The sequence below is a fragment of the Acinonyx jubatus genome, chromosome A2 (assembly GCF_027475565.1).
Source record: "Acinonyx jubatus isolate Ajub_Pintada_27869175 chromosome A2, VMU_Ajub_asm_v1.0, whole genome shotgun sequence".
NCBI lineage: Eukaryota > Metazoa > Chordata > Mammalia > Carnivora > Felidae > Acinonyx > Acinonyx jubatus.
Genome location: NC_069383.1, coordinates 116347126 through 116458731, shown reverse-complemented (window position 1 = coordinate 116458731; position 111606 = coordinate 116347126). Strand labels below are relative to the sequence as shown.

General features: G+C 46.6%; 2 protein-coding genes across 3 annotated transcripts; one reads left to right on the top strand and one right to left on the bottom strand.

Annotated features, from left to right (window-relative positions):
• Positions 1-29010: 29010 nt before the first annotated feature.
• On the top strand, positions 29011-41804 carry CAV3 (caveolin 3). The gene is made up of 2 exons (XM_015069302.3): positions 29011-29256; positions 41027-41804. Exons 1-2 carry the CDS (start codon positions 29143-29145, stop codon positions 41366-41368), a joined length of 456 nt encoding a protein of 151 aa, XP_014924788.1. The 5' UTR covers positions 29011-29142; the 3' UTR covers positions 41369-41804.
• Positions 41805-44212: 2408 nt separating this feature from the next.
• OXTR (oxytocin receptor) lies at positions 44213-68178 on the bottom strand. Of its 2 annotated transcripts, XR_003415053.2 has the most exons (4): positions 67784-68178; positions 65884-66950; positions 49167-49503; positions 44213-44885 (listed from the first exon to the last, which is right to left on the bottom strand). XR_003415053.2 is itself a non-coding variant. In XM_027042533.2 (2 exons), the coding sequence occupies exons 1-2, from the start codon at positions 66803-66805 to the stop codon at positions 49256-49258; spliced, it is 1170 nt and encodes a 389-aa protein (XP_026898334.1). In that variant the 5' UTR covers positions 66806-67290; the 3' UTR covers positions 44215-49255. The 2 variants fall into 2 exon arrangements, 1 of the variants encoding a protein (XP_026898334.1); XM_027042533.2 differs by lacking the exon at positions 67784-68178 and having other exon boundaries at positions 44215-49503; positions 65884-67290.
• Positions 68179-111606: the final 43428 nt, after the last annotated feature.

Here is a 111606-nt window from a genome sequence, read left to right as displayed (position 1 = left end):
TGGGCTTGAAACCAAAGTTTAATGGAACTTCCACAGCATCCCCTAATTGGGGGGAAGGGCATTCTGACTCAGAGACAAATCTTAGCTAAGAAAAAAGAGGATCTTATTATCAAAGGATGTCAGAGCAGGGCAAGACTGGAGAGATGCCCACAGGAGTTCTTTCTTACAATCTTCAATGCTTCTCTCCTTGCCATTAAGCCAAAAAACAAACAAAAAACACCGGTTTCCTTTAATGTCATCTGGAAGGTATAAACAGATCAAATATCATCACTAAAAACAAAGCAAGACTATGGCAATTGTAGATGAAAATAATTTGGTTTTCTCTGCAAGGGAAACTAAATCTTTATTTATTCACATGGTATCAATCTACTTGCCTACCAGCTTTTCTCTCTTTAGTCAAGAATGGAAGCTAAAATAAACCCAAGATCATTTTCAACATCAAGGCTGTTGCATACCTTTTTTTTTTTGCATACTTGATGAAAATGGAAAATAATTTACAACCAATGCTTACTTTTTTTTAGGAAATGAGAGAAATAATTTACTCCTGCAAGTGTTTAAAGTCAATATGATGTAAGGTGTCTTGGCCACTAAATCAAGTTTGACTTCCAATAACACCTGTAAGAGATCTGGCAAAGACAGCACTTATGAGAAAGGGGTTCCTTACAAAGTTATAAATGTGCTTTTCAGCCACAATATCAGGGTGAAAAAAGCGTATATCCTGAATTCACCCAGGCACATTAGATGAAATATTTTTTTTTCCTTGAAGGCAAGAATATCACCGAATCCAAACACTCAAAAGAAAATTTAACACCAATATAATGTATCTATAAACTTTGGCTATAATTTCTTGACATATAAAATACTGACAAATGAGGTGGATGCTTATCTCTTAAAGTTGCATGATTACTGTATTCAAAGCTTCAAATGTATCTGTTAAGTATGCCAAGTATCTTAAGTCAGGCTCCCAAGAAGTAGACCCTAGGTGAGGATGCATGTTCAAGGTATTTATTAAGAAGAAACGTGTAATGGAGTGAGGATAGGCAATGAGGCCTTTCAAGGTCCCAACTACGGCCTGGTCCCTTGGGGAACTCTGGAGGATGAGTTACACCCCAAATTTGCCCCCACCCCAACACAAGGGAGAAAGACTTTCATACCCAGCCCTACAGTCACTGTCTACAAACTCCCAGGGGCTACAAGCTCCCAGAGGCACTCAGGCTCCTTGCACCTGCCCAAGGGTGGCCCTGGAAGAAAATAGCAGGTACAAGTCATGGAAGCAAAGCACAAAGAAACTGTGACATGAGTGCTCAAACCCAGAAAAGAGACCCAAGGGCTCCAGGTGAAGCACTGAGAATGTTTGCTGTACCAAGGTATGTGGAGAGTTAACACGTTTGAAAGTTTGAAAAAGTCTTTCACCAGGTATCCCCAAAGTAGAATGACAGATCCCAGCCAGGTTAACTTCCCTACAAACCTCAGGATTCTGGGATCAGTTCCCAAATCTTCACACAAAAAAGGGAAATGACCTGATGTTTTAACATGCTATTTTCCATGCACTGGCTATCTTGGTAGCTAGATGGAGCTGCCCTCACAGAACTGTTCAATCCAATGCTTGGCAGTGATAAGGCATCCTCAAAATGTTAATCTTCTCTTGGAGTTTTGTCCCAAATGCTGATCTTGAACCAGGCATTGCTGAAATAGCATCATTGGACACCCACTTTTTTTTCCTCTCTTTATTTAAGCTCATTACCCTCAAAGAATTTTGACCAGTGCTTCAAAGACATCGTCAGCCTCAGGGCTCATCTCCCAGGCTCTCCAATGCAGCATGCATAAACAAGCAGTGAGCACAGCTTTCCTTTACTAGTAATGAATTAACCTTGAAATTTGATTTTCTCATCTTCCCTGCCTTTCACTGTCAAATCAGACAAAACAATACTCTGGAATTGATTTGTAATTTTCTCTCCATGTGAAGTTTTGGCAACACTCAGAGTTCATGGTTTTCATGAGTCTCTTCAACATGAAGTGCTTGTCATTCTTTGTGATTAAAAAAAAAAAAACAATGAATTCGGATGTTCATAACCTAGAGAGAGTCCTGATTTTCAATTCAAGTACAATCCAGCCTCAAATGCCAAAGAGAATTGCACCTTGTGATACAAAAGAAAGAAAAAAAAAATCCACCATCTGTTAAAGGTTTGTCTGTGTAACTCAAGTAAAGGCAAGGCTGCCTCACGGCTATCTCAGCATCCTCTCCCATTCAAATAAACAGCAGCGGAAGACAATAAAAAGCAGTGAACAGCAATTTTAATTATTTGTACTTAATTGTACTGTTTAAATGATAAAAGCCATACATCATGTCAAAAGGACACAAGAACTGACCTGAAAGAGCTCCCATTAGCCAAAGCTGGAACAATGTGAGCAATAAAATAAGTAGCTATGATATTTTATTAGGACCCCCAAATAAATTAAATTAATTAAAAATTAGTTAAAGAAATATCCATGAGCCCAATATTTTTAAATGATTAAATAAGTAAATAAATAGGGGAGGGCAGCTCTTCCTGCCTGTCCCGTTCCAGTGTTTTAATAAAAACACCTACAAACAGGGGTGCCTGGGTGGCTCAGTCAGTTGAGTGTCCGACTTCAGCTCAGGTCATGATCTCATGGTTTGTGGGTTCGAGCCCTGCATCAGGCTCTGTGCTGACAGCTCGGAGCCTGAAGCCTGCTTCATATTCTGTGTCTCCTTCTCTCTCTGCCCCTCCCCTGCTAGCGCTCTGCCTCTCTCTCTCCAAAATAAATAAACACTGAAAGAAAAATTTAAAAACAAACACCTACAAACAAGCAAACAAGGGAGAAGTGGTAACTCTTCCTGACAGGAGGATTCCTAACAAATAGAAAGGGAAGGGAAAAATAGAAAACCACCATCTGAGCAGTATAATGATAACTGATGCCAGATCCACCAGTGAATACTAACATTCGTGGGGAATAGTTCAAGGAGAAACAAGGTATTTGATAACCTCAAAGAATCCTCCCTCCAAGTATTTCCTTATTAGGAAAGGGGAAATGGCAACTTGCTGGTGCAAAATCTGTCAGACACCACATGATGGTAAACACTGGCAGTTACAGACATACCCATGTCATGTAACTAATGCTACACACTGAGAAGGGCACCTCAGCTGCCGGCATTCTTCCCCCAAATCCACAACCTCAGTCTATCTAACCATAAGAAAATATCCTATGACTCAAATTGAGTGGCACTCTACAAAATACCTGGCCAGTACTCTTGAAAACTGTCAAGGTCATAAAAGACAAGACTGAGAAACTATCCCACATTGGACAAGACCAAGGAGACATGATGGTTGAATAACGCAGGACCCTGGATGGGATCCTAGAACAGACTAAGGACATTATGGGGAAATCCGAATAAAGTCCAAGTCTGTAATCTACTTCATTGTCTTGTGCCAGTGTTGATTCTTAGTGTTGGACAAATGTACCATGGCATCATTATGGAAAGCTGAATGAAGGCAATCTCAGAATTCTCTTTGCAACTCTCCTGTAAGTCTACAATTATTATTTTTTTAAACTGTTCTTAAGTAGTACATGATTATTATAAGAAGTCAAACTGAATAGGAGATACAGAGAAAAAATTTAGCCTTCACTCCGCAAACATCCCACCCCTTGAACTGACCAGTTCAGTGTTAATTTTATGGGTTCTTTTTGCTCATTATATATATATATATATATATATATATATATATATATATACACACATACATGTGTATATATATATACATATACATATATATATATATACACACATTTATTGAGGTTTTCCCTTTGTTTTTTGACTGTTTTTAAAAAAACAGGTTATTGTAGGGATGAAGGTAAATATTTACTGATTTAACCTTTATAGAAATCTCTTTAAAAGGCTCCAAAGAGGGGCACCTGGGTGGCTCAGTTGGTTAAGCGGCCGACTTCAGCTCAGGTCATGATTTCACGGTCCGTGAGTTCGAGCCCCGTGTCAGGCTCTGTGCTGACAGCTCAGAGCCTGGAGCCTATTTCAGATTCTGTGTCTCCCTCTCTCTGACCCTCCCCCATTCATGCCCTGTCTCTCTCTGTCTCAAAAATAAATAAACGTTAAAAAAAAATTTTTTTTAAAAAGGCTCCAAAGAGACATTCTGTTGTAGGATGTCCAACAAAACATATGGATCCTGATTTATTTCCAGGTCTCTCCCTGCTCAAAAACCTTTCCTCTGTCTCTCCACTATATTCCAGCCCTCTAAATCTACTAAGTTTATTCCATTCCCTGTGGCTCCTTCCCTTCCTTTCCAGTGGAAACCAATTCAACCTTGCTGGCTCCTGCAAATGTTCCTACCCACTTGGTAGCATGAGCTCCATCACCAGAGTCTAAAGCAAGTAACAAGGGACACTTCAAGATAGCAGGGAAGCTGCAAATATGTCAGTATCTTCATTACTGCCACACTATATTTGACGCAAAGGTCAAGTCAAGAGGGCTATATGGTTGCATTGTTAGTATTTTTACACATAACCCATCTCAAAGAAATTATATCTAATTCTTTGCAATCAACGTGCATCCATACTTGATACAAGCCATATAAATTTAGAGAAAAGGAGGATTTTCTGCCATAGTCAGCAAGCAGCACCCCAAGAAAAGAGGGGAGGAACACAACAATGAGGAGAGGGACTGGTTGCACTTCCAGGGTGACAAATAGCGTTAGTGATGACCTGTGGGGGGCAGAGCAGTCCCAGGAATCCAGCAATCTTTGAGATCAATTCTTGTTTGTCTTGCTATACACAGACAGTGCCAGCCTGTGATTCCATCTCACTGCTTAATGGAGCATAAAGGCAGATTTGTATAAAGAACTTATTAAATTCAACACCCAAAAAACAAATAATCCAGTGAAGAAATGGGCAGAAGACATGAATAGGCATTTTCCCAAAGAAGACATCCCGATGGCCAACAGACCCATGAAAAGATGCTCAACATCACTCATCATCAGGGAAATACAAATCAAAACCACATACTGCTTCACACATATCAGAATGGCTAAAATTAATAACATAGAAAACAACAGATGTTGGTGAGGATGTGGAGAAAGGGAAACACCGTTGCACTGCTGGTGGGAATGCAAACTGGTGCAGCCACTGCGGAAAACAGCATGGAAGGTCCTCAAAAAGTTAAAAATAGAACTAGCAATTGCACTACTAGGTATTTACTCAAAGGATACAAAAATACAGAATCAAAGGGGTATATGCACCCCAATGTTTATAGCAGAACTATCAACAATAGCCAAACTGTGGAAAGAGCCCGAGTGTCCATCGACAGATGAATGGATAAAGAAGATGTGGTATATGTAGTGAAATATTACTCAGCCATCACAAATAATGAAACCTTGCCATTTGCAAGGATGTGGATGGAACTAGAGTGTATTATGTTAAGTGAAATAAGTCAGAGAAAGACAAATACCATATGATTTCATTCATATGTGGAATTTAGGAAACAAAACAGAGGAACATATGGGAAGGGGAAAAAAAGAGAAAGAGGGAAGCAAACCAGAAGAGACTCTTAACGATAGAGAACTGAGGGTTGATGAAGGGAGGTGGGCAGGGGTGATGGGCATTAAGGAAGTCACTTGTTGGGATGAGCACTGGGTGTTACATGTAAGTGATGAATCACTAAATTCTACTCCTGAAACCAATATTACACTATATGTTAACTCTTCAAATAAGCTTTAAATTTATAAATAATAAATATATAATAAAATAAATAAAAATAAATAATTTATTAAACAAAATTTATTTTAAATTTAAATAAAAATTTGGAAGAAAAAAAAGGCAGATTTGTGGGCCCTTATGCCGATTTCTTTTGGGCAAAGGTAGAGCATATTCTGACTTACAGGACGATGTCACCAAAATAATTGTTTCTGATATTTTATTGTGGCAACCACAGAAAATCTACATTTATTTGGCACCAGTCAGTCCTGGCACTGGATCTCAGTCTTCCCATTTAGTCACTGTGTGATGTGGGAAAAATTAGTTCCCCTCTCTGAGCCTATTTTCCTCATACGTAAAAAGGTAATATTATCCACCTTTCACGGTTGCCATGAGAGTTACAGAGCTAATGTGTGTCAAGTGCCTACACCAGAACTTGGCTTTTAAAAATCTCCATCTTAGGGGCGCCTGGGTGGCTCAGTCAGTTGAGCGCCCGACTTCAGCTCAGGTCATGATCTCACGGTTCATAGGCTCAAGCCCTGCGTCAGGCTCCGTGCTGACAGCTCAGAGCCTGGAGCCTGCTTCGGATTCTGTGTCTTCCTCTCTCTGCCCCTCCCCTGCTCATAGTCTGTCAATCTCTCTCAAAAAATAAATAAACGTTAAAAAAAATTTTTTAAGAAAAACAAGTAGAAGCCACATGCATAAAAAAGCCTCAGGTGCCACACAGCGGCCACAGAACAGTGGGTGGGGCTCGATTGTTCTCAGGGTGTACCTGGAGCAAAGCAGGACAGTGGGCTGGAGTTTACTTCCCATTCCTAAACCATCTCAGGGAATAGAATGAGCGTCCTCCTTTTAACACACCAAGAAAGGAAAAATTACATATTTTGAGTAAGCATTAGAAAGGAGGAAACGAGATATTTTGAATAGGTAATCTATTCTATTCATTCTCACCATCCATTCAGTCTCCTTGAATTCATGGGAACAGGTGAAATTTAATAGCTTCTACCAATGCTGAAACCCAGCCCAGAACTACAAAGGGCACTGCTGTTTATTGGGTTCTGTTCTACACGTTCCTTAGATTTTCTGAAATCCTCACAAGGACGTTTCGAGATAAAGAATATAATTCTCCCTTTTTTTCAAATGAGGAATTAGGCTCAGAAAGGTACAATGCATACAAAGCGCTTAACAGAGCATTAGCACATAGCAATTGTGCAGCATTTCATAGTTACAGATAAGATTATGGCTATTTATCAAAGTGTCACATAAATACCATGATTTCCAGCTTGCCTTTAAAAATTTAAAGAGCCAGCAATACATGGCAACAGTTGGCCCAAAGCCCCTTTTATCTCCAATTTGCCTCAGTACTCACCACTCCCTACTGTTTACACCTGCTCTGAGCCACCCATTTCTATCAAGCATGGGTTCCTGCAGTCATCAAACTTATAATCACTCAGTATAGCTTTCCTGTCCTTTGTGCAAATAATTTTTTCTCGATGGTGTTCAAGATCATCTTATATTAACAATTTCCTCACTTGTGTTTTTCAGTTGGCTTTGTGTAATTAGCAGTTTCCCACATTATCAGAAATTCTTTACATATTATCACTGTTCTACAGCATTCCATTGTAAATATATGTGTACCTTAATTTATTTCTTTTTGTCATTATAAATAATTGTGATGATCTTTTAAAAAATGTTTAAATTTGGATTTTTTTTTAATGTGCATGTGAACACTGGATAATTGGAATACTCCCTTTTAAACTCTCTAGTTCTGGGATTAATACTGTTGGTCCCCTTTCAGTGGCATCCATGACCTATGATCTTGGCTACAATAGCTACTGCTTCTTAATAGCCCACCACCAAGAGTCAGGACCTGAAGTCATTGTCCATAGAGTGAAGGTATTTACTTGTTTGTATATATGAAAGGATATAGAAAAAAGCCAAAAGGGCCTGGGCATAGTCAAAGTTATTGTAATCACCAAGTTCATGCACCAAAGCCCACATCCATAGCTAGGACTTATATTAGAGACTCAATTTTAAGCAGGTTAGTTATCTAATATTCCAGATCACAAAGAATGAGAAATAATGAATTAAGAGGGGGGAAGAAATTGGAAAAGTAGCTCATAGTAACAAGAAGTGGCAGCTGACAATGAGGAAAGAAAGGGAACAGCTATTAAAAGCAAAAGAGTCATAAACCAAGGCAATCTGGGGGCCAAGAATGATCCAAAGCACAAGTTCATTTAGCACAAGATTGAGCCAGATGTTGACTGCCCAAGGTGCCTAGGGGTGAAATGACCTGCCTGAGGACACACAGCAGGCAGCATGGAGACAGGGCTAAGGGCAGATCCCTAAGTCGCCAACCACTGGTTGCAGCACTCTGATCCTCCTCTAATACTCAAGGTCATATTTAGAGGTATAAATGGGCTGGGGCATCCCCAAAGAGAGGAGCACATAGGAGCAGGAGCTGATCTTCCAACCAGACAGCCCTGTGGCCTGGAGGTTTGGGAACTTCAGCAAAGGCTGAACTTGCCCCAGTCAATGGTGAGCCAGCCATGACCCCTTGCTACTCACCCAGTCCTGGGCTCCACTCATAGCCTGAGACTCAGGGAAATTTCTTAGCCCTCTAAACCCCCCACTCACATATCAAGTGAAGATTTTAGTCCCTGTCCTACCTGCCTCATAGGCAATCTCAATGATTAAATTTGTTAGCATGTGAGAGAGCTTTAGAAATGTATGCTGTGTGGGGAGACAGCATAAGAGTAGGGACAGATCTGGGCCTGCCAGCTCACAGAAGCAAGATAATGCTCCACATTGCACTTAATCATCTAGCCGGCCTGTAGGATTGTTTGGAGAGTTTGCTCAGTGATCAATGCAAGTTAGAGAAGCTTTGTTCTAAAACAGAAAAAGGAAAACCACAAAACAGACACTACCTGGTCACGCTATCAAATAGGAAACCTGGAATTATAATTTGGGAGCAAGGGTTTAGACTTCCCTAGGGTTGGTGGAGACAGGTTCCAAGTTAATATCATCTCCATGACAAGGGACAAGATTTGAGCACAAGAGACTCTGCAAAAGATGTGATCACCACCCTTTGCATGATTTCAACCTGGAGTGAGTGGAAGAATCAAACATGTCAACTACTGAATCAGACGGCCTAAGTAAGCATCCCTAACCCACACCAGCCTCCCCAGTCAACATGACTCCTCTCCAGCTGTGCGCACATTGTCCACCGGAGGAGTCCCCCACCCTCGATTTCACCACGGCGCTTGGGATGGATAGCTATGAATGTAAGAAACCCATTTTAGGGCTAGTTCTACATGAACATTACATCTGTGGGAGAAATGGGAATTTAAGAGTGGTAGCTCTGAAAATCAAGGCTTATTGGCTGGGTGCTTTGGTGAGTGATGAGATGGTGTCTTTGAGGAAGTAACATAGCAGCAGGAGAGTGAGAGTGATTTAGATCAATCAGCATGCACCCTGGAAGGTCTTGGGCCAAGCATCAGCAGCCTGGGCTCTTGCCCCAACTCTGCCTCCCTCTTGCTGGATGACCCTGGGAAAGTCGCTTTGGGCCTCAGTTTCCTCTTCTGTAAAACAGGTACAGTGACATGCGATCCCCTTATTTCAAAGTAAATTCAAAAGTGGAGCCATGGTGTAGAATGGGGGTACTTTCAGTAGTAGCAAGCAGGCAGGCTTGAAAAGTGTGTCCACCCTACTCTAACTCGGCAGTTAGAATGGAGGAAAGAGTTGGGGAAAGCTCTGGCTTTTGTTGTAAGTGCCCCCCACCATGTGCCAAGGACAGATATAAAGCATGATGTGGAACAGCCACGCTCCAGGCTAAGGGTGGAAGTTTTAAAGACTGATGAGGTGGTGGGGGGTACCAGTGAGAACACCAAGAGATTGCACACACACACCACTCCCTGTTAAAGCCTGTCACACGTATTGTCTCATTTAAGCCTCCTGGTGATCCTAAGAGGTTGGTACTATGATTATTATTCCCATTTTTCAGATGAGGAAACTGAGGAACATGCTCAAAATGATGCAGCTAGTGTCAAAGTCAAGATCTGAGTCGAGAAGTTTGCCTCCAGAATCCACGCTCTTAGCCATGATGCTATAATAATTACTAGAATAAGTGATAATATTGCTATCACAGTTATGAATACAATCATACTATCATAATAAAACAATGATAATTATTATGATCATCCATTGCATTTGGTTTCTCTCAGCCCAATGAGGAAGGCATTTCATTTCCCTTTTATCAGTGAGGAAACTGAGGCTCAGAGAATTACTCAGAGTCCAAGGGGCAAAGCCAAGGTGTGACCTGAACAGACACACTTTAGGAGGTATGGTCAGGAGACAAAGCTCACAGAAGATTTTTAAATAATAATGAAAATGACCAACTTTGAGATAACCACTCCGCTCAGGGTGACCCACCCTCAGTTTGGATGTGTCTTACGGACTTGAAATCTGAATGTAGGAAGGCAGGTTAATTCTAGTTTTCCTGGTATATTTCTCAGTGACAGGAAGCACAAAATAGGATTCTCTGACCCTCTGAATCCTGATGGAGATGAAAGGGGAGAGATCAAATTTATAAAACACAAGTGACAGGTGAGAATCAAAGGCTTTAGTCCAATAAAGAAAACTTAGTATGATCTGAATGGTAAGAAGAAAAGAATAAGTTAAAATATTCTGTCCTAAACACCATTTTAGTTATTTGGGGTTTGGTTTTGTGTGTGTGTGTTTTTTAATAGAAAAGATGCTGGCCAATTACTTTCAGTACCCAGAAAAGTGAACAAATGGAAAAGATTTCAGCTGGAAAAGAGGAAACGTGTCTTCCACGGGAGCTGACTGAAGACAAGGAAGGCACCAAACTAACAGATTTTAGCAGAGAACGGGTATGTTAACGTGCTATTTGGTGGCTCACAGAATATCCAGGCGTGTCAGAAAGCTAGGTTTGCCCACCCAGGATCAGTGTTTGAAATCATGTCACAAACCCGGGCCATGAAGTTGCTACTGCGGCTGCCACCAGGCACAGAAACCCCAAATCTCCAACACACGGTGGCGGGTCACTGTCAGGAGAATCAGTGCCTCTGAAAAATGGATGTGGCCGGGTCCACTGCTGCCCACTCCACTCCTCCAATTGCAGCCTCCATATCAAACATATGGCTGCATCTGATTGGATGATTCCAGGTCATGTGCCCACCCCTTAGCAGCAAAGGAAGCTGGGAAGTGAGCGGCAGACATGTTTAGCGCAGGGTGAGCAACTCGTCCTGATATGCCTGAGACATTCCAGTTTTTAAACTGCAGTCTCATGTTCTGAGACTCCCTTAGTTCCAGGTTAACCAGGACAACTTATCGCCGTCTCAGGGGGATGGTGGATGGAGTGTGGCCCATGAGGGAGGGAGGGTACGACACTCCAAAATGCATTCTCCAACAAAGGCCAGAAAGATTCCAGTCCTGATGGACTTCGGGAAGAAAAGAGATCTGTCTGAAGGCAGGAAACTAGGCTGGGTGAACTCTTGTGTTTTCTCTCAGCTACAGAGTTCTGGAATTCTGGAGCGCCAGGATTCTGCACTGCTGGAAGGCCGTGATCTTTTCCCACGATCTATCAGTTTTTGCAAGCGCTCAAAGCATTACACAGAACTAGTACACATGAGCTCCACCGCTGCTATGGGTGAACCAAAATGAATTTAAATAAGAACCCAAAACTCAACACTGTTTTTCATTCCACTGGGTTAAGCAGCTGATTGAGATTCAGGATAAAAACCACTTCCCGAAAGTAAGCTTTATTCTGCAAGTCTTCCTAGAATCCAGTTTCCACTTGGAGAGGACAGGGCACCGGCACAAGGGGCTGGATTGTGGATATATTGATTGCTAGTCTCCCTAGCAAGGGTTCCTAGCCCTCCTCCCCTCCTGAGGGAGTAATGGAGTCCCACTCCATGCTTGTCCCCGCAGCCAGGAATAAGCACCAATCTGGCCAACCTCAGAACCCCACTGCCCGTGCCCAGCTAGGTGACACAAGCCAATCAGTCCCTCTGCTGGGGTTTCCCAGTTTGGAGCTGGGACAGAAGGAGCCCTGCCTCTGGGCTACTGGTGCCAGAAGAACCTGAAACTAAGGCCCAGCAGCCGTCTTCCCTGTTCTGCAGAGAAAGCCTGTTAGCAGCAGGAAAATATGGAGCCCTTTGGAGACTGGCAGAGACCTGAGAAAAATGGGGAGTGAGACAAAGAAAATGTCCTTGTGGCATCAAAACCCGGCTCTGGTCCCTGAGGCCCTGGTTCCTACAAGCCACCCTGTGTCCATTCCCAACATGTGAGCCCACAAAGTCCCCTTGCTTCTAATAAAGTCCTTGACTAACATGCAAACTTAAAGACGTGGGAGTTATCAAGCTGCCCATAATCAATGATTAGAATGGTTGTGCTCAGGGCGCTTGGGTGGCTCAGTCGGTTAAGCGATGGACTTTGGCTCAGGTCATGATCTCACAGTTCGTGGGTTTGAGCCCCGCGTTGGGCTCTGTGCTGACAGCTCAGAGCCTGGACCCTGCTTCAGATTCTGTGTCTCCCTCTCTCTCTGCCCCTCCCCTGCTTGGGTTCTATCTCTGTCTCTCAAAAATAAACATAAAAAAAGAAGAAGAATGGTTGTGTTCTGGGAATATTGGTGTAAAAGCCGTCACGTGAAATGTAAGGTGGAGCTGACGTTCAGCCATTTGTACTAATGCCACTGTTCAGATTGCTTTTTTTTTAAGTTTATTTATTTATTTATTTATTTATTTATTTATTTATTTTTGGTGTGTGTGGGAGAGAGAGCAAGGGAGGGGCATAGAGTGAAGGGGAGAGAGAGGATCCCAAGCTGGCTCCGCACTGTCAACACAGAGCCCAACAGAGGACTTGATCTCACAAACTGTGAGATCAAGACCTGAGCCAAAATCAAGAGTTGGACGCTTAACCAACTGAGCCACCCTGGCACCCCCAGATTACTTCTTTTAACTTCCCTTAAACTGAGTCATCTCCACTAAAAAATGAGAAAATAAAACCAGCTTCATTGGGTTGTTGTGTGACTTCAGTGAAATCACAGAAAATCCTTCAGTCTGAAGATTTGACGACTTTGGGTCATAACCCAAACTTGTGAGATGAGATGCTAAGGTCTTGAGAAGTCATCAGTGACCCTCTCAGTTTACACAGCTAATAAGGACAGGTAGGTCTCAAGACCAGACTCCAAGTCCAGTGCCCCTTCTACTCCAGCAGACCCTCAAAGAAGGAAAGAGGTGCCCAGGTGACAGGCACTGGTGGAAGAGGAAATCAACAAACTGCTGAGAGGCATAAATCAAAGACTGATTATTTTGAGAACCACCGACTATGGGTTGTTTTTTGCCTGACTCATCAGGTGCCTAGGCCAAACTGGCAACCAAGTAGTCAGAGGCAGCCTTACCTGGAGCCCAGGGAGCCCGGAAGGATACCTTGGTGAGTGGTGAGAATGTCTCAGTAGGTCGTGAAGGGAATCAGATCCCAGGGTCATTTCTTTTTTCAGTGATTGATGGTGGCAACAAAGCTCAGTATATACTTGAGGGATGCTTCTTTGGGTTCCTCTTCAGCTGAAGAATTAGAAGAACTGACAGGAAAAGGGAAAAACAGGGTAAGACAGGGAGAATGCCAAACTGTGCAGTCAGCACCGGACTTGAGACTTCAGGCACTCAGAAACTCATTCCTGCCTAGACTGCAGGTGGAATCTTAAGCCAGCTCTCAAGCCAGTACATTCTTTAATGTTTATTTACTTTTGAGAGAGAGAGAGAGAGAGAGAGAAGGGGAGGGACAGAGAGAGAGGGAGACACAGAATCTGAAGCAGGCTCCAGGCTCCGAGCTGTCAGCACAGAGCCTGACATAGGGCTCGAACTCACAAACTGGGAGATCATGACCTGAGCCAAAGTTGGATGGTTAACCAACTGAGCCACCCAGGCGCCCCTCAAGCCAGTTCATTTTACTGCAAATTCAACTTCCAGTATTCCAAGTGCTCAGCCTCTGGAAAGACCCTGAATTTGTCAAACATTGCAAATTAGGGGTACATAGAGATACAGGATTATGGGTTGAGCTGGGGAAAAGAGATTAACCACCAATAAGCAAACAAACACATCAGAGAGTTCATATCTCTATAAAGAGCTGTTACAAATCACGACAATGTGAAGGATAAACATGAAAAAGACGTGAGGAGGAAAGATCCCCACAAGGGAACAGAAATAGTAACACAGAAGGAAAAAAAAAAGTTTGGCATCACCAATTACCAAAGAAATGTCAGTAGGAACCATGATGTGCCACATCTCTCTCACATTAGCAAAAATAATAAATAACAATAATGCCCAACGATGGCAAATTTGCAGAAAACTGGTAGGTTCAAATGATACTACTGGCGGAGTGTTTTGGAAAGTGACTTGGAAATGTTTCTTGAGCCACAAAATTATTGATGCCCTCTGACCCAATGATCACACTCCATGTAAATTTTCTAAAAGAATCCAAAACCCAGTGTCCACAGATGTCAGCACTGCCACGTAATTTAATGGCACACCGCCAAAAACAGTTTAAAAACAATCCAAAGGTCCACAGTATGGAATTAGTTCAACAAATTATAATATGTCCACCTAATGGACTGTTTTGGAGCCACTTAAGATGACAATGGCAAGGACTAAGTAAACAATTTAGAAAATGTTTTTAATATGCTTAGTGCCAAAAGAAAAATGTATAGAGTTATATTTGTGGGAAATTTATATTTTCAGGGGTACAAGAATTTTAAAAGTTCAGAATAATGAAAAAAAGTAGGGGAGTGGAGAATGGATGATGTTCAGCCTCAACTTCCTCAGTGAGGACTTTGGGGAATGTTTTCTCTTTCTCTCTCCCTCTTTCTCTCTCTCCCCCTCCCTCTCTGCAAAATTGAGGGGTATGAATCAGATCATACAAGGAAAGATGTGTGCTTGGTGTAGGCTCTTCTCCCTGCAGCTCAGGGATCTAGGACGGTTTGATGTGCAGGGGTGGGGAGCTGCCTAAGGAGCCAGAGGTGAGAGCAGAAAATGCCTTATCAGAAGTCAAATACAGAGGGTGACATCTGGCCAGCTCTTCTTAGCCTCCACGTGCTTCTGTCTCCAACCCAGTTTCCCAATAGGCCCTGCATACCTCTCCCCATATTGTTCTGGTCAAAAGGAAAGCCAGTCTTTCAGCATGCAGAGATTTGGGGCTGAGGTAAGAAGAAAGACCACTGGAGCCCCCACCAGGACGGAAGCCTGAAAGTCATGAAGTAATCCCACACTTCCCCAAGGTTTACAGTAGATAAAGGACCTCTGCATCTTGGACTCCTCTGAGACTCACAAGAGTCCTAGGAGGAGGTAGAATGGGGAATATCGCTAAGGAAGTAACTGAGGCTTAGAGAGGTGAACCATCCTCCCCAGGGCTGCACAACCTGTAAGTGGCAGAAATGGCAGAATGCAGGCCTGATGAGTCCAAAGACCACATTCTGTTGGCAAACTGGGAGGCAGAAGCCAAGCTGCCTTCCCCAAAGGCCCAAATCCCCTTGAAACCTTTATAACAAAGAGGTGAAATTCCCTCCCAAGGGAAAGAACACTAGTTGTCTTGACCAGAGGTTCCCAAACTTGATTATGCGTCAGAATCACGGGCAGAGGTGGGGAGGGAGAGGGGGTGGCACCTGGGTGACTCAGTCAGTTAAGCGTCCGACTCTTGGTTTCAGCTCAGGTCATGATCTTGCAGTGCTCCAGTTGGAGCCCCATGTCAGGCTCTACACTGCACGAAGCCTGCTTTGGATTCTCAGTCTCCTCCGTGCTCTGTCCCTCCCCTGCTCATGCCCTCTCTCTCAAAATAAATAAATCAACTTTAAAAAGCAAAAAAAAAAAAAAAGAACCACTGGGGTGGAGGGAGCATTAAAATATGGATTGCTGGACCCCACCCCAGAGTTTTCAAGTTAGTAAGTCTGGGTGGGGCCCAAGAACTTGCCCGTGATGCCGGTCTATGGAGCACACTTTGAGAACCACTAGTCTGGAAGGCTTGGTAAGTGCTTGACCTTAAAGATGTACGTGGGGCAGAAGGGGAGAAATAGTCTGCATGAAAACCAAGGGGGAAAAGGCATCCCTTTGCTTCCAGTAGGGAAGTGAAATGAGCAAAGGAAGAAGCAGATGGGAGGAAGGCGTTGGCCCTCCGCTAGCGACTTCATTGCAGCTATTGGAATTATGAGTGTTCAGTGTTGGTGGCTTGGAAGGTGTGGACACTGAGGGGGTGAGTGATGGAATGCCATGTGGGAACAAGAGTGGGACATGTAGCCAACAACAGCCAGACAGACAGGCTAGCGATCTGGATTCCAGCCACCTGGAAATTAGTGGGCAGAGCTTTGGATGTCCAAGGCTGTGGTATCGGGAGACTGAGGATATGTCGCAAAGCTCCTGTGGGCAGAGCCAGCTGACATGTAAATCAGATGGACTAATGATGAGGGCAGCCTTTTGTGGCTCCATCATGCACTGGCATGATATTATTGCCATGCATTTCTGAATATGGTGTGAATAAAATGCTCTCACTCAATGGTGGCACCATCCTCTGAGGTGGGCAAGGTGCCGGGCTAGCACCCTCAACTCCAAGAGCTGGCATGATGCCTGAATTCCACTATGGGAAATGAATTCCTTGAAGGAAGCTTTTAGCATCTTCCAGAATCCTCTGTTACATTTTCCTTGGATAGTTGAGTTGCCCATTAGGTCAGCAAATAGTTATACAGCATCTACCAGGTGTGGAAGATATAAAGACTTCAGACAATCACGGGCTAATGCTTTAGTGGGTTTTAATTGTCAACCAGCCTGTCTCGTAATTTAAAGTGGTCAACAGGGTGAACTGGGATTTTAATTCTAGTTGTTAGAGGACTGATAGTGTTCTTATGAATGGGGGCACTTGTCAGAGAGGGCAACATGGCCCAGAGTGTCCGTGGGCTCTGCGACTCTGGAGAGCCAGAGTCCTCATGACAAGTGCCAGGGCCTAAGGATGAGGGAATGTGAGTATGGGGTTGTGAGTTTGGCGTGCAGGTAGCAGGGGGCACAGGAAATATGGCAACCCTCGGGTGGCCTGGGGGGCTCCAGGCTCCTGAAAATGATCATTCTGATAGGAGCTCTGGAGAAGGACTTGTAGGACAAACCCCGGGCCATCTTCGTGCTAGGACTCCAAGAGGGTGGTGGAGAAGTGGGGTTAGTTCTTGGGGAAACCCACCCAAGACACCCAAAAAAGCCTCCGTTGTCAAGGACAGTATGTTTGGGGCCAGTCTGTGTGCAGTTCTGTCCTGTCGGTCTCACTGTGCCTGAAAGGTTTTGAAAATTCAAATGGCCAGGGGAAGAGCACTAGGCTTGGGAATCATCAGCCCCAGGTTAGAATCTGGGTTGCACAAACTCACCAAAGTCATTTCTTCTCTTGACCCTCGTTTCTTCACTAGTGAGAGAGATGCCAACCCCTACCTCCCAGCCACTGAGAGGCAGTAGGAGCAGTGGTTTAGAGGCTCTGACTCTGGAGCCAACTGCTGGGATTCAACTATTACTTCTGCCATGTACAAGCTGTGTGACTTTTGGCAGGTTAATTGACCTCTCTGTGCCTTGATTTTCTCATCTGAAAAATAAAGCTAATAATCATTTCTGTGTCAGTATTCTTATAAAAATTCAATATGGTAGTATGAGGAAAGTCCGCAGAACAACTTCTGGCGTTAGCAGGTACTATATAAGTGTTTGTTTAAAAGGTGGCCAAACAGGATATTTTTCAAACCCGCCACCCACCACCACCTAAGGGAAGGGTAACAATTTGGGGAGGAGGTTTGCTGCAGTAGCAGGTACCAAGGCCTTTCCCCACGGGCAAGGAAAGAGGGATTCTTCCTGTGCCTCCCAATCTAAGTGTGGGGGAGCCCAGGAGAACCTTTTGGGTGGACTGGGGAAACCTTTCCAGGAGAAGTCATAGGCATTCCTCCTTGGCTGGACCCCTGCTGAACTGCAGAATCTCAAAGGCCACTCTAAGCATTAATGCAGTTCCTCGAAACACCAGACAAGAGTCCCAAGAGTTCCCCCAAACTTTGGGGGCATGCAAAACATAAGCCCTGGGTTAGCCCCTCAGAGAAGCCTAAGGTGGGCGGCTACCAGGAGCAGCCTGCACGAATGGGGGGCCTAGTACTTTCGACTAAGGTTCCTGCCCACCCCCCAAGCCCATTAATAGGTTGAAGCCTTCACCCCCAAAGTGACTACTTGGAGTAAGGAAGTAATAAAGGCTAAATGAGGTCATAAGAATGAGACCCTGATCTAATAGGATTGGAGTTCTTATAACTCCATGGCACGAAGGCATCCCTTTGCAAGCCAGGAAGAAAGCCCTCACCTGAAACCATATCAGCCTGCACCTTGATCTTGGACTTCCAGCTTCCAAAAATGTAAGAAAGAAATCTCTGTTGTTTAAGCACGCAGTGTATGGCATTTTGTTACAGCCCCCAGCATTAAGACACCCAGAATGACTGCACATCCCCAGGCACCAAGGGGTGTGCGCCAGGGACAGGACCCCAAATCAGGCAGAGAGTAGAGCTGGGGAGGCCACGGCACAGGTCCCTACAAAGCATCCTCCAGAGAGAGAATGGGGTGGGGTGTCTGCCATTTGTCAGCTCAGAAGGGACAGCTATAGATAGCGCTCACTTTGTAAAAAGGCCTTTGGAGTTTTGCCCCCACAGCCCATCATCACCCCCCAGGGTGTTGGTCATGGGGTGCAAGGGGAGCCGGGCACTGAAAAGCCAGACCACATCCCCTTCCCCGCTCTGGTTCCCAGCCAGGGTCAGCCTCAACCGGGTAGGGGAGAGAAGTGTCACGTTAGAAATAAAATTGAAATTGCATTCACACTGGCCTTTCTTTGTTTTTTGTTGTTGTTTTGTTTTGCTTTGCGTTTTGTTTTAATTGAGGTGTGATGCTTTGCTACCCACAGTGTGATCCCCAGATGGGACATGAGCATCACCTGGAAGCCTGTCAGAAATACAGTCTCAGCTCCCACCCTAGACCTGCTGGGTCAGAGTCTGCATTTCTTTTATAAGTTTATTTATTTATTTTTAGTGGGGAGAGGAGCAGAGAGAGAGGGAGAGAGAATTCTAAGCAGGGATTGAGAGCTGTCAGTGCAGAGCCCATCGTGGGGCTGGATCTCACGAATGGCAAGATCATGACCCGAGCCGAAACCAAGAGTCCTCACTTAACTGACTGAGCCACCCAGGTGCCCCCAGAATCTGCATTTCAGCAAGAGCCCCGGTTGATGTGTGCCCACAAAAGTTTAAGAATACTGGTATAACATACATCTCTGTGAGAAATGTTTACAAATAGACATGCCCAAGGAACAACCACCCCAACACCTCTCCTCCCAGCTGCAGCCCCAAAAGGGATTGACTCACTAAGGTGAAAGTCCAGACAGTGCTCACACAATAAGACCCAGGATCTCTTACCTCTCACTCCAAACGAGGACTTTCCAACCTCCTTGCAAAAATAGAAGCCAGGATCCCTATGTAGCATCTCTGCACAGGCTGGTCCCCACTCCCCACCAAAAGGCCACCTTTGGTTGCAAACCACAGGTCTTCTCCTTCTCTTTCAGAATCACCCCATGGCCCGAGGGAAACCTTTGGCGTCACTGAGTTCCAGTCTTAGCACCACCGCATAGCAGCTGTGTTACCTTGGGCATGTTACTGCACCTCTCTGAACCTTAGTAGCTCCCACTGTTTTCTGACAGTTATGGCAGAGATCCAGAGAGCCGACATGATGTGACTAGCACAGTGCCTGGCATGTAACTTCACCATCCACTCGTTTAACACAAATAACTAACAAATCATACCCCTCCCTCCATTTGAATAAACATTACTACCTTTGATTAGCAACTAAAATATCAAGCTCTAACCATGTGCTGAGCACTGTTGTACCTTCCTTGCATTAATTCCTGTGTTTACTCACTTAATCTCAGGAGTTAGGAAACATAATTACCCCCATTTTACAGAGGAGGAAACTGAGACCTGGTGAGATTAATTAACTCGCTGGACGTCACACTGGGTATGTAGCAGAGCCAGAATGAATCTAATTTTATACAGTCCAATACATATCTCATCTTTCAAAAACACACATCTCAAGATTTTCTGTGTTAAACAGAAATATAATGGCCTTGAATGTCAATTCAGAAGTACAGTAGTTGTCCCTTTTCCAAAGTGGATACGTTCCAAGATGCCCAGGGGATGCCTGAAATCTCAGGTGGTACTGTGCCCTACCTACACTGTTTTTTTCCCCAAATACATACACCTGTGAGAAAGTTTAATTTATAAATTAGGCAGAGTGAGGGATTAACAATAATAAAATAGAGCAATTACAACAATATAAAAAAATTATAATAAAAGTTATGTGATTGTGATTGTGATTGTGATCTCTCTCTCTCAAAATATCTTTTTTTTTTAAGTTTATTTCTTTATTTTGAGACAGAGAGAATGAGGTATGGGCAAAGAGGGGGGAGAGAGAGAATCCTAAGCAGGCTCGACACAGTCAGTGCAAAGCCTGATGCGTGGATCAAACTCACAAACTGTGAGATCATGACCTGAGCCAAAACTAGGAGTTGAAGTTGAACACTTAACCGACTGAGCCCCGCAGGCGCCAACCCCCGCCCTTTTTTTTTTAAGTTTATTTATTTATGAGAGAGAGAGAGTCTCTCGAAATATCTTGCTGTACTGTATTCACCCTTCTGGTGGAAAATGTGAGATGGTAAGATGCCTACATGGGGAGGTGAAGTGAGGCAAAAGTCGCAGGCATTGTGACATAACATCAAACACTCCTGATCTGACCGTACCTCAGAAGGAGGGTCCTCTGCTCCCAGGCCCCACTGACCACGGGTAACTCCAACTGCAGAAGGCAGACCTGTGGATCAGGGGTGAGGGGGGACAGGTGTACTCAGAATCCAGCTGAAAGCCATGAGAGTTTCTTGACTCCCCTCTGACGAGTTATTTCACGGGCAGAGCAATAATCAATCACCCCTGACAGCTTCCAAACAGCCAAAAGCAAGCAAAGCCTTGATTGTCTGTCAGCTGCTTCTCTCCTGCTAGAGCAGACATTCAACTTGATTGGAATTGGACCCATGTTCACAATTGTCGCCTTGTCTCCGTGGGAAGCAAGCCCATGGGTGCCAGGTCCTAAACCTGTAGAGCTCACATGAGCGTGAAAAAGCACGAGATTCTTTCCTTCATCCTCTGTTCATAAATTTTCTGGCTTAGCATTTCTGCTCTTATGTTCTTTCCAGACACGAATCCGTCTGGAGTTACCTCCATTTATTCACTCAATAAATACCTATAGAGCCCCTACTGGGTGCCAGGCACTATTCTCCAAAAAGCTGAAGTCGGTGAACAACTTCCCAGTTCTGATTCTCATGAATCAGTTTCACCTACAAGTCCCCTTTGGTCTCTGAAGGGGCCGTTACAGTTAATTCCTCAGAACATATGCTCAGAAACCTTGGCCATCCTGTAGGCTCAACAACCCCCCAGATGACCTGAGTTTCCGGATTAAAGGAAAAGACTGTCCTATTCCAACCCCTGAGATGAATCAGCATCTGAGACTCTGGCCTTTCCCTCTGCGTCCTCCCCTTTTCTGGCTCCCTCCTCCTCTCTCAGTTTGAAAGCTTTCTTCCCCCAATCTCCTCTGGCCCCCTTGCCCCCACTCCAAAGCCACTTTCTCCTCCGCACCTCTCCGGGGCAAGACGCCCAGTCCGTGCCTCTGGTGTGTGTTTTGTTCCAGACCACCAAGCAATTCTCCTACGCCAGCCGGGGTCCTACAATTCAGCCCAACTCTGACACTCTCTGCCTGGAGTCCCACAAGCACTGCCCCCTACACACACTTCAGATGCCAAACTGAAGTCCAGGTTTTCACCTGTGCCTCTGACCACCCTGGGATGAGAGGTTCCCAGGACCCCCTTCTTGGGTTGGATTAATTTGCTAGAGCAGTTCACAGCACTCAGAGGAACACGACTAGACGACCGGTGTATTATAAACGGATATAACTTAGGAGCAGTCAGGTGGAAGACGTCTGTGGTGTGTGGGTGTGGGGGAAGGGTGTGGAGCTTCCGAGCCCCCTCCCAGCGCCCCCGTGTGTTCACCAGCCCAGAGGCTCTCCAAGTCCCAGCCTCTGGGGTTTTATGGAGGCTTCCTTATGGTGGTCATTTGTTGCAGAGGCAAAAGGGAACAAATTTGGGGAGAAGCTTGGGCCCTTCTACCATGTGTCAGTTTCCTGGGCCTCTGTAACGAAGTACACAAATGGAATGGCCGAAACAGACATTTGTTGCCTGCCAGTCCTGGAGGCTACAAGTCCCAGGTCAAGATGCCAGCAGAGCCACACTCCCTCTGAAGGCTGTAGGGAAGGATGGATTCCAGGCGTCTCTCCTCATGGCTGGTAGTTCCTTGGCTTGTGGCAACCTGCCTGCAACCTTCACATCGCGTTCCCCCTGTGTGTGTGTCTGTCTCTGGGGCCAAATTTCCCCTTTTTATAAAGACACAGCCATACGGGATGAACACCTACCCTAATGAGCTCAACAAACTGGATCACCCCGCAAAGACCATATTTCATTTTTTTTAATGTTTATTTTGAGAGAAAGAGACAGCATGCAAGCAGGGGAGGGGCAGAGAAAGAGAGAGAGAGAGAGAGAGAGAGAGAGAGAGAGAGAATCTCAGGCAGGCTCTGCACTGTCTGTCCACAGCCCCATATGGGGCTTGAACCCATGAAACCATGAGATCACAACCTGAGCCAAAACCGAGAGTCAGATGCTTAACCGACTGAGCCACCCAGGTGCCCCACAAAGACTGTATTTCTAAATACAGGCCACATTCACAGGTGCTGGGGGGTCAGTACTTAAACGTTGTCCCTAAAAGCTGCCCTTCTTTACAAAGCCCGGGGAAGAGGGTAATAATTCCTTCCCTGCAAAAAGAAGCAATCTCTGCTGCTGTCCCCTAGTTCGCTGCCACCGGCCTGAGAAGCAAGTGCTGGATACCCAGTATCCACCTATAACTCATCCTACTCTGTGGGGCCTGTAGGTGCTGGGGTGCCTCTCCTGGCTACGAAGTCCTCCCAGGCAGCAGCCGCCTCAGTCCCTTCTGCCGTAGCTCTTGCAATGTTCGCCTCCCATCCTCAGCACCTGCCACACGCCACACATCCAGTAAGTGTCTGTTGCAGGAACACACTCTTCATCTTTGTTTCCCATCCGCTGAGCTCAGCAAAAAACACCAGCACTAAGTCGATGTGTGTTGAATTAAAAAATGACCCCAGGAAACTTTCCGTGGACACAGAAGAGCTGACCTCAACCTGTTGTCAAACGCGGCATTGTTTATGAAGTGGTGACATTCTCTGAATCACCGAGACTCTGCAGGCAGCTCACATCTGCGGCTCAGGCAGAATTAAATTGGAGCCAATCCTTTTTGAAGCAGAGATTGAGGTCCTATGGGATACTAAGGAGACAGGGAGCAACAGACTTCTCTCTCTCATCCCGGCCCGGCAGAGCTCAGCACGGTGTTTCAGACAGACACATGGCCTTCAGGGCCTAGAACATCAATGGGGTTTTGGGTCAGCTCAAAGAGATGCGGAGACCCAGCCTGCAGAACATGTCCAGACATCAGGAGTCTATGCATTAACGAAGCCATGCCAAACACAGAGGCTCCTACTGTTCTCAGAGACCAAGGCCTGCTCCGGGGCTGAAAGGAAACAGTAAACAGTGCTCTCCTCCAAGGGCACACACAGCCCCTCCCCTGGAGCCCACTCCAGTGTGGTTTCCTAAGGGTGTTGCTGTTGGCCCTTGAGGCTGGCAAACCTTCCACCTCTCTTCTCTCACCAGCAGGGCAAAGTGGACTCCACCTATGCAAGGGCAGGGCTCCTAGTCTCCCCTGTTTTGGTAAGGACTCTGGCAGGGAATATGGTGACTTGGGTTCATTTGCTCACTCTCATTCCTTGATGGAAAGGGAGATGAGGATTCCAGGAATCGCAAGGAGGTGTGGGACTCGAGGCAGAGACAGTCTTCCGTTGGGTGGGAGAATGAGGCCACGAGAGCACATCTCCGCTGTGGTGTCATCCCGTGGTGTCTCCAGTGAGCCTCTCAGCACCCTAGAGCAGAGTTAGCAAACTACATACAGCCTGTGGGCCAAAATCTGGTCGCCACTTATTTTTATAAATAAAGTTTTACCAAAACGCAATCATGCCCCTTGATTTACATACTGTCTCTGGCTGCTGTTGTGCTATGCCCGCAGAGCTGAATCATTGTGACAGAGACTATATGGCCTGCAGAGCCTGAAACCAGGGGCAACTTCATGGCCATGCAACCCCCAGGGCCCTGGGCTTAGAAGACACCTTAGTTTACTGTTCTGCTGCCACTGTCTTGAAATTCCTAATTATTTTTAGCAAAGGGCCCCGCATTTTTGTTTTTCACTGGATCCTGCAAATTATGTAGCTGGTCTGGCCTAGAACATTTACTTGCTGGTCCCAAGTTTGCCTACTTTTGCCTGTACTTTTCCAACCCTCCCTTTCATTCCTCAACAATTCCAGCCTTGGGAAACTCACTCCTTTCTGAAGCAGCCTATTAGACTTCTGGACAACTGAGAATGAGTGCTTCCCGGTACCCTCAACAGTAATCCCATCAGTTGTCATTATCAAGAAGCCCACAGTGAGCCAGGAACTGGTTTGAATGAAGCCAAAGTCTTCCACTTACTCACCAGTCCTTGGGACCATTCAGAATAAATCTCATCCCTTAAACGTTCATGGATTTGAGTAAGGTTCTTCTGTTCTTCCCCTAAGTCTTCTCTCCTCCAAATTGACATGGCTTTGTTTCTCATTAAGACATGCTTCTAGTTCTTGTACCATCTTACCTACCCTATCTAGATAGGATCTAGCTTCCCCAAAACCCTCTTAGAGAATGGAGACTGAGTGTACAAGGCTCCAAGTGTAGACTGACCAGTGCAGAGTTGAGTAGGTAAGTCACCTCCATCATTCTGGGTATATATCTTTATTAATGCATCCTGACATCACATTGCCCTCTTTGGAAAGCATTCCAAGAATCTCCAAAATCTCTGGTAGGAATCAGTTACCAAAATCTGGTAAGAGGCGATGGTGTCATTATCCTCATTATATAGATGAGTACACTGAAGCTTGGAGGGGGTGGCCTGCTGACTGGCAGATGACCAATTACTTCCAGTTCTGTTTCCAAATGCTTACTTCTCCCCTCCACCAACCAACACTCTTTAGAGGGCCCACAGTTTCTTCATCTGTAGAGTGCACAAACTGGGTCTCTTCCAGCTCAGGAATGCTGTGATGTGTCTGCTAAACGCAGACTCCAAAAGCCAAATAGTAAACAGAAAATAGATGCCCTCTGCCTAGATCTAAAACTCCTATGAAAAACTAAAAGGTTTCCTACTCTACTCATTCTAGCCTTATCTCTCTTGGAGACATCTGCAGACATGATCAATCTTGCTGGTTAATGTAGCCTTAAATCTAATAGTTATTTGAGTCTTCAGATTGTAGTGCTATGACTCTCCCGGTGCATCTGTCTATATCATCTTTCCCATTACTTCCCCTTTTCTTATTCCACAGATTTATGAGTTCCTGCACATCCCATTTGCAAAGATTTTTTTTTCCCTCTCTCCCTTAGCAAGCCAAACAACAACCCTTTAAAATAAGAACGCGGCGTCCTCCATAAAACCCCGGACACCAAATGGGCTTCAGAAAATCACTCTCTCTGCTTTACTGGGCTCTCATGTCAGGAGCATCGCCCCAGGGTTGACTTGAAAGCTTCATCTTTCAGTCTGTTCTCTGTAACATCTTCTCTGTGGGTACAAGGGCCCACTGGTGCCCTGTGAGGTTTGTCCCTGTGTGTGAGGTACAGAGTCTCGGCGTGAGGAACGCGGCCAGCTTCACCATCCAAATTGGACAGGTGAGGACACTAGGCACAGAGAAGGTAAAAAGCCCACCCGAGGTCACAAAAGTGGCAAGTGATGGGGCAAAAAAAGACCTCACGACGGACAGTTTCCTGAGTTAAACGCTCTTTCGTTGCCACGACATTGCCTTTGGAAACAGGATCCTCATAAATGAAAAGAGAGACAGCTCTCTTTCTGCCTCTGGCTTCTAGCTCTCCCCACCCTGCTTCTCGAAATCCAATCATCCTTCTGGTCCCGCTGAAGTGCCACCGCCTTCAAAAAGTGCACCCTGGTCACCTCAGGCCACAGCATTTCCTTCCTTGGACATCCAAAATGGGCATTAGTTGCCCCACATCCTTGGTTCCTCAGCATCGATTGCCATCTCCAGGCAGCAACCCTTCCAACGTGACAAACAGGACAACTCTGTTACACCCCCGGTGAGGGGCAGCACACAGCGAGCCTCAACAAACAGCAGCTGCTGTTACTACCAGTGTCACTCTTTGTTCCAGTTCCCATGACTGTGAAACCAGCTACCCTCAAATTGAGTTCGTGGACTCTGTGGCTTCGGTATTGGGACAGGACACAGAACAGCTTGTCTGTTGCACGACATCTGGGCTTCAACCGGAAGGCACAGAGGTTCAGGGCTGACGTGAAGCCCGGGGCCTGGAGTCATCCAAAGCCTCAGGCACTCTCCCCTCTGACAGGCCGATGCTGGCTGACAGCAGGGGGGCCCTGGACCCTTCGCATGTGGTCTCTCCCCTTGGGCGAGTCAGGGCTTCCTGAAAGCGAGCAGCTGAGTTTCAAGGGCGGGAATCCTGAGAGGAGAGAGCCAGGAAGCTGTCTCCGTCCTATGGCCTGGCCCAAAAGCCACATAACATCAGTTCTGCTGTGCTCTGGGAGTCGCAATCATCTAACCCCCTGCCAGGATTAAACAGGAAGAACACAGACCACTGTGGTGGAAGGAGAGTGTCCTACCGGAAGAGCAGAGATGTGGCCATCTCTGAAAAATGCAAACGTCCATGATCTGTTACCACTGCTTCTACTTTAGGATGAGCCTCTTCCTGATGGCTCCGTCCCTTGTGAAATGCCATTGCCTCAGTTGCCCTAGCTTTTCACCGGGCATCTGGCCCCGCAGTGGACAAAACTCAAACTCAGGCTGAGCTCCCTGGCATATGGCAACACTTTCTTTGTCCCAACTCTTTACAGGAGAAGGTACATACTCCCACGAGCTGGGGGCCCAGGCAGGGGGATGAAGGAGAAAACAAACAGGTAATTCCTAAAAGAGTTAGTAATAGACTTTTCTAGTTGCCTGCCATTTACCCCTAGTGACCACTGTGGAGGCTACCAATGTGCTCTGCCCACAAATCTGCATTTCCCAGCCTCGTCTGCTGAGAGGGATGGCCGGTGAGAAATAAACAAAAGCTGTCAAGAGGGACTTCCGGGAAAGCTTTCGAATGGAGCCGACTCAGCTGGCCGATGCCTTTTCCTGGCGCACCTCCCCACATTTTCTTCTTCCATATGCTAGCTGGAAAAGCGACAGCCACCTTGTGCCCAGGAGGTGGCTGTAAGAATAGCAGGACAGAAAGAGGGAGGTCTGGGAGCCTGATGCCACAGGGGAGCTACCACAGTAGTTCTGTACTATGTGACAGGGGGAGAAAAGCCCCCACCTGGCACCAGCCACTAATATCTCGCATTTTATCAGCGATAGCCGAGCACAGTTACTTGCAGAGCCCGGCTTTTACGCCGTGGTCACCTTGACTGTCTTCCTGCCTCAGACTCACTCAGCTCTGATCACCGGTGATCTTCCTCGCACATCATTCCGAAAAAGACCGCCTGCTGTGCCAAGGTCTTCAATGGCTTCGCTTTTTATTGTTTATTTATTTATTTTGAGAGAGAAAGAGAGTGCCTACGCCTACGAACAGGGGTGGGGTGGGGAGGCAGAGAGAGAGAGAGTCCCAAGCAGGCTCCATGCTATCAGCAAGAGCCTGATGAGGGCTTCCATCCCACAAACCATGAGATCATGACCTGAGCTGAAATCAGGAGTCAGACACTTAACCGACTGAGCCACCCAGGGGCCCCAAATCCATACTCTTTAGTATGACATTTGAGTCCTTCCCACATAGGCCTGAGCTGAGCCCCATCACCTGCCCTGCCCCTGCCAGACAACCCAGGCCCCAGCCACTGCACACGGCTCAGCATCCTAGTTCACACTGGCCCTCTGAAACTTATGGTCTTTCCACCCAAGAGGTTCTAGGTAGTGAACTCCTGCTTACCCTTTAACAAACCCCAAAGGCACCTCCTTTAGGAAGCCTTCCCTGATTCCCTCAAAGTAAGCTATTGTCTCCTGTGGACCTCAAAGGCAAGTCCTTTGTAAAATATCTCTGATCCGTAGCACTTGCCACACCCTATTATAATTACTTATTTTTGAATCATACTGTCCTCCTAGACTGTGAGCTCCTCAAGGCAGGAACAGAGCCTGATTGCTCTGTTTATCCCCAGCTGTTGGCAAATCCTGAATGAATGAGTGGGCAGATGGATGAACGGATGCACAGCCCCTGGAAGCTGGGGACTCCGACTCTTCACCCCTCAGGCTGTAGAGGCCTTGAGTGACGGCCGAGTTGGAGGAGGACCCAGGAAAAGTGAGCAGGCACCTAAGACAGGTGCATCCCGCTGACACCCATGCAAAGTCTGGGGCCTGTGGACACCCTGGAAGCCGTCACCGGGGGGGGCAGGACAAAGGGCGGCATGAATGTGGACCTCCTATCCCCTCCATGTGGTACCAAGAGGGCATGGGAGTGTGCGCTGCCCCATCAACGGTCTGCTTCCCTGGAAAACTCCAGAAGTGGGAAAAAGTTAGCCCTGCTCCAGGCCACCAAACAGCAAGGCCAGGTACTAACTACCCCAATGAGAATCCCTACTGGACAGTAATTCCGTTCCCGAAGCCCTTTCCTGCACAGGAGCTCATCTCCTCTGCTCCAAGAGGGTAGGCAGAAGGTTCTCGCCACGGCCCCATTCCACGGGTGGGAACTTGGTGGACCAGAGAAGAGAGGCGTGCCCAAGCTCACAGTCAGCAAGAGGTGGAGCTGAGGACCAACCCCACCCCCCTCCCAGAGAAGCCCAAATGCTGATGGCAGCCGTGCGAATTCCAGGACCCACTCCAACCGCCGAGCTGCCCAATGGCCCACAGATGCCAGAGCCTCTGCTCTCTCGGGTGAGGCCCTGCGCCCTCGGCAGTCCCTGTAGGGAGTGCTGGGCCTTCCAGCAGAGCTCCAGTCTTAATTTTAGCTTGGAGGCCTGCCACGGAGGCTTTAGCGAGAGGCAGGCTGAAGTTATGTGGGACAGCTGTCAGCTGGCATGCTGGGTGGGGCCTGTTGAGCCGGCAGGGGCACAAGTCTGGGGACACCAAACCGTGTCCCTGCCCCAAGTCTTTTCAGCCCCGCTGGCCACACGGCTCAGACCTCCTCCTGCGGTCCCCCAGCTCCGCGATGATGGCCGAAGAGCACACAGACCTGGAGGCCCAGATTGTCAAGGACATCCACTGCAAGGAGATCGACCTGGTGAACCGAGACCCCAAGAACATTAACGAGGACATAGTGAAGGTAGGATCGGCGGGCCTGCCTGGGTGCCACCGCCAGGAGGGTGTCGGGTCTGCAGAATGTTTGGACGGGGGACGGGGGATGGGGGAGGGCTCTGTTCCACACACAGCCGGCTTCCCCGACAAGAGGCCCTGTTCCTCTGTCTTCTCCAAATCCTCCCTCAAAAGCCAGCATATACACCCCCCAAGGAACATTTAGCATAAACAAGAGCAGGACCTCAGCCGCAAAAACGTGACGCAGGTGTTGCCCACGGCGGGGAGACAAGTCACAGACCAGAGTGCCTCCCTACTCCTCTGAGCTTCTTCCCATTAGCGCCTGGCCCTTGTCCCAGGATGGAGACCAGCGGGTGGCCGACTTGGGCTCTTTCTCACGCCAGGGGTCATGTCTGCGGTCTCCATGGTGGGCGTGGGGTTAATTCCCAAAAGGTGGCTTCCAGCAGGGCTGGCAGCCACTCGTGGGGGCACTCATCTCCCCAGAGTACTACCCCATGTCCACAGCCCATGGTGTGGGGCTGTGCCCAGTGCTCATGCCAGGTCCTGCGGCCAGGCCAGGGCAGAGGCCTCTCAGACGCACCCAGGCCCCTGGAAGGGACCACTCGGAGGGTGGTTACCGGGCCTTTGGGGAGTCTCCCCAACAGCCACTGCCTGAGTCAGCCCCTTTCCTCATCTGCATGCCCCCAGCAGCCTGACTGCCTCCGGGCCCACACCCTCCCTCTAACCTCCAGTCGGTAGCCACGGGGATATTCCTACAGCAGAATTCCTGGAAGCAGGGTGGCCAACCACTGGCATCAGAGTCACTGGAAGGGCTTTTAAAAGGGCAGGTGCCTGGGGCCTCCAGAGTCCAACTAAATGCATCAGAATCACAGATCAGCCCTGTCCAATAGAAATGTAATGCAACCCATCATACAATCACCAGATGTCATTTTACATTTACATTTTACATTTTTCTAGTAGCCGTGATTTTTATTTTTTCAAAAAATAATTTTTAACATTTATTTATTTTGAGAGAGAGAAACAGACAGAGCACAAGCAGGGGAGGGGCAGAAAGAGAGAGAAACACAGAATCCAAAGCAGACCTCAGGCTCCGAGCTGTCAGCACAGAGCCAGACAGGGCTCGAACCCACAAACTTGTGAGATTGTGACCTGAGCCGAAGTCAGATGCTTAAATGACTGAGCCACCCCGGCGCCATGATTTTATTTAAAAAAAATTTTTTTTTTAATGTTTATTTATTTTTGAGACAGAGAGAGACAGAGCATGAATGGGGGAGGGTCAGAGAGAGGGAGACACAGAATCTGAAACGGGCTCCAGGCTCTGAGCTGTCAGCACAGAGCCCGACGCGGGGCTCGAACTCACGGACCACGAGATCATGACCTGAGCCGAAGTCGGTCGCTTAACCGACTGAGCCACCCAGGCGCCCCTTAAAGGAGAAAAAACAAGCAGATGAAATTAATTTTCATGATATTTTTCTATTTAACCTAATATTTCCAAAATAGTATCATTTCAACATGTAATTGATATAAAAAACAATTATCAACGTACTATTGTACAGTCTTTGTTCATCTTTGAAGTCTACCATGTATCCTTCCCTTACACTGCATATCAGTTCAGATTCCAAATTTATCAGAAATCCTTGTTCTGTATTTAGATCTCATAAACTGCGCGGCTGAAATCAATTCAACACACCCAAATTGTTCCAAAGATTTTAAAAAGTTTTCCAATCTCAGAATTAAGTATCACTTCTCACGTTTGAACTAAAATGAAACAAGATTTAGAATTCTTCTGTTGCCCTGGTCACAGGTCAAGTGCTCAAAACTAGTGACCGCTGCATTAGACAGCGTGGCTCTGGGCTTGCTCTGAAACACAGCCCCTGCGTTATCTTCTTCTGGAGGAATACCTCCCATGCTGGATAAAGTCTAACTTCTCGGCCATGGCTTTCAAGCCCCAACTCAATCCGGCCGCAACCTTCTTCCACCTTCCAGCCCTCAAGCCAGGAGCTGGCCATACCAACCAGAACATACTCCTGTGTCTGTACCAGGAGCAACCCCCACCCCCTTCTTCCCTGGGGTGAATGCCCTGCTCAGCTTTGAAGACTCAGCTCAAAGGTCACCTCCTCCAGGAAGACTGCCTCAGCTCCCCCAGGCAGTCAGTAACTCCCTCCTCCATGCCCCCGCTTCCCTCGGGGCACTTCTCCATAATAGCTCATGTTATGCTGTGACTGTCTTTATCTGTATCATTAGTGGCAGAAATAGGGTAATTATGGCACAGTGAGAAGAGCTACAAGGGGGAAATTACTATACGCATGTAAAACAGTATTCATCATGGTTTGTGCAGTGCAGTCTGGAGGACATAGTCCCGAACTCGGCTTTAACACACCTGCTTTCAAATTTACTCTCTTCTACCTCAAAGCAGTGACCCTGGGCAAGTCACCTAGGTTTTCAGAACCTGAGTTTTCCTCTGTAAAATGAGCATAATATCATTTACTCCACCGGGTAAAGGACTCTCAGAGCAGCCCTGTGCAATAAAAGTATAATGAAAATAAAGGATTTGAAAGTGCCTAACACAGTAACTGGCGTGCAGCAAGGGTGTGACAAGTGTGAGCGGAGTTGGAGCCTGGAAGAGCTTGCAGGACAGGACAGCGAAGCCATGGGCCAGCTTTTACAACCAGGTTCCCCCCTGGCGGTCCCTAGGTGGCTGCTGGGGTGGAGAAGAGAACCCCAAGGGAGAACGTGGCTTCTGAAAGAGACCCACAACAGGTGACAAGTGTAGAGAGGCTCTCAGGCCCTACTGAGCCTGGAGTGAACGGGCTCCAGGCTCCAGGCCCAGGTTCTAATCTCAGTGAGGGATGGGGGCAGCCATACAGACACGGCTGTTTACACAACCCTCCCCTGGGGCTGAGACCTGTCTCTCCTGAACCCCAGAAAACAGCCCTCAAAGGCTAAGCTTTTAAAAGGCCCTGCAAATAATCTTGTCGAGAGGAGATTATTATTTGGTATATTTATTGGACGCTCCCTGGCTTGGGGAGTTATTCTGTTTTTAATAACTGAGAAATGAAAAAGTTTTGAAATTCAGGATGAGGATCATAAAATGGAGTTGGATAAATAGCACAAACAGGTTGAAGTAGACTTCAGGTTTGTGTATGGTCTGTGAAAAAAGAAAGAAAAGGAAGAAGGGAGACAGGAGAGCTGGCCAGGAATTGGCGGGGGGTGGGGGGGTGAGGGGGTGGCGGGGGATGGCCTGGCCAGTCTGTCTGAACAGGAGCCTGGGGCATCTCAGCTTCTTTGATCAACTGGGGAAAAAGACAAGAAGGAGGGAGGAGGAAGGAAAAGGAAGTGAGGAGGTAAGAGAGACGGAGAGAAAGAGAAACAAGGCAGAGGCTGAGATGAAGGCTCAGGAGGGGCCTGTCAGGGTGGTCATGAGGACTAATAGGCTCCTCATGGCCTAGGATGGGAGACACAGTAAGACCCTAGAATAAGACTAAGCTACAGAGACCCAAGTTCTAGTCCCAGGCCTGACACTAGCTCACTGTGTGACTCCAGGGAAATCCCTTTCCCTCTCTGGCCTGAATCTTGGTGTAGACACACGCTGGGTGGAGAAGAGGAAGACCTGTCCCCTCTGCAAACAGCTGCTGAGGTTTCATACAGGATGCATGGAGCAGGAGATAGACCCATGGTGATGTGGATTGGACCCCCAGCAGATGGGAGGCGCTCTGTTTGACTTTATCCAGAGTCAAAACTTCCCCAAACTTCTCCAAGTAAGGCCTGGTACTGCCCTTGAACCTGGGCTGGAAAATGAGTGCCAGATGCAGAGGGAGAGCCTTATCCAGCCTAACAGACTTGAACTGTGGTCCCCAAGGTTCAAGGCTAGGTCTTGGGCAAAGGCTCATGGGGATTAGAGTTAAGGACCTGGGATGAGCACACGCAGTTCCCTCCGCCCCGCCCTCCACGTCACCGCCACTCACAGAGTAGCGCTTCCACGAATCTTTACTGAGCGCCTGCTATGCACCAGGTCCTGTGCTCAGAGGAGTTGGGGATGAGCCAGACAGACCCACAGCACATAAACCCCCCATGCCAGGCTGAGGGGGGTGTTAATGTACAGCAACAGTCCCCAGGGTTCTCCACTGTTCCCTTTAGACCCATGTTGTAAACCTCCAGCCCTCTTTCCATGCATTCCCGCAGGACCTCAGTCCCAGCACAAAGGCCTCTGAGTTATTTCTGAGAGGGCTCAGGGCTATCTCCCTAACCCGCACTGAGGCACTCACACCCTTAGGCAAGAAGGAATGCTTGAGCCCAAAGCATCACACAGCCTCTTCAGCCTCAGTCTTCAACTGCTGTCCCCTCGGCCACTCAAGGTCAAACAGGGGGACAGACCTGACCCCAGCCCATCCTACTTGTTCCCACTCCACCTGCAACCAACATCTGCCGCTAAACACCCTTCTCCCTTGGAAAAACACACAAACCACACCCTGTGCCTATCAGCTCAGGCTAACAAACAACCAGAAGACCCAGTAGCCACCAGCTCTGTGAACCCTGCTCCCATTAGGGGCCCATCTGGACATTCTGCTGCAGAAAGATGAAACTGACCTGGTACTTTCTCTGGAGAAGACTCCAACCCAACAGAGAGGATGAGACTAAAATCATGAGAATATCTGGGAGAAGGTGCTAAACGCCATAAATAAGTGCCCGATGAAGTGTCACGGGGTTTAGGGAGGAAGATTTTACTCTCATCTGGGAAAATCAGGAGCCACCTTCATGGGGAGGTGGTAGCCCAGGTGCATGTACAAATGGGAAAAAAATTAAAATGTGCAAAGGGAAAATAAGGCTTTTGAAGAAAAGGGAACAAAATAAGCAAAAGCCACAACATCAACAAGGATGTGGGTGGACAAGGATGTTGGGTGTGAAAGAAGAAAGAAAAGGAAGAAGGGAGACAGGAGAGCTGGCCAGTCATTCCTTATTGGTCTTACCCTCTGTCAAGTACCTCTAGAAAGGGCTACATTGCATGAACTCACAATGAAGTATTTACAATTTAGTGTTATGGGGACTCCTAGGTATTAACTGATCTAGTTTTTCAAAATGGCATCTTCTTTCTTGGGGACCTGGTTAAAATGCACATTTCTGGGCTCTGCCATCAGAAATTTTTATTCAGCATGGCTGGTGAATGTTTTGCACTTTCAAGTACAAACAGGTCTCTCTTGTCCCGTAGAAAATAAACCTGGAATCCAGCTTTCCTTAGAAACACACTGTATAAGTTATCTATCGCCGTGTAACAAATCATCCCAAAACTCAGTGGTGTAAAGCCACAACCAAGTGATGGTCTCCCACAGTTCTGTGTGTTGACTAGACTCAGCTGGGCAGTTCCACTGCTCTCACTGGTGGCCTCTCAGGCAGCGGCAGCCACCGAGGACCTCGGCTGAGCTGGAACACCCAAGACGGCTCACTCCTATGCTTGGTACCTTGGTGGGGATGGATGGAAGGCAGGGCTAAGCTGGGATGCTGGGCTGGCCAGGTCTCTCCCTCATGTGGCATCTCCCCCAGATTCTAGAGCGAGGTAAAGTAATGGACTTCTAACTCCACCAGTCTCTACATCAGGGCATAAAAGTAGACTTTTAATTTGGCGGCTCGAGGCTCCCCAAGGAAGAGACTTCCAGGCCTTTGTAAGGCTTAGTTCCAGACCTGGCACATCGACCCTTCTACTGTATTCTGGTGATTAAAGCAAGTCACGGGGCAAGCCCACATTCAGTGTGGGATGAGAAGAGGCAAGGGCACAAACCCTCAGGGCCATGACTAACTGGGGGTCATCTTTGGAGACTGGTTAACCACCCACCAAAGGTGGACAGAACACTAAATATAGATACATGGCCAGAAACCAACACCTACAAGGGCCAAATTGGGAGCAGTGCACTGGTTATCCCAGACTGTACCCAATTCTATTGTTATTACCACTTACAACCCGAGAAGCAAAACTTTGCCATTTTTCAGCTGTTTTACAGCTAACACTTCCTTTTAGCTTCCTACTGTATACGCCAATGCTTCTCAAATTATCCAGCTGAAGGGCCAGTTTTTATCATTATAATCTCAATCTGTGGTACACCAATACTTTTGTAAAATTCAACAAAATGTATGACCAGGGAGGTGAAATGAAAAACGGGCATCTCCAGTGTAAGCCCCAATTTTTATTATCTTTAGACTTAACAGACCTAAAATTACTGGCTCAAATTTCTGTGACTGTTTTTAAATGCTTACTCTCAACTTCTATACATACCTTGTTGAGAAGAGGGTCACTGGCCATGGACCGCCCTTTAGGCAGCAAGGCAATGGGCAGGAAAAGGAAGACCCAGCAAAACTAAGCCTCCCCCTTGGGTGTTCGGACTCCAAATCTAACTCTGAGTCACTAGGAATCTTGGCCCAATCCTCCTGGTGTAGAGTTAAACAAAAACAAAAACAAAAACAAAAACCGGAGGCCCAGAGAGGGAAAGTACCATGCCCAAAGCCATACAGTAACTCTGTGGTCAAGTGGAGACTGGAACCAGATGTCTATCCCCCTGCCTAGAGCGATTTTCCCGCCCACAGATACTCTATCTGAATTGTCCAGGGCCAGGGCACCTGGGTAGCTCAGTTGGTTGAGCGTCCGACTTTGGCTCAGGTCATGATCTTGGGGTCGGTGAGTTCCAGCCCCGTGTCGGGCTCTGTGCTGACAGCTCAGAGCCTGGAGCCTGTTTCAGATTCTGTGTCTCCCTCTTTCTCTCTCCTCCCCCACTCTGTCTCTCTCTTCTCAAAAATAAATAAACGTTGCATTGTCCAGGGCCCCGGATGCCCAAGGACTGAGTCATACAGGAATCTGGGGAGGTATTTTTGACAGGGGGTGGCTGCTGGCCTTCCCCGAATCCTCCGGCAATGCCTGGACCTGCTGTCTTGCACCTTCCCCGCCCTCTTGGGAGACAGCGGGGGCCACGTTGGCTGGTTCCGATTAATCAACTGGCCCTCTTGCTGTTCCAAAAATAAATACGCCAGAGAAGGGGACACCAACTGAACGAGCAGCTACATTCACCCTTCCCACCCTTTGCCCTTCCCTCCAGCTGCACACCAAGCCCTGAGGCTCTTTTGATGGATCCAGCCCACACCCAACCACCTTCCCAGAAAAAGCCATCTCCTCTCCGCTTTACAAAGGAATTGAGAAATGAAGTCACTGTGTGCTTCTGATACACTGGCATGACTGCCTAGCCCTGCCTGAGCTGGGTCTTATAAATACCTCCCCAAAGTAGGCGCTGTGGACAAAGCTGGCCCAGTGCTCAAACAGCTGGGCGTGACAGCACAGCCCATCCCTCTGAGAACACATTTTCTGATTCCCAGAAAACGGAGCAGTCGCCCCATGCTCAGTGCCCGAAGGCGTCATGGGCAATAATTCAAATGTCAGCATCAATGTCTTCTGCAAAGTAATAATAATTAAACAACGCAACAGAGAGGTCCCTGGGAGTAAGATTACTACCGTAAACAGCAAATGAGGGAAAAGAGGCAGAAGTATGTGTGCACACGCGCGCGCGCGCGCGTGCACACACACACACACACACACACACACACACATTTATGACTAGGTAGGCTGGAGAGTTACTGTACTTAGGATCTGGGGTGTCAACAGGTTTTCTGAGATATATTTGCATAGGTACTTCAGAACAATTGAACAAATAATTACCTTCACTGAGCACCTACCATGTGTTAGGGATTGGGCTGAGCGTTGCCCAAGAGGTGGTATGCCTAGCACAAAGTGGGTGCTGAATAAGTATGTGTTGGGATGGGGGACAGGCATGGGTGTCTGTGAATGGATGGGGAGATCCATGGATCAATGGATGGATGGATGGATGGATGGGAGATAGGTAGGTGACTAGATGGTAGGGAACAAATGGATGGATAGGTGATAAATTATTTCTATTCCTCATAACAAGATTGTAAGACATAGCAAATGCATTTTTGCAGTTGAGGGAGTGAAGCTCAAAGAGGTAAGTCATCTACCAAAGTCACTCATCAGAGTGGCACCTGCCCTGGGGTGCAAAGCCACCTTCGGGGCTCGAACATCCTCCCGAAGCGAGCACTCCGTAACAACCAACATGAGCTAACAGTTATGAACCAGGTATTCTGTGCCAGGAAGTTTTCTGAGTATTTAGATGTCTTATTTAATCCTCCAACAAACTTTATGAGATGAATCCAGGAAACTGAGGCACAGAAAAGCTCAGACACTTGCTGAAGGTGACAGAGCCAGTTAGTAGCAGACCTAGACTCCAGCCTCAGCAGCGTGACTTCAGACAGGGTTCTTTTCCACTCTTCAGCCTCTTAGAGGCCAGACACAAATACTCAAAGGTGTTGAAAGGCGGAAAACGCTAGACTAGACCAACAAGACAGGCTGGGCTACAGAGGAGCAGGGTGGGTAGCTGGCTTTAAATAAGGGGCTGGGAGCTCTGCCATGGGGCAGGTCTCTCTGGTCGACAAGGACCAGACCTCAGATGCTCCACAGTGAGAATCCACCTTGGGGTCTGGCCCCAGCTGGGGCAGCATGCAGAGCTTAGATTAGAATCAGGACACCTGATTCAGTCTGGGCCCTGCTCCCTCCCACCTCTGGGCTGTGTGGCTTCCCGTGAGGTGAGGAGGCAGGCCTGGGAAATCCGTGAGTCAGGGGTACACCATCCTATGGAACAGCCACAAGAAGGGCAGGGGAGGCCACAGGCACTGAGTGGGAAAGGGAAGGAAGGAGGAAGTGCCTGCTGGGACAAGGCAGGGAGGCACGTCTCCGCCCTAATGTCTCCTTCTGCTGGCAAAGGTCCTGGGGCTGCACTGTGCTCCAGAAGCCAGCCGGGGTGCTAAGAGGCATCAGGCTGAGGCACGGCCATGATGGAGGAGGGGTAGGCTGCAGAGGTCAGAACTCCTCAATCCAAGATCCAGGCCCCAGGGATCTAACTGCACCTCAGTAATCATTATGGGCGTCCCCAGGTCAGGGCTGGAATGGTTCTCCCAGACCTATCCTCCCCATCTTCTCAGATTTGAAAGCTCTCTGGGGTGCCTGGGTGGCTCAGTCAGTTGAGCGTCTGACTTTGGCTCAGGTCATGATCTCATGGGTTGTGGGTTCAGGCCCCACATCGGACTCTGTGTTGACAGCTCAGAGCCTGGAGCCTACTTTGGATTCTGTGTCTCCGCTTCTCTCTGCCCTTCCCCTGCTTATGCTCTGTTTCTGTCTCTCAAAAAAAAAAAAAAAAAAAAAAAAAAGAATAAAAAAAAATTTTTGTTAAAAGATTTGAAAGCTCTCCCAAGAAACAGCAACTCTGAATCTTTGCCCCCATATAAGCCAGATGTAGAAGATGTCAGCCCTTTCCATCCACTGTCTAAAGCCATAAGATATTTCCCAACCAACTTGGGCCTTCTTTTCCACATATCCAGCACACCACTTTTCCATTTCTGCCTCCAAATCCCACAGTCCACCAAAGTCCCAGATAGCCACCACCTCCTGGGAGCCCTCCAGGAATAAGTGTGATCTTTCGGAGAAGATGAGGACCATATTTGTATTCTTCCCTCCAGCCCTGCCCTTTCACCCAGGGGGCCATAAATGACCTCTGCTGAAACCCCAGAAGAGAAAGCTGGAGGCTGAGATTTAGGGAGGTGGGGGTGGGGGTGTCCTGGAAGGCCCTACTGACTCCCTGAGTCAGCTTTCCGCATCACCTGTAGCCTGAAATATCAGCACATCCACTCTGTTCTCCGTAAACATACCATCCCCTGGGTGGGGCCTCATCCTCCGATGTCTCCAGGGGGATCCGGGGATCTGAGGCATGGCACAGGAACTCAGAATCTAGTCACGTGAGAAAAACAGGACCCACCATTGTACGTGCAACATGGGTATGTCCAACCCCTCCCCCAAAAAGTTACCCTGGAAAGGAAAGTACTAAAGCAATGACATCGTTAGTACTAGGGAAATACAAATTGGAGGTGCTTTTGTTTCTTTCTGCTGTTGCCTGAATTGTCTGCAATGTGGCTATGTAATTTTATAATGAAAAGTACTTTGAACCTCATGCCTAGATGAGAGGACCCCCTTCCTCCAGCAAAAGTGGGGAAAGGGTTGACCCTGGAAGACTGATGTTGGAGCTCTGCCCCCACCAGCCCCCACACGTGTCCCCTCCACCATTAGTCTGATTAGTTTGAGCATTCATTCAACCAACTTTTATTAAAGTAGCCCAGGAACATGGAAGATGGCCCATTTTACAGACACGACAGCTAAGGCTTAGTGACGCTAAAGGACATCACATGCGAGAAAGAAGCTATGATGGTCTTCAATGCATAGCAGGGACTCAAGAAAGGTTAGTTAAATGACTTGGCTGAAAGTACAATGTTTTTTCCCCCAGGTTTACTGATTATTTTTTCCCACTTCCCAAATGGGGCCTCAGTCACCATTTCAGTGGAATGTGTGAACCAGATTCTCTGAGCGCCCATGCTCCTCCCAGCTGCCAGACTTAGGAAAGTCTGAGGTTGCCACAGGACTAGAGTGAGGGAAGCACCTGTCTGCTGCACAAGGTGCTTCAGGCCTGCTCGACCACACTCAGTTGCAGACACCTTTGCTAGGCAGGACGACACGGCCCTCACTTTGCCACATGCCACATCCTAAAATAGCTCTCAGACCCGTTTGCCTCTCTCTGACCCCCCACCATCACCCCAAAACAGCCTGTCGTCAGGTCTTACCTGGAATATTGCAACAGTTCCCTGCTAGACCCCACCTACATCCTCTCTCCCAACCACCACTGGCCCAACAAGCTGCTCAAAATTCAGATCAGAGAACAGAGAACAGACTGATGGTTGCCAGAGGCAGGGGTAGGTGGCGAGTGAAGGGGGTCCAGAAGAACAAACCTCCACTTATAAAATAAGTAAGTCACGGGGATGTATGGTGACTGTACCTAACAATACTGTGCTGCACATACAAAAGGTGTTGAGTAGATCTTAAAAGTTCTCGTCACACACACAAATTTGTACCCATGTATGGTGACAGATGTTAACTACACTTACTGTGGTGATCATTTTCCAATACATCAAAATACTGAATCATTATGTTGAAACTAATATAATATTATGTATCAATTATACTTCAATTAAAAAAAAATCAACTCAGATCTGGCTAAGCCAGTCCCTGTGCAAAAAAGCCTTCAGAGACTGTTCATCACAGAGTGACTGTCCCTCCAGGCCTCTCCAGCCCCACTCTGGCCACTCCGGGCTTGCTCTCGGCCTTACAGAAGCACCTGCATCACCCTGAGGGCACACACTGTCTATCTGGTTAGGTCCTAGCCCCACCCAACATGCTGTTCCAGCCCATGCCCCTGCCTCCACCTGGCTACCTTCAAGTATTGGCCTGACTGGATGTGTCCTCTTTACCCCCAGGATGACTAGGACTGTCCAACTCTCTAGGATCATAAAATATCAGAATTTGAGAACCACACCTCTAGGTCTGCACCTGCATTACTGATGGCTTTAAGCAAGTCACTTAATTCCCCAAGGGCCTGCATATCCACCTGTGAAATGAGGGGGCTGGACCAGCCTGTGTCTCACCGCTTTAGGGAAGCATCGGCAGCACCCGGGGGCTCGCTGGAAATGCAGTCTCAGGCCCTGCCCCGGCTGTGTGGGTCAGAAGGCCCAGCGGTGGGGCCCAGCCATCAGGTGCGACAAGCCCTCCAGAGGGTCCTGAGGCTGGCACCCCAAAGCCCGAGGAGTAGGTGGATGCTGTGACCCGAGGATTGCCCCTCCCGCCCCTGCAGGTGGATTTTGAAGACGTGATCGCGGAGCCCGTGGGCACCTACAGCTTCGACGGAGTGTGGAAGGTGAGCTACACCACCTTCACTGTCTCCAAGTACTGGTGCTACCGCCTGCTGTCCACGCTGCTGGGAGTCCCACTGGCCCTGCTCTGGGGCTTCCTGTTCGCCTGCATCTCCTTCTGCCACATCTGGGCGGTGGTGCCGTGCATCAAGAGCTACCTGATCGAGATCCAGTGCATCAGCCACATCTACTCCCTCTGCATCCGTACCTTCTGCAACCCGCTCTTTGCCGCCCTGGGCCAGATCTGCAGCAACATCAAGGTGATGCTGCGGAAGGAAGTGTGAGGCCAGGTGGGGCGGTAGGGGTGGCCGGGCAGCAGGGGGAGTCAGGGGAGGCTGGCCCCACCGTACTTCTCCATGGGCCTGCCGGCGAGCTCTTTCTCTTTAGGGACTGCTATTCCCCCCCCCCCCACCTCCCACCCCAAGATGGGAGCACACCGTGTAGGGAAGCCAGAAAGAAAAGCCCCGACACAGAAGCACAGTGGCCCTTCGCTCTGCCCCCCACCCCCGCCCCGCCTCGATGCCCCTGTGACCGGGCACGAGGAAAGGTAATTTGCTAAGAGGCAGCTACTGTGCAAGTCTTTGCATTCACTCGGACTGTAACAGCATAAACCAGCACTCCGTTCGCACCTGGAGTCAACCTGTTGATGCACGCCGCCCGGGGAGGCTACCGTGACTCTTGGCATTAGGAGGGTGGCTCCAATAAAGGGTTTCGGCTGCATTTTGGGAACGCTGTGTTTTTGTGTGTCCGCAAGGTAGGTGTGTGTCCTGATGAGCTCCAAAAATACAGTTCACTGCCCCGAAGAACAAGCGGGGCAAGTTGGTTGGTCCTTCTCTCTGAAATTGAAGAGCCAGAACAGAACTTGGTTTCTCTTGGGCTTCTTCTTCTTGTCTGGGTATCCTCTCCCCTGTGTTTCTTAGGAGATTATATTCCCAACGAGGTCTGCTGCCCTGGGCCAGCCAGTGGTCACCAACAGAAGAAAATGGCCCTTCGGCTGGAAGGGGCAGGAGACCCTCCCTGGGCACCACTGAGGGCAGGACTTGGGTTCAGAACCCTGTGAACCTCCCCTTTGGCTCACCAGACACCAAGCCCCTGGCATTGCTGCTTGGCACACATATGCCTTCAGCCCTCAGAGAAGTGATGAGGGCATAAGGTCCAGTTTGTGCATGTGTGGACCCACTACGGACATAAAAAACAACAGCAGAGGCATGTCACCTAACCCCACCGGGGGGAAAAAATAGCAATCTCACATTCTTCACAGAGATGCTTTTCCCAAGAGTGTTATCCAGATCTTAGTCCTCAAAAAAAAAAAAAAGTGGGTATGGATTTTGTGATTAAATTTCTCTGGAAAATGCTATCTATTTCTCTCAGAGATTTTCAATAGACATGAGTACATTAAAGGCTCTGACAAGTCCTGCAGTAAAGAAATCTATTTAGGCTAGTGTGTCTCAATCCCACTTTTTTTTTTTTCATACAACACCCACTTAAGTCTCATAAAATTATGGTTCCACAGCAGGTTTTCAGAGGCATCACCTCACTGGTGCCTGGCCATGAGCCCAAGAGGGCTTTGGGGGTGGGGGGTGGGGTGGTGGGCAGTATGGTAGAGTGGATTGAAAGACAGGGAGCAGGCAGCCTCAGTTCCAGTCCTGTCTCTTCTCCTACTTGCCTCTTCTGGCCTCAATTTTATCATCCATAAAATGATCTCTAATGTCCATCTGAGCCCTAAAATTTTGCCTGTTTTTGTTTTTTCTAGCATCTTATCATGAAATTTTCGAACACAGAGGAAAGTTGAAAGGGTTTGCCATGAATACCCATACGCACACCATCCAGGCTTTGTCACACCTCTGACACCCACCATCCTCGGTTTTCTTTATGCATTTTTATAATTTTTTTAATGTTTATTTATTTGAGAGAGGTGGAGAGAGCAAGCACGCACAGCGGGAGACAGGCAGAGAGAGGGAAGAGAGAGAGAGAGAGAGAGAGAATCCCAAGCAGGCCGTTGGTGCAGAGCCCGACATGGGGCTCTAACTCACAAACCGTGAGATCACGACCTGAGCCAAAACTAAGAATTAGATGCTTAACCAACTGAGCCACCCAGGCACACCTCTTTATGCATTTTTAAATAAGCCTCAGATATCAGTATTTTTACTTCTGAACACTTCAGTAGCCATCCCTTGGTTGTTTCCAGGTGGGGAAGTGACAGCCCAGAGAGGTCAGCAGACTTGCCAAAAGGCACACAGCTAGCCAGCATTTGAGCACAGCAGCTCTAGCCCACCTCTCTTTGCTCTATCCTGGGGCTCTTCCCATTCTCAGGGGGACTCAATGAGCCCAGCCTCATCCTGCTGAAAAGGTTTAAAGTCAGTATTACTCACATCCTCCTCGGAGGGGCTGCCCTTTCAAACATTAGCCCATCAGTTTCAGACTTGGAATCTTGGGTTATGCAGAGATTTTTCACCATCTTGGCATTTTCTATAACCTGATTTGACTACAACTCCAATTTTTCAAGCTTGCTCCCTTTCTCTAGGGGCAGACTATAACATGTGCTCAACTATCCATGAAGTTCACGGAGCTGGAGAAAGGACACGCATTTAAGACGCACGTATGGCCGAGGAGTTCGGTTCCTTCCAGAATCTCCTTGAGAAGCAGCAGGAAGAGCAGCACACTGGGGGACCGTGGGGACAGGCCAGAGGAGGGAGGCAGAGTTTCACTCTCTGGCTACATTCAGCTCATCAGGGAGTCCTGCTGAAAACGCAGTTTTAGGGTCCCAGCTCCAGAGTGTGAGTTAGTGGGCCCAGGAATGAACACGAACCCATCTGTGGTTCTGCAAGTGGCCCCCATACCTCACTGGAAGAAATATGTGTTAGGGTCCCTTTGAGGTGACAATCCAGAGTCTTCTTATCTCCAGAGTTAGCCCCAGTGAGTGTGGCTAAGTCGTACCAGAGGTCCATGCCAGGGTCTTAGAACATCTTCTGATACGACTCTGACAAATCTTGACCGAAGACAATGGCACCAGGTCCCCTACCCCCATTCCAGCCACAACCCAGGTGCACCTCTGTCATCATCAGGAAGAAAACTCTGCTCCCCTCCCCCAGCCCCTGCAGGGGACTCCGGGTCTGCAAGCCATCAGACATGGTCACTGTTTCGAAGAGGGAGAAAGAGAGAAAAGCAATGTATGGGGGGAAAATGTTTATTCAGTGCACCTTTTATAAAGCAGTTAACGAAGCAGACATCTTGCTATTGGCCACATCATTCAGCGACTGGCACAGTCGAGGGTACCACAGAAAAGTCACCACAGGAGAACACAGTCAAGGAAGTCGCATTTTTTATTCAGTGGTGTTTCGTTGCAATTAAATACAATAGGTGAAGCACTTTGAAACCAGGATCTTTGTAAAAGGCAGCCTCCTGCAGGTGTAACCCACAGATCCAACCCAAAAGGAGAGCAAATTGTGTGACGCTTTTTTTTTCAGGGCCTAAAGAAACAAGGCTCAGAGTCCTCAAGTGTTCACATGTCACTTTTGACCATCAGAATGAAACATTCCAGGAGAAAATGCGCATGGTTCAATTTACTGGCACCTCCAGCCACGCGTGAGGTTTGTAAACAGGTCTGATGCTGTGGGAAAAGATGGTTCACAGACCTCAGACACGAGGTCTGGGGAAGGAGGACAGAAACAACTGAGCTTCAGACAGCATTCTGGACCCCGCACTCATGCTTCCAGAGTTTGGTTGGGGAAAGCCCGAGATGATGGAAACTTCCTCCAGCATGAGATCGGGAGGGGAGCGGTGTGGAAGCCACGGGTGCAGCTGAAACCAAATGCCACTGATAAGTGGTATATATAAGACAGACTCTGGCACCATAATAAGACCCAAAGAACCATCCAGAGATACCATAGGAAGAGAATAAGGGAAGCATCCCAGCTGGTTCCAGTGCCCAAGAATCTTGCAGCTCCAGGGGTCTCAGGAAGGTTGTGCCCCTAGTCAGGAAAATCTGTGAGTTGCTGTCCCCTCAATCCCCAGTGGCCTCCATTGGCTGCTAGGGCAGCAACTTTCCCAGGAACAGCAGAGGCTGGGGCATCTCTGGCTGGTGAGCAGATAGGCTCAAATGCCAACAGACCCCACCACGGGTGCATTTGCACCCAGAGTGCCCCATGGTCCTGTATGTGGCCACAAAGACCCCAAATCAGCACCCTGTTAGCTTTCCAAAAAGCAAGAACTGGCTGGTGTTGATGCTGTCAGTACGTGTGACAGCAACACTGTCTCTGGGTCCAAAGATGATATAGTCTTCAGTCCCCAGTCAGTACTGAAGGTCTTGTACTAAATGGTGAGAGTCTGAATACTGGCATTTCAGTGCTTGCCTCTCTTCTCCCCAAACATCAAGACTATGCCAGCTTCTTCTACTGTGTGCATACGTGTGTGTGCACGTGTATGTGTGTGCATAATGCAGTGTGGAGGGAGAAGAGGACAGTGCATATAGAGAGTGGATCTGTGACTTTCGGGAAGTGCTCTTGTTTGTGAGTCCAAAAAATATGTGTAGAAATTAAAAAAAAAAAAGAAAGAGTCCCACATTGTCAATGAGCTGGTCAGTCCCAATCGGAAAACCTCTGATCCAGAATATCCTGTATTTAATAACCAAAGGTATTTCCTGGGCATAGTCACATCCTACCTCAAGGCTGCGAGGACCCTTGAGAACATGTTTCCTAGGTAAGTAAAACCTTTGAGACCCCTGGTGAATTGCTCTTCTAAATAAAAGACAACAGTGTGCAGCCTCAAGACATCGCTTGTGCCTTTACTAGAGCAGGAAGAGAGGATTATCACTGCTGGGAACCTTTGGCCAAGCGGGAAACACCATCTCTTGCAGAAAAACCGAATAAGAAAACCATTCCTCCTAAATGGTGAGTTACAGAGAGAAACAAACAAACAAACAAAAGCTCAGAGGGATTCTAAGGAATTCATCCTTCCAGCTGGCCACGTCTGAATTCAGCTGGTAAACATTTTGTTTTTGTTGTTGTTGTTGTTGTTGTTGTTGTTGTAAACTTCTTTTAAAGTGCTCAACTCAGTGGTATTGGCCCTATTCTAAAAATCACATGCCATCATCACTAATTCCTAAAAACTATCATCACCTCCCCGCCCCAAAACCCTGTATCTATTGGCATCCACGGCCTTCAGCCCCTGGCAACCACAATTCTGTAGACTTTATAGATCTGCCTACTCCAGATATTTCACAAAAATGGAACTGTACAGTAAGTGGCTTTCTGCAATGGCTGCTTTCACTTGGCATACTCTTTTCAAGGTTCATCCATGTTGTAGCATGAATCATGATTTCCTTTATTTTTATAGCCCAATAATATGCCATTGTATGGACAGACCGTGTTCATCCATTCATCTGTGGATACACCTCTGGGCTATTTCCATTTTGCGCTATTATAAATTATGGTGCCATGAGCATTTATGTACAAGTCTTTGTCAATGTGTACGCTCTCATTTCTCTTGAGTAAATACTTAGGAGTGGCATATCTGGCTCATATGGCAATTCTATGTTTAACTTTTTGAGAAACAGCCAAAGTATGTTCTAAGTGGCTGGACCATTTTCTATTCCCACTAGCAACGTATGAGAGTTCCAATCCCTCCACATCCTTGCCAGCACCTGTTAGTGCCCATCTTTTTGATCATGGTCATCCTATCGGGTGGGACATGGCCTTTCACTGTGGTCTTCATTTGCATTTTCCTAATGAAAAATATTGAGCATCTTTTCATGGGCTCATTGGCCATTTTTAGGTCTTCCTTGGAGAGGACAGGAAAATATGTCTTTTTGTTTGTTTGTTTGTTTGTTTATTCAAATATCTTATGCCCCCTTTTCTTAAAGATTTTTATTTTCAAGTAATCTCTACCCCAAATGCAGGGCTCAGACTCACAACCCCGAGATCATGAGTCACACACTCCACCGACTGAGCCAGCCAGGCACCCCTATTTTGTCCCTTTTAAAACTTGGCTTATTTGTCTTGTTACTGTTAAGTTGATAGAACGCTCGATATATTCTGGATAGGAGTATCTGATTTGCAAACATTTTCTTCCGTTCTGTGAGATACCTTTTCACTTTCTTGATCATGTCCTTCAAAGCACAAAAGTACTGTACCCCGTTTTGATGAGGTTCAATTTATCTACTTTTCCTTTGTGTTTGCTTTTTGGGTATCATGGCTAAGAAATCACTGCCTAGTCCAAGGTCACAAAGATTTATGGCTATGTTTTCTTCTAAGAATTTTACAGTTTTAACTCTTACATTTAGGGCTGGAAGCACTTTGAGTTAATTTTTACATACAGTGTGAGGTAGGAGTCCAGCTTCACTCTTTTTCATTGAAGTATAGTTGACATACAATGTGATATTAGTTTCAGATGTACAACATCGAATTCCAACAATCCCACCCATTACTCAAGGCTCACACCATGACAAGTGTGATCACCACACAACCTGATTACAATATCATTGACCATACTCCCTGGGCTGTACTTTTTATCACTGTGACTTATTTATTTTTCTAACTGGAAGTTTGTACCTTCACCAGCTTCATTCTTTTGCATGTGGATATCCCGTTTTCCCAGAGCCATTTATTGAACAGATTGTCTTCCCTAGTGAATTCTCTTGCCACAGTTGTCAAAAATCAATTGGCCATAAATGTGAGGATTTATATCTGCACTCTCCATTCTACTGCAATGGTCTAGATGTCTATCATTATACAGTACCACACTCTTTTAAGTTTGAAACCAGGAAGTGTGAATCCCACTTTGTTCTTCTTTTTCAAGGATTATTCGGCTATTCTGGGTCCCTTGCATTTCTGTATGAATTTTGGGATCAGCTTATCAAGTTGTGCAAAGCAGCCAACTAGGATTTTGATAAGAGATTGCACTGAATCTGAAGATCAATTTGGACAATACTGTCATCTTAACAATATTTAAAGTCTTTGATCCATGAACATGGGATATCTTTCCATGTATTTAAGTCTTCTTCAATTTCTTTCAATGATATTTTGTAGTTGTCAGGGTATCAGTCTTATACTTTTTTTTTAAACGTATTCCTATTTTATCCTTTCTTAAATTATTATATATGGAATTATTTCTTAAATTTCATTTTCATATGGTTAATTGCTAGAATCAAGAAATACCACTGGTGGAGCACCTGGGTGGCTCAGTCAGTTGAGTGTTCGACTTTGGCTTGGGTCATGATCTCATGGTTTGTGAGTTCCAGCCCCACATCGGGCTCACTGCTGTCAGTGTGCAGAGCCGGCTTCAGATCCTCTTTCCCCCTCTTCCTCTGCCCCTCCCCTGCTCACATTCTCTCTCTCAAAAATAAACATTAAAAAAAAAGAAATACCACTGGTTTTTGTATGTTGATCTTGTATCCTGCAACCTTGATGAACTCACTTATTCGTTCTAATCGGTTTGCACAAGTGCACGAATTCCTTAGAATTGCCTACATACAAAATTATGTCATTTGCAAAGAGTTTTACTTCTTCTTTTCCAATTTGGATGCCTTTTATTTCTTTTTCTTTCCCAATTGCTTCATACAAATATTAGCTTCTTAAACATTTGTAACCCAGGTTTTAATCAGCTGCCTATGCCAAATGGTTTCATAAGGGAATCCCCTGTTCCTAGGGCCACCTTCTGACATGCTGTTGCTCCAGGATGCTGGGATGGGTCCATGCAAAGGTAAAAGCACTCTGAAGTCAGGAAGATATTGGTACCATCCTCCGCAGCTGAGCTCACTCCTTATTCTGAGCTCAGAACACTAGGCTTCCACACCCAGGGAGTCACCAATCCTATATTTACTTTCTCAAGATCCCAACATAAAGGAGTTAAAAGATACTGGAGTGAAATGACAGGTCCAGGAGAAAAAACCAACCCATCCACCAGCCAGGGGCAACAGTGGGGTCAGGGTACATAAACATCTGTGGGAAACCAGGGGAGATCCAGGGATTGGATGGATCAGTCACCCCATCATCTTCCACCATGAGGACTACTTCCCCAACCCCCATGTCAGAATTCCCCGCTCAAGCTACCCCAAGGTGTGGAAGGGTGCAAACTGAAAGGTACCTCAAATACACACACACATGCCACCAAGGGGTGGACTGTCCGTGTAGGCACAGGCTGAGCCGTGGGAGGCAGTCCTGGCCCCGGGCCAGTCACACTGTGGATAGCTGCGAGGAGCTCCTCTGGCTGGAGCTGTGGCGGCTCAGGACGAAGGTGGAGGAGTTGCTCTTTTTGCTGACGCTGGTCTCTCCCGGCCGGCTGCCCTTCAGGTAGCTGGAGGAGCAGCAGAGGAAGCGCTGCACAAGTTCGTGGAAGAGGTGGCCAGTGAAGAGCATGTAGATCCAAGGGTTGCAGCAGCTGTTGAGGCTGGCCAGGAGCATGGCTATGATGAAGGCCGAGGCTGTCGGGGGGTGGGGGGGTAGGGGAAAGAGAACAGCCCATCACTACTGGAGGAGTCCCTACCATTTCCTGAGAACAGCCTTTCCCAGGTACCAGGTGCCGGGTCACAAAGTCTGTCTTCCTTCCATACCCTAGCTCTGGGCATGCACTCAGCCTGCACACGGCCCCTGCCCCCAACACTTCCCAGGCTCAGCCCAGCCTAGAATGCTCTCTGTCCTTTCTCTCACCAAAAGTGTACCCGCCTCATGCTTCCATCAGCAGGAGCTGCACTCGTCATGGCCACCTGTTCATTCATAACTCACCCAGAAGTATCCAGTGCCTACGACTGGGAGTGCCCAAGAGCACAGGATCTGGAAGCTGCCAGACCTAGCTTGTATTTTCATGCCACCAGCACCATGTTCTTTAGTTCCCCAAGATAGTGCTATTTGCTATCTTTCAGGGGAGCTCACAAGAGTATCCAAACCTCACAGGAATCTGCAAGGATTCAAAAACGCCTGGTACACAGCAAGTGCCCAACACACGGTGGCTGCTATCATGACCATGTGCCACACACCAGGCTAGGCAAAGGGGACACAAAAACACAATGAGTAGCACCATAGGGTGGGCACGATGTAGGTCAGGGTGGGCACACCGAGGAGGGGTGCAACTCTGAGCGAATCACGGCCAGCCCCATAGAAACCGGCATTTGAGCTGATACCCGAAGGATGCTTACAAGTCTTCAGGCAAAGAAGGGAGGAAGGGTGCTCCGGGCAGGAGGAAGGACACAGGCAAAGGCATGGTAGCAAGAAAGTGTATGCTGTCTTCACAGTTGAGAACATGAAGGGTTCTGTGAAGATACCTCTAGGAGCACTGCTTCAGCACGGCAAATAGGACTCACACAGGAAAAAAGGTTACACTGAAATTATTTGAGGCACTGTGCAGAAGCTGTCATACTGCGGATTTATTGAGTTCCAGGCAAAATCAATGATCAACTTCTGACTGCTTGTCACAAATTCAAGCTTGAAGGGGAAAGAAAAATTCCTAATCCTGGGGCACCTGGCTGACTCAGTCAGTAGAGCATGTGGCTCTTTGATCTCGGTGTCGTGAGTTCAAGCCCCAGGTTGGGTGTAGAGTCTACTTTAAAATCAAAAGAAAAAGTTGGGTGGCCTGGGGGGGCTCAGTCGGTCAAGTGCCTAACTTCAGCTCAGGTCATGGTCTCACAGTTCGTGAGTTCGAGCCCCGCGTTAGTCTCTGTGCTGACAGCTCAGAGCCTGGAGCCTGCTTCAGATTCTGTGTCTCCCTCTCTCTCTGTCCCTCCCCACCACCACTTCCCCCTGCTAGCGCTCAATCTCTCTCTCTCATAAATAAACATTTAAAAAAATAAAAGAAAAGAAAAAAGAAAAATTCCTAATCCTATATACTTCCAAGTAGAAGGAGGGGGAAAAAAATCTGAGTTTCTTGCAATGGACTTCAATCTGACAAACTGCAGACCTCTCCTACCAATGGAGGAGCAGAGACCTGCAAGGAAAACCATGTACCCGAGAATGCAAGAAGGGGAAATCTGCTGGTCTTGGTCTTTTCTGCAAAAAGTTTTCAAAAAATAACTCCAGAATTCGAGCTAAATCCAGGAAAGGATTTCTCACAGGGACAGAGGAGCCACAAGATCTCGATGCCACCACAGATGCAGAGCATGGAGACATTTGTAAGCAAAGTCGCCAAGCACCAAAAGGAGAAAAGTGTTTGGCTGCAAAACAAATGCAGTGGTTCTCAAGGTGGGATCCCCGGATCACCTGGGAACTTGTTAGAAATGCAAATTCTCAGGCCCCACCCTAGACCTACTGGATCAGACTCCTGGGGGTGAGGTTCACCAGTGTGTTGTAGACAGACCTCCAGGGGGTTCACACACACACACACACACACACACACACACACACACACACACGTTTGAGAACCGGTGGTCTAATTACTTGATGCACCTGTTGGCACAAAAGCAAACTACAACAGATAAAAGCAAAAAATTTCAACAAAGAGAATGTTTAGAAAACAAAGGAGAAGCAGCTAGCTAATCCTTAGACTAAAATAGTAAAGAACACAAAAGTGGAAAAGTGAAGGGGGGAAAAAGCCAGTACTACTGAATCCCTCATTTTCTCTAAAAGAGAATGAAAAAAATAAATATTTGATTTGGAGAGCTAAGACGATCAATTTAAGTTTAGAAATTCTGGTGAAAAGTGACTAAGACTAAAAAGACTAAAAAGAGAATGTCCTCAAAATCATAATTAAACATATAAAATAAAGGAGGTAAAATTGACCCATAAAAAGTTAAAAGAGGGCACTGAGTAAACTATCAGACACAAAGGCAAGAATGTAGGTGTGTAAGGATATAAACAAGAGAGAAGGTCGTAGCAGGAATAAGTTCACCCTTGGACAGGAAGGCACCACTTTTGCCTAACTGTATACAGTTATAATTGTATCTTTTTTTTTCCTTAAGCTACCTGCCCAACTCTTTACATTTGGATCATTTAACTCATTTCTCCTATAAAAAAAAAAAAAAGCATACAGAAACATCAACAACAAAAAAGTAAATAGTTAAAGGATTCCCAAGTAACCATAGGGAGATTTTCTACCTCTACATGGCCAGCCTGGGTGGAGGAGTTGAGACTAGGGCCAGCACCTGCTGCCCCCACCTGGTGGCCACAGACATGAATGACAGGCCTGGCCTGGCTCCTTGGGGGATGGATGAGCCTCTATAAACTGAACCTGCTTGTGTCAGGTTGCCAAATGTTAAGGGCACATTTGGACCTTTAAAATTTGCCAATATCCTAACTATCCAGAGACATGAGTCCCCAGTGGTGGAAATGCAAGCCATCAGCAGAGAGGAGAGCTATTTGGGGAAAAAAAAACAGTCTATGGAGGACATTCCAAAGGAAGGAAGCAATAGGAATGAAGGCACATAAGAAAGAATGTTCAAGAACATTCAGGGACTTCCAGAGTTGGAGTGGGGGGGGGGGGGGTGTGTGTGGGAAAATAAACTGGAAAGAGCTAGGCTGAGGAGGATTTTGAATCCAGGCTGTCTGAGCTTTAATCTATAGACAATGGGGAGCCATTGATGGTTTCGGAGCAAGTAAGTGACTGACTGATTGCACCTCACTGGCTCTCTGCACTTATTGTACCTTGTTTAGGCCACACTGCTGCAACCTTCATAGGGTTTCAGAAGAACAGGAACAGAACAAAGCATGGAAAACAGTGTCCTCACAATTCATGATGTTGTTTCCAAGGGAGCACATAACAACAGCAATGCTGACCACTGGAATCACCCTCTCAAACTGGCACAGGACCATATGATTTTCAAATCAGACTCATCCCCATTTTATATGTTGAGGAAAGTGAAGGTCAGAGAAGGGACATGACTTCCCCAAGGACACACAAGTCACCCAGTGTTCCTACCTGAAATTAATAACTAGGTCAGCATCCACACATCAGGTTGGTACTAGTTAGCGAATCCTCTCAGTCCCAAAGCAAAGACACAAGCTGGCCAGGCAATCACCCTCCTGGTGTGATCTGACGGACAGAGAGACAGCAACTACCCCTTTCCCACACAGATATAATTGCCCATGGAGGCTAGGTACTGCCTGTTCCCAGTGATAGTCTTTTAATATCTAAGTATACCTGGGACAGGAAACACATCGCTTCCTATCAGATCACCATTGTTCCTGGCAGAAATGTCTCCTGGTCTAGACTAGGGGCCAGCAAACTATATAGCCCATAGGCCAAAACTCGCCTGATGCTGATTCTTCTAAACAAAGGTTTATTGAAACACAGCCACACCCATTCATTGATATATTTTCTGTGGTAAATTTTGCATTACAAGGACAACGTTGAGTACCTATTACAGAGACCTTATACTCACCAGCCTAAAATAGTTACTATCTGGCCCTTTACAGAAAAAGTTAGCCAATCCTTGATGCCTGTAGGAGGGGCAGATGTTAAAAAGCAGTGGGAAGGGGCTCAGAAGGGCAGGGGAAAACCCAGAGGGCAGGCCCAGCACACTTCTTCCCATCCGACCAGAAGGAGAGCTGAGCGATGGCTTTGTTTTCAAGTTACCCAGACATGGCCCACGTCCTGGCTCTGCCACTTTGCACCTGAGTTTTCCAGAGCACGTCTCCTAACCTCTCCTAACCTCAGTTTCTCCATCTGTGACATGGGAGTAATAAAAAGAACTTCTTTACAGAATCACTGCCAAGTTTCATTAGACAGGAGATACCAAGTACCCACCACGATTCCTGGGGCTCAATAAAAGTCAGAACTTGGCAAACTTAGCTATTGTCATTATCACTACCATGATGCCCAATAAATGCTACTTCTCTTAACAATAAGGGTTAACACCAGCAAGGGTGAAACAATGGGTTGAGGCCGCTTCCTGGGCTTGGCTGTGTCTCAGAATCTGAGACAGCTCAGGGTGGGGCACAGGACACAGTACACAGTGGCTGAGCTTCTGGAAGCTGCACTGCCATACGGCAGTGTCTGTTCAGCGTGGCTCTTGGGCCAGACTGCATGGCCAAGAATGTCAGCTTATGGATTCGATCCCCGGCTCTAAATGCCTGTGTCACCAGTGGAACCAATAGACCTTATCTACCCTTCTCAGCTAGCTTGCAATTTCCTGATGGGTTTAAACAGATGAAACAATGGGCCATCTTCAGGGAGCGCTATGGGGGCGCCTGGGCTCTACAAAGTCAGAGGTGTGCTCAAACAAAGAACTAGCATTAGAGGAGAATGTTCTCACCTTATTTCACATTACTCGGGGTCCTGGGAATGTCTGATCTTGCCCAGCAAATGTCAGTGCTAAGATCTGTTTTAATGTACACGCCTGGCACAGCTGGGAGCAGCTGCCGTCTCTGCACTGTAAACTGCCATCTCTCCTTTCTGCTCGCTGCGTTCCAGCTCCAGGTTCTAGGACATGCCACCCTCCGGGTGTTCTATACTAAAATACTGTTTGACAGTCTTCTTTCAAAACACAAGCATCCACTGGGTAGCTGCTGCTGGTGGGACACTGAATGAAAAGGTGACTCAGAGTGATGCTGCCTCAGGCTGGCTCTAGCAAGTGTTCCTTGGATGCTGTGATGTCCCAGGCGCGGGTCCTGCCCTAGGGGGCTCATCCCCCAGCTGCCAGGGAGCTGGCCAGTGTGGCTCACGGCTGAGTTCCTTTCAGGGCACTGCCTTTGGCCAGAGCACAACACCCTGTCCCAGGGGCAGCTCGCGTGCAATGACCCATCTATGCAAATGTACAACAGTCTACCCTTTTGCCTAAATTCAGGCTACTCTGAAGGGCTGTCCCTGCTACCAAGCTCTGAGCCTGGTCCGCGGCCACACTTTCCACAAAGCAGAGAAATGACGAAGTCAGAGCACAGAAAGGAGGAGCTGGAAGTCAGAATCCACCAGACTCTTCAAAAGGTGTGGTCTATAGCTGCCAGGAGGATGGGGGCGAGTTCACAGAGGGGCCCCAGAGGGGCATGGGCTCAGTTGTCGGAAGGAGGAGCCAGGGACCCCGGATTCAGATGCAAATCCCTGGTGTCTGAACTCCCCTTCTCCGAGCCACATCTGCTGTATGAGCCTTAACATCCTTACCTATAAATTGGAGATAACACTCCCAAGGACTTTAAGAAAACTGGGGGAAAAGAGTATAAAAGAGCTTTGTGAATGGTAGTATTAATTTAGGTGATTAGTATTATCATTAACAGAGAGGCGATGTGACCAACTGCATACTTTTTTTAAAGCCCCAAGTTTGGGGGCTTCTGATCTCAGGTCGATTAAAGAAATTGTCCTTTTTTCCAGGACTTCAAAAATTCAAAAAAAAAAAAAAAAAAACAAAAAACCAGAGCACTGGGATTGGATTATGTGATACCAAAGGAATTCCAGACAGTTCATTAGGAAAAACCTTCTCTGCCAGTGACATGAGAAACCCAAAAGGGAACGTGGCGGCAACCCCGGGAGAGGGCAGGATTTCAGGGTCTCAGAATCCTGTTTCTTCCACTGGGCCCCCATAAAAATAACATCTTTCCCCTGGATGGAGCCCTGAGCAGTGCAAACTGCTCTCTCTGGTCATTGCCAGAAAGGGAGGGTCCGTGGGAGGTACTGGGCCACGGACTGGGCCCTCACACCTGCCTGGCCATGAGCTTGGGGCATTTCTCTGAGGAAGAGGATGTTCCTGCATTCTTTCCATGCCCTGTGCCCGCTGCTGCAGCAGCAGCCCTGGGGACCTGACCTCAAGGGAAAGACAGACGTATGACAGGCGGGCTGTTAAACAGGGAGGTGCAGCACTGGGGAACAGGCTGGTGGGTCCAAAGCTAAGGGTGATCTTCCAGTGGGAGCTCCTATGTGCCAAGCAGGGGAAGTGAGCAGAAATGGCCACCCACCAAAAGGCAACATACCCTGCTGGCCAACAGTACTCCCAGGAGACAGAAACAACTCTGCATTTCCACTCGGCACCGTGACTCATGGAGGGGTGGGCGGCAGAGGGCCACTTGAGGATGAGGACGGTATGCCCCAGAGCCTTCCACCCACCTACCAGCCTGGCTTTACTCAAGCCCCAAGAACTCCCACGTTCGGAATTCCCGGTACCCCCTCCGCCCTGCCACCGAAGGCCCAAATTAGCCCAGAACAGCTGACGGGCAGCTGGCCACGGCCTCTCTGGGCTGTGTGTGCCTGAGGTGACCAATCCATTTCACATACACTTCAAAGACGTATGGCTTATCTAACGTCTCTTATCTGGATCAAATCAAGCCCGTCAACTTTTGTAAGAGGCCCTCACTCCAGAAACAATTGCTTGGTACAAGGCCTCCTGGCCAGGGGATTGGAAATCTGGGTGTGAATCCCTTATTCCTACAGGGGCTGTGCAGGAATTTGAGAGTTGTGTACTACCAAAGGCCTTTTTCTTTTTTTAATGAGTTTTGAATGTACAGTTACATAAAAATTGAATACTAATATGTATTACAATAGATCGCCCTCTTAGAAAAGACCACAATTTTACAACATTGGAATTGTTTTAAAATTCACAGCTGTGTGATCTCCCCATGTATCCTAAAGTCAGGAATAGGAGCCAAATTCGTGGGCTATGGAGCTTTAAATGGGCTCCTATTGTGTCCCTGCTCAAATCTGGGAAACAAGTTGAGCTCACTGGGCTGAACCAAAGGAATAACCGCCTTCTGGAAGCACAACCGCTGGGGCTTTCTTATAAATGACCAGCCCTTCTCTACCATGCAGGGAATGACAAGTCTTGCAGCCAATTTCAGCCTATGTGCAAAGGCTAACTGTGCATTTTGGTAACATTGGTAAGATATTAAAGTCTTACTACTCAGTACATAGTCAATGGGCCAGATGCATAGGCACTGCATAGACATCCCCTGGATATTTGGTAAAAATGCAGACTCCTGGGCTCCCTCCCAGACCTCCTTCATTGGGATCTGCATTTTCACAAGATCCCCCACATGATCTGTGTGCTTGCTGAAGTTTGAGAAGTATCCCTCCAACAGGGAGAAAGACAGTACTAAAGTTAAGTGCCCGATGATCTCAACATGTAGTGTGCTTCCTTGCATTGGCAGTTCCAACTGGCTCCCACAGCCCCCTTTTCAAATGTGGTTCCCTCTCTGAAACCCTCCAGGGTTTTTCACCAGGGAGTCAGAATCAACTGATGCCTCCTGGGGTAAACACTTGGGGTGGTAGGAGAATAAAGATCTCTCTTACTGCATCATCCCTTCGTGCTGTCATTATTTGTGTTTACAGACTGGTGACTGGGAATGGTGTGTCATTTGTGGCTCTGTCCCTGACTGCCAGCAAACACTGGAAAATAGGAAGAGGTCTGTAAGGGATGGAAGTGAACTGAAGCGTGAAATTAGCAGACGGGAAATCCTGATACGTTCAGCCGCCAATGGCAAGCTGGGAAAGCGAAAACGCAATTTCCCTGCTTGACCATAAGAGGTGGCTCTAATGTGATAAGTGGATTCTAACGTCATTCCTTGCATGAAAATGAGGTTCACACTCATATCCAGGTCAGGTGGAGAGAAAGAGAGAGAAATGGAATGAGCAAGAGGGGCCATTTTGGTGTGAGGGGTGAGCCATGGAGCACAGGGCAACGGGCAGGAAGTGCCAGCTGGAGCACGACAGAGACTGGCAGAGGCTGCCCCTCCGTGGCCAGGAATCAGATCACAGGAATGGGGATGCTCGCACATGACTGCCTGGTTACACCCCCTCCCTGGCCACCCCCTATGCAAGTGTCCTCTGGGGCTTCTAAAATCCAGAGCTAGAACCTTTCCGCCTGGCTTCCTGCTGCCTCCTCCAGGTGGGGCTTTCGTTAGTCTTCACCTCTTCCCCTCTGAGCACCCATGGGCTTCCTTCCTCACCAGAAACCGCAGGCCTTCTGCTAAAATACTCCTGAGCTCACGATTCCCACCCCCAACTGCACTGACTCGGCCCAGGACCTGACATGTCTTGGAACTGCTCTCCTTTTTAAAGCAAATATTTATTAAGCACTTACTATATGCCAGGCACTGTGCCACGGGCACAGCCCACCCTCCCCACAACCTAAACTCTATTCTTAACTCCACAAAACTGGGCTCCAGGCAGGTTTAGTCAACAGCCCAAGGTCACTGCTGACACCCCATCGTGCTACATACACCTCGGGACCTAAGAGCCTGACACCAGCCTAGCAGAAAATGGGGGTGTTGCCCCCAAAGCTCTGTAACCCACCTTGGCCTGGCTGTCCCATGTTTATGCAAATGTCAGCCGTTGGCCACAGGAGGGCAGGTGAGGAACTAGGGATTGGCTCCCTGCAAACTCTCCTCACTGGAGGACTGAGATACCAAGGCAGAGGTTGTATGGACAGGACCCTCGGAGGCACTAATGACTGCAGAATGAACTTCCCTCCTTCAGAGGAGGAAGGAGGCCTCCAGCTGGGGGAAGCAGGGAGGGTTTCATGGGAACACTGGATGAGGCTTCCATGTCCAGCTGTTCCAGTTGTGCCCTGCACAGCTCCTGGGAGCATCATTCTCACAGGCCAGGAGGTAAATGGTACCCACTGGAATTGTGCCACAGAGCAGCCCACGCTTGGACTTGGCCTGTGAAGGATGATGGGTCTCCACAGAAGAGACTCGGGGTGGGCATTCCCGTGGTGGGAACAGAATCAGCGTGGGAGCAAAGCAAAAGGACCTCGTGGGGACTGACAATTCATCTGGCCTGGCTGGAGGTATACTAGGCAGACTGGCCAGAGCTCAGGGCAGATGAGGTTGCCCTCGTTCATTAGATATCAGTTCAGGCCACACCTACATAGTGGGCCTAAACCACTGCTTCTCAGCCTGGGGAGATTCTGCCCTGTAGGAGACATTCGGCAATGTCTGGAAACACTTTTGGTGGTCACAACCGAGGGAAAGGAGCCAGTGGCATCTAGTGGGTAGAGGCCAGGGATGCTGTGAGCCACCCCACAGTGCCCTGGATGGCCACCCTCCCAACAGAGATTATCTGGCCCAGAATGCCATAGTGCCAAAGTCAAGACATGCTGCTCTCAACTAAAAGCTGGTGATGGAAAGGGAAGAGTCACCATGACAGGTGTGGTACTGCTAAGATGGAGGGGTCAGTGGGTAGCAGGAGTAGCTGAGAAGCACAGACTTTGAACCCAGGATGCCAAGGGGGTGGTGCTATGAGCGGACGTGCAGCCAGGTGGGTGCATGTAGGGATACTGGGGCTGCAAAGAGGGTGCAGGGCTCTGGGGCAGGGCCAGGAATCAGCTTTTTAACAAGCACCCAGGAGATGCCAAGGCCGAACATGGTGGACCACCTTGAAAATGCTGGCCTGGGGAGGAAGGGCAGTGCAGTCTGGCAGTCTCTGGTGTGAGAGGGCTTGGGTTCAAATCCCAGCTCCACTGCTTACTCAACCGCATCCTCGAGCAGGTCATGCCTCTCCGAGCCTCGGTTTCCCCCTCTGTAAAATGGGGATAAAGCCCCCTCACCTTGCTGTGTTCAGGTGAGGATGAGAGGTGGGGCTGGGTACTCACCCAGTGGTGGCTACTGTCACCAACTCATCCGACTCCTCACGTCACCGAAGTGGATGCCCAGAGAGGGTGTCATGTTCTATCCCCATTGTTCGGATGGGAGTGACAGAAGCCTAGCCATCACACAGAGATGTGCCCCAAATCACAGAGATGGTGACAAGACCAGGTCTCTGAAGGGGGCTGTCACCAGTGCTCACTGCTGTCTTCTGGGACTGACGCAATGGGGTCTGGCAGAGCACAGGTCAGCCCCCACCCAGCCTCAGCCCCTGGGAGTGAGCCCTGTGGGGTTCCCTCTGCTTCCAGTAGTTGCCAGCACAAAGCGGTGGGGGTGTCAGGTGGACCAACCCCTCAGACAGCTGACCGGCCAGTCCAGGCTCTCCAGAGATGCCCTGAAGCCAGGGGCAGGCCTGCTCCAGGAACTGACCTCCTGACCCACAGCCCCCCACAGCCTCCCCACCATCCCAAACATCCATCAAATGGGAAAAAGTAGATAGCAAAGCCTCATCCAACAGATCTTTCTTCTCTCTCTCTCTCTCTTTCTCTCTCTCTCTCTCTCTCTCTCTCTCCCTTTTGTTCTCCCTCTCTCTCTCTCTCCCTTTTCCTCTCCCTCTCCCTCTCTTTTTTGCTGTTATTAATCAAACCTTTTGGGGGGAAAAAAGGGTAAAGTCACCTGGGACAGAAACTCAAAAGGAAAGCGTGAGCATTAGCCAAGAACATAACTCACAACTGCTTAATGCCAAGAGTATGATCGTTAACTGTCCATCTAATTGCAATTTACACCCAGAGGGGCCAAGTTTGAGAGCTCTTCAGGGCAAAGAATCTCCTCCTGCCTGCCCTCCCTCACCCACTGCTCTCCGTACCAGTGGGTCACCTGAAGAGCAGACCCCCCTCCCCCACAAGGTGTCTGGCCCACCCAAAATTTGGGCACAATATCCTCAGAATGGTGAGGTGGGCAGGGCCACATTGGAGGGACCACAGTTCCATAGAGAAAGGGAGGAGCTGGGCAGCTCATTTTCAGGCAGGGAAACACTTAAAACCAAGCCCCTGGGCATTTCCACCTTCCTCCTAGGACAATACCCCTGATAGATGTTTGGTTGCCCCCAAGTGACCACTCACTTCTTTCCCAGGTAGCCAGTTCTGTTGTTGGAGGGCTACTTAGAAAACCCTTATTTCTAATGCACCTGGGTGGCCCAGTCAGTCGAGCGTCTGATTCTTGGTTTTGGCTCAGGTCATGATTTCACTGTTCCTGAGTTCCAGCCCCGCATCGGGCATGGGGCAGACAGCACTGAATCCCTACTTGGGATTCTCTCTCTCCCTCTCTCTGCCCCTCCCCTGCTCATGCTCGCTCGCTCTCTCTCTCTCTCTCTCCCTCAAAATAAATAAAAAAATAAACTTTAAAAATTTAAGAAAACAATGACAACAACAAAAGAAAACCCTTATTTCTCCTGAGTCCAAGTCAGCCCATCTCCAGCACCTTCCTCCTCCCACATCCTTCCTATTTGTTCAGCAAGCATTGGCTGAGCTCCTGATGGATGCCCAGCCCTATGCTAGGCACTGTCACACAAGGTGTCCCTGTTGTGACAACGCTCCTAGTCCAGCCCTAACAAGTTTCTCCCCCACATACCAACCTCCCTGTTGTCCAGCAGGCTCGGCTTCCACCCCCACCCCCTTCCGCTGGGCTCTCAAGAGAAAAATGTCCACTTCCTCCCTCAGGAATACCTGCCAAAATTCTCAAAGTCGGTCTCAAGAATGCAAACAAAACTTTTAACAAGTCGGATGCAGGGAGAGGAGGAGAAGAGCAACACCGATCACATGGCCCCCAGATACCACGGGTCCTATCAGGTCATCTGCACAGCAACCCCCACAAGCAGGCTCTGCTTCCTTGATTACACACAGGACGAAGCTGAAGCCCAGAGAGACAGAACCACTTGCTCAAAGGACACAGAGGAGAAAATGGCAGAGCGAACTCCAGGTACAGGCCAAACCTGTGTGGTTTTCTCTGCACGTGCAATGTGGGATTCCACAGTGCCTGTCTGCTGTCCCGGCCCACCAGATGGATCTCTTGGTCCTTCTGCAATCTCCATGCAGTGGAGGTCCCCACCCTGTTCTCGGGGCAGTTTCCTGCTCTCACAGAAATCGGCCATTTTGAGAGAATTCTGAAAGAAGACTTTGGCTCATCTATGAACTGCGAGTGAGATTTTTTTTTTTTTAATTCAAAAGCTTCTCCTCTAGCTTCCAGGCACCTTCTGCTGAACAGACAGGAGCCACAAATAGTGTTTGGTATGTACAGATAGCACACCTGTCCAACCCGTCCCCCCTCCTCTCTCATTTCTGCCCACTGGACCAGGCATTTCACAAACACTAGACACAGAGACTCAAAATCAGCTCCACTATACCAAGCAGCATTGACAAATCCCTGGAAATACAGATATGCCCCCTCTCCACCTCCTCTCAGAACTACCCCAGGGTCCGAGTCCTTGGGACCAGCAGCAAAGCAAACCTACTAGTTCAGGGGGGGAAGGTTGACCCAATCTTTGATACTGGGATTTGCTTGTGAAGGATACATCTGGGGCTTGTCCAAACCTGCCATGGTTGTCTGGTCTCACTCCTACCTCTGTGGCCTGACTGGCCTCACCAAATCAGGACTCCAACAGCAGGTGGCTATTTTGGGTGGGGAGGAGTTCAAACATTACCATGATGCTCCTCTTCCTTTCTTCTTCTCTCACTGTTTTTTCTTGTGAACAATGGAAATACTGAAATTGAGAGTTTCCTTCTTTCCTTTGGCTCTTACAAAAAGGAAGCCCTGTGCACGGCTCACCTCTACCCACAGAGCCTTTATTATTATTATTATAATCATGTTATAATCTTCCTATGCCTCTTCCCCTTTCATCCAAGTCTCCCCATATCTACTTTATCTCCCTGTGGTGCCTGAATCTTTGTGGCCTACCTCTCACTACTTTTGGAACAAGGAGAGCTCTAAACCCATGAAGGCGGCGCTTGGTGTGAATAAAGGGGTATGAGGTAAAGAAGTCCATCAAGGGAGAGCGATGTAAAAGCAGCATCTGGGTTTGGAGAGAATGCCAGAGCACACAAACCCTACAGGAGGCAGGGGCTTGGAGCCCTGTGAAGGACCACGAGGCCAGCTGCCACGACAAGCATGGTTTCTCCATCCACTCGGCCCATGATCTGTAGCCAGTGGTTCAGGAGTTTCTTATTCTCTCAGAGGTGTTCATCATGAAGCTATTGGCAGGAACAGACCCCACATTTGCCCCACTCCCTCCACCTCCATCTGTAGCTGTCTGCCCCTGGGCTTCCCTGAAGGAATGTCATGCTGCTCTCAACGGGTTTCCTGAACTTGCAGCCTCCACTCCCCAGGAGATGAGCAGAGTGAGGGGCCCTGATCTCTCTGTTTTGCATCTCTTCTGAATTCCCTTCCTCTTGGAAAGTGGGGGCTGTGCATTCATGCCGCGGTGCTGATCAAAATCTCTTGAGTAGCTCAAGTGTACCTTTCTTTTATTCCTTAACACTTACGATAGCCTTGGGACAGAGTCATGTCTCCAAAGTGACTGTAAACACCATCATTTCTGATGGCCCAACCTGCTACTTGCACTTATCCCAATTAATGCCAAGTGGGCACAGAGTTTACGGTCCAGCTGAGCCCATGTCCACTCAGACCCGCTGCAGCCCTGAGGCCGAGGCATGACTTGGCCAGGCTCGTGACCAGAGCCCAAGTCCTTGATGCTTGACAGGCCTGGCACGTGGGGACTGGGCGCTGGCTCGTGGCAGCGGTGGTATCATGAGTCCCCTGCTGTCTGCACTTGTTCTCTTCTCACAGTACCCGAGACAGAGTGTCGAGGAAGACCAGGGGAACCTACGCTCTCCGTGTGGCACCCACCTTTTCCTCTGAACTGGGAAAGAAGCACAGGAACACAGGGGAGATGGGAGGTTCCTAGAGTCTGTTTCTTTCCCCACTCCTGGAGCCTGAGAACAGGGGTCCGGCTCTACTGAAGGTCTTGCCCGGAAATCCTCAGGGAACCACATATACCCAAAAGGCCTCTGGCCCCCACTTTAGCTGAGGGTTCCCTCTCACTCTCTCTGTGTTTTAAGACAGAGAAATGGATTGTCTGATGTACTTTTAAAGTGTAGAATTGGGGTGCCTGGGTGGCTCAGTGGGCTAAGCATCTGACTTTGGCTCAGGTCATGATTTCACAGTTTGTGAGTTCGAGCCCCCCATCAGATTCTGTGCTGATGGCTCAGAGCCTGGAGCCTGCTTTGGATTCTGTGTCTCCCTCTCTCTCTGCCCCCTCTCCCCCCCCATTCTCTCTCTCTCTCTCTCTCTCAAATATAAACATTAAAAAATAAATAAAATAAAATAAAGTAAAATAAAACAAAATAAAACAAGGTAGAGAAGGGGACCCTTCACCTGAAATCCCACACTAGTAAGCACTGGAAAGAAGACTCCCCAGTATATCTCCCCAGGATCTGCTCAGTATCAGTCTCACTTCCTCAAGGGCTAGTGTCTGAGCCCTCAAGACTCAGGTCTGAATCTTCAGCTTCTGCCCAGGAAACAGGTGTAGCCTGATGCCCTGATTAGAAACACCCACTGCTGGCTTTTGCCCAGCCCAGCTCCCTACTCATGTGTCCTTCATAAGAAGTCTGGCACAGGACAAAATAGCTCTACTCTGCCTCCGATTTGCTGTGTGACCGGGAGCAAGTACCTTCCCCTCTCTGGACCCCTGAACCCTTTCTTCAAGGCATGACCACAGGCTGCACCTTGGAGCCAGGCTGGCTTTGCTGAGTCTTCATAGCAATCCTCACCCCACACTGCCCCAGCCTGACATCCCACAGGTGCTCAGTACATGTCGAATGATAATTGCCCTGGCCACTAAGGCAAACACTAGGTTAACGGGGAGGGCTGGTTAAAGCCAGGAGTCTGTGGTTTCTGGAAGAGAGCAAAGCTAAGTGATTCAGCTGAATGAAGGGAGACTTCTGCTTCCATGGGAAGGTTGTATTTTAGACTGTTGGGAGCAGGAGTGATTATATTTAAAAATGGGACATTTTTGCAGAAAGGGTGAAAGCAAACCCCTCCATGTTTCCTTATAAGCATCTGACTCACCTGCATCCCAGTGTAGTGTTAAGAGCTTTTACCCTCAAACAAAAAGGTGTAAGTCAGTTGCCACCTCGGATCATCCCTCCTACTCTTTGCAAATGAGCTGCTGGAGACGTGTGCACTGAAGGCCAAGCTGCCAGGAGCCTGCAGCAGCCCAGTGGTGGCCACAAGCCCCAGGACCCAAGGTGCTCTCTGCTCTCCCAAGCTCCCTCCCCACAGACTACTCCATTCCACGCTCTCCTCTGGGCCTTCCTGACAGTGGCCAAGTTCAGAGAACAGCCTCTGGCCACCCTCAGCCCTGACCTCCTCAGTCCTCCAATCTGGAAGTGCATTCCCTGCCTACAGAAACCACCCAGGCTCCCAGGTCAAATCAGAAAGTGTGCATCTGGGCTCCCTTCCTTTCCCCCACCCCCACTCCTCCCCAGCACAAGCAACAAACAGTCTCTAGTCTCAGGCATCCCCAGCCCCTCTACCTTCTGGGGCACCCACCTCTCTACTTTGAGGCTCACCACCTCCACCAGGCAAGGGGTTCAGGGACTCTACGTCACATCCCCCGAAGCCCCAGCCACCACATACTGTGTGTTTGGGCTGACTTGAATTTAAAGTCAAGTTCAACGCAAATTTAAAGTGGTGGGAGCTTTAGACTTGAGTTCTTCTTTTTTTTAAGTGTTTATTTATTTTTGAGAGAGAGCATGCAAGCGGGCCAGGGGCAGAAAAAGAAAGGGACAGAAGACCTGACGCAGGCTCTGGGCTGACAGCAGCGATGACGATGTGGGGCCTGAACTCAGGAACTGAACTGTGAGATCATGACCAGAGTCCAAGTCTGGCGCTCACCCGACTAAGCCACCCAGCAGCCCCACACCTGCGTTCTTAAGTTTATTCCACCACTGGCTAACCATGTGGGAAAGTCACCTGAACCTCAGTTTTCTCATCCATAATAATGAACCTTACGCCCCATATGTAGCCCAAGGACTGTGCTAAGGACTTGGCGCGCATTTTCCCATTTCATTCCCTTACTGCCTGATGAGAGCCGGCAGTTTCATCACGGTCATTTTACAGAAGAGTAAGCCAAGGCTTAGGGAAGTTAAGCCCCCAAATCCCTTGATAATGGAGCCATGACTCAAACCCAGCTCTGCAGGATTCCAAGGCCCACCTCTCCCGCATGAGACCCCTAGAGCCCTGGACGTGCAGAGACAGTGAGGCAAGGACGCCGCACTCCCCACCCCGCCCCCCCGCCAGTTCCCCACCAGCGCTACCTTCCTTGGGCGCATTGGCGTCCCAGACGCTCCACATCTGAACGAAGAAGAATGGCGTCCAGCACACGATGAAGGCCAGCACGATAATGAAGGTCATCTTGACTGTGCGGATCTTGGCCTTGGAGATGAGCTTCACGCTGCTGACGCGTGCCAGAGCCGCGCGCCCAGCGCTGCCCGCCGCCGCCGCGCCCTCCTGCCCCTCCGCCGCCGCCGCCGCGGTCTTGAGCCGCAAGTTCTGCCAGATCTTGAAGCTGATGAGGCCGTAGCAGACGGCGAGCACGATGACAGGCACGATATAGACCGCGAGCGTGATCCACGTGATGTAGGCCTTGGGCCCCCAGGGCTGGATGAAGACGGCCCAGCAGTCGAAGACGCCGTCGGCCACCTCGCGCAGCGAGAAGATGTGCACTTGCGGCGCGCTGGCCACCAGGCACCCCAGCCACGTGGCGAGCACCGCCAGGCGGTCCGCGCGGCGACGCAGCGCCCGCAGCGGCTGGCAGATGGCCAGGCAGCGGTCGAGAGACATGAGCAGCAGCAAGTAGGTGGAGGCGAACATGCCTACCACCTGCAGGTACTTGACCAGGCGGCACAGCAGGTCGGGCCCGTAGAAGCGGAAAGTGATGTCCCAGAGCAGTTGCGGCAGCACCTGGAACACTGCCACCACCAGGTCGGCTATACTCAGGTGCTTCATGAAAAAGAAAAGGCGCGAGTGCTTGTGGCGCGTGGTGCGCAGCGCCAGTAGCACGCACGCGTTGCCGCTCAGCGCCAGGAAGAGAATGAGGCACAGCACGGCCACCTCCACGCGCGCCAGGGCCTCGTTGCGCTGCGGGGGCCCGGCGGTGCTGTTGCCCTCGGCTCCCGGCGGCGCCTCGCTGCCATTGACCGCCTCCGCGCTCCAGTTGGCCGCAAGCGCGCCCTCCATGCCCGTGGCTGCCGCGCGCCCCTGGCCTTAGAGCCCTTTAAGGAATGGCGCTGCGGGACGGGACCCGACGCGCAATCCGGCGTGCCTGGGGGCTCCTCGGGTTCCACTGCCTGAGACCCCTCGGACAGATCTGCTGGGTCGGAGCCTGAAACAAACCCAGAGGGCCGTGAGAAGACCAAGCACTTCTCTCCCGACGCACTTGCGGTTCAGTTGTCCCCTTCCCAGGAAGCCCAAATTATTTGGGACTAGGAGCACAACGGCCGGCCTGGGGGTTGTTCAGCCGCCACCCCAGAAATCCCCGCTTGAGGTACCTCCTCTGAGCCACTGGAAATGAGCGGGAATCTACCAGACTGCCAGCTCCTTGAAAAGGGAGGGTCGGAATCAGCCACTTTCCTCCGGGACTGGGCCTCCCAAAACAGTCTACCTCTCCCAGAGATTCCCAAACTAGCTACCCGCCACGCCCCCCCCCCACCCCATCACATCCATCTTCCGCGAGACGCCCCAAACAGCCATCTCTCCTAGTAAAGGTTACTGCAGTTATTTTCCCCCCGGAGATCCCCCAAACAATTACTTGCCTGGGAAACCCCAGCTCAGGACCACCCCTGTCCAACCTCCTAAGATCCCTCCTCACCCCGGACTCCCACAATAAGTGCTTCCGTGGAACCCCAATCCAGCGGTCCCTCCTAGAAGAACTCCGGTCTCAATACCTACCCCTCCCGACTCCCAACTGCTGTTGCCACTAGCCCTCCCATGAGGATCCTTCAGAGCCCAGCAGCGTCATCAAGCCAACGCGCGCCTCAGCCCTCGACAGTTAAGGGCTGTGCATCTTGCTCCTGAGAAGTCTCATTCCAGGCTCTGGGAGCACCGGGCGTGCCTCCAAGGTGCCAGAGTCGCGAGGCACCCCACCACCTCCACTAGGGTTCCAATGGCTCCACCAGCCCCAGTCAACCCGTCCACCCGTATGCAAGACCCAACTACCTGCACCCAGTCCTCGAGCTGGCCTAAAGTTGGCTCCCTGGGGAAACTGCACCGCCGCGGACAGCTCCAAAGACGCGTGCGCTCCCAACCCAGACTGGGGTGGCTGCTGGCGGCACCCAGTCTGATACTTTGGTGAGGTCTCAGATTCTGAAACCTCAGCTGGAATCCCGTCGCCCGCACCTAACCGGCCCCTGGATAGGGACAGAAGGCGAGCGAGGAGAGCAGCCGAGGCTGTGCGCGCTGACAGCGTCAGGATGAGGCGCTGTCTGCTGGTGGCCCGCTTTTCTGCAGCGGGGACCCGGGCTGCACCACCACAGGAGTCCGCTGGGAGGCGCGGAAGGCCGCCCCCCACGACCCCCGCAGAGCCGAGTTACTCGCCCAGCGATTGCCCCAGAGCGGTAACAGGCTTATTTCAAAGCAGCTTAAAACAGCAAGAGGGACGGAGTTCGTAAATAACCTGCTTGGTTTCTTCCTTTTCTGGTTTATAAGCTCCTGACTCTCAGGCAAATGGGAGGTTTGAATAGCGGTGTTTTCCCCTGAGTGGATGGTGATGAAGTTACAAAAGCATTTAACTGATACTTCCCAAACATCAGGTTAATTTCGGCGCTTTTATTTTTCCCCTCCCAGGAGCTTGTTCTACTGGATTTAGCAGTGAATTCAAGTAAATCCTTAGTATGCAATACTTTTGTTCCTATTCCCATTCCTGAGGAATGAGAAACGCCTTCTATTCTAATCAACGCTGGCAGAGGGCTTCATTCTTTAGGTAGCTTTAAGGAAATATCTCAAGAAAAGAAAAGAATCTATCTTCATTTCAAAGTGCTTCTCTCAGTCTGTGGCCAGAAGCCATTTCTGCCTCTTTGCCACCCTTCAAAATTAAAACCCAACATGATGCCAAAGGAAACTGAAATGGTAAGGACAGCTTCTTCTGACTCCAAACTCCTTTCCTATTCTAAAATCAGGTTGTTGTTGTTGTTGCTGTTGTTGTTGTTGTTGTTGTTTCTTTCAAGTGACTTTACAGAGGCCAAGAATGAAGACAGGGAAAACCAGGTGAGGATTCAAAAATGAACAAGGCTCTTTAAAATTTAAATGCATACTTCGTCCTGACATTTCATTTCTCTCTCTTTTAATTATGTGGAGAGAATTGAGTTAGCCAAGGACTGGGTTTGCTGAATCCACAATTATAGCCCTGTGCCAAGACATCCTAGGGACAAACCATTCCTCTGTACTGGTCCCAAGGTTCTTAGAGTTGAGTGAGCATTCCAGGATGGGCCTGGGGATTCCAGCAGCATTGGAAAAGGATGATAGCTGTCTTTCTTGCCCTTTGGGAGCTAGCTGCATCATAATGTTGTTACAAAACAAAATTCAAGCGAATAGATTGTAAAGATCTTACTGGCTTTATTCAGCAATTCGTAAATCAAACGGCCTCCCATCTAATAGATGAAAAGGAGCCAGCCCCAAGGAGCTTTACAAAGTGAAAGACTTTTATAGGCAGAAGGAAGCCCCGGAACACAGAATATGGAAGTTTTACAGGCTACAGAGTGACTGGTTATCGCAAGGTTACTTTCCCGACAGGGGATGGCAGGGATCTGTTGGACAGATTGTTCTCTAGTGCCCATCAGGCAGTTCCTGACTGACTGGTTTGAAACTCCATCTCTGGAAGAGGTGAAACTGAAACTCAGTTTGGTGATGTGGGGCTTAGCATATGCAACTCCATTTTGGGTCTGTTGTCTTTTTTTTAATGTCATTTATTTTGAGAGAGAGAGAGAGTACATGGGGGAGGGGCAGAGAGAAAGAGGGAGAGAGAGAATCCCAAGCAGGCTCTGCACTGTCAGCAAAAAGCCGACATGGGGCTGGATCTCATGAACTGTTAGATCATGACCTGAACAGAAACCAGGAGTCACTGACTGAGCCACCCAGGTGCCCCATGGGTCTGTTGTCTTGTTTTTAACAACATTAACAACTAGCCTTTGTCACACAAATTACAGATTAAAGTTACAAACTACTCAGGTGAGCATTAAGTGATCTTGACTTGCTCCCTGGGCCTCAGTTTCCCCATATGTAAAATGAGAGGGCTGGTCAAAAGAGCCAGTCTCTGAGATCTCACCCTTCTGGTTTTCTGGAGTTTGATGATGTACACCATCTGAGAACCTTATTCTAGAAGGTAAACCACATCTGCCCCACCCCATGATGGGATGAGGAAGGGTTTGCCCCAAGCACCCCTGATGGGATATATTATACTTACCCATCACCTTTCTTATAGTACATACCTATCTATAAAATGTGTTGAGAAAATGATTAATGGATTCCCCAAGAATATCCCTCAGTAAATTAATCACTAGAGTCAGACCCTTGCTTCCCAGAATAGTATTTGTGTAAATCTGGCTGAAGGGGGGTGGGGGGGTGGGGCTCTATGTGAGAAAGCATGTCATTGTCACTCATACACATGGCCCATTCTTCCTGAGAGAAAGCAATGACAAAGATAAAGCATGATACTTCTAATTCCACAAACATGACAATTGACAATGGATGTGACAACACACCCCCTGTTAAGGAATTGGCATAAATAAATGCATCTTCCATTTGTAGATGCTTTTGGCCTAGGTGAGGACACAAGACATAACCAGAGAGAAAAAGCATTTGGGGGGAATAACTGAGCTTGGAATAAAAGCAGACTGTTATTTTGCAGAAGAAAAGGTTTATTGAGAATCAGGAGCTTTGGAAGCTGTGACTGACTTTTTTTTGGAGAAGTAGGGCCCTGAGGAGCACAGAGTCATTTCAAAGTGGTTGTTAGCCTCCAAACAAGCAGAACAATTGGAATTCTCATGTTGTCTCTCTTACAGATGAGGAAACTGAGGTTCAGAGAGGGTGAGGGGCTTGGTGCAGGCACACAGCTGGTTCAAGACCAGCATGGCTGCAAGAAAGCATGAGAAAAACCTAGAGAGGTCTGCCAGAGTCAGGCCACCGAGCCTGACAGCCTTGTTAAGGGACTTTGCGCTCTCTGAGTGCAGGGATACTGGGAGCCAGGGAGAGGCGGGCGGTTACTGGTTACCCGGTTACCTGATGGAGATGCGATAAGAGATAATGCATTTGCATCAGCTGGAGGAAGGACTGGAAGGGGGCAAGTGGCAGGAGGCAAATGGAATAAGAGCCCACTGAGAATGGGGCTCGCCTGAACAGCAAGATGTCCAGGTTGACATGGCAATAACAGGTGACGTGCCCAAGGTCCCACTGCCATCAGAAATGAAGCCAGACCGTGGCACCTGGGTTGCTGAGTCAGCTGAGCATCCGACTTTGACTCAGGTCATGGTTTGTGAGTTCAAGCCCCACACTGAGCTCTCTACTGTCACACAGACCCTGCTGCAGATCCTCTGTCCCCCCTCTCTGCCCCTCCATTTCTTGTGCTCTCTCGAAAATAAATAAAACTTTTAAAAAATAATAAGATAAAAGAAAATAAAAAGAAATTAAGCCACACCAAAACTCTAGTCTTTGCATAGACCAAGCCACCTCCTGTGTCACGAAAGGCCTGACTGAGCAGCACTGAAAAGGTTCTGGAGATAAAAACTGGAAGGATGTTTTGGGGAAGGAGAGGGCAAGGGGGTGTGGTCTGAGGAAAGGAGATAGACATGGGACTTGAACCAGTCCCTAGGGACACCCTAAGAAAACCAAGCTTTCTTTTCCCATCTGCCATCACTGCCTGGGTCTATCTGTCCATCTCTGGTAGGAAGAAGGAACCTACGGGAAATTCCAGTGACTCAACAGCCTCCAAACACAAACACTGTCCCAAGCCCCAGGCAGCCCCATCTCTCCTCCTCCTCCACCAATTCCAACAGCCTACTTGATTCCTTTTTATAATTTTTTTTTTAAAAAGGCATTTCTTCCCAGAGGGGCACCCAACAAAACATCCTTTCTTCTTGGAATGTTGACACGTTTTGACAAAATGTACTATTTCCTGAGCTCTGTTATGCACATTCATTCAGTAAGTATTTTCTCAGCACCTGCTATGTGCCCAGTTGGTGACCCTGAATCACAGCACCCAGAGGCAGTGCTGAGTCTGGAGTTGAACTCTACCCACCAGGGCTCCTGAGGAGGGTGAGAAAATCAAGACAAGCATGACAGGGATTCCTGTCTGAATTCAGAGTTCCGATTCCACCAGGAACACGCTGCCTTATACGACCAGGGGCAAGCCCCCACCTCCCTGGTCTCCATTTGCTCTCCTTAAAATGAGAGTACTGGACAATCTCTAAGATCTCTTACTGTTCTATCTGAAACTTTACTTATTATTTTTTGAGAGAGAGAGCAAGCAGGGGAGGGGCAAAGAGACAGAGAGAAAGAATCCTAAGCAGGCTCCAAGCTGTCAGCGCAGAGCCCAACGTAGAGTTCGAACTCACAAGCCGTGAGATCATGACCTGAGCCCCAACCGAGAGTCGGATGTGTAACTGACTGAGCCATCCAGGCGCTCCCTATCTGTCATTTTCTAAGTCTTGGCAGCAAAACACACACAGCCAAGCAGTGGGCACAGAACAGATTGTGTGGTGAGCATCCTCAGGGCACAGAGGTGACTGTGTGCACACAGTCTGGTACTCAAGGAAGAGTGATTATGGACTGTACTGGAAAGACTATGGTGCTCCGCCAGGACACAAAGTCTTCAACAACTGAAATACCATTTTTCACCTATCAGACTGGTGAGAATGAACAAGAAAAAGACCCCGGAGGGTGGGGACCTGACGCTCTCACACACTGCTGACGGGAATGCATTTCGGAATAGCCTCCTTAGAAGGAAATGGGACAGTCTGTATGAAAAGCCTTGAAAACTTGGGTACTCTTTGACACAGTGATTAATCCTCCTAGTGACATAACTTAAGGACACAGTTGGGCAAGAAGGCAAAGAAATATGTATACAGATGTCAATCAAACATTATGATTAACAGTGAAACAGGACAAATGGAATAAGACTGTTATATACCTCCAGTGAAAAGTGACAGAAAGGTTAAAAATGACAGGGGGGATCTGTGTTAGTTGACACAGAACGGGTGCGTGTGTGTGTGTGTGTGTGTGTGTGTGTGTGTGTGTGTCTGTCTGTCTGAGAGAGAGAGGAAGAAGATGGTGGAGGAGGAGGAGGATGGGGAGGGGGGAGGGGAGGGAAGGAGGAGGGAGAGAGGGGAAGGTGAGGAAGGAGGAGGAGAATTCTCTCTAAAGGATGTTACAAACACACCAACAGCAGTTATCTCTGGTATTTGCAGCACGTATGGATTATTTTTGCAACATGAAAGGGAATTCTATTCCCAAAAAGCCTTATCCCAGACTGATGTGAATAACTCCAGCCTCCACTTTCTGCTTCACCTTTGCTGTGCAAAGTGTTCTCCCTAACATACTGGAGAAGTCAGGGCACTCCCTGCAAGCCTCCAGTGGGGGCTGGGCAGCTAGTTTGTGTCCTGGTCCTGCAGCGGGGACCCCCTTGGAAGGCCTCAGAGGGAACAGAACAGCTGCTTCTTCCTGCCCCACCCCCAGCTCTTCCCGTAGCTGTCAAGCACACAGCACTTTCTCTCCACCTGTAAGGTGCTTGTGACACTTCATCAACAGCATCCTAAAGGGCCACGCTCCAGCAACATGTCCTCACAAGAAAGATGCACCATCCAGGACAGGACAGCCAGGGTCCCTCAGCCTGTACTCTTGGAGGCAGCCCACGTGCAGGAGCTTTTCCCTAAGAGCAACATCCCAGAGCTGAGCCAGGAGACCCAATGAGGGCAGGACCCCAGGATTCCAGGGCACTAGGACTAGGAAGAACAGACACACATCTACATACATTTCCACAGGACAGGTCTGAGGCGTGGAAAGGAGGAAGGGCTTACCTGATGTTACCCAGTGAAACACAGGCTGAGCTGTGACCCATACGCCAGGCTTGGGGTGCTGAGTAAGCTCCCTGCTGACCAGACCGTCTCTCCAACATGGCATAAACACCACACAGTTCCAGTCCCCAGCACACTCTTAATTCCACCCCACAGTCCCTTGCAAGCCCCTGGCCCACCCGCCTGCCTCCTCTGCTTCCCACAGCAGGCCCAGTTCCGTGCACAGGACCCCCGACACTCCCTGCCCTCAAGCAGCCTGTCCCCTCCTGGTAGTACCCTTCCTGCTCATCCCCTTGTCAAATCCCACACCTTGCCCACTTTACAAATGGAGAAAATGAGGCACATGACAAAAAGCGACTGCCCAAGATTGCCCCGTTAACTGGTGTCACAACAGATCTCTGCTCCTTCCTAGTCTGTTGCTCCTTTTCTGAGAACTGAGTTCTGGAACTCTGGACGTGGGTGCAAGAGACTGGACAGCCACTCCCTCTGCTACCTCCCAAATGGATGCTGCTAAACCCCCAGCTCTCCTGAGGTCTCATCTCTGCCTTTGGGTTCCCGTAAAGTTCAAGGCTGGCAGAGGAGGACTCAATGAACTGTCTCACGCAGGCTCACTTTAGGTAGACGCATGGCCCCTAGAACCAGCGTTGTGCAGAGGGACGAGGCAGGCCTACATTCAAGTCTCGATGCTGCCACATGCCCACGGTGTTACCCTGAGATACAGCCCCAGCCTCTCTGTGCCTCATTTAACTCAACTAACAAGCGATGATGGAGATAACAGCCATGTGCTCCAGTGACTACGGCTACATAACAAATTGCCCCAAAAGATAGTGCTTTAAAACAACATTTATTTTGCTCATGAAATGATGGTTTGGGCAGCACTTGGCCAGGATAGCCCAACTCTGCTTCATTCAACATCGGCTGGAACAACTCAAAGGCTGGGGTTGGAATCATTTATGGCTCATAAAGGCCAGGTCTCACGCGGGTAGTGGTTGGTTCTGGAGGGTCGTAGCTGGGGCTGCAGTCAGAGCACCTGTGAATGAGCTCCTAGGCTGCCTCGCACATGGTGGCTGAGTTCCATAGGCAAGTATCATGTGTGTGAGAGAGAGAGAGAGAGACAGAGAGAGGGAAAGATCCGGAAGGCAGCTGCAGCCCAGCCGTGTCACCAGAAGTCACAGTGCATCCCTCCACCACATTCTTTTCAATGAGGCAGTAACAAAGTCCCACCCACATTCAGGAGGAGGGGAACTGGGCTCTGCCTCTTTCAGGGGGAGGCGCCGGGGGCAAATGAGACCAAAAGTATTGCTGTGCCATTTGTGGAAAATACGCAATCACACCAGGTTACTAAGTTCTTCAAGAAGATCTGATGAAACAAGAGCTAGAACGGCGCCTGGCCCGTGGTGGGTACCAGCAGCTGTCAGGGGGTCGCTGCCTACAAGGATGCCCAGAAGTCTGGACACTGCAGCTTAGAAACCAATGGTCACGTCCAGAAGATCAAGCTGGAACCTGTCCTCTCTACCCCAAGCCAAAATGCTTGAGGCTCACTTCACAGTCCCCTTCATTTGAGTGAGCCAGGGCCTGCTTATGACAGGAGCACCGGAAAACCCTGTTAGTGAGAATTTCCTCCATGTGCCCCTACCCCACATACCCATCACACCCCAAAATTTTTGCTGAAGGTCCCAGATTAGTAGCCAAGGGTACTGGTCCTCAAGAAATCACACAGTCCAAAACAAGACACCAAGTACTGAGGCAAGCCGATTAGAAGAAATGAGAACAGAAACTTCTGCAAGCTGCAGGGTCAGTGGAGACCACAAGGCCACTTCTGCAGAGAGAGGTGCACATGCATTTTAGGCCAGCAGAAACAGTCCCCAGCATTGTCACTCCTGGCCCACCAAACTGTGATTATGGGGGCAGGGGGGACTCTGTCCTCTCTTAATGAGTCTCCCCCTGCCCCTGCCAGTAAAGATCACATCACTCAAATTCCAGCTGAAAAGAGCCATGAATATTACTGCTCCCAGAGTGCTTTTAATTTGACCTCACAGTGCATTTCTAATGGGGGAAAATCTGGCAAGTGACAGAGAAGACCAGCAAGGGCGCTGCCTTACCCCTCTGAGCTGGCATGGAGACATCCCAGCAGTCCCGAGCACCTAGCTCAGCATGGAAAGTTCAGCAGGAACCAGAACAAAGACAGCATGCTGCGGCCAGAAAGGACTCTAGAAATCCTATCTTATATCCCCTTTATTTCTCAGAGAATAAAAGTGAGGTCAGAATAGGATAAAAAATGGCCCTGGTTTCTGCTAACTCCTTGCAGGGTTGGGGCCCCTAGGGCTGAAGCTGTGATTCATGCTCAGCAGGACAGCTCTGGGCAGTGAGCCCTATGGGGCCTGGGGCTGGGCACCTACTCCACATGAGTTGGTTCTGAGATTGCCTGGAACTCGGGGGCAGGGACCCTGAAATCCGTGGGTCCAGCCCTAGGAGGCAGGCCCAGTTACCTAAGTTGCAGGACCCAGCACCAAGGGAAAATGCAGAGTCCCTTGGTCAAACACTGTTGAGAATTTCATGACAGTGACACAAGAGCATTAAAGCAGGGACGGGGCCTGTGCTGATGCATGGACTGCATGCCGGTGAAGCCAGCCTTCCCAGAGGCTCCTCTCACACCATCTAGTCCTCTATGCCTCTTCAGTATCTCTTGCAGCTGTCCCCATACCCGGTTTCCATGCCACCACTCCACTCCAAGCTGCCGTCATACACACTTCCTGGGCAGCTGCAAAACCTTCTGCCCCTCCCACCTGCTCTCCATACAGCAGCCAGAGTTGTTGTTTATTTTTTATTATTTTAATGTTTTTTTAAATTTACTTTTGAGAGAGAGCACATGAACAGGGGAGGGGCAGAGAGAGAGGGGGACAGAGGATCCCAAGCAGGCTCTGTGCTGACAGCAATGAGCTGATGTGCGGATCGAACTTGTGAACCATAAGATCATGACCAGAGCCCAAGGTGGGCACTCAACCAACTGAGCCACCCAGGAGCCCCCAGAGCTATTTTTTAAAATGTCACCTGTGAGGGGTGCCTGGGTGGCTCAGTCGGTTAAGCATCTGACTTCGGCTCAGGTCATGATCTCACAGTCTGTGGGTGTGAGCCCCATGTCAGGCTCTGTGCTGACAGCTTGGAGCCTGGATCCTGCTTCGGATTCTGTGTCTCCCTCTCTCTCTGCCCCTCCCCTGCTCACACTCTCTCTCTCTCTCAAAAGTAAATAAACCTAAAAAAATTTTTTTCAATGTCACATGTGATTGATGGTGTTTTGGGGTGATAGCAGGACGTTCAGAGCTGACAGTCAAGAAAGAATTCTTGAAGATGTCTTTGGCGCAAAAAGGTGATTTTATTAAAGCATGGGGACGGGACCCATGGGCAGAAAGCTGCACTGGGGTTGTGATGAGTAACTGATTATATACCCTCAGGTTGGGAGCGGTTTAGGAACAGTGTAAATCTGTAAGGAATTTTGGAAGCAAGGCCTCCAGGACCTCAGTCATGAGACCCTTCAGATGTACATCAGGGGGCCATAAGCTTAGAGTATGATTGCCAGCATATATCTTGGAGGAATTGAGATAAAGGAAGTTTCCAAAAGAATTTTCTATATGTTAAAGTAGATTTACAGGATCCTGGGGGGTCAGCACAATGTTAAGCCAAGATTCCCTTTCGCCCCTAGAAAAGTGTCATCATCAAGGCAGCTGAGCTAGAAGAAGGTCACTCTGCCTGTTTCTAGGACTTGTCAATGGGTGGTAAGGGAATTTAATTTTTCATTTGCCTTTATTTCCCACATCACCATGAAAACACTTAAACCCCCTTACATCTTGATGAGGGTGATATTCGGACTCCAGGAAACAGAGTCTATAGGTTTCTGGAGATCAGGCTATGGATAAGATTGCCTTTTTCTTGCAGTACTAATTTATCCATAAACTAAAGGAGACTCCTGTCCTGCATGACTGTGTCTCTATCAGTCAACTGTCTGCTTTCTTTCCTTTCCCTGTCCTTGGGCAGCCAGGAGTGTCCGAAGAATGTCACATCTGTCCCACCTGGGGGGGGGGGGGGTGTGTGCTGGCTTGTGCTTTGCCCCCAGCTTGCCTTATGCTCCCTCATCATGATGACATCATCCTCTGTTGATAACAGCCCAGTGTCCTCCCCAGCCCCAGGGATAAAGATCAGGTGCTTTGCCACAGCCCGTGGCACCTGAGTGGCCCAGCCCCTGCCACCAGGCCGCCTTGTCTTGAACCACCGTCTTTCCAGTTCTCTGAGCTTCAGCCACTGCCAAGTTTGCTCCTGCTCATGCATCATACCCCAGCAGACCCACCACACCCTCCTGACCCCATCAGGACCTCGTGTGGTATTGCAGACCTCTCCTTCCCGGCACTTTGCACAGGTGTGATTTCACATGGGTGCGTGTGTTGGGGTGGGGGGCTGACCGATGCCTGTCCCCAAAGGCAGAAGCCAGGTCTGGTTGCCTTTACCATTGTCTCCCCATGCCTAGCATGTCATGTGTGCGCAAGTCACGTGATGAATGACCTGCCTAATACACCAATGGCCACAGACACGGAGGTCCTGGGACTGGCAGTAGGCCTGGCATTATGCAGTCTTCTCAGCTGCAGCAAGGAGACAAGGATACCTTCCCTTGTCGAATGTTGTAAGGATGTGAGAGTGTACAAAAAGCACCTGTCATGAGAGAGATTCTCAGTAAGCGCCTATTGAGTGTTTGTGGGGGGACACAGTAAGGCCTGGGGCAGGGGCAATTCTCTCTTGCATCCCTTCTCCCAGGTGTCTGGGATTCTAGGAAGAAGCTCATGGAATCCCTTATCTCTACTGCCAGGTTAGAGAGTCAATGCCATTTTCCTTCTTGAGGAATATGCATTTAAAGAGGGACTTCTGGTAAATGAACTTGAGTCGCAAAAGTCCCCTCAGTCAAGCATAGTATGTGGGTGGGGCAAGGGAAGTTCAAATCCAGCCCTGGGAGTGGGGGGGAAGCTAGTTCCAAACCCAGGTCATATTCTACATCAGATTGCCTCTTGGGGTTAATGTTTAACCCAAATTAAGTAATTTTGGCCTCAGTTAGGTTTAGCCTAAACCCTACCTCGAATCTAACTTATCTAACTTCTGGTATGGAGTGGAGCAGGGCGGACACCCGACCCTACCCAGGCGCACAGAAATACCCCAGGCTTCATCCAGCTTTCTTGCTCCTGAAGGGCTTTCTGCAGTTCAGACTCAATGAAAAGATTATTAAGTGGCCTGGTCAATTCAAACGTAAGGGGAGGGGTTGCTCCCTGACAGGCCACCCACCAGGGAAAAGAGGGGCAAGAGTGCTGCTGCTGATCCTGTCATCCGGCCTTACCTTTGCTCTGCCCTCCCAGGCAGGGTTTGCAGCTCCGGGGAGTCCATCTGGCCTGGAAACAGCTGGGCATTGTGTCGTCCCCTCCAACAGCTGCCCACGGTGTCCAGACAGGGAATGGCCACCACTTGCGTCCAAATGAGGCTCCGGGCAGGGGGAACTGAGCCCCAGCAGCAAAGCCTGGATCCTCCAGCTGGCACAATTCAGAGTCTGCAGGGAGCCAAATATCCTTTATAAAGAAGGCCAGATCAGAACAGCCTCCCACAGTTGCCCTGCTTTTGTTCTTCCTCAGAGCACATTCCGGTCTATTAGCTTGTTTGAGCTTAAAAAACAACTCCGTGAGGTCCTTATGCAGGAATCCCCACTCCTCAGAAGAGGAAACCGAGAGACTAGGGAATCATTATCCTCAGTGGCAGCATGGCAGTCATTACTGAGTGCTTACTGTATGCTTACTGAGAGCTCTGCATGAACTATCTCAATTAAATTCTGGAAAGTATATCCTATTATTTCCTTCATTCTACATTTAAGACCTGGGGGCTGGGAGAAAGCTAAGTAACTTGTTCCAGGTTACAGAGCTAGGGTTTGAATCCGGGTTTGCCTGACTGCAAAGCTTGGGCAATGGACAAGTATGCCAGATGTTTCCCAGAAATGACCCATTTTAGAGGTTCCCACAACGAGTCCAGAGCAGTGAGACTCCTTTCATTTCTGGGCCCCAGCCATCAACTAGGCTGCACCCCTGACCACACCTGGTCCTAATGCCTCTCTCAGAGCCAAAACTGACCCTCAAGTCTGAACCCATGGCTCTCAAAGAAGTAGAGCCCAAAGCATGATGTCCAACCTACCTTTCCTGGAAAATGCTCTGCCACAATCAAAAATAACCTCTAAATAGGTTCCTTGAGGTCCTTGAGATTTAGCTGTGAAGAAGGTAGGCAAAGTCCCTGCCCTTGTGAAGCTACATTCCAGGGGGAGAAACAGATCATAAACAAGAACACACATAGAACAGTAACATAATAGCTGGAGGGAATAAGTACTCTGAAGAAGAAAAAACATCCAGGGAAAGGAATGGAGAAAGACTTAGCTGCTATTTTAGATGAGGAGGTCAGGGAGGGACAATCTGAAGAGCTAACCTTGGGGAAAGACTTGATGAACAGGGAGCGTGCTATGGGAAGATTCAGGAGACAAGCATTTCAAGCAGAGGTAACTGTAAGTGCAAAGGCCCTGAGGCAGCAACAATGTGATGTAGTGTGAAGGACACTGTGGCCCGAGTAGTGACCTGAGGGTACAATAGGAAGAAATGAGGTCAAGGAGGTCAACATGGCCCAGATCATGTAGGACCTCATGGACTAGCAGAAGAGTTTGGACTTCTTTCTAAATGTCTAAATGTAATAGAAATTTGAAGGTTTGAGCAGGGCAATGATATAATGCTACATATTTTTTTTTTTTTTTTTTTGCTTGAACAACACAAATTTATTCCCTCATACTTCTGGGCACTATACATTCAAGATTAAGGTGTTGTCAGGTTTTTTTCTTTTTATTTTCCTTTCAGTTTAATTGAGATGTAATTGACATACAGTGTAAGTTTAAGGTATACAGCATAATGACTTGTATATATTCTGAGATGATTACCACGATAGGTTTACATAACATCCATCATATATAGATATCAAAAAGAAGGAAAATGCTTTTTCTCTGGTCATGAGTGATTTTGGTATTTACTCCCTTAGCAACTTTCAGATAGAACATATAACAGTGTTAACTACAGTTATTATATAGGATATCATATCCCTAGTAATAACTTATTTTGTAACTGGAGTTTTGTACCTTTGACCGCCTCCATCCAATCCCCCCACTTACCCCTTGGTAACCACAAATATGATCTCTATGAGTACGGCCTTTTTTTTTTTTCTTTGATTCCACATATGAGATCATACAATATTTGCCTTTCTCGGTCTTATTTTGCCTAGCATAATGCATTCAAGGTCCATCCATGTTGTTGTAAAAGGAAGGATTTCCTTCTTTTTTTTACGGGTGAACAGTACTTTATATATATAAGCATATATATCCCACATTTTCTTTATCTGTTTATCTACTGATGGAATGATGCATATTTTCTTTTTTTTTTTTAACATTTATTTATTTTTGAGACAGAGAGAGACAGAGCATGGACAGGGGAGGGTCAGAGAGAGGGAGACACAGAATCCGAAACAGGCTCCAGGCTGTGAGCTGTCAGCACAGAGCCCGACGCGGGGCTCGAACTCACGGGCTGTGAGATCATGACCTGAGCCGAAGTCGGCTGCTTAACCGACTGAGCCACCCAGGCGCCCCTGGAATGATGGATATTTTCAAAGATTACTATGCTAAGTGGACAAATGACCACCAGAGAGTATACTAATAAGCTACTGCTGCTCAATGACATACAATAATACAGCTCTTCTCAAAATTTTTAGTTTCAGGACACCCTTCTACTCTTCAAAATTACCAAGGAGCTTTTATTTATATAAGTTATTTTATTGAAAATAACAGTATTAAAAATCTTAACTGTGAGAAACTTTTAAAATATGTATTAATTCTTTTAAAAAAATAAACCAATTACATGTTAATATACAAACCTCTTTTAAGATTTTATTTTTTTAAGTAATCTCTACACCTGTCATGAAGCTCAAACTCACAACACTGAGATGAAGAGTCACACACTCTATTGACTTGGCCAGCTAAGTGCCCACCCTTTTTTTTTAAGATTTTATTTCTTTAAGTAATCAAAACTTGTTCATTAAAACCACTACATTTTGTTAAAAGCACTGCATCAAAACAAAAAAATTAAAGCATTGCTTATATGCTTGCAAATCTCTTAAAAACCTGGCTTAATAGAAGGCAACTGACTTAGAGTATCTGTTTCTACATTCAGTCGGTTGCAATATAAAATTTTAGTTGAAGAATAGGTTGGAAAACAAGCCTTACTTGGATATGTAGTTAGAAAAAGGAAGAGTATTTTTACACCTTTTCAGTAATTGTGGATTTTCTTTGGTACTACACTAAAACTCAACAAAGCCATAGTTTCAAAAAGGTTAGCAGCATTGTGGAAACTGAAACCGTATCAATGAACTTCTAACACACTGATACATCAAAACTCATTAGGTGATCTTTCCTGTTAAATGGATATTTTACCCATGCATGATGTCATAACATCCTGCACTCGTTGGCCATTTGAAAAATACTAGTTCACTGAGTTATGCAGATGTTCCAAATGTTGGTAAATTTCATCAAACAACATTTTAAAACTCACATTATTCATATCACCAATGATCTCATTGGGAGTATTTTTAGGTATTAGGAAACCATCAAGCTCAGTGAGGTATATACAAGTTTTTGGAAGTTATAATTTTCCCTTAAAAGCTCTAATTTGGGGGCGCGTGGGTGGCTCAGTCGGTTGAGCATCCGACTTCAGCTCAAGTCATGATCTCATGGTCTGTGAGTTCGAGCCCCGCGTCGGGCTCTGTGCTGACAGCTCACAGCCTGGAGCCTGCTTCAGATTCTGTGTCTCCCTCTCTCTCTGACCCTCCCCCGTTCATGCTCTGTCTCTCTCTGTCTCAAAAATAAATAAACATAAAAAAAAAAAAAAGCTCTAATTCGATCACTGTCAACAGATACTGTCAACTCTTTTCTTTGGAGTGACAAGTCTAGTTCATTCATTTTTGAGAAGGGGTCTGACAGATACCCAAATACGGATACCCATAGCTTGTTTTCACTAGTTCTTTCCAGGTAAAAACTATGTTCCATGAAAAAAGCAGCTAGTCCGGGGTGCATGAGTGGCTCAGCTGGTTAAGCGTCCAACTTTGGCTCAGGTCCTGATCTCATGGTTCATGAGTTCAAGCCCCATGTTGGGCTCTGTGCTGACAGCTCAGAGCCTGGAGCCTGCTTTGGATTCTGTGTCTCCCTCTCTCTATGCCCCTCTCCTGCTGACGCTCTGTCTCTGTCTCTCTCTCTCTCAAAAAAAATACATAGACATTAACAATTTTTTTTTTAAAAAAGCAGTTAGTACAACTCACACTCAAGCACCTAACTGCACAAGTGCTTTTCCTTGTCACAACCACCATACTTCATATGCAGAAGTGCTTTGTGCCTACTTCCTATCTCATCACCCAGACTTTGAAAGTCTCAAAAATTGATACTTCATAAAATCAGCATTTTTTATGCTTCATCCAGAACATTTTTAAGTGCCACTGGCATTGTTTACTCTAAATGTGTAGCAGTGAAGAATACAATGACCGCTCCTACAAAGTGTTAGAGCCTCAATTCATATTCAAGTCCCAGCAGTACTTGCCACCTGAGGTAGGCAAGACATCCATGACCTAATCCTTCGGACCTGTGAATCTCTTCTGCTGCACAGCAAGGGGAAATTAGAATCACCAGTCAGCGAACCTCGAGATGGGGGACATTTTCCTGGATCGTGCAGGTGGACCCAAAGTAATCACAAAGTTCCTTACAAATGAAAGAGGGTAGGGAGCAGAGTCAGTGTCAGGGTCAGAGAGAGGCTGTAAGATGCTACACTGCTGTTTTTGAAGATGGGGCAAGAGAACACAAATCAAAAAGTGCAGGTGGCCTACAAGCTGGAAAAGACAAGGAAATACACCAGAAAGAAAGAAAAAGAATAGACTAGAAAGAATGCAGCCATGATGAAACCTAGATTTTAGCCCAGGGAGATCCATTTCCCATTTCTGACCCCCATAACTGTAAGATAACAAATCTGCGATATTTTAGGTCACCAAGTTTGTGAAAGTAACACACCAACCATCAACACTATCAATTATAGAACATTCTCATCAGTTTATGATGAAAGTTCATATCCATTAGCACACTTCCTGTTTCTCTCCAAACCTCCCAGCTCTAGGCACCCAGTAACATACTCTCTGTATCCATGGGTTGCCTGGACATTTCATGTAAGTGGAGTAATGCAATATGTGGCCATTTCTGTCTGACTTTTTTACCTTGTATAATGGTTTCACAGTTCACCCATGCCATAGCATGTGTCACAGTATTACGTTTCTTTTTATTGCTAAATACTATTCCATTGTGTAGCTATTTTGCCATTCAGTTGATGGATATTTGGGCTATTTCCACTTTGGGGCTATACGGTAACCCCCCCTTATCTGTAGGGGATAAGTTCCAAGACCCACAGGGGATGCCTAAAACCATGGTTAGTACTGAACCCTAAATACATATACTATGTTTCCTCCTATGCAAACATACCTATGATAGAGTTTAATTTACAAATTAGGCACAGTAAGAGACTAACAACAATAACTAATAGAACAATCATATAATGTACTGTAATAAAAGTTATGTGACTGTGGTCACTCTCTCAAAATATCTTACTTTACTGTACTCATCCTTCTTATGATGGTATCAGACGATAAAATGCCTGTGTGATGATGGGGCGCCTGGGTGGCTCAGTCTGTTGAGCATCCGACTTCGGCTCAGGTCATGATCTCACGGTCCATGAGTTTGAGCCCCGCGTCAGGCTCTGTGCTGACAGCTCAGAGCCTGGAGCCTGCTTCAGATTCTGTGTCTCCTTCTCTCTCTGACCCTCCCCCGTTCATGCTCTGTCTCTCTCTGTCTCAAAAATAAATAAACATTAAAAAAAATTTTTTATAAAATGCCTGTGTGATGAGATGCAGTGAAGTGAATGACATAGGCATAGTGATGTAGCGTTGAGCTACTACTGACCTTTTGACCGTATGTCATAAGGAGGAACATTTGCTTCTGGTCTGTGCTTGACCATGACTAACATGACATCATGGAAAGCAAAACCACAGATAAGGAAGGACTGCTGTAATGAATACTATTGCTATAAACATTTGGGTACAAGTTTTTCTATGAACATATATTTTCAGTTTTCTTGGGTATATATCTGGGAGTGAAAATGCTGGAGCATATGACAACTCTGTGCTTAACATTTTAAGGAATGTCCCCACTGTTTTCCAAAGTGGCTGCACCATTTTACATTCCCACTAACAGAGCATGAGGGTTCCATTTTCTCCATATCCTTGTTGACACTTGTTATTATCTTTCTCTTTTGGTTATAGCCATCTTACTGAAGGTGAAGTGGTATCATATTGTGATTTTGATTTGCATTTTCCTGGTGGCTAATGATGTTGAGTATCTTCTTGTGTGTTTACTGACCATTTGTATATCTCGTCTGAATAAATGCCTATTCATCCTCTGCCAATTTTTAAAAAAAATTTTAATGTTTATTTACCTTTGAGAGATATACAGAGAGAAAGAGTACAAGTGGGGGAGAGGTAGAGAGAGAGAGAGGGACACAAAATCCAAAGCAGGCTCCAGACTCTGAGCTGTCAGCACAGAGCCCGATGTGGGGCTCAAACTCACGAACCGTGAGATCGTGACCTGAACTGAATTCAGACGCTTAACCAACTGAGTCACCCAGGCACCCCATCTGCCAATTTTTTAAATTGTGCGATCTTTTTATTATTGGATTATCAACGTCCTTTATAGTTTTTTTAGAAACAACTCTCTTTTCAGATATATGATTTGTAAATATTCTCTCTTATTCTATGGGTTGTCTTTTCATTTTCTTGATAGTGTTCCTTGAAGCACCAAAGTTTTCAATCTTGATGAAGTCCAATTTATCTATTCTTTTTTCTTTTGTCACTTATGATTTTGGTGTCGTATCTAAGAAACTACTGCCAAATCCAAAGTCATGAAGATTTACGTGTATGTTTTAAGAGTTTTAAGGTATTAGCTCTTACATTTAAGTCTTGGATGCATTCTGAGTTGATTTTTGCACTGGTGTGAGATAGAGGTTCGAATTCATGAGCATTCGTGAGCATGTGGATATCCAGTTTTCTCAGAACCATTTGTCGAAAAGACTATTCTTCACTGAATGGTCTTGGAAGCCTTGTAGAAAACCAACTGACCATAATTACAATGGCTTATTTCTGGACCTTCAATTATAATCCATTTACTTATATGTCTATCCTTATACCAGTACCACACTGTCTTGATAACTACAGATTTGTGGTAAGTTTTGAAATCAAGAAGTGTGAGTTCTTCAACTTTGTTCTTTTTGGGTTTTGGTTGTCCTGGGCCCTTTACATTTCTCTATGAATTTTATCAACTTATCAATTTGTGCAAAGAAGCCAGCTGGGATTTTGATAGAGACTGCACTAAATCTGTAGATCAACTTGGAAAGTACTGCCTTCCTAGCATTAGTAAGTTTTCTGATCTATGAAAATGGGATGCCTTTCGATTATTTAGGTCTTCTTTAATTTCCAGTGAGGTTATATCATTTTCAGAGTGTAAATTTTGTACTTTTTATTAAAAATAATTCCTAAGTATTTTATTATTTTTTATGATAATGTAAGTGGAATCATTTTTCTTAATTTCATTTTCATATTGCTCACTGCAACTATATAGAAATAAAAATAGTTTTATATACAGAGCTCGTATTCTGCAACCTTGATAAACTCTCTTATTTTTTCTAATGCTTTTTTAGTGAGGTGTCTAGTGAGGTGACTAGAACTTGCTATATGATGTTGAATAGAAATGGTGAGAGTAAACATCCTTATCCTGTTCTTGCTCTTAGGGAAAGCATTCAATCTTTTACTATTAAGTATGAGGTTACCTGTGGGCTTTTTATGTTTGGGGAAGTTCCTTCTATTCCTAGTTGCGAACATTTTTATCATGAAGAGGTATTAAATCTATCAAATGTTTTTTCTGCCTCCATTGAGATGGCCGCTTTTTCCTTTATTTCCCTTTATTCTATTGATATGGTATATTACATTATCTGTGGTTTTCTTCTCATGTGACATCTTTACCTGTTCTTGGTATCAGAATAATGCTGGCACCATAGAATGAGGTGAGAAATGTTCTCTCCTCTTCTATTCTTGGAAAAGTTTGTAAAAAAAAAAAAATTGGCATTAATTATTCTTTAAATATTTGGTAGAATTCATAAATTAAGACTTCTGGGTCTGGTCTTTATGGGTAGTTTTATTTCTAATCATTAGTTCAATATCTTGTTATATGGTTCTATTCAGATATTCTGGTTTTTCTTCAGTTTCAGTAAATCTTGTCTTTCTAAGAATTTGTTCATTTCATCTGTGTTATCTCATTTGTTGTCATACAATTGTTTATTGTATTATCTTATAATCCTTTTAATTCCTGTAAGGTCTTCTTTAATTGGTCAATTTAGCTAAAAACTTATCAATTTTATTCATCTTTTCATGTAACTAACTTTTGGTTCTGTCGATTTTCTCTATTATTTTTCTATACTCTGTGTCATTAATTCCTACTCTAATTTTCTTTATTACTTCATTCTGCTTGCTTTGAGTTTAGTTTGCTTTTCTTTTTCCAGAATTGTGAGGTAGAAGATATTGATTTGACAGCATTCTTCTTTTTAACATAGGCATTTACAACTATAAATTTTTCTCTAAGCTGTGTTTTAGCTGTATCCCATAAATTTTGGTATGTTGTACCTTCATTTTCATTCATTTCAAGGTATTTTCCATTTGTCCTTGTGATTTCTTCTTCCACCCATTGGTTATTTGAGAGTGTGTTGTATAATTTACACATATTCATGACTTTTCCAAGTTTCCTTCTGTTACTGATTTCTAACCTCAGTCTATTATGGCCAGAGAACACACTCTGTGTTCTTTCCATCCTTTCAAATTTATTAAAAATGTGTTTTATGGCCTAACATTTGGTCTATCCTGGAAAATGTTCCATGTGCACTTGAGAAGAATGTGGATTCTGCCGTTGCTGGGTTGAATGTTCTATAGATATCTGCTATGTCTAGTTCATTTATAATGTTGTTCAAGTCTTTTATTTCCTTGTTGATCTTCTGCCTACTTTTATATTTACTGAAACTAAGATATTGAAATCACCAATGATTATTGTTGAATTGCCTATTTCTACCTTCATTCAGTTCCATCAGTTTTTGCTTAATGTATTTTGGGGCTCTGTTATTAGGCTTATATACATTTATAACTGTCACATTTTCCTGATGGATTTACTCTTTAATCATTCTAGAATGTCCCCTTAATTTTTAGTAATTTTTTTTGTTTTAAAATCTATTTGATATTAGTATAACCATTCCAGCTTTCTTATGGTTGTGGTTTGCATGATATATTTTCTACATCATTTTACTTTCAATCTAGTTTACCTGTAAATCTAAAGTGTGTCTCCTGTAAACAGCATATAATTGGGTCTTGTTTTTGTATCCAGTCCACTAGATGGAACATCAGTGCAGATGTCAACACTATACAAAAGACATATAATGTCCTCATATTATTATAAAAATACTTTTGACCTCATATATCCCCTGAAGGGCATCTTTAGTCCACCCTTTGAGAAAACTTCAATAATAGACATTTATTTAGCTTATGCATGTGTGAATTAGCTGGGAGTAGGCTGATCTAGGCTGATCTGGCTGGCTACCTCTCCTGGGACCAGCAGGCTATTGCAGACATACCATTCTGTTGATGACAACAGAAGCCCAAGATGTCAGGTGAAACAGACCTTTTAGGGATCTGCCTTATTGCATTAGTCAAAGCAAGTCACATGACCAAACCCAAAGTCAAGAGGCAAGAAAACATTCCGCCCCTTTAATAAGAAGAATTACAAAATCAATGCAAAGGGAAGGAATACAAGAATAATGAGGCCAATGATGCAATCTACACATGGGCCAAGAGTGGGAGCAGAGGGGCCACCGAAGAGCTATGACAGCAGCCTGGGAGGGAGGATGGTGCCTTGCACTCGGGTAATAGTGGAGAGAGAGGTCAAAAGCAGGTAGATCTGGGTACAATCTTGGGCAAGTCAGTTCTTCCAAGCCTTCATTTCTTCCACCATGAAATGGTGTTATTATGACACCATTAAATTAAATTAATAACAATTAAATGAGATAATGCACACAAAATTTTGCCCGTAAGAGGCATTTGCTCCATGAATGCTCTTACTATTATCTCTAGTGGGGAATGGGGATGACTGAAGACCCTCACAGCCTTCCAGTCAGGATCAAAGCATCAGGAGCAAAGGCTGGCACATAAAATATCCTCGAGTTGTTCATTACTTCTAGTCTGTTAGCTTTCTAAAGAGATTTGAGGAGATTTACAGTAAAAGACCCCATTCTAGCCATGCTATTCAAAGTAGGGTGAAGAAATAAGAAAAAAGGACTTGTCTCTTTGACTTAGTCCTTAAACTAACAAATCCACTTAAAGGATTTTAGCCATTGTAACTCAATATGGAAAGCATTCTGGTATTTCTGATGGAGTTAACCACACTACTCAGGGATCTATTTGACTGGGTTTGAAGGTTGGAGGTCGGATGGAGTTGGTGAGGGTGCTTCTAGACCAACTCAATTTCGATACTATTTCACAGGATTTCCTTTGTTTGATGTTCCCATCAGCATTCATCTGCAGGAAGAGATGATAATTTAGCTAGATGATCTCAGGCAAGTTCTTAACCTCCCTCTACTTGAGTTTCTTCATCTGTAAAATGGGGGTGTTATAATAATACTTCCTCTGAGGACAAATTGAGTTAATATACATACTATGCACTCAGAGCAGGAACTGACACAGACAATGCTACTAATTCTTTCATATTATTACTATCCTTACTTAATAAAAACTCGGATGTTAATGTCCAGAAAAGTTGGGCATGATTTCACAAAGTCAGTCTGAAACTTCATCTTATTGCTAAGGAAAATCAAGGTCTAAAATGTCTTCAGGAGACGAATGCTCTGCTCCTACTTTTAGAGCAAGAATCTACATTTCCTCTCTGACTGCTCCTCTCAGATCTGAAGACCACAGGTAATCAAAGAGAAAGTCAAGTCCTACAATTTTCTAAGACCCACACTGGGCTTCCCCCCTCCCCCCCACCTCCCACCCCAGAGCATCCAGCCTGGCTGTGTTCATGGTGCCTCCAGACCTGTCACTAGGAGGTAATAAAGAATAGACATAAAGTTAGGTCTACAATGCTCAGACAAGGGCTGGCCTTCACAGTCACATCTGAAAGTGCCTTCTTTTAAGCTGAGGAAACTGGCTCAGAGAAGATAAGCAAATTGTTCAAGGTCACAACGTTAGTGACAGTACTTTCTTCCTGGCCCCAGTATCTACGGACTTTACTACAATACCTTTATAGATTCTGCAACGAAGCTCCCTCATTCAGGCTACATATCTTCAGGGTCCTGGATCCACCCTCAGGACACGGTCTGTAGACCCTTTTATTACCATGTCATCCTGCTCTGTTGTTGATAAAGCATAGACTAGAGATGAGTCTATTTCTCTAGATGATGTCCACTGAGCCCAGAGGCTGGTGAGATAGTCCCCTCCTACATCCTAAATGTCATACTTCCAATAATGTGGTTGGATAACAAACTGGCTTCCTTGGAAGTTCCCATCATGTTGACTTACATGCTGCTTACCATCTACTGAAAACTGCTGGCCCCTGCAGATGCTGTTGTTAAGCAATGCCTCTCTGTACCCCAGCATCCTATTCAGAGTGCCTGGCATCTAGGTTGGTGGCTCACTCTGAGAGACTCAGTAGCCAGCCAGCCTGGCTGCCTGGCTACACTTCCTTCTGCAAGGAAGGGGACTAGGATTGCAACCCTAGAATAGGACTTCCAGGTGACCCACTCCAGCCAGGTGACTTACTAGGCAGGACCACTGCTGAATTCAGGGCTGGCCCTGCACTGTCCTGGGCAGAAAGAAACTAGTCTTGGTGCTCCCAGTCTTGCTTCCCTGATACTTTCTCGACCTTTTCTTGGGACTCTCAAACAATCCAGTTCTGCTCATCCCCTCTGAGTCTACGTAACCTCTAGAGATCCATCATGAAAACTGTCCATCCTCTGCGGTGGGAAAAAAGCAGACTCAAGAATTGAAGTGTGCTTCTAACATATGGAAAGTGTGGTATGGCATTTCTTTGCAAAACCAAAAACTCTTTTGTGAATCATATTTAGTCATATTATCATAGAAAAGATACCAGATGGTTAACGGTATTCAGTTATTTCTGAGAACTAGGCTGGTGTTAGGTGGGGTGGGGTGGGGTGGGGAGCTACAGCTTTTTGCCATATACATTTCAGCATCTTCTGAATTGGTGAACATGTATTAATGTTAAATATGTTAGGTAAATGCATGGATGCATGGAAGGAAGGAAGGAAGGAAGGAAGGAAGGAAGGAAGGAAGGAAGGAAGGAAGGAAGGAAGGGGAGTGGGAGGGAGGAGGGAGAAGAGAGGGAGAGAGGAAGGAAGGAAGGAAGGAAGGAAGGAAGGAAGGAAGGAAGGAAGGAAGGAAGGAAATGTAGTTTAAGTACCCAGAACAGCACTGGGCACACGGGATGAGCTCTATCAAGTATTAGCTCCTCATTCAGTTTGAAGCAAGGGTTGGTCCCCTGCCCAGCTGCCAACCTTTAACTCTTATCTCTGAATGTTGCCTCTCTTCACCCCTGCCATCATGCTCCACTCCCACAGATAACGCAGGAAGAACATTCCTCCCTCTCCACCTTCCACTCACCAGTGACCACGGCCTCCTGTTTCAGAAATGGTCTGACATATACATTCCCAGGGAGATAGTACCAATGTAATATCTCTACAAATTTAAGTTGGACAGACCCACAGAAAATGGCTTACCCTACAGAAAGGAGTAGTGAGGAAGGATCTGGGGGCACAGGCTATGGATGAGTGGGGTTCCCTAGTGTAGGCATGAGAACCTCTGCATAAGGCTGCCCCACGGGAGACTCCTCAGTGTGGCTGGCCACCATCCCCCAGGAAATGCTGCTCTGGGTCGGGAGCCCTGAGGAGCCTCAGCCCCACATCACTGGCCTTGGAAGAAACAGCTCCTACCCTCAGCAAAGCTGTCTGCATCCTGTGCCTCCCACAAAGAGCAGCCTCCTTCCTGGCCCTGCTGGCCTCTCAGCTTCCCATTCAAGCCCTACAACACAGCCCTGGCTTGGCAGAAGAATCTCTTCCCCAGGAGACCTTGTCTGATCACATGTACCATAAAGTAGGAGCAGCAGCTTTGACCGGCCGTGCAGCAGGGTGGGGGAGAGAGGGGAAGGAGGGTACCCCCCAGTCCTGGCTCCACCACCCACCAGCTGTGGATCCTGGGTAAGCCACCCGCCTCACTTGCCAGCCTCTTCCTGAGTCACTGTTGGGAGGAGCGGGAGATGTAACAGATGGATGACTGCCCAGCACAGTCTTGGGCAGTGAATGCTCAGAAAGGTATGTGGGGACACTGAACCCTAGCACATGCCCTAACAAAGACTGTCTTCTCCGTGCCTCCCTTCCCGAGCCCTGTTGCTAAGGCCTTACTGTAGGGTCTGGCCATCCTGCAATTCTAATGAGCACGAATGAACACTAAGGCTAGAGGCAGAAACATAGGCACAAGTGATTGCAGTCAAAGCCACAGGGCCCAACCCAGGAAGCAAAGGAAGGCACAGTGCCCCAGACCCACTTGACATCACTCTTTTTGCCTCAGGAAAGAGACAGGCAAATCCTGGCATAAGAGGCAGAGGCCAGACAGCAAAGCTGCTTGAGGAAACTCAATGGATGCAGATGGACCCTGAATCACCAGGAACTGGTGATTCAAAGTCTCAGAGACATTAGCTAATTGCTAAAGTGATTACAGGCAATTGGGGATTAGAGTCTCCCACGCCAGGCTGACATGGTGCTCAGGACATCTTCAGATGTCCCTTCCTTGTGCCACAGCAAGCCAGCGGCTATGGAAAGCAGTGGGTAATTGAATGCTGAGAAACAGCCTTAGCTATTAAAGGCAGGACGCAACCCACTTGAAAAACAAAAGAGAAGCGAAACACAGCCCTGAGCATGATAGGTATCGACTACAAATACCTAGAAAGATGGTTGAACAAAGTGTGAGGATTAGGAGTGCTCGTTTTCACCACCGGGCAAACAAATACTGTTTGTATGATCATGGCACACAACAGCAGGCAGAAAGGTCTAAATGCCTTGCTGTGCAAAGTGTGTCCTGTGGACCCGCTGCATCACCGTAGTCTGGGAGCTTGTTAGCAATGCAGGCTCCAGAATCCTGCAATTGTGGAATCAGAATCTGTATTTAACCAGACCATCAGGTGAGGGGCACCTGGGTGGCTCAGTCGGTTAAGGATCCAACTCTGGATTTCGGCTCAGGTCATGATCTCATGGTCTGGGAGTTCGAGCCCCACATCGGGCTCTGATCTGGCAGAGAGGAGCCTGCTTGGGATTCTCTCTCTCTCTCTTCTCTCTCTGCCCCTCCCCTGCTTGTGCTCCCTCTCTCTCTTTCAAAATAAATAAATAAACTTAAAAAAAAAGAGAGAGACCATCAGATGATCTGTACACACACTGAAGTTTAAGCAGCACTGGTCTAACACATATAATCATTTGCCTATGGTCAAATATTGAAGTTGTTTCCAGTGAACACCCATCTTGCAGACATTTACTAAAGGCCTATGATGTGTCAGCTGGTCAAGCCCCAAGGATGCTGGTGTGAATGGAAAGGACAAAATCCTTCTCTCACAGAACTCGTGTTCTCCTGAGGGGAGACAGATAATAAACAGATGCCATGAATAAGATAGTTCTGGACTGTGATAAGTGCAAGGAAGAAAATAGGATAACGATTCAGAGTGATGAGGGTGGTCAGAGAAAGCCTCTCAGAAGAGATGGCATCTGAGACAGGTGTTGAGGAACAGAAAGAATTCAGCTGTGCCAACAGCCACAGAGAAGTCCTGGTGGGGGGCAGGGGAACAGGAAGTGCAAAGCCCCTGAGGCAGGCACCCCTGTGGGATGTCTGAGAAACAAAGAGGAGGCGTGTGGCCACCGCGTGGTGCTTAAGTGGAAAGTGGCAGGCAGGGAATGGATGTCAAACACCTACAAACCAAGGAATTTGGATTTTATTCTAAGTACAACAGGAGGTCCCTCGTGAGGAGTAATTAGGGGAGTGTCAGGAGCTTAAGACAGCAAACATTGTGTTGCTCATGATTCTGTGGGTCCGGCATCCAAGCAGGTCTCAGTGGGACAGCTCATCTCTGCTCCCTGGGACATCTGCTGGGGAGACTGGACAGGGGTGAGGACCAAGAGGGACTCACTCGCACATCTGGAGTTTCAGTATCAGCTGTAAGGAGGCCTCAGTGCCCCTCCACAGTCAGGCACGTGGTGTGGCAACAGGGGGATGGTCTGGAACTGAGCAGAGTAGTGATGCCTAAAGCCCGGGGAGGGGCGCACAGAGGCAGCCAGCAAGGAGAGTGTGCCAGCAAGATGGTATGGGAGGCGAGAATTCTCTGTGAGGATGGAGGAAGCAGTCTTGTTTGGGCTCCCTCCCAAGATGAAAGGTGCTAGAGCATCCTTGGAAATTCCTGGGATGCTTCAGCCTAGAGGGGTGAGGGCAGGTGTGCAGGCCATGAGAAGGACGAGGACAGGACCCAGAACCCAGGTGAGGGCTGGCTTCTGACAGGAGCAGGGACTGTCTTCCAGAGGGTCAGGCGGGCGGGCAGAGAGCACAGGCATGGGAGCAAGTGGGTCTGGAGGGGAGACGGGGCACTTTCTGTCTGGTTGCCTCTGTTTCTCAGCGCAGCACAGCATGAAGTCACCTGCTGGCCAGGAGCCAGGTGGAGGGGATGTGTTCTGGAGGTCTGAGGTGAGAGCCACAGAGAGAAAGTGACATGAAGAAGCTCTGTGTGAGTGGAAAAGAAAATTTACCAGCTCATCTCAGTATGACGAATTCCAACAAGTAGGTTTCAGAGTTGTGTCATATCAACCCCTTACTTATTCCCATTATCAACTTTGGGGAAGGCAAAGCAGGGATAATGTACCAGCCCGAAGAGGCAGATGATTTGCTGGAGGCCACGCAGGATGCATGAGACAAACAGGCAGGACTGGACCCGGGTCGGCTGAGGAGTGCTGGAACCGCTCGCCTCCTCTGAGCCAGGAGGTCACTGCCAAGTCTAAAGCCTTCCTCGCCACCAGGATCAGCACCAGGTCTGTGTCCCCAGGGCCTTATCCCTGCCTAGTCCCACCGAGCTGCCCATCTTCACCCCTACCCTTCCCTTCCCGGCAAGGCTGGCTTAAGGTAGCCACGGGTGTGTTTCCTCCCGGATTCCCATCCTTCCCTCAGCTCACTGGCGACCAAGTGAGCTGGAGGTTTGGGACCATGGTTAAAGGCACCTGGTTTTAGAGCCAGCCACTACAACTCACGTTCTGCATTTGCTGTGATCCTGAGAAAGTCATTTACCCTCTTTAATTTCCATTCTCTTCATCTTTAAAACAGGAACAGGCATAGCTGCAGCAGTCAGAAGAGTCGCTCAGAGGATTTGTATGACAATGAAATAAAACGATGCATACATAAAGTCCTTCACACACTACCTGACCCACAGAAAATACTCACTAAACAATAGCTGGGATTAACATTAGATTGTAGACAAAAACCAATCTGCATTGAGATTTGCACTTGTGACTTAATTTTCGAGCTCTAAGACCCCATGGGAAAAAAATATCAAATGCATCCATATTTTCATACCAACACATAAGGAAAGCCAGGTTTGCTGTTGGCACTCCATTAATGCATTAAGACATGTGTGGCTAGTCAATGGTTCAGAATCACCCAGTGGGCTGGGTAAATATAAAAGGCACTGTGGCCCCACTGCACACCTGAGGGTTCAGACCCTCTGAAGGGAGGGCGTGGGCACCTAGAGAAGACACACCCATGTGTGTACAGGTGCGTGCACATATGTGCACACACATACATGAGAGTTCACAGGCATGCCGATGCTCGGCTGGAAGGTGAAGGTCATTGCAGCCACAAAGTAAAGATGATAATGCATTCAGAAAGCCTCAATTAAGAAACTGTATCATATACTGTACAAGAAAGCAAAATGACTAAATACAAGAAATGCAGATTCCCTGACATTTGATTCACAAAAAAATGCAATTAAAAAGCAAACCCAGGGGCATCTGGGCGGCTCAGTTGGTTGAGCATCTGACTCTTGATTTTGGCTCAGGTCATGATCTTACAGTTTGTGGGATTAAGCCCTGAGTTAGACTCTAAGCTAACAGCCTTCTTTGAATTCTCTTTCCCTCTCTTTCTTCTCCTCCCCTGCTAGTGCCCATACTCTCTCTCTCTCTCTCTCTTAAAATAAATAAACTTAAAAAAAAAAAAAAGTAAACCCAGGCAGGAAAATCATTCAACCTCTAATAATAAAAGAAATGCAAAATTAAAACGAGTGGAATCTAGGCAAAAGAGGCAATATCCAGTCAGAGAGTCTGTAATGGGGCTGGTGTGATGGGAGGTGGTCCCTGAAAAGCAAAAGCAATTTTACACTAAGGAAAGCGCCTTCTGCGTCAGCAATCCCATCCTTGTGTATTTATGGTAAGGCAATCAATTAAAAGAGAAAAGCGATGAAGGGAAATATTTATTGCAATAATATTTAAAATTAGAAACAACCTGAACATCTAGAAATAGGGAAGTATTTCTATAAACCATGGTACACTATGTTGATATGCTATTATGCAGCCATAAAAAATTATCGTGAAGCCTATATAACAACATCATAGAAAAAGAAAGGTTTACGATATGTCAAGTTAAAACAAACTTCAAAATGAGATCTGCACTAAACACAACTACACATGACGTAAGTGCATGGGGACAATAATGCCAGAGGACACATTAAACTGGACAAAGGTGATTTGTAGGGGAGTGGGATTCTGGATACATTTTTTTTCCCTTTTCAATTTATTTTAGTGTTGCCCCTATGTCTGCACAGCCAACAATTCTAAAGGTAAGAAGCATGGGGCTCTTCTTGCTCGACTTTCAGTGAGTTTGGTTTGGCTCTTAACACTGTTTCAAGCAAATCTATAATCCCATATTCAAATTATCCTGTTGGGATGCCCTTGTCTTTGTGGCCTCAGCTTCCTCCTGGGATTCCAGGCCAGCTCGTCTCTTCCTTTCTCTCTGGCGCAGGCTAGGAAGTCTCTTCTTTGGACAAAAAATATGTGTCTGTGGCTCTTCGTCCCCTGGGGGCTTCTCCATAGCAGACGGCCCCTGGTAAGATAATCAGTCTGCTACCTGCCCGTTGCCCTAGGTCAGTCTCCCAGTCTGGCCCCTGTCCCTGCTACCATGCCAGGGGCCCAGACTGGGGGGTGGGTGTCCTACCTGGCAACTGTCCTCATGAAGCCGACAGTTTAATGGAGGCCCTAAGACGAGTCCCCAAGTAATGATAATAATAAGGCAGAATATGAAAAAGGTCATCAGAGAAGTATTAACAAAACAGTATTAACAGATCAGTTAGTAATTATTAACTAACTGATGGGATTAATGGAGGGAGAAATTACGTAAGCAGAGGGATCTGGAAAGGCTTCAGGGAGAAAGGGATAATTGAGGAGGACAAAAAAGGTGAAGAAAGGGACCAGGAGGAGGAAGAAGGCTGGTTTGCATCTCTGAAGGAAGTACTACAGTAGGCAGGGAACAGCCTGTATGAAAGGGGATGCGGGAAGTATATAACCATAACAGCCAAACCTTTTTTTTTTTTTTTTTTCAAACGGTAGTCTTCTCCATAGTGGTCTCTTCCTTCTCCTTCCTTTAAACCACTTTGAGAGGCCACACGCTTATTCCAAGGCAGCTGCCAAAGATTTTGGAATGTGGCCCTTGTGACTCCCCTGGATGGGGCAGAACATGGACAAAGAGGCAACGACCCCATTACCGGAACCCTGGGTTCTAGTCCCCACTGCAATACTTAAGGGCTGGGGACTGCAGCTATCACCGATCCTCAGTGACACCATCACGAGGCCTGCTGCGCACCTATGATCGGACATGGTCTGGTCTCTGAGACTACAGAGATGCCATTCGGAACGGTGAGACTGGGAGAGGGGCTGCTGCGACACGCAGGCTGGCGGCCGAGTGGAAACCAAGGTATGACGATGGTGTCTCTGGCGGTGTTTGTGGCCTGCCATCAGGAAGCACATAATGACCAGTCGTCCTTTTGGGCCACGTCAGCAGCTATTACTGCTCAGGGTGCACATCCGTCAAATCACTGCGTGCTGCCCAACGGTACCGTTCTCATCCTAGCACGCTTCCTCACTTACTGGCTGCAATGCCTGTCCGGAGAAACCTTTCCTCCCCTGCTCTGTGCTTACCTCGAGTTCTTAGGAAAAGACAGCATCAAAGGCTTGTTTCTGCTCTTCTATTTACTAGTTTCGGAAATAACAAATTGGTTCCCTAGCATCCTCTCTGGGTGACCAGTTACTATTACTACTTCGGCTTCATTAGGAATTTCCCTGTTTTAAAGTATTTGATGACTTTTCATCTGCTGCAGTTTATCGCTCTTGCTGATGGTCAGCTATGGCCTACGGGAGCCCCTTCAAACTGGCCTGAGTCCTTTGGATGTAAACCTACCAGTCATCTTGGCTGGCTTCCTTCCTCTCTAGAATGAGCAGCATTCACATGCTCACAGAAACTTGGTCATATTTTGTTCAAGGTGAGTTTGGGGTTTTGTTATTAAGTCTTTATGATGTTATATTCACACTATACCCTGGAGGCTGGGGTGATGTCATCCCTATTTGACTGGCTGCTTCCCAAGGGTAACTAATCAAAGTCGGCTTTGTAGGGTACACACCTCATTTTAAATTCCATAGGTCAACTAAGGGTAAGCAAATTCAAAGCAAACCTATTTTTCTTCACAGGCTCCCGCATTCCTGTCACCAGGTCACTCCTTCCCAGCAGGAACCCCCACAGAGCTCTGGAGGGGACTGTCCCCCCATCAGGTGTGAGCACGAAGCACCCTGAGCTGAACCCACTTGCCTTCAACTGTTCCGGTCACACAGCAACTCTATGCAGCCCTCTCTTCCCTGCTCCCTGTTAGCTGTCCACCCCAAGGGGTGACATCTGGGGACTGATGGCACCCACAGGGTGCTGGAATTCGAAGGCACACATGGTTGGGTTCCTCTCACTGATAAAGAGGACCAGGAGTGGAAAGGAAGAAAGGCCCACCTTAGGCCAAGAATGTCAGCACCTGCAAGGCTTCACATCTGGTCTCTCTTTTAATCAACACAGCAACTTTGTACGGAAAGGGTCTTTATCAATATTCTGGTTTTATAGACGAGGACAATGAAAGCCTGAGAACATATGTGACTTGCTCAAAGCCACATGGCCAATAAGTGGCGGAATCTGCCCTTAAATCCGATGCTCTGATTGTGCCCCTGGCCCCAGCCAACACCACCCCCTTCTCAGTGAGACTAAAGCCAGCCGGCAAGCTCATCTCTACCCACTTGACTATCACAGCTGTGGTGAGCAGGTGCAGAGCAGCACGGTGTGTGTGAGAGCACAGAACGAGGTCTGACCTGGTCTATGGGGATGGGAGGGGCATGCACGGAAGGCTTCCTGGAGGAAGGACGTTCAGGTTGAGACGCAAAGAATGAAGTGGAGAGGGCTAGGTGAGAGGGGAGGAAAGTCCTCTTGGAGGACAGCATGCAGAAAGGTCTTGAGGTTTGTGGGCAATTAAAGATGGCCAGAGACCCTCGCCACCCTCCAAAGAGGTGGAACCTGTTTCTCCTCCCCTGGAAGGTAGGCTGACTCTCACTTGCTTTGACCAACAAACACAGCAGAGGTGATGCAGTGGGACTTCCACGGAGAGGTTTGCAGGCAGACCTGGAATACTCCCTCTTGGGGCCCAGCCACCATGCTTGGAGAAGCCCCAATCATGGGGGATATCCTGCAGGGAATGAGGCCCTCTGTGATGGTTAATTGTGTGTCCATTTGACTGGATTGTAAGGTTCCCAGATAGTTGCTCAAACATTATTCTGGATGTTGTTGCAAAGGTGTTTTTGGATGAAGTTAAGACTCGCATCAAGAGACTGAGTATGTGCCCCCCAGTGTGGGTGGGCCTCATCCAATCAGTTGAAGGCCTGAATAGAACTAACTGAGCTTCTTGGAGTCAGAATGATTCTTTCCTGTCTGCCTTTGAAATGGGACATTGGCTTTGCTCCTGCCTTCAGACTCAAACTAAAATATTGGTTCTTCCTGGGTCTCAAGCCTGCTGGCCTTTGTCCTGAAACTGTAGCATCAGCTTTCTTGGGTCTCCAGCTTACTGATCTCGGGACTTGCCTGCTTCCATATTCATGGGAGCCAATCCCTCATAATAAATCTCTTTCTGTACACACACACACACACACATTTAGTTCCTCTGGCTAACTCTAATATACCTTCCAAATGACAGCCTTAGCTGAGCTCCCAGCTGCCAGCCACATGAGCCTTTGCAGCTGTTCCAGCTCAGGGGGGCCTCCAAGAGATTGGAGTCAACACTACATGGAGTGGATGAGCCACCCGGCTGAGCCTGGCCAAGCCACAGACTTGTGAGAGATAGTAAATGGGTGTCTCTGTTGTCAGTCCCTAAGTTGGGTGGTCTGTGATGAAGCAATAGGTAACAAAATGAGGGGAAGGGCCTTGGGGTGGTGGAGCCCAGAAGGCCAGTGTAAGTGGAGCAGAGAGCACACGGGGTGGGGTGAGGCAGCAAGAGAAGTAAGGAGTGCAGGGGGGCGGCACCAGGTCATGCTGGATCTTAGAGGCATGCAAGGTTCTAGGTAAGAGTGTCACTGCTTCGTTTGACCCCATGTCCTTCTTTCTACTCCTACTTGTCTTTCGTCTTTAGCTTCAGGTTTGTTGTCAAAGTGCTGTTTGCAATTAAGCAGCAGGAGCTCACTGCCAATACAGAAGTGTGAACTACCTCATCATCACTTCTGCAGGTATCACTTTCTGTCCCAAGAGTCCAAGAAACTCAGGTGTGCAAAAATGTAAACTCACTTCTCAATAACGAACAAGTCTCAGTCTACCATTTCCAGGGATGCAGACAAACAGAAGCTTTCCAACTTAGAGTATCCAAATCATGTGTGATCTTAAACTCTGTCCCTGCCAGATAAATGTTCAGCTGATGTGGGATCTTTCCCTTCCCCTTCTCCTTGGGGGCTATGCCCAAGCTTGAGCCCTAAAGGGAGGGGATTGAGTCCCAGGCTTTCCTCTGTTCTTGATTATTCCTTCTCCTCTAATTCTCCAGGATGTGAAGGTATCTATGAAATGGCTTCTGGTCCATCAGCTGAGTCACTTCCCTCAATCACTCCATCATTCAGGTACATGTTGGACAATGAAGCTTATCTACAAACCATGTAAGTTTCTGCTCATACCTAGGGAAGCTAGGGAGTGTGCCTTTCTGCTCTCATGTACCCCCACATCTACCTGAGTGGGGGGTGAGTTCTCAGGCTTTCTGTCATCCCAGCTCCTGGAGCTTAGCTTATGAGAGGGATACTGGTAACTTAAAAGTATCTAAATCCTCATCACCTCCCTTCTGGTACTTTCCCTCCATTCAGTAGGTCAAACTTTTATTTCCCTTAGGGGACTTTGGAGATGTGTAGTATAACACTATCTTTTGAGAGTCCTTCTGGTTCTTGATACTTAAAAATCAAGCTTTTAGAATGCAATAATAATAATAGTAAGAATAATAATTCCCTTCCCCTTTCTTTCTCAAAACTATGATTCTTACTACTGAAAATCATAGCTTTCAATACTATCTTCTCCCCTAGAGATTTATAAGAATTTGACTCCACTCTCTCTGTTTCATAGAAAGTGTAGATGAAAGCCCTTGCTACTGCTTCAACGGTGGTAGAAAAAAACAGGCATTAAAGGATGTAGTAAAATCATACTGTCACAGTTTTCTCTACTGTTTGATACAAGCATCTGAAGGGATCCAGAGATTATGGAGTATAGTCTATCTTGCTGGTTCCATTCCTACCCACTGACTTAGAAGATGAATATACTGACACCCAGGCAGGCCAGGTTTGGGTTTGTACCCTGCATCTCTCAGTGGGGACTTCATGATACTGACACAGACTCCTCTTGGATCACTTCACTCCAGTGTCTTCCAATTCATTCTCATTTTGTTTTGAACTCTGTGTCCACTGATCCTCTGTGAAATGTTGTCTGATTGTCAAAACAACCTGTACCTAACTGATGGATGCCCCATGTGACAGACTTCTTCTTGGACAGTTCCCAAGCGCTCCATTGGGGGGGAAAAACATCTGTAAGGTTAAAGCTAGGAGGGCAAATACATTTAATCTCATGCACCAAATCTAACTGATTGTCTGGTACACTGTGTTGAGAAGGTTTGGAAGAAATGATCACAGTCTCTAAAGGAAAGAAAGCTAGGGGACTGTGGGTGTTTTGGGAGATGGGATCAGAGAGCAGAGTGCCAGGATACATGCCTGATATTTGCTATTGCTGAGATAAAATGAGTAGTGTTTGTGGGAGATTCAGAGATTAAAAAAAAAAAAGATAAGTTAAAATATCATAGTTTTTAAAAACTCAACAGAGACCATGAGCACAAAGAAATGTAAATGAACTAAACTCCAGAGAGTGACGTGCTCTTCAGAGGTGAGAAGAAACCTGCACCTGCTCCATACTTGGTGGGAGAAAGAGGGATCCTCTACAGAGATGGGTAAAGAGAAACCAGCTCAACTTACAGATTTTTATCAATGGTATTTGGGCTGCCATGACAAATTAGAATCCTAAAGAGTCCTGTTCACAGAGTGACTCTTACCATCTCTTAACCCTATGAAACTTCAAGTATGAGATTCACCCCAAGCAGTGGATAGGGCAGAGAAGGAGAACAGACAGAAATCCATGTGGAGGTACATCAGGCTGGGACCTGTCTTCTAGTGCAAGATCCCCTCAGAAGGTCAGGGCTGGGCAGGACAGCTGAGAAAAGCCCTGGGGTATAGTGGAGAATATATCTGGTCTTTGGCCCTGGATCTTGGCACAGAGCTTCAATACCAATCAGACTTTACTGAGTGAAAGGATTCCTTGTTATGCTAATGAGGTGACTCATAGTGGACCCCCTAGAGAGTTTCAGGATGGGAGCTGGTCACCAAAAAGACCAAGCACATGATGGGTGGTTTGAGCCGGCCTTTCTTCTGGAGAGCAGATTGAGTTCAATCAGACAGCCAATGATTTAATCCCACTGAAGTTAAAGTACTGACCCTCCCTTCAAATAGTCTGAAGCCAATGGTGAAGTAAATTAAAGCAAGACTACAATAAAGTCAAACGCTGCTCAATTTCAGATCCAGTTAAGCCAACTCCCATTCTAGCTACCTGACAGAAGTTGTATTTATTTTTATTTCTACATTCTTTAATATAAATTGTTTCACATACAACCAAAGATAACAAGTCATATGAAAAAGCAATAAATGTGATCCATGGTCTAAAGAGAAAATGGCCAATAGAAGCATACCTAAAGATTGCCCACATGTTGGAAAGTTCAAACAAGAACATTGAAATAGCTATGATAAAGATGCTAAAAGATGTAATCAAAAGGATGGACATTATATGGGAATAAATGGGGAATTTAAGTAGAGACAAAAAAACAAAAAAGAATCAAATGTACTTTCCTTTGCCTATTTTGCCCATCCCCCTACCCTCCTTCCTTCTGGCAACCACCAGTTTGTTCTCTGTATTTATGAGTCTATGTCCGCTTTTCATTTGTTTGTTCGTTTGTTTTGGTTTTTTTAGAGTCCACATATAAGTGAAATTATATGCTTTTTTCTTTCATATGAAATTTGTATTTCACTTAGGATAATACCCTCTTGGCCCATCCATGTTGTCACAAATGGCAAGATCTTATTCTTTTTTAAGGCTGAGTGATATTCCATATGTGTTCATATATATGGATCTTCTTTATCCATTCATCTTTCCATAAACATTTAGGTTGCTTCCACAGCTTGGCTATTGTAAATAATGTTACAATAAACATAGGAGGACATACATCCTTTTGAATTAGTGTTTTTGTGTTCTTTGGGTAAGTACCTAGTTCCCTTATTTTATTTATTTTTTTATTTGATTTTAATTCTAGTTTAATTAACACATAGTGTTATATTAGTTTCAGGTATACAATACAGCAATTCCATATACTACTCAGTGCTGATTAACATACTTTTAATCCCCTTCACCTATTTCAACCATCCCCTCACCCATCTCCCCTCTGGTAAACCATTAGTTTGATCTCTAAGGTTAAGAGTCTGGTATTTTGGTTTGTCTCTTTTTTCCTCCTTTTGTTTGTTTTGTTTTTTAAATTCCACATATAAGTGAAATTATATGGTATTTGTTTTTCTCCACCTGGCCTATTTCATTCAGCTAGCATTATACTTTCTAGATCCATCCATGTTGTTGCAGATAGCAAGATTTCATTCTTTTTTATGGCTGAATAATTTTCCTTCATACATATATACCATATCTTCTTTATCCACTCACCTACCAATGGATACTTGGGCTGCCTCCATAATTTGGCTACTGTAAATAATACTGCAATAAACATAGGGGTTCATATATCTCTGCAAATTAGTGTTTTCATATTCTTTGGGCAAATACCCAGTAGTGCAATTATTGGACCATATGGTAGTTCTATTTTTAACTTTTTGAGGAACTTCCATACTGGTCTCCCACTGGCTATACCAGTTTGCATTCTCACCAACAGTGCACAAGGATTTCTTTTTTTCCACATCCTCATTAACATTGGTTATTTCTTGTGTTTTTTATTTTAGCCATTCTGACAGGTGTGAGGTGATATCTCACTTGTGGTTTTGATTTACATTTCCCTGATGATGAATGATATTGAGCATCTTTTCATGTGTCTGTTGGCAACGTGGATGTCTTTTTTGGAGAAATGTGTGCTCATGTCTTCTGCTCATTTTTTAATTGAATTATTTGTGTTTTTTGCTGTTGAGTTGTAGAAGTTCTTTATCTATTTTGGATATTAACCCTTTATTGGATATGTTATTTGCAAATATCTTATCCCATTCAGTAGGCTGTCTTTTAGTTTTGTTGGTTGTTTCCTTTGCCGTGCAGAAGCTTCTTATTTTGACATAGTCCCAATTGTTTATTTTTGCTTTTGTTTTCCTTGCTTCAGGACACATATCTAGAAAATGTTGCTATGATCGATGTCAGAGAAATTACTTCTTGTGCTCTCTTCTAGGATTTTTATGGTTTCAGGTCTCACATTTAGGTCCCTAATCTATTTTGAGTTTATTTTTGTGTGTGGTGTAAGACAGTGCTCCAGGTTCATTCTTTTGCATGTATATGTCCAGAGTTCCCAATGCCATTTGTTGAAGAGACTCTCATTTTCCCTTTGCATAGTCTTGCCTCCTTTGTCAAAGATTAATTGACCATATAATTATGGGTTTATTTCTGGGCTTTCCATTGACCTTTGTGTCTTTTTGTACCAGTACCATACTGTTTTGATTACTATAGCTTTTAATAAAACTTGAAATCTGGAATTGTGATACCTCCAGATTTGTTTTTCTTTTTAAACACTGCTTTGGCTATTCAGGGTCTATTCAGGGTGCCACAGAAATTTTAGGATTACTTGGTCTAGTTCTGTGAAAACATGAGACAGCTCTCTTACTTTAAAGAGTATTCCAGGCCAGGGGCACCTGGGTGGCTCGGTTGAGTGTCTGACTTCAGCTCAGGTCGTGATTTCACCATTCGTGAGTTTGAGCCCCGCATCATGCTCTGTGCTGACAGCTTGGACCCTGGAGCCTGCTTCAGATTCTGTGTCTCCCTCCCTTTCTCCCCCTCCCCCACTCGCACTCTCTCAAAAATAAATAAACATTAAAAAAAAATTAAAAAGTACTCCAGGCCAAAATATTAGTAAGCATCTGTATAGATGGAAAAACAACATTCAACATCCATTCTTGATATTTTAAAAAAATTCTCAGCAAGCCAGAGTAGAAGGAAACTTCCTCATTGTGATAGAGAATTTACAGCTAACATCACACATAATGAAACCATATTAAACCCTTTTCCCTTAGGATTTATACAAAAGCAAGTAATAATGCTCTCACCAATTTTATTCAGAATTGTAGGAAAGGTCCCAGCCAGTGCAAAAGATTAAGAAAAAGAAATAATAGGCGTAAATACTGGGAAAAGAAGTAGACAACAAGATTCTATTTTATAAATATAGAACCAAAAAAAAGATAAATCAGACTTACTCAAAATTAAAAGGTTTTGTGCTTCAACGAGTACCACCAAGAAAGTGAAAAAAAAACAACCCAGAGAGTATGCCTTCAAAATCATATATCTGATAAGGGACATGTATCCAGAATATTAAAAAATATCCTTACAACTTAATAAAAATGCAAATATCACAATTTTAAAATGGGCAAAATACATGAATGAACATTTCTACAAAGAAGATATCCAAATGACCAAAATCATGTGAAAAGATGCTCAACATGATTAGCCAACAAATCAAAAACAAAATTAGATACACTTAACACCCACTAGCATGGCTATAATCAAAAAGACAGATAATAACAAGAATGTGGACAAATCTGAATCCTCATACACTGCTGATTAAAATTTTAGATGGTACAGCCACTTTGGTAAATAGCCTAGTAGTTGCTCAAAAAATAATACATAGACTTACTATATGACTCAGCAATTATGTTCTCAAGTATATATCCAGGGATGTGAAAACATGTCCACACAAAAAACTTAAACATGAATGTTCATAGCAGCACTATTCATAATAGGGAAAAAGTGGAAACAACCCAAATCCATCAACTGATGAATGGATAGTGTGTTGTATCCACACAACGGAATATTATTCAGCCATAAAAATGACTGATACATGCCACAACATATATAAACCTTAAGAATACATATACTAAGTGAAAGAAGCCAGCCAGCCATAAAAAGACCACATATTGTACCATTCCATTTACATGACATGTTCAGAATAGGCAAATTCATAGAGACAGAGAAGACTAGTGGTTGTACAGGGCTGGGTGGTAGGAGTAGGAGAATGATAAAAAGTGCTAATAAACACAGAGTTCCTTTCAGGGGTAATGAAAATGTTCTAAAAATTAACTCAGGTGATGGCTGCACAGCCCTGTGAACATATGTGAATATAAGCCTTTACATTTTAAATGGGTAAATTGAATAGTACGTGAATTATATCTCAATAAAGCTTTTTTAAAAAAAACTGTATAGAGTCCATTTTTAAATTACTAGAATATGTGATTTTAGCAAAATTTTAGGACAAGATGTCAAACGACTGGAAAATGAATTCCCAAAACAAAGTTTACAACAGCATCAAAATGCTAGCCAAAATCAGATATGCAAGAATAAATCTAATGAAAAGTATTTGAGAGCTATAAACAGAAAATTACAAAATATTGCTTTACAAAATTAAAGTAGTCCTAAGCAAATGTGGTGATGTACTATGTTCATGAATTGGAAGGCTCCATATTGTTAATGATGTCACCCTCCCTAAATCAATCAATAGATGTAATGTAATCTATATCAAATATAAGTAGCCTCTGTTTAAGAAATAGGCTGATTCTAAAACTTAATATGGACACATAGATGATCTAAAAGAGCAAAAGCAATTTTGAAAATGAAGAACAAAGTTGGAAGACTTTTGACTACCTGGTTTCAAGAGTCACTATAAAACTTCAGTAAAGATAGTGGGATATTGGTGTAAGAAGAGATAAATCAATAGAATGGAATAGAAAGACCAGAAATAGATCCTACATATATACAATTAATTGATTTTTTAACAATATGCCAAGTGAATCCAATGGGGAAAATAATAGTCTTTTATACAAAGAGCGAGATATTCATATGTGAAAAAAAATAAACCTTAACCTCTTTCTTAGTATTACACAAAAATTAAATTAAATGTAGCAAAATGTCAATTGTAAAACCTAACGGGGAGATATAGGGATTTTCACTGAAAATTCTTTCAAGTTTGTTACATGTTTGTTTAAAAAAAAAGTTTCTGAAAAATAGGATCAAATTTAATATTAAGATTAGTTTGAAAACCTAGAACCATCATACTTCTAGAAGAAATAAACAGTATCTTCACAACCTTGAGGTAGCCAAGATTTACTTGACACAGAAAACACTAGCCATTAAAAGGAGAAAAAAATGTTACACTGAGCTCCATCAAACTTAAAATCTCCTACTTTTAAAAAGATACCTTTAAGAAAATCAATCAACAAGCCACAGACTGGGAAAAAAGTATTTACATCACATATATATAACAAAAGGCTTGTATCTACAAATATAGAGAAAGAAATCAACAAGAGATGAGCAATCCAATTTTTGAAATGTGCAAACACTCTGATTCATCTCTTCATCAATGAAAAAGGACAGACAATAACCACATAAAATGATCCTCAACATCATGAATTACCAAGAAAATAAAAATAAAGCCACCAGGAGATACTATTCTACATTCAATGGAATGCTAAAGTCAGAAAGATAATATTAAATGTTAGCAAAGATATGAAACAGTGGAAATTCTTATACATTGCTGATGGGGGACTAAATGGCACAACTTTGAAGAATTCTGATTAAGTTAAACATACATCTACTCTATTATCCTGCAATTCTACTATGTACGTACCCGAGACAAATAACAAATATTGGCAAAAGACTCATAGAAGAATGTTCAAGACAACCTTACTAACAATAGTAAAAAACTGGAAGCATCCTCTAAGTCCACCAAGAGGAGAATGGACAAAATGGTAGTATATTCAGATAATGAAATATTAACCAATTAAGCAAAATGTACTTATTCACTGTAACCACAAGGAAGAAACAACCCAAGTGTCCATCAACAGATGAATGGATAAGCTAAGTGTGGTCTACACATATGGTGGAATATTAGTCAGCCTTTGTAAAGGAATTCCGGCACCTGCTTCATGATAGTACCTTGAAAACACTGTGCTAAGTGAAGTAAACCAGACGAAAGGACAAATACTATACGATCCCACTTATATGAAATACTTAGTTAGAATAGGCAAATTCACTGAGACAGAAAGAATAGAGGTTAACAAGCACTGGGGAAAGGGGAGGTAGGCAATGGGGCTATCTTGTTTAATGGGGACAGAGTTTCAGTTTCGGATGGTAAAAAAGGTCTGGAGATGGGTAGTGTTGATGGTAGCATAACACTGAATGTACTTAATGCCACTGAGTTGTGCACTTAAAAACTGTTTAAATGGTAATTTTTTTGTTATGAGCATTTTACAATTTAAAAGTGAAAAAAAAAAGAATTAATAGAAAACCTGTGATGTGTGTGTCAGGGCTTCAAATGATTGGGATCAAATTACACATAGTTGAAATCTTTACTGTTTTAGCATTAGCTTCTGTATTTAACAAAATGGAGCCAAGAAAACATTTAATAGAGAAAAATAATTGACTACTAATATACACAGCAATCTAGATGCATTTCAAAACCATCATGCCAAGTAAAAGAAGCCAGACACGGGGGCCCCTGGGTGGTAGTCAGTTAAGTGTCTGGCTATGGCTCAGGTCATGATCTCACAATTCATGGGTTCGAACCCCACAGTGGGCTCTGTGCTGACAACTCAGAACCTGGAGCCTGCTTCGGATTCTGTGTCTCCCTCTCTCTCTTCCACTCCACCTCTCTCTCTCTCTCTCTCTCAAAACTAAATAAAAATTAAAAACAAACAAACAAAAAAAAAAAGAAGCCAGACACTGGAGAGTAATAACTGTAGGCTTCCATCCAAAGGAACTCCAAGAACAAGTAAAACTGTGCAGTGTTAGAAATCAGAAAGTGTTTGCTGGGACTGGGGAGAGGGTTTATCAGAAGGGGTACAAGAAGCTTCCTGTGCTGACAGAAATTTCTCTGTTTTGTTTTGTGTGAGAATTACACAGGTGTATGTTGTCACAACACATTGAAATTAACACCTGAAATCTGTACAATTTATTGTTTGTTAATTATACTGTGACATAAGACTTTCTAAATGAGTGGGTGGAAAATGAAACTATGTTAAAAAGAGGTCAGAATAGTGGTGACCTCTGGAGGGAGGGCATTGACTGACCAGGGATCCACAAGGGAGCTTGCTAAAGTGCTGGATCATTCTACATCTCAATACAGATTATGTTACACAGGTGTATTAATACAGAAAATCTCGGGGCAACTGGGTGGCTCAGTCAGTTAAGCGTCTGACTCTGGCTCAGGTCATGATCTCACGGTTCATGGGTTCGAGGCTTATGTCAGGCTCTGTGCTGACAGCTCAGAGCCTGGAGCCTGCTTCAGATTCTGTGTCACCCTCTCTCTCTGCCCCTCTCCCACTCATGCTCTGTCTCTTTCCTCTCTCTCAAAAATAAAATGAATGATAAAATTTTTTTTTAAACACGGAAAATCTCATAGTGCTCTACACATCATTTATATGCACATTCTTGAATGTAAGTTATGTCTCAACTGTAGAACAGTATGTGGGGCTGATTCCAATCCCTAGCCTCAGCTCATTCTCAGTATATCCTGGGAGGTGATACACAAGAGCTGGGCCAGACGACTCCTCCCTGTTGGTGTCCGTAGAGACAAAGGGGAAAAAGTGGCTGTCACTGCACTTGAGCAAAAGCTAAAACATTCCAGATTTGATTCCTTAACTTCCACATCTAAGAAGAAACAGATAATTTTATTTTTCAAAGTACAACTGTAAATAAGCTAAATTCTAAAGAATCATTTGTAAATTGGCTGGTTGAAAGCAGAACCCATTTTCTCCAAGGCATAATGTCCTAATCCGCCATTAGATGCCCAGGTTGGGCCACAAAAGCTAGAGTGTAGTCAAAATACCATATAATTGCATTAGAACATGGCTGTAAAGTAATACTCTTAACCACAGCAGAAACTAAATTCATAAGAAACATATTGAAAATGACTTAGTTTTTTATTTCTTGTGAATACTGCTACCTGACAAAGAACAGTTTTATGTATAATTAAAGAAGGAGGAGGAGAACAACTTTTTGCAAAGTTTCTGACTGTAGTGTCTGGGAATGTTCAGGAATTATCTGCTTGCACTTGGAAATCACCACATTCCTTTCATGCATGAGTGTGCGTGCCTCGGAGATGCTTGACCAGGACAACCCTCTGCTTTCAGAGTGAAGCAAAAAGAAAAGATTTTCCTGAGGAAATCAGGTGGCAGTTGGAAGGGTGAAAGGGAGGAGGAGAAAAGGGGTCAGCAGCAAGAATAGTACCACACCTTTCCATTACGTGCGATGTGGTGCGGACATTACTGGTATGCTCGCTTCCTGGGCCCAAGGCCCTCTATGGGGCTCTGGGTACAAGAGATGTGAGAAATATGTGATGTCTGCACACACAGAGCTGCAAAAGGAAACAATACCATCTTACTCCAAAGGACCAGCTAGGATTGGTTGCCAACTACAAGTGTGATATATTCCATTAACTCTATTTTTTCAATAAATCAACTCTTATTTTGGTTGCCCAGATGTTTTTTTTTGGTTTTTTTTTTTTGTGTGTGTGTGTGTGTTTGATGCCAAGAAGCCGTCTTAAAGCCTTTCAGCTGCAGGAATGAAGGGACTTGCTTCCATCTCACTTCTCTGCCAGGGGAGGAATGTCGCTTCATGATGAGGCAGGACGACCACCCGTCAGGAGCGAGAGGCGGTAAATGTTCAGGAACTGACAGTGACATCATCTCAGCAGTGAGGACATCGGTCTTCTACAGATCGGGCCAAAGGCTCCACTCATCTCCTGGCCCAAGACAGACGGGCTGCAGGGAGACTGAGTATCCCTGTGTCATG

Coding starts and splice junctions, on each gene's coding strand:
- CAV3 (XM_015069302.3), top strand. CDS start 29,143: ATGATGGCCGAAGAGCACACAGACCTGGAGGCCCAGATTGTCAAGGAC. Junction 29,257..41,026: donor TTAACGAGGACATAGTGAAG/GTAGGATCGGCG, acceptor CCGCCCCTGCAG/GTGGATTTTGAAGACGTGAT.
- OXTR (XM_027042533.2), bottom strand. CDS start 66,805: ATGGAGGGCGCGCTTGCGGCCAACTGGAGCGCGGAGGCGGTCAATGGC. Junction 49,504..65,883: donor CGCCAATGCGCCCAAGGAAG/GTAGCGCTGGTG, acceptor ACCCCCCGACAG/CCTCGGCCTTCATCATAGCC.